General features: G+C 37.2%; 6 protein-coding genes, 2 long non-coding RNA genes and 6 other non-coding genes across 18 annotated transcripts; 3 read left to right on the top strand and 11 right to left on the bottom strand.

The window, feature by feature from the left end:
• The first annotated feature begins 368 nt into the window (after positions 1 to 368).
• LOC131987143 (von Willebrand factor A domain-containing protein 7-like) lies at positions 369 to 11323 on the top strand. Its single transcript, XM_059352315.1, has 15 exons — positions 369 to 548; positions 1099 to 1365; positions 2719 to 2812; positions 2942 to 3076; positions 4691 to 4877; positions 4970 to 5145; positions 5849 to 5961; positions 6071 to 6187; positions 6558 to 6755; positions 6840 to 6972; positions 7434 to 7580; positions 8012 to 8104; positions 8189 to 8463; positions 9005 to 9298; positions 10317 to 11323. Exons 1-15 carry the CDS (start codon positions 369 to 371, stop codon positions 10719 to 10721), a joined length of 2814 nt encoding a protein of 937 aa, XP_059208298.1. The 3' UTR covers positions 10722 to 11323.
• LOC131987151 (uncharacterized) lies at positions 7781 to 10627 on the bottom strand. Its single transcript, XR_009395739.1, has 2 exons — positions 10299 to 10627; positions 7781 to 8476 (listed from the first exon to the last, which is right to left on the bottom strand). It is a non-coding gene; the product is annotated as an uncharacterized LOC131987151 (long non-coding RNA).
• A 1977-nt stretch (positions 11324 to 13300) lies between the features above and the next one.
• Positions 13301 to 28048, bottom strand: coro6 (coronin 6). Its single transcript, XM_059352316.1, has 10 exons — positions 27851 to 28048; positions 23285 to 23407; positions 17847 to 17976; positions 17575 to 17753; positions 17100 to 17219; positions 16910 to 17014; positions 16627 to 16772; positions 15506 to 15563; positions 14745 to 14972; positions 13301 to 13447 (listed from the first exon to the last, which is right to left on the bottom strand). Exons 1-10 carry the CDS (start codon positions 28046 to 28048, stop codon positions 13325 to 13327), a joined length of 1410 nt encoding a protein of 469 aa, XP_059208299.1. The 3' UTR covers positions 13301 to 13324.
• Positions 28049 to 35979: 7931 nt separating this feature from the next.
• On the bottom strand, positions 35980 to 60917 carry ssh2b (slingshot protein phosphatase 2b). 2 transcript variants are annotated; one of them, XM_059352314.1, is made up of 15 exons: positions 60445 to 60917; positions 54231 to 54274; positions 44679 to 44791; positions 44508 to 44572; positions 44308 to 44429; positions 44153 to 44218; positions 43985 to 44050; positions 43009 to 43203; positions 42512 to 42605; positions 42242 to 42370; positions 40771 to 40817; positions 40457 to 40603; positions 40137 to 40337; positions 38261 to 39308; positions 35980 to 37734 (listed from the first exon to the last, which is right to left on the bottom strand). In XM_059352314.1, exons 1-15 carry the CDS (start codon positions 60505 to 60507, stop codon positions 36487 to 36489), a joined length of 3648 nt encoding a protein of 1215 aa, XP_059208297.1. In that variant the 5' UTR covers positions 60508 to 60917; the 3' UTR covers positions 35980 to 36486. The 2 variants fall into 2 exon arrangements, with proteins under 2 accessions (XP_059208297.1, XP_059208296.1); XM_059352313.1 differs by lacking the exons at positions 54231 to 54274; positions 60445 to 60917 and adding an exon at positions 47814 to 48458.
• A 4019-nt stretch (positions 60918 to 64936) lies between these two features.
• On the top strand, positions 64937 to 70905 carry nsrp1 (nuclear speckle splicing regulatory protein 1). The gene is made up of 7 exons (XM_059352318.1): positions 64937 to 64990; positions 67541 to 67625; positions 67787 to 67843; positions 67967 to 68095; positions 68221 to 68428; positions 68924 to 69026; positions 69138 to 70905. The coding sequence occupies exons 1-7, from the start codon at positions 64971 to 64973 to the stop codon at positions 69928 to 69930; spliced, it is 1395 nt and encodes a 464-aa protein (XP_059208301.1). The 5' UTR covers positions 64937 to 64970; the 3' UTR covers positions 69931 to 70905.
• A 73-nt stretch (positions 70906 to 70978) lies between these two features.
• On the bottom strand, positions 70979 to 80376 carry LOC131987149 (calpain-2 catalytic subunit-like). Its single transcript, XM_059352320.1, has 21 exons — positions 79642 to 80376; positions 79438 to 79525; positions 78914 to 79029; positions 78696 to 78829; positions 77990 to 78182; positions 77830 to 77904; positions 76668 to 76753; positions 76500 to 76571; positions 75905 to 76062; positions 75655 to 75812; positions 74643 to 74654; positions 74340 to 74542; positions 73612 to 73699; positions 73463 to 73534; positions 73318 to 73375; positions 72576 to 72631; positions 72249 to 72317; positions 71713 to 71791; positions 71517 to 71630; positions 71324 to 71376; positions 70979 to 71156 (listed from the first exon to the last, which is right to left on the bottom strand). The coding sequence occupies exons 1-21, from the start codon at positions 79867 to 79869 to the stop codon at positions 71130 to 71132; spliced, it is 2139 nt and encodes a 712-aa protein (XP_059208303.1). The 5' UTR covers positions 79870 to 80376; the 3' UTR covers positions 70979 to 71129.
• Positions 80377 to 95265: 14889 nt separating this feature from the next.
• On the bottom strand, positions 95266 to 98835 carry LOC131987065 (uncharacterized). Of its 4 annotated transcripts, XR_009395728.1 has the most exons (10): positions 98755 to 98821; positions 98588 to 98659; positions 97975 to 98056; positions 97734 to 97781; positions 97444 to 97524; positions 97147 to 97243; positions 96875 to 96948; positions 96204 to 96244; positions 95956 to 96010; positions 95266 to 95367 (listed from the first exon to the last, which is right to left on the bottom strand). It is a non-coding gene; the product is annotated as an uncharacterized LOC131987065 (long non-coding RNA). The 4 variants fall into 4 exon arrangements; XR_009395730.1 differs by having other exon boundaries at positions 97165 to 97243; positions 98588 to 98835; XR_009395729.1 differs by having other exon boundaries at positions 97462 to 97524; positions 98588 to 98834.
• LOC131987304 (small nucleolar RNA SNORD65) lies at positions 96090 to 96163 on the bottom strand. The gene has a single exon (XR_009395771.1). It is a non-coding gene; the product is annotated as a small nucleolar RNA SNORD65 (small nucleolar RNA).
• On the bottom strand, positions 96327 to 96404 carry LOC131987297 (small nucleolar RNA SNORD49). The gene has a single exon (XR_009395765.1). It is a non-coding gene; the product is annotated as a small nucleolar RNA SNORD49 (small nucleolar RNA).
• LOC131987307 (small nucleolar RNA SNORD65) lies at positions 97031 to 97103 on the bottom strand. The gene has a single exon (XR_009395774.1). It is a non-coding gene; the product is annotated as a small nucleolar RNA SNORD65 (small nucleolar RNA).
• LOC131987306 (small nucleolar RNA SNORD65) lies at positions 97327 to 97400 on the bottom strand. Its single transcript, XR_009395773.1, has one exon. It is a non-coding gene; the product is annotated as a small nucleolar RNA SNORD65 (small nucleolar RNA).
• LOC131987302 (small nucleolar RNA SNORD65) lies at positions 97611 to 97684 on the bottom strand. Its single transcript, XR_009395770.1, has one exon. It is a non-coding gene; the product is annotated as a small nucleolar RNA SNORD65 (small nucleolar RNA).
• Positions 97759 to 106645, top strand: LOC131987064 (ras-related protein Rab-34-like). Its single transcript, XM_059352210.1, has 12 exons — positions 97759 to 97865; positions 99651 to 99724; positions 100045 to 100166; positions 100947 to 101038; positions 101968 to 102033; positions 102417 to 102518; positions 103188 to 103252; positions 103347 to 103398; positions 103504 to 103585; positions 104308 to 104398; positions 104494 to 104601; positions 105593 to 106645. Exons 3-12 carry the CDS (start codon positions 100119 to 100121, stop codon positions 105652 to 105654), a joined length of 768 nt encoding a protein of 255 aa, XP_059208193.1. The 5' UTR covers positions 97759 to 97865; positions 99651 to 99724; positions 100045 to 100118; the 3' UTR covers positions 105655 to 106645.
• On the bottom strand, positions 97861 to 97932 carry LOC131987296 (small nucleolar RNA SNORD49). The gene has a single exon (XR_009395764.1). It is a non-coding gene; the product is annotated as a small nucleolar RNA SNORD49 (small nucleolar RNA).
• Positions 106646 to 109003: the final 2358 nt, after the last annotated feature.

A 109003-nucleotide genomic window follows, 5' to 3' on the forward strand; every position in this document is an offset into this window, starting at 1 on the left:
ACTGAATTTAGTTTTTCATTCTGTAAGTTGAGAAATGAAGGTGAATTTAACATGATACTTATAGAAATCTGTTATTGTGAGCATATGGAGAAAGTTTAAGGTTGAATTTGTTGCATAAAATGGATTTTTGTAGTGAGGTGAGTGTCTCAGTCAATTTAAACCAAACTATCCAAGTTACAAATGAAGAAGAAGGAAGCATTTTCTGCTCACTTGCCTGCAGTATTTGTAACCATTAACACACCTTTATTTATTAAACTGGCTTTTATTGCCTGAGCAAATGAAACTCTCAGGTGATGAAGCACCGAAGGAGAAATGGAATTAAATAAACGTGTGTGTTTCCCTCAGACGACCCGACAACTGGAGGAGCGATGTCTTGGGGGTTGGCAGCGCTGTGTCTCCTCCTCCTGCATGCCGGAGCTCTGGGGTTTGGGATCCTGCCAGGAAAGTCTCTGAGTCACCTGGAAATCACAGAGAGCGCCATTTTAAATGTCACCGTGGAGGTGTGCCGCGCTCTGGCCAAGGCAGAGGGGACAAACTTTGATCCTCCTGTGAGAATCCACTTCAGTTATCATTATATATTGATTACATTCGTTATAGTCATTTTGTACAGTATACATAGAGCTCTACACATATATAGTCATGGAAAAAATGATTAGACCACCCTTGTTTTCTCCTTGCTTTCTTGTTCATTTAATGCCTGGTACAACTAAAGGCACATTTGTTTAGACAAATATAATAACAACAAAAATAGCTCATAAGAGTTTAATTTAAGAGCTGATATCTAGTCATTTTCCATGGTTTTCTTGATAATGATTTTGGTTATTATCAAAAAAAAAAACATGGAAAATGGCCAGATATCAGCTATTTTTATTGTTGTCATTATATTTGTCAAAACACATGTGCCTTTAGTTGTACCAGGCATTAAAATGAACAAGAAATTGAAGGAAACAATGGTCTAATAATTTTTTTCCATAAGTGTATTTACACACATATATTCAAATGGTGCACAAAAACAATAACGTTCAACCTTGATTCCATAAAAGTTGTGACTTTCTCATAAATAAATCTAAGTATTACCTGTCTGTCTGTTAGGGGAAGCCTTACACTGACGGAGCTGTGGCTGTGGCCTGCGGTGCATCAAAGTCGTCCAAGAGTTTCCGGCGGGCGATGACCTTCATCATTCTGAGGAATGTACGCGTGGACCTTCGTCATGCCCTCAATGCAAGCTTCCACTTCGATGAAGAAATGTTTCTTCAGGGAAGGAAAATCATCGCTGTGGGATTACAGGCCGTCAAAGCGAGCAACAAGCAGGAAAACTTTGAGGCGGCGAGGGAGAAAGTTGGAGAGATACTACATCCTTTACAGGTATTTATTGTTTTTAAAAGAAGTTGTTTACATTATTTCCTAAACCTCTAACCATTCGGACTCCTTTTTATTGAGAATTGGGGGTTGTGGGCAGTGGGTGTTTAGGGAGAGATAGCAGGTCAACAATAAATGCCACATTGAAGTGGTGAACATCATCTGAAAACTGTGAACCAGAAGTTCCATTTGAGATCTAGCTCAGCATTTTGTCAAGTTGTTCTTGTCAAAAATCTGCAATAAATATCACTTAAATTATTAATTAAATACATTTATTAAGGTGTATGAGGGTTCAGAACATTAATATTTCTCATTTTGAAGTCCATTTCCATGTTCAACTATGTCCCATAAGTTGTTTGTTACACACATTTGGTGCTGAATTATGCAATTTTATTCATATCAAGAATAGATTTTTTTTTTTTATGGTGAAAAATTCCTCCAGAATATAACGAAGCATATATCATCAATACATCAATATGCCAAGATAGAAAAACAAAACAAAAAAAATCCATGCTGTGGGTTCAAAAACTTTTTTTCTATTTTCATCAATTGGATGATGAGCACTTCTATTCTTCAAACTGCTGAGAAACCCCAGAATAAAAAGTTTAATAAATGAAAGTGTTAACGGCTTTAAAACATTATGATGAGTATATGAAGACCTTCCTGATGCTCAATTTTAACTCAAAACAGCCTCTTTTGGGTTGTTATCATTTGTTACACATTAAGTGTTAATTGATCTTTTTCTTTTACTTGACAAATGAAAAAAATGTGCAGAATCCCAAATTAAGCCACCAAGACCCTGAGGAACACCAGAGAAAAATCCGTGCAGTTATTTGGTTTCACTGAGATTTCTGCTATAATATTATTGCCCTTATTATCAATATACCTAGGAAAGCTGCACATCCTCTGAATATTCTAGGTCTCTAGTTTGTGGTCGTTAAGTTTCATGAGGCTGTGATCCTAGTGAGGTCGAGACCCAAGAAATGCCCTCACTGCAATGAACTGGCTCCTACTGATGACTAACATCATCCTACATGGGCTCATTGAATCCACAAGAGTCTAAGCTTTCAGTGATATGTAATTCAAAGCCTGTTTAGAGACCCCAGTATGCAGAAATACTCACATACAGTAGGCTGAAATAGCACATTTTAATGCATGAGAAATATCTGTTTTCAAATCACCATGTAAAATCAAAAAATATTCTTACTGTGCAGCGTTATTTCTGCAAGTACTTGGTACCAATGGATTCCTTAGATCTTCTAGTTTCAAATGATACCAGTATCTAAACTGATAATGGTAACAGGTTTAAAGAAACTTTATGGAACATTGAGTCTAATCTTCTTTTTGTTCAACTTAAAGGACTTCTACAGTCACACAAACTGGGTGGAGCTGGGCAACAAACTCCCAAACCCCAATCTGCTCAGATCAGACACCAGCATCGGGAACATAGCAGGTAACGAGATTGAACGATGTGATGCCTGTCAGATAACAACGCTGCAGAAGAATGCAGTCTGGGTGTGACTGTAGTCAAATAATTTCACAGAGGAAAACATAGTCACAGTGTTAATTAAACACTCCACAGATGAAAGCAGGGCGACGTGCCGCAACTGCGTTGGAGACGACTGCAGGAACAACATCCTGGATGACGTCATCGAGCAGCAAATTCTGACCTCGGGATATTTTGGTATAGTGCCCATCACCTCAACCAAACCAAAAGGTAAGTGAGTCTCTTTGTGGTCACTTTGTTGGTGTTTGGGTCATTTTTTCTCTTTCTTTTTTTGTGTCTTCGTCACCATTTCCCATTTCTTTATGGTCAGTACGTGTCTCTCCGAGTGACACTTTCTGAGAAAAGGATTTGGGAAACCCCTGATACTTTGGGATGCTGGTAGGCCCTTTCAGTAACCATCCATGGTTCTGCCCTTTGTTGTTGTTGTCATAAAAGCAAGCCTCCTCACAGGTTCTCTCTGTCTCTTGTTTCCAGTCGACTTTTAATGCTACAGAAGTCTGTTCATACAAGCATTTTGAAATTCTGAATGGATTAGTGAGTTTCCATCAGCTGGTTTAGAGCAAATAAACAAAGCTGCATCAACGTACTTTGGTCAGAAGATGGCAGTGTAATGTATTGCTGTAGGCTAATTCGTCAGTAAACAGGAGAAGAAGAAGAGAGCAGGAGAGAAAAAATAATTTTAAAAAACAAAACAGGTTGCTAATCAGACAACTTTGGCCACCCATGAGGGAAAATATGTCTTCAAGAATTAGATTCAACTGAACAACTTCTAACTGTGCTCTCATGTCAGAGGAAACAGCTGATCAGGCATGTGAGTTAAATGTTCACTACATCAGAACTTGTGTGTGTCTTAGTGTTTCCATTTCCCGTTTAGCGCATTAACTGTCGAAAAAGACAAAAACAACCCCAAGGGAGCGTAAAAACTTCTATGCACCTTTTTTATAAAAGGTTTATGGAATTGCAGCGTTTCCACCAAGCTTTTCTCATGAGAAAAATGCTCAGAGAAACTCATTGATGGAAACATGACTACAGTTCACATACAGGTATTTCCTTATCAATCCATTCATTTTGTGAATTACTGTTCCATTTAGAGTAAAATAGGCGGTAAAGCAGGGAATGCTTTCATAGTGTTTCCCATTTCTTGATGGTCGGAATGTGGCTCTTTGTTGACATTTTGTGTCTTTTTTGAATGACTATTTTGGTAGTTGGGACGTTTGGTGTTGATTTGTCTTCCGGCTCTAGGTTTACCATGCAGGCTTTTCACAAAATTGTCCAATGCAGAACTATACAACACCCATATATCGCAGATTAGGAACCATTGTTTTGGGCTTTCATTGTGGGGAAACTTTCAGCTTGACGGTTTCCACAGAGAAGTAGACTGTGAATGTTCAATTTTTTCTTAATTTCAGCTAAGACTGTCTCGAAACATGACACATGACTATTTAGTGTTTTTTGCCAATAAATCTGGACTGTAAAATAACCTGGGCAGTTACATTCCTGAGAGATTTGGTTTCTGTTAATGCATCCTGAAGTTTGCTGATGTTTCTTTTTTATTGTTGTGCCCGCTTCTTTTCCTCTGTTGTGTTTTCTGCCTGCAAGACATTTTCCACACCCTCCTCACCTTACAGACATAAGGGACTTTCCTTCACTGGTTGTTGCTTTCAAATTTTTGTCAGCTTTTGTTTTAAAAGCATTTATAAGATAATTCAAGTGACGCTTTCCCTCCTTGCCACACATTGTCCAAAGTTAAAAAGAGGTTTATTGAAATAAAAGCACATAGAAACGTCTCAGAGAAGCCTGATGTTTCTTCATCATTTTTCACAGGAAAATGCAGCCATGGAGGAGCAGTTGATCAAACCAGCACCATCGAGCCGACAGGAGGGATCAACAAGGACACTTTTGATGCCAGCCACGGACACCTGCACACCACGGCAGCTAACATGGCGATCGCTGCGACCAGTCAGCTGCTGGAGGACGTTCGACGGGCTGCTGGGGACAAACAGTTCCTCCAGTATGAGACCAAGTCTGCATTTCTCAGTTATGTATTTTAAAGAGGTGTACAGTAGGTTTTTTTATCGCTTTGCCTTATCTCTCTCTCTTCAGGATGGTAGGAATCTCCAAAGGATCCAGTAAAGCTCTTTGTTTTGTTGTTGACACCACAAAAAGCATGAGCGACGACATCGCAGCAGTGAGGGAGGTCACGGCGTCTATAATCGACAGTGAGGTGGGGACAGACAACGAGCCAGCCGTTTACATCCTGGTACCTTTCAACGATCCAGGTAGGAACGTCAAGATACGTCAGATCTGGGAAATAATCTCTGTGGGTAAAAAGATACTCCCTAGACACACAGATCTTTTTGTTGTGGTTTTGGGCGTATTTATAGTCAACATGAACCTTTTGGGGTTTTGTGTCCCTTTGTGCTGATTCTGTGTGTCTCTTTTTTATTGTTTTTTTGTGATTTATTGTTGCCATTTTTGTCATTTTGGGGCTTTTTTTGGCCCTTTTGTGTTTCTTTGAAAGTGGTTTTGTGTCTTCATTAGTTGTTTGTCATCTCTTTACACACATTTTGTGTCTTTTTTGTCACTTTGCATATTTTCTTTGTTGATGTTTTGTGTCTTTTGTGGTAGTTTTGTGTCTTTTTCCTTTTTTGTAACTCTTTTACTGGTATTTTGTCTCTTTTCATCAATTGCGTCTCTTTCCAGTGTGTTTTTTTTTGTCGTTTTGTTTGTCTTTGTTGTCACTTTGTTTTATTTTGGTTGTTTTGTCTCTTTAAGGTCAGTACGTGTCTCTTCAAGTGACACTTTTTGGGTTAAGGATTTGGTGCCCCCTGATACTTTGGGCCCCTGGACATGTGCCTGTTATGCCTTTTTCAGTAACCATCCATGTTTCTGTCCTTTGTTGTTGTTGTTGTTGTTGTTGTTGTCCTGAAAGCAAACATCCTCACAGGTGCTCTCTGTCTCCTGTTTCCACCTGAACTGCAGATGTCGGGCCGCTGATAAAGACAACAGATCCAAAAATCTTCAAGTCGGTCATTGATATACTATCACCAACAGGTGGAGGAGATGATGAGGAGCTGAGTCTTTCAGGCCTTCAGGTGATGTCATATTTCACTACTTCAAAATCTGCCCCATTTAAGTTTGTTAATGTGTTAACAGTTTTAACTAAAACTATCTTTTCTATTCCATACTCTCTTCCTCTCCCAGTTGGCTTTATCCAGCGCTCCTTCAAACTCTGAGATCTTCCTCTTCACCGATGCTCCTGCTAAAGACAAACAGCTGAAAAACACAGTGATCGCTCTCATGGAGCGCACACAGTCAGTGGTTAGTATCTAATCCAGGCATCTGTATGATATAATGAATGCCCAGTGTAGAATTGCACACATCTGTTTTGGGATTTTGAGAATGTATTAACATTATGTATGTATGTATGTATGTATGTATGTATGTATGTATGTATGTATGTATTAAATTTGTTGTATTCTTTGTTTTGTTATTAATGATTATCACTGTTCAGTATAGGTTGGAAGTGAGCACCTGTCTAATTGGCTGTAGCCACACCTATAGGGGTGGGACTAACTGCAACAATAAAGTGCTGCAGAGATTACTATTACTACAGTTTATTATGGTACTGTGATAGTATAATGGTTACTCCCAGTTTCTTACTTGGTTGATTTCCCTTTTTTCTTTCCAGGTGAACTTCATGATTTCTGGCTCAACAGTGGTGAATCGTTTTAGACGAAGTGACCAGACACAAATCAGGATTTCAGAATCAGATGCCCAAGTGTACAGAGAACTGGCTCAGGTTTCAGGAGGTTTTGTGATTGAAGTCACAAAGAGTGAGCTCCCTGCAGCCACCAGCATCGTCACAGAGTCCTCCAGTCCCTCTCTGGTAATACCTCAAAGATCTTACAACTAGTTAGTGTTGTTGGTGCAAAGATTTCAGCTGTTCATCTGTTTCACGTTGATCTCCCAGGTGACCCTTCTGTATGCAGCCAGGAGCCCAGGAAAGACGGAAACTTTTTCTTTCATAGTTGATGAAACAATAACAAGCCTGACAGTTTACATGACTGGGAGCTCCATCGCTTTCACTGTCACCAGCCCAACAGGTATTATTACCTCTTTAGATTAAATTTGTCCTCTTCATTAACACAAACATAATTTTAATGAAAAAAGTGTCATAGTATTCCATAAATATATCATAGCATAGTGTGTAATTAGTTTTCATAAAAAAATATGTGAAGTTATAGCGTGTTATTTAATTTGATTTTTAAAAAGGTCATAAAAAATGCTGTCAAAATGTCTTCAAAATGTAATTTTATAATATTTTAAAATAAAATAAACACCATAGTATAGTGCGTCTAAGAAAGTGTCAAAACGTGTACCAAAAAGTCATACAAAATGTTAGTCTATGACATTTAAAAATGTCATAAAACATTCACAGTATAGTATGTCATTAAACTGTCACAAAAATGCATAGAATTAATTATGAGAAAATATTTGAAACAATGAAATCAGTTAAAGTGAAATGTGTAACTGTTTCTGTATGATTATTGTTTGTTGTTTGAAGGTGAATCTCAAAGCAGCGACAGCTCGGGATCTCTGATCAGCTCCTCCAGATTAGTGGGAAACTTCAGGACGCTGCAGCTGAACAAACAGGCCGGACTGTGGGAGATAAACATGGTGTCCACTCACCCCTACACTGTGAAGGTCATAGGTAAGGCTGTCAGGATTTAAATGTATGTTTTCTTTAAAAGATAGCCAAAACCAAAAAAACACAGTTTATCGTAGAAAGAAATCTGTACAAAAACTAGCATTAACGTCAAAATGTCCCACAGTCCTTGAACGAATCATAGGTTACAAAAGTTTATGTTTCAAAAGTTACCACAACAAAGCTTAAAACTGTGACATTTCTGTAAAAAAAAATCACTTTATTCTACATTTAAAACATTGTGAGAAATAAACCATTTGGAAAAACCAGATCCTGTTAAAAACATTGAACTGTACTGAACTGTAATTCTGCACAAAAACAAGTTTGAGTTCTTCCCACGTCTAGCCATGATTGTGTGGATTCTAATTCGGATAATATTAAAATCTCAAATTGTCCAACACTTAACCTTTTCTTTTCTCCTGACTTTTTGTTTGCAGGTCAGAGTCCTATTGACTTCCTGTTTGACTTTGTGGTGCCATCTCAGGGCCCGTTCTCAGGATATGATGTTCTGGAGACACGTCCCCACGTTGGTAATGGAAATCAAAACTAGTCAACGTGATGAATTAACCCAGCATTACCAAGGCAGACATGATTAATTTCCTCTGTCTTTAAAGGTGTAAACGGCAGCTTACTGGTGTCTTTATCGGGTAGCGACACAGCGACTGTGACAGAAGTCGATCTGATTGATTCGTCTGATTCGGAGGTAACTACAGGAACCGTGGAGCCTCAGGGGAATGGACACTTCTTGGTTCATTTTGTCAGGATGCCGTCAGTGGAGTTTGGGGTGCGGGTGAAGGGGCGGGATGACGGCAGTACCTCCAGTGGTTCATCAATAGTCTTTCAAAGGCAGTCATCCATCAGCCTCAGAGCCTCTAATATGACCATTTCTGTGAGTACCATCACTGTAAGACAGAAAAATCATATCAGACATGAAAGGAGATGCAGTAACTACACAGTTTAATCCAAGAAAGGGCTGAATCAAGCAGATTCACTTTTTAAGTGCCTTAAACCTGCATTATTTCTAATGGCCAGCAGGGGGCGTCTCTACGGGTTGTTTGTATGTACGTCAATAGGAATATGGCATCACCTGAGTCCAAGTGTAAATAGCCTTGTTCTCACAGGTCTTATTGAAGTCGGTCTGCGTTTGAAGGCATATTGAAAGAAAAGTTAAGAGCCTTGCAACCAAGTTTAAAGAAACCACCAACCAGAATCAACCAACGGATAGGTTGTGATTGGATCACAGTAGATCACAGGTTGGTACCATAGGTTGGTACCCAGCGTGTCAGTCATAACTGAAGCGGTCTAGTTTCCCTTGATTCAACCCTTTCTCAGAATACCATAACCTGGATAACTAAAACCCTTCACAGACACAAATTTACACTAAAATCACAGTCACTAACACTGTGTTTTGTCTGTCGCTCCGTATTTAGGCTGATACAAACAGCATCTTGGTACCAGGAACACCGTTCCCTGTGCCCTTCACTGTGATGACCAACGGAGCAGGAGGAAACTTCACCATCCGAGCCACCAACAGCCGGAGTTTTGAGTCAACGTCTCCAACCAGTTTAATCCTGGAAACTGGAAACAGCGCTAATGGTACAGTGACCCTCTCAGCACCTCGGAGGACCCTGTCTGGCACCGACGTCACCCTCACCATCGAGGCAGAAGCTCCGGGAGGCGGAGACACAAACTATGTCGTGCTGCGTTTAACCGTCATTAACCCGGTAAAACTCCCACACAGGAATCCCAGTTATTCAAACATCTTTGTCTCTGTAAACTACTGTGAACTATATTGTGAAAAAAAAGTTATTTTACAGAAGGTTACTGAATTATTTTACAGTTAGTAAATTACAAAGATAAAACCATAAAAAATATTGTAATGTGTAAATTAATATTATGGACAATAGAAAATGTTTTTTAAGAGGATCATCCAATTGCTGAATGGTCTTTATTGTTAAATAACATAGAATTTTATGTAAAATATGTTTGTTTTTTTTAAATGGTAAAAGGTCTGGCAGTCAAACTCTTTGACACACCGTGAAATTACACCACCTGGTAATACTCCCATTTTGTTTTTTTTACAGGTCTGCCATTTCCTAAAGTTTCTTAAAAAGAACCACACTGTAAAAAAAGAAAAGAACAATTTTACAGAAATTAGCTGTATTTATTTTTTGTCTTTTGTCTTGAGTTTAAATGCCATAAAAAAATAAGAGTAAATAACAAATGTTAACCATAAAGTAAAGGTTGTAATGTGTAAATAAATATTGTGGAAAATAAAAAATAGAATCATTCAATTGCTGAATGGTCTTGAATAATACATTTTAAAAAATATTTATTTATTTTTTCATAAATACAAATATTTATATATTGTCTGTATTTTTCAGTCAAAACTGTAAATAGAAAAAAACATGGTAAAAAGTTTTGACTTACCATCAACACACTGTAAAAATGTTTTTAAAAATGGTAAAAAGTTGTGAAAACATTGTCAAATGACAGTAAACAAACTTTAGTTATTCTTCAGGAAAATTCCTTAAAAATACAGATTTGTTGGAAACATTTTCTGTTTTTGTTCAGTCCAACTGTGCTAGAATTAAAAAGAAAACTTTAAAACATTGATAGACTGTTACAAATATACATTGATCTGCACACAAAAAATAAAAAATAACATGACAAACATATCTTAAAATTATCCATGTAATTGGTTTCTGAGAAAATATGATTTACCTTTCTGTCTCCTCGTAGATAACAGATTTCATCCAGCCGGCGTGTCAGCTGATCAACCTGCAGTCCAACTGTTCTGAGAACTGCAGCGCAGCGATGTGGGACCTCCGTGTCCGGGTGACCGACGGAGCTCAGGGGACCGGTGTGGACCGCGTCAGCCTCAAACGGGGCACCGGGAAGCTGACCACCAGCCCGGCCGCCGGCAACGAGAACATCACGATGGTTTCTTACATCTCTTCCTGCTGCTCGCCTGACGTGGAGCTGCTGGTCGTGGATCGAGTCGGGAACGACGACGTCTGTTTCTTCACTTCTCGGGAGGGTTCGCAATCTGCACAATCTGAATCCACAAGAGTCACACAGTCGACTCTTCTCTGCCTCAGCATCGTGGTGTTAGGGCTCCACGTATTGACTCAACTCAGCATCTAATGACTCCAAGTTACATAAGTTAAAGATGCATTTATCTGTACTTTTTTTTATATTAATGATGAAATGATGAATGATAATTTATCATTGAATCAACTGACTGTGAGGCCTGATAAAAACACCCAGCTCTAATCTGTTTAGCGTGCTTTGACTCTATGTTTCAGTATCACTGCACTGTAATAATAATAATAATAATAATAAAAATAAAAAACTGTAGTTTTGCAGCTATATAGATATATGTCAACTTGTGCAATAAGTACATTGCAATTATTTCCCCCCAAGGTTGAAAGGGGGTATCAGTAGAAAACGGCACTTTAAAATGTATTATTTTTTCTTTTTATTTGTCCCTTTTGTGTTTGTTTCAATGTTAAGTTTGTTCAATAATAAAAAAAAATCAATTTTTAATCTTTTTTTTAAATTCCACAAGCAATCTGTTGTATTTTAACAGTTTAATTAAACATCAGAAAGGTGGAACTGAGTACACTTAATATCACATATTTTCTAATAACGTGCAGCTGTATGTTTTCATTGAAGCTCTGAAAAACCGACTGTACACTCAAACATTGCCGTTTTAATAATAAAAAATAAGGATATTTTGCACTGTATGCCTGTTTTCGACTCTAACTGCCCCCCTAGTGGTCAAAATTATTAATGCAGCTTTACGTCTGATTTATTTTCTGCTGTAATGTGCTCATTATTAAAGAGTGCTTAGGTTTATTTCTGCTGTTATAAAGCCTTTCATGCTCTGCCTGCTGTTCAGGGAATGTATTATATTTTGCTTATGAGCCAATTAAAACACTTAAAAACAAACAGAGAAATGCTGACCAGAAAAAAGTTTATATTCACCCAGACTGAGTGAGTTAAAGACCAACTGATGGCATAATATTAACTTTGAAATCTAACAACAAACAGAAGAGGCAGACATTTTTTAAAAAACACTGTTTTATTATTGTTGTTATAATGTTTTTTAATGTATAATCCTTTACAGAACACAAAACGTTTTGCTTTTCACATTTTGCTACAAGTTCAACACGTTTTCTCCTGTTTCCTTTTATTACTATTTACATTTTGAAAAGATTTCAGAGAGACTTATGTAAAACAAACTGGTCAGGGATCGTCTGATACGGAGGGCTAGGTTAATACATGTGTTTAGCGTGCCTGTGTCTTTTAAAATGATTTGTCATTTGGGGAGTTTTTCAGATGCCAAAACTAAACAATTCCATTTGTTATTTTGCTACTTTTTATACACTACAACATTCTTTCTTCTTATATCTTTTCCTGGCAGTGCTGTTAAATAAAGTGATAAGATCCTTCAAGGTGTCCATTATTAGGAATTAAAGGCCTCAATGGAGTCTATAAATTCCTGATAATCGACACCTTGTTGGTATAGATGTAACGATACTTGAAGAGACAGTAAACTCGCAATCGCAGTAACGATTCAAATCTGTAAGATCAAACAAAAAGTAGAAAGCATTACTTTTTAATTAATTTGTTAGACGTCCTACGTCATTCACATCAACGACTGTATCAAGGCGGACAAACATCGTGGCTGCAGGATGCATAATCAGAATTTTGGCAGCATTTTGGCTTCCTTTTGGCTGAATTACAAGCATTGTCGGGTGGCAGAAATTGGCTCGGCGGCCGTTACTACATCTGTTTGAGTCCGAAGTGAAAGTGAGAAAATGAAATAGGTGAGAAGAAAACACACACACAACATAAAGCTGTCCAGAGATCTCAGCTTCTGCCTGAAAATGTAAAAGTTTGGCCATGTTATTTCTGTCAATTATTTCTCCCCTTTGATCATACTAATTGGTGTTGTATTATATATTGTTGGATAGCCTGATTCATCACGTTTACAGAGAGGTACAACTTGTAAGGATCGTGCATTTGTGTAATGAGCAACACAGATAAAGTGGGAGTGCCTAAAACAAATGTGCCAAAATCCCCTGTAGCATTCTCATCATTGATTATCACTCATAATTTGCCCTCAATCTTATTTTATTTTTAAAAAATCATATTTGTATCATTAATTGTGTTGGTTTGTTACTTCCCTACTGGTTGAGTATTATCCCGCTTATTCCATTCACACCTGTAATTTCAGCTTTAATAAATGGTATGTAGCTAGGGCAATAATGAATTGTCAGTAGGCATACTTTATCAGGAATAATACACACCCTGCAGCCAATCAGAATAACGTATTCACCCAGACGGTTGTGTAAACAGTGTTGACTTTCTTCAGACCTTAAATTCAACTTGCTCATCCCTCTCATCTGCTTCTGTTCTCTTCTCATTCTTGTGTGAAAATATTAAAATATTTGTGCCGTAGCGTTAAAGGTACATTATGTTCAAACTGGAATGTGGATTATGTAGAATCAACCGCAAAACAAAGACCGAGATACGGATGTAATTTGTTCAAATTTGTGCAGTTACACCGTCCACATTCATATTCTCACACAATGGAACCTTTTAAGGGGACAGCACACTGTCGGAGCGTTCATGAGATAGTTTCCTTGTCAATACAAGGGAAATGAGTGTCTATAATAGTTATATAGATAATTCTGAAATATAGACCAGTTCTTCAGAAGGTTTTAGAGTTTTAATGCACGTCAGTCGGTGCCATTGGTGTACTGGGAAAGCTTATTCTCCAAGTCACAGATTCTCTTCTCCTGAGACAAAACTGTGGCCTTCAGATTCTGCATCTCCTCCAACAACCTCTGAAGCAACTCGGGCTGGACAGGAGAAGAAGAAGAAAAGGAAAACAGAAGAAGAAGAAAAGGAAAACAGAAGAAGAAGAAAGGAAAAACAGACAGTGACAGGGAAGGGGGGGAATTAAGGATAAAGAAAAAGAGAGGAAAAATAGGTCAGGGACAGTGAGCAACTGTAGGAGAAATAAACCAAAACAAAGAAGGGAAGCTGTGGGAAATAAAAGTTGTGGGCAGGTACAAATAGAGGAGAGATAAACATAAATGTGTTAAAGTGAGAGACAGATCTCTAAAATACAAATTACATAATTATCACATACAAAGAGTGTGTAATAGCATAAACAACTGGAGGTGATTACATGCTGAAAAACCACCACGAGTGGGATAGAGAGATTTTCAGACTCAATAAAACCGATCCTGGTTTAAACTTGTTCTTACGGGAATTTTAGTAGAGTCCGAAAGATATATGGGTTGACAAATATTATCAGCTTAATTGGCCTATTAACGCTCCTGGTATGTTTGTTTCTCAGGATCAGCATAATGTTTAATTATCCAAAAGTGTCGGAAACCAAAAAATTCCAGTAAACATTGTTTATATTTCATCATTAACTCCATTACTAAGCATTCCAATCAACATTTAGTGCAATGGTGTTCTTCACCTCTCACAGATCATGGGTCAATGAGGAGGATTCACTCTCATTCGTTTTTTCATTTTAAAAAAAATGCATGTTAAAACTTTTTTTGTATGTACATTGGAAAGACCTACTTATAAAATACAATAGTTTTATATAACATTGAGTTTTTGAGATTTTTAGTTTACATTTTTAATTTCTTCTTTTATGGATTGACGTTGATAAATTAACAAGAGTCACCTCTTCTGTTCAGGGTCAGATTGAACCGAACAGTATCTATGTGATATAAACATGCAAATATGTGAAATGGACCATTTTCATTTTACATGTTTATTACACTTATTAAGCCAACTTTTAACTACTTTTTTAGATTTTAAACTTAAATGGGTCAATGTGACCCACAACATAACAGGAGGGTTAAAGGCATATATAAACATGTAAAATGTTAAAATTATAGTTGATCCATCCATCCATTTTCATCCACTTATGTTCCAGAGAATAAACCTTTAGCTCCAAAAAAGTAGTCAATATATTGTATTGTAAATATTGTCTTCTAATCACTGTGGCACCTCTGGAAAATGGCGCATTCAGATAAGAATGTTTTTATATTAATGTGCAACATGAAACCACAAATATTAGCCCATAAAATGCAGCTTGTTATTATTGCTCATATAATAAATGCCATAGTTTACCGGCAGACTGTTGGTCTCCAGAGTGGACATGCTGCGTCGGGTGGTGGGTCTGGAGTCCAGCACGTTCTTCCTCGCCACTTTGAGCTCTCGGCTCTTGGGCGCCACGTAGCCCCCCCTCATGGACACCAGGATCGGGTCTTCGTCGCGGCCATCCAGCCACTCCTCGGCCTCCATAGCGGGCTCGGGCCCCGCCGTGTCCGGGTACAGGTCATCCTGGAAGAGGTCTGACTGTGGAAGAGAATAAAAGAAAGACAGATGTGTTTCGGGGGGAGGGATAAAAGACAGAGCAGAGAGGAAAAGAGCACGAAAATAACATATACTCTAGAATAGGAACTGATATATATAAGTCCTGTATTCCAAATATTACTGAAGTAAAAGTAAATATATTACTGGAAATATTAAACTTAATATTGATGCATTGACACAAGCTAGTTGTATCTATAAACTCACATGTTTTAGATTAAAATACTAATCTGAAAAGTAACTGCAGCTTTGGGGAAAGAGTCGTAAAGTCAAAAGTATAATATTTATCTCTGAAATGTTTGCGTTGTTTTAATGGTTTTTGCTATTTCTTTGATTGCAGAGTACTTTGTCAAATGTTTTAAAAAAAATTTTAAATGTGCTTTATGAATAAATTAGGAGTTGAATGAAACAAAGTGGAAGTGGAGTAATGAAATAAATGGGAAAAGTACTCAAAACTGTAATGTAAATGTACTTAGTTACAACCAAGTCAAACGCTTGTAGAGAATGAGCAGACTTACTTTTCTGGGCACCGTCATCGTGATGGGCTCACACTTCTTGTCGAGAAGCTTAAATAACCTGAGAGGACAAATAGGAAGAAGAGGCAGAGAAGAGAGAGAAAAGACATCCATTTATACTTTACATGTGAAAGAGTAAAGTATGACATGACTTCAGGCACTCTGAGTTCAGAGGCTGTGAGACATTAAATACTGAAAGTGAATAAAACTGCCAGATGTCAAACATGCAGGACTGTGCTCAATAATGGACACCAACATTGAACTGCAATAAGTTGTACATATTTTTAAAGGTCATTAACCTTTAATCTTGAGGGTTATGGATTGTCAAATCCATTAAACCAATGCAATGCCTGTTTTACATGGTTTTTATACAGAAACACCCACTCAGACTTAGCATAAAGAAGTGACATAGGTTACTAATATAACCCTAACCCTAATATAAAGTAAGATAGCTCAAGCTGTGTGGAAATCACTACACAGTACGCCCTGCTGTGGATGATCCAAAAGTCAATAACATAAGCAAACTTAGAGAATGAGGTGGTGGTAACAGTAGAGCAGTCAAATTACATGTTCTGTGAGCCAAAATTGCTGTTTTTGTCAATGGAGGCTGGTGGCTTTGAGGAAACAACAAGTTATCCAACAGAAATGGCAGCAGAGGTTGTGTGTCAGTATCACAAATTGCGGCATATAGGCACGTATCGTGACTAGCGTTTCAGGGCACATTATGTACGTATCGCGGCACGAGCCGGTTTGTGGCTCATGCTATAACGGCACGTTCTAAAAATAGCACAAACTTACGGTCCGCGGTTGTAAAAAAAAACCCTAATCAGGTCATGTGGGAATTTTTTTTCAGAAGAAGCATTTTGACACTAAAACATACATGCTTCAACCAAAATATGAATGTTTTAACTTGAAAACATAAGGAAGAATACTGGGAAGCTGCAGCACGATATAAGAACCTCAAAAATAAATTAAATTAAATAAATAATGGACCCGCCCTTGAAGAGGACAGGTGGTCAGAACTTTACAACTCTCGTGCAACATGCGGCCTTTATAACCCATCAAATAATAAAATCTGATTTAATTGCTGTAAAGCTGCAATATTTATAGGATCCGTCTCTTACCTGGCAATCTCACACTTGGTGACGTCCACACCTCTCTTGGGCATGAAGCCCATCCCCCTCTGGGGCTCCTTACTGCTGAAGGTGCTAAGATAATGGACGTACGGCGGCTCGTCTGTGATCTCAAAGTAACGGACACTGCTGTCGCCCTGCACACACACAAACACAGAAAACACGCATAATCAACATGTAAAAAACGTATCATTATAAAGGCTGCAACTATACAGATCTGCACACATTTCTGTACATGGTGCACTTATAAAGTAATAAAGCAATGTCTCCGTACCTTTCCACACAGGTAGACCATGTTTGCGTCTGCATCATAGTATGGTAACAACACGCCATTACTTGTGTCCAGCTCCAACAGCGCAATGGGCTCCTCGAAATTTGTCTGCAGAGAATAAAAACGTTACAATTGTAAGACTACAATTTGTATAACTGCATCAAATTTACGTGAGATTGAAGATCTTTGTTACCGGGTCCCAGAGCCCGAGTTCTCTCTGGCTCATCCTGGTGAACCCCGTGGTGAAGATGTTTCCGTCTCTGGTGAAGATGGCTCTCATTGGTCGGATCCCCTCGTGTGGAGCCAGACGCTCCTGTTGGTCAGACATCAGTATGAGTCAAGCTACGATGCATAGGGATTCCTTTGTACGGCAGCAAATAAGAGACATACGTTTCTGAACTTAACTAGCCACTGTAAACAAAAAAACAAAAAACGTTTTTTAGGTCAACCCTTACCCTCTGGCTGGAAGGTGGGTTTTAAGAGGTTCAATATGTTGTTAATATATTTCACGAAGACTTAGCAAATTATCACATTCTGTTCATTTACATTTTACATAATGTCCCAACTTTTTTAGGAATCGGGGTAATACATATAATAAACGATATACTCCGGAAACTTATTAAAGAGCTCAGATAGTGTTGTGATATTAGTATTTTCTACTCACGCACCGCCACCACCTCCCTCTTGCGGGGGTCGCAGACGCGCAGACGTCGGTCCTTACAGGTGGTGCAGAACAAGCTGCCGTTTCGGTTCCAGCTGATGCTGTAGATGAGGTCTGGGTGGTCGTCCATGGAGAGGAGGGCCTCGCCAGTCCCCACGTTCCAGACGATAATCAGGTTATCACTGCCTGCGGTCAGAGATAAAGAACACAAAGTGGAGAGTTTATAAGTCTTTCAAGGAAATAGGTGTGTGTGTGTGTGTGTGTGTGTGTGTGTCCTACCCGCAGTGAGGAGTATGTTGCGTGCGGTGGGGTGCCAGGTGACGATGCCGACACGTTTGGAGTGTCCCTCCAGGACCACGATGGGGTCGGAGAGGGGGCGGGTCAGTGCATGATCTGGGATCTGCCACACCTGGAGAAGAAGACAATGAGAAACAAATGGATGATGTGTCTGATGTTAAACAAGAATCTGTCCAGTAATCAGTGTAGCCAGGACTGGTACCATTTTTGTCCTCTTGTATGTGAATATTTCGGCCTCCTGGGGTCCCCAAACAGTCTGTGAGTTGCATAAATCAGGTATGACTGGAAAGCTGACACTCTTGTGGATTAAATGAGCCCAATTTTCTTAATTTGTGATGATGTTAGTCAGTGAAACTTGAGCTCAGTGTATAAAATGAGCTGCTGTGACCTCTAGGATACACACAGCCTCATGAAACTTTACAACCACAAACTAGAGACCTGGAGCATTCAGAGGATGGATGGCTTTACACACTATATCGACCATAAGGGGGTGTCTCAGCAAGCAACACAAGCGCTCGCTATACAATCACTGAAAAATACAGACATTTTTGAAACATTTTTGAAACCAAATCACAGCATGGATTTTTCTTGTTGTCTTAAACTCAGCACACTGCTTCAGATTTACTGCTCAGTCATTTTAACTGGATCATAAATTTAACTGCAGCAATTGTAACATTTCTGTTGCTGGTGGAGGTGACACCCACACACTAATGTCCTTAGCTGAGTGCAACTCCAGTAAGCGGAGGGAAACATTTCTGGTGCAAAGTCCCTTTAATTTCCTTTAATTATAGCTTTTAAGAGAGAGAATATTAAAGATAATGGATGTAAAAAAAGCAACAACATCTCAGACTGAATTAAAATGTGGAATTTCTCTGTAACTGTAGAATAAATAAAAGCACAAACAACAAAACTATAAAGTCTACACACACACTCTAATGAGCCTTTTCAGATGACACAAGACACAAAGCGAAGAGAATGACATCACAGTTTTGACCTTTCAGCGACCACGCTGCCAAAACTGGACAGCTGCAACTGTCTGTCTGTGTGATGGACATAAACAAAGCACACACACACACACCCTTGTACTTCTATCTTTGTGAGTGCCCTCATTGGAATAGTGAATTTCCCCAGCCCCTAACCCTAACCCTAACCCTTTATCATCACAACTAAATGCCCAACCCTAACCCTAACATAAACCTAATTGTAACCTTAACCCTAAAACAAAGTCTGAACTCTGAAACAAGCCTTTAAAGAAGTGAGGACCGGCCGAAATGTCCTCACTTTACAAAAATGTCCTCACTCTGTTGGTTAAAAACATATTCCGGTCCTCACTATGTAGGATGTACAAGAACACAAACACAAACACACACACACACACACACACACACACTGCATCCCAGCAGCTGTTGCCATCAGAGAAGCAACGATTCAATCCTGCAATCGCACAAAGATTCCTGTAACGTCGTGGTGAACAAATGTGAGCAAGTCTGTCACAGAGACAGCTGAGCTGATGTACAGATACATGTTGAGTCAACACACTTGTTGTCATGATACAAAGAAAAAACTGTTAGAGTTTACACATGCTGACACACACACAAAGACAAAGCATTGTGATGTGAAAACAACGTAACAGAAATTTTTATTTGTTTATGATGTTTCTAGTTACATACATCCCTTGACAGGTGGATGGGAGCAAAAAAACAAACAAACAAACAAACAGGATTTTGAAGCAGAAGAAGCAGATTCTTTTGTCCCGTTGTTGGGAGTTATGTCTAAAATAAATGTTTTTTGAAGCCTAATCCTATTATTTTTACCAAACCTTAAGCCCTTTGGTGATCCCCTTTTATTGAGAGTGGGTGTTGTTGACAGTGAATTTTAAGGGGCAAGACAGCAGGTCGACAATAAATGCCACATAGAAGTGGTGGGCATCATCTGAAAACTGGAACCTGAAGATTAATCTGAAATGCAGCTCAGCACTGTGTGTCAAGTTGCTCTGGTCAGAAATCTCTAATAAACATGACTCCATCAATCACCAATTGATGCTGAATTATTCAATTTTTGGAATATCAAGAACAGATAAAATGGTCAACCCTCCAGAATATTACATCAATACAGCAAGACCTTTGGAACAAGAATCCGTCGGACTGCCAAGTGGTTTTGGTACCTAACCTTAACCAAAGTGTTTTTTAGTGTTTTCATAGTTTAAATCAGCGATTGTCTTATATTTATGTTCCAGTCTTCACATGTTTGCAGAATGTTTTCAGTGAGACATGTCAGGATGGGAACAGGTTGCAAAGGTTGAAAAACTTTCATATTCTATGTGTTTTTGGTCAAAAAAGTAGATATTTAAATGTGTTTGCTGAAACTTACAATGCCAACATTTGTTCTGGTGACTGAATTGTTTTGAATGTTATTTTATTATTATTGTCAATAGATAATTTGGGGCTTTGGACTGTTGATCAGATAAAACAACTGAAGATGTCCTATTCTATGGGAAACTGTGACTTTATATTGTAATTTTCAGATATTATATTCACCAAACAAGTGCTCGATTAATCACGAATACACTTGTTGGCCACAGCCTTAATGTAGATCACCAAAAAAAAAGAAAAATCACTCCCTAAACTGTGACAGTTATGTGACGCTTGTGTCTGTATTTGTGTCAGTGGAGCAGCTCATCACATCCAGGACACTTAACCTCGCTCACATTTCCTGCTTTCAGACAGCTAATGTTCATGTCTCATCACTGTCATGACAATTTTTCAGATATTATGATTTACTGTCTATTTACTGTGATGTACAGTCATGGAACAACTAAAAGTACATTTGTTTGGACAAATATACTGATAATAACAATGATTATCATTTTGGTTATTATCAAGAAAACCATGGAAAATGGCTAGATATCAGCTCTTAAATTAAACTCTTATGGGCTATTTTTGTTGTTGTCGTTATAATTGTCAAAACAAATCTACCTTCAGTTGTACCAGGCATTAAAATGAACAAGAGATTGAAGAAAAATGGTGGTATAATAATAATAAATGTTTTTTTTCCATGAAGGTACATATGTCAGCTTGCTTATCTGTTTAAATGGTTATGACACGCATGTGATAATTTTCCTCAAAATACAATAATTTTAAGACTTTGTTTTGATAGTTTAACATTTTTAATCCAGCAAAGCTGGTGTCTGCACTGTTGCACTGTCACTGCAGCCAGTAAATGAGATTGAAGGCACATGGTACAGAAGTAATGAGTAATTAATACAGGCTGTGTATTTCTCTGTTGATTGAGCATTTTGATTCTTTAAAATACCCGATTTGAATGAATCGGCCAACACATTTGGGCAAGTAGAGTCCTGCTCCACCTGCTAGTAAACAAACCCAGAACGTTCTCCCCAGGACACCAAGGTTGGTTACCTGTGTCAAAACGAAACTGTGAGCAAAAAAAAAGCTAAACTTTATGAACAAAGTAGTTCTAAGAAACTGCCATGAAATGTTTTAGCACATCCTGCATAGATGCACATATACATTTGAAATACAGTAAAAATAAAATCAGGCAGAAAATATCAATTAGGGAGCTAGAAGACACATTCAGAATCAAGCTCCACAGGTTATTTCTTAAATCCCAGTTTGTGCATCACATTTTATGTAAGTTACATTAACTACATCACTTAGGTCGTCCTCTCCCAAATCTCACTTTCTACAATAATATCGGACCCTTCACTTGGTCCCAGCATATTTAAGTTCAAACTTTATCATCAAACCTGACATGAAATTAAAGTTAAAGACACAACGGCGTGTCACAGCACGGTTTGTAAAGTGGTTTTAACAGATTATTTCCTGTAGGTGTCTGATGTTTGACAGCAGAACATAAACACAGACTGACGGTGATTATCAAACTGTTCTCTACAGCCTACATATGCTGCACGCTGGGCCTGAATCCAACACAATAGAATTAGTCAGTTTTTAATTGACACTTAACACTTCCTGTTAAGTTATTAACTCAACTTGTAACGTAGTTAGATTTAATTAATAATGTTGCGTGCAATCTCTTGCCTCAATTTTATTGAGTAGCTACTGTTTATCTTTTTTTACAGCGTAGGCACAGAAAGTGTTATTAAAGAACAGACAGAGTTGGACAAACATCTCAAGGACGAAATATGACGGGCAGAGTGATGAGACGGAACAGGTGGGCGGACAGTGAAGACATCACACAGGTAGACACACTGATGTCTCCACTGACTCACTTCGCTCAGACAGATGTGACAAATTTCTGCGGCGACCTCTGAGTCACCGAACAACAAACTCCTCCACAGACATTCACAGCTTCTCTCTCCCACTCACAAAGTATTCAGATCCTTTACTGCAGTAAAAGTACTAATACCACACGCATTCAAAACTTAATGAAGAATAAGTACAAAAGGATCAAACTGAAAGTATGAAAAGTAAAAGTACTTGTTATACAGAATAGCCCCAACAGATTGTTATATATATTCCAAATATATTATTGGTAATTTACATAAGCAGGGTTTGAATTTACTCAACGTAGGGCTCATTTAAACTACCATATGTACTGTTATGAGGTTCAATTAAAAAAAATGTATAATCACTTTAAATTGATCATTTTTTTCCATGTTAAATCTTGACATGAAAAGTAAGTTGTAAGTAGGCTGTCAAAAAGTACAATATTTGCCTAAAAATGTAGTGGAGCATGAGTAAAAAGTAACATAAAATGGAAATATCTATATATTCCAAATATATTATTGAATTCTTATTGATGCATTTATATAAGCAGCATTTTACTGTTACGGTAGGACTCATTTTAACTACTTAACTTACTGTCAGGTTTGATTCAATGTTTTTTTTAAAGTGGGGGTCCCGAAAGTTGATATAGCCTATGTTACTTAATATATGTATTTTATAACAGAAGACACTGAATGTAATGAATAATTAGGCCTGACAAAAGAGAAATTTTTAAAAGAAAATATGTTTACTGGTGAATATTAAGAAAGAAATGACATATGAAATATATTAAGAAGCTGTATGTTTGATTTTTAAATAAATATTTGCCATCATAACATACAAGTAACTAAAGTTGTCAGCTAAATTTAGTGGAGTAAAAAGTACAATATTTGCCTCTAAAGTAGTGGAGTAGAAGTACACGGTCGTTCATAAAGTTCGAATAAAATATTTTTTACCTCTTTCCATGAAATGAATGTAACAATTTGATTTACTCTTGACAGGTAAAATGTATATCCTCTCAAAACTTTATGAATCAATCTCTTACAAACATATCACAATGAATATGAAACCGCAATTAACAGAGGATTGTGTCTAAAAACAAAATAATTTCAACTTTATGGGCGACCGTGTGTAAACACACACACACACACACACACCACACTCACACTCTGTGGTTACCATTGCGGTGCAGTCCTCCGAGCAGCTGGCCAGGATGTTGTCATCATGAGGGCACCAGTCGATGTCGAGGACGGGTCCAGAGTGTCCGATCACCAGCGGGTAGTTCTTATCCACACGACCAGACTGCAACACATAACACGACTGAGTTAACATTTGTCTATTTCTCATAACAAAGTTAAAAACAGCATTGATTTGGTGCAGTGGCGGTTCTTGACCAGTTCTACTGTGGAGGCCAAGCAGGGGCCAGTGTTTAATCAGAGGGGCACATTAAAAAAACGCAAAGATTATATTTAAGCATTCAAACCCTTTATTTTAGCTTATTTAAAAATCTCATTTCAGTATATTTGGAAGATACAATGAGACTTTGTTCGACAATGACATTTCTCATTTTTGTGCACAATTACTTTTTTTAAATTTGAAAGTGCAGTACAGTGGGAATGATCTGTATATATATATATATATATACATATATGTGTGTGTATATATTTATATATATATATATATATATATATATACACACACACAAGCTTTTATTGCACAATTAAACTATTATACAATGTGCACATTCTGTGTTCCTTTTGTGTACAATGAGATATTGTTTGAACAAAAAATAGGTAAAAATTGTTCCGTCGTTCGTTATAAATTGATCATTTTATTATTAATTTGACACAGGGGCAGTGGCCCCTGTGAAGAACCGCCACTGATTTGGTGATTTGCAGGTCAACGAATGTCAAAAAATCCTTTAAAAAAATTCAATTTTCAATTACAGACAAAATTTAAATCCAACTGAGTCAAATAATTCTGACATAAATAATAAAAAAGTTCCTTTTTGGTAATTAAATCAAATAAAACTGAGTCAGTAAATTCACTATACGGGCTTTTTCAAGGACCAAAATAACGGCAAGTGAAGTCGGTATCTTCATGGTTGGGTGACCTTTCAGTTAACACTTAGTTTTGTGGAGCAAAACCTTGTAGTTTTGTGACTTTGCCAGCTTGCAGGAACTTTCTATTCTACGATTGGAACCGGAGCTCGGAAAGTAAGCTGTGAGCTCGTCAGTGGTGGAAGAAGTTTTCAGATCCCTTACTGCAGTAAAAGTACTAACACCACACTGTGAAATTACTCCACTACAAGTAAAAGTCCTGCATTCAAAACTTACTGAAGTAAAAGTACAAAAGTATCACAAAATGTACTTAAAGTATCAAAAGTAAAAGTACTTGTTATACAGAATAGCCCCAACAGATTGTTATATATATTCCAAATATATTATTGGTGATTTATATAAGCAGGGTTTGAATTTACTCAACGTAGGGCTCATTTAAACCACTATATGTACTGTTATGAGATTCAATTAAAAAAATGTATAATCACTTAAAATGTATCATTTTTTTCATGTTAAATCTTGAAACATGAAAAGTAACTAAAGCTGTCAGCTAAATGTAGTGGAGTAAAAAGTACAATATTTGCCTAAAAATGTAGTGGAGCATGAGTAAAAAGTTACATAAAATGGAAATACTCAAGTAAAGTATAAGTACCTCAAAATTGTACTTAAGTACAGTACTTGAGAAAATGTAGTTAGTTACTTTCCACCACTCTAGCTTTGCATCCAACTACACAACTGACAAGTATTTCATACAACTCAATGTCCAAAATCTAGAACTATCTCTTTAAATGCAAATTCACCTGCTAAAAGTCAGAGAAGAAAAAGTAACAGAAAAGTGATCCTAGCAAAACGTTTTCAGACTAAGAAAAAATAAGAAAATAATTTTTCCATATGTTAGCGAGTCACGGGACAAAAAACTGTATTTAAGCTCCTATTGACCTCCTGACCTCCCAGCTGACTATATATATATATATATATATATATATATAACTTAAAGTGTTAAAACTTGTATTTTGACACAGTCTAAAAGAGAGACTTCGGTAATAATGCAGAGACCACATGTTTCTGTAAATAAGACCAAATCTAGCAATCAAAACCTTCCAAAAAACATGTAGCATCATGGTGGATTTCCATGAAACAGGGTTGTGTCGAGGTGGTAACCCTAGATTTGTGAAAACTCTTGCGAGACTCGACACATGACGAATGAGACAACCCAAACCAGGTCAGTTCTTCTCGAGATCTACAGTCACCATGGAGACAGGAAACTAAACATTTAAATATGAAGCAAACCACATCCAAGTTATTCCTTGTTTCCCTGTTCACTGATCGTGTGAACATGTGTATCAGCTTTTGAGATATCTCTCTCTCACACACACACACACACACACACACACACACACACACACACACACACACACACACACAGACACACCAGGAGAGGTGTATTTATAGCAGAGCGACGAGGCGTTGAAAGGGGAGTTTTTCTTGTGGCCTGTTGGGGACCCAGAGGGGGAGAAGGAGGACGGAGAGCACGTTGGCGTGTATTAATAGCACGTCTGTTCACCATGACTCCAGTTTATAATCACATCCATTACCATGTCTACAAGAAAAAAAACGCTTTGTTACTAATCAACTGCTGATGAATCTCAACAGCAACAACCTTGTTACACCTGTGAAATTTCTAGATTATTTATCTCAAAAAGTGAAGTTTCTGTTGTCCAGTTTTAACTCATTCTGTTGTTTAAAACTTAAACATTCTTTGGCTCCAATACGAATATGTTATAAATCTACAGTATTTTTCTGACTGAAGTCAATCAACAGTTGATGTAAAAAGCCTTGAGACCTGCTGAATGGAAATAGCAGACAGAGCCACTAAACTGCTGCAGACTCGGCTGATAATATCGGCGTCAGAGTTACACAACAAGCTGTGTTCTGCAGCTAAGTGCACATGAAAATAAATATTTTTAACACATTTTACTGTATCATTATTGAATAAGCAGCAGTTATATATAGATTATATAGATTTTAAGATCACTGTTTTTTAATCAAACAAACCAAAACTGGCATTTATTCCACCCTGTAAAATGCATAACATTTGATAATCAGTAACAGTAATATATTTTACTTTGATAAGATAACTAGAGGAGCTTATTTTGCATGACAGTGGCTTGAAATATGATCTCTCTTAAATTAATTTAGATTAATTCAGTTTTTTCTTCCAGATGTCCATCATTTATTTTAAAGCGATGCTGTTATCATCACAAGGCTCCACTGATGCATCACATATTTAAATGCCTGATCTGGTGCTTTTTCTGTCGCTGTTTTTCTATTTTTGTAATTATAGTGTCTTTCCCAGCAAAACGAAATCAAACTGACTATCATCCAAAACTAAAACTACGTTTGCACTGCAGAAACCGTGACGTGGCACTGACCCGCTTTGAAACGATTCTGTATTTTGTCTGCAGAGGAGACATAGACTTTTATTTATGAAGTGGATATCATGTATTTCTCTTGGTAGAAGCTTCTATTTCAACCTTCAGCTCTTAAGGGGAAAAATATCTTTACTTCTCTTTCTTTTCTTACTCTTTCCCTGTAAAGTTCTTCTTCTTATATTCTCTCTCCTTACTCACTGACTCCCTAATACTGGACTGGCTGTACTTGGCCACAGTGATTGTAAGTGATTAAATGCTACCAAAAGCGTGCAAACACTCATACACAAACATATGACATAATGACAATGCTAACACCATAAAAAAAAAAGAAAAAAACTCAAGTTGAATTTATCTGATAAATTAATATTTGAAAATTGGAATAAAATGGAATTCATATAAACAACACTTTTCCCAGTGTCACGAATGTTGTGTCTCCACATATTGAAGTATTGTCATGTTTCCAGCCTCTCTTGTCCTCTCCTCTCTGCTCTGTGTAAACAGAGACATGTATGTCATGGGACTGTTTATCTCAGAGGAATCAATCATGGCTTTGCAGTGTCGCTGATGAGCAGAATTTAATGTTTTTAACAGGATCTGGTTAATGCAAACTCTTTATTTTTGGACATGTTTTAAATGAAACATTCAGAATTAAGTGATTCTGACAGGAATATCACACGTTTAAGCTTCATTTTGGTTACTTTTTTCTATGTTTCACATTGGTAACTGAGAATCAATGTAAAGACTGTCTAAAAAAGTTCAAAATTTGATTATAATGTCTATTTTTACACTCATTTTCTGTTTTTAAAAGAAAACATACTTTTTTTGGAGACACAAAGCTCAGCTGAGACTGATGGAGTGTCATTAGCTTTGAATGTATTTTGATTCATAAACCAATGTCCTGACAATCGAGCTAGAAAGAAAGACAGAGGATCACAAAAGTCCAAATGATTCATCCTATGCAGACGATGATTATCTGTACATATAATCAAGCCATAATTAGTAAGTAAGTTATTTCAATATAAATATAACCTATATGTGCACCAATGTCCTTCTCTCATGGAATAATTAAAACAAAAAGTGTAGAAAATATAGTCAAAGAGAGGGTTAATTTACATATTAAGTACAATGAGCACAACAAACACATGTAGAAGCCTATAATAATGTTTGTGCAGTTTTGGAATAATCAGCATTTTGTCCTGAGTGAAAACACAGTGACTCTGCTGTGTTTCCAGCCTCTGTTTGACCTCACTGACCTTGGAGAGCGGCAGCACCAGGAACGCTCCTCCCCCGCTCGATTCGACGATGACCGCCAGGAACTTTGGGTTGACAGCGCAGAAGGAGCTGTCCCACGTCACCTTGGACACACGGATGTCATCGTAGCCCTGTTCGGCCTTGACCGTCTGGCCGAAGACGTGGCGAAACTTACTCTGCCGCACGATGCTGCGACTCATGGCTGAGGGGAGCGAGGCAGGAGGAGGAGGAAGAAACAAGAGCAGGAGAAGGAGAGAAATGGCATCAGAGGTGTTATCAGAACAGAAATCACCAGCAGAAAAGTTACATAGCAGTTACATACTAATATATATTCATGTTGGACCAAAAGTGCCTCATTTACTTGATTTCATTGGAATCATTTAGTCTTTCTTTTGAAAATGTCTCAACTGTAAACAAAACTTTCAGCACAAATGTTTGAGATCAACCAAACAACTGAAGTTGGAGCCCTGAGAGAACTCATTAAAGATTACAAAAGGGTTTGTTTTATATAGTTAATAGTTGTTAACTATCGTTGTTAATAGTTAAACATCCCACCAAAGCCTTGAGGAACAGCAGTGACTTGGTTTAAAAATGTGTTTTGGTTGACGTTTGGATGACGTTTAGAAGATATACGGATTTAAACCATTATGATACAACTATGTCTTATATGTCTCATAAGTTGTTGGAGCAATTTTTGGGTTGATACTATTGTTGTTGTGTTACAAACATTTGGTGCAGAATTTAACCAAAATCCCACATTAAAACACTCAGACCTTGAGGAACAGCAGGAAAAAATCCATGCTGTGATTTGGTTTCAAAAACTTTTGACATTTTGTAGATTTGTGTATTTTGTGCGATTGTATGGCAAGCACTTGTTGTGTTTCCTGCTGAGGAACCCCCTTATGGTCAATATAGTGTGTAAAGCCATCCATTCTGAATGCTCCAGGTCTCTAGTTTGTGGTTGTAAAGTTTCACGAGGCTGTGATTATCCTAGAGGTCACAGCAGCTCATTTTATACACTGAGCTCAAGTTTCACTGACTAACATCATCACACATGAAGAAAATTGGGTTCATTAAACCCGACTAATTCAATGAGCCCAATTTTATGAAAGGTGAAGACTTGGAACTAACGATTGAGACCATAAACTCATTATGAGAATGTTTACTGTGTTCACAAATCTAGTCAGAATTCTGCTTTTAATGTCTTTTGCACTGATTGGGTTGAGCACCCATAATTTTGTTGTACACTGTGCAATAACAATAAAGATGATTCTATTCTATTCTATTCTATTCTATTCTTACTTACATACAAACTGACTTCTTTTTGCAGCCAATGCGTCCCCTGCTGGACATTAAAAAAGAATGCAGGTTGAAGGCACTTCTGCAATGGCTTCAAGCTCACTATGCGGTTATTTATGGACTTTTTATTATTTGAATGACCAGACAACTTTATCATGATATAGTTATCATGATGTATTTTGATTTTGAGATAGATATATTTGTTTTTGCTTTTCTATTTTTGCTCGTCACTGGTTAGAAGTGGATGAGACTCGTTAAGGAAAATGTGATGTCTGCAGTTTAATGGAACTAGACTTTGCTTGTGGTGTTCAAAGCACCAAAAGTAAATCTGAAAAACACTATAAAAAATGGGAGACTCTTTTAGAAAAATGTGATTTCACTTTCTTCCATTTCCCGATTAGGATTTAGCAACATTTCATTTCAGAATAGAATAATAGTTGGTGGGTTGTTACAATCACTATAAATCAAATCACATCAACACAGCGTTACTTTAAGTTTTGTTTTACTGAGATGTTGTTTATTAAGTTATAAATATAAGATCTTGTCAATAAATACTTTGAATTAAAGCCAAGATTTCAGTGGTTTTAAATTTCCTTCTGAATTCTCCTAAATAAAAATGGATGCTGTAATGTGTTTGTTGACTGACAACTTGCTGTCCTGCGGCTGTCCCAGCACGCAGCCAGCGGGACCCATAATCCTCCAAAACACAGGAGATGTTCTATAACCGGGCCTGCCATCAGCGCAGATATTAATAGGTGATTGTCCCACCAAACACTATGTGGTGGTCAAACTTCAGAGACAAACACTAAGACACAGAGAGCAGATAAAAGGCAGAGAGCCGTTATACTCAGGCACACCCATGTGACATCCCAAAACACATTTAACATACATTCCCAGACTGCACCGCCTTACATAAGGCCCAAACTGAAAACCTAAATCCAGAAATAGGCTGCTTCAGTCCCTGAAGAGATAAGATAACTGCAGCAGAGAAACTCAAACTATCTTGCTTTTAAAAAATAAAATAAAACCATACAGAGCAGCAACTTCAACAAAAGTCACAACACGAGAATATACAACATTTATATTAGAACTGAAGCTATGTGTGTGCAGATGCTGCACATTAAAATATGTGTTGCACCTTAATAATGGATGGTGAATAGGTCACCAGGTTATAAAAAACTATTTCTGCCAATGTGAGGGGAAAGAAAGTCATTATAAAGACAAACAACCCTTTAGACAATGGGTAAGCATCCAAAAAAAGACACAGTAACCCAAAATAATGAATATCTATCTCAAAATAATGAGTTTGTATCCAAAAATTTGAGGTTTAATAACTAACATATCAAGATATTGACTCAGCATCTTAAAATAATGACTTAGTATCCAAAAATTTGAAACTTTCTCAATATAAAGAGTTTGAATAAAAAAAAATGAGAGATTTAATAATAAAAAGAGAGAGAAACTGAGTAATTTACTTATCTCAAAATATAGACTTAATATCTCAAAATAATGAGAAACTTTCGCAAAAAATTACTTGGTATCTGAAAATATGTTGTCAAAAGACTTGAAGTGAGCCATTATTTTCAGGATTGTTTTTGTTATTTTGAGGTCATTATTTAAAGAAAGCCTTTCATTATTTAAAGATAAGTGAGTCATTCTTTTTGAATTTGCAGAAATGGTTATCCATGTTTTATAATGTTGAGGGGTTCTGCTGTTGATGTTTGTTTGAAGTATTATCTATCTATCTATCTATCTATCCATCTATCCATCCATCCATCCATCCATCCTGAAACTAAACCTGACCACTGTGGGACTCAGGCAGACTGAACACAGGACAGCAGCTCTCGTTTCTTTCCTGGAAGCTCGGCGTTATCAACAGATTTACATTCCAGCAGCACGCCAGTAGAGCCAGCTGTGGGCCGTTTGAGGCGAGCACAATATCTCGAATACGTGTATATTTTTTCTTTCTTTTTTTTAATCACTACTGCGTCAGAGACTTGAACCAAAAGAATTAAGGAAAAAATACACAAAATTGTCAAGATAAGTACTCCACAGTTTGACCAAACATTGTCTCTGTTAATTATCTTTTCATGATTTATTTCAAGCGTTTGCCAAAAGAAAATTTAATATTTTTCATTCTACATGCCTTATTATCTGATTAAAAAGTGAAAATGCTTTTGCTTTATTGGCTCTTTAGCATTTAGTTCAATTATATTCAACAGAAGTCTGCATCTCTACGGCCAATATTAGAGATGTAGACTTGAGTTATTGTGACTTGGACTTGAGTCATTGAAAGGTTTTGATGACTTGCAACTTGACAGAAAATAAACGACGATGTTCATTGTTGTTAAAGATGACATTACTGTGTCTGTGAAATATAACCTGTTTTATAATGGGTTTTTTTTTTTTTTTACAGTGTAGACTGTAAAAATACAGATAATGTACAGTAAATGTTTTTTTTAAGCATATATCTTTTTTTTTAAATAAAGTTTTTACTGTAATTTAGTAATAGTGTGTGACAACTGTTGCTGCCCGACTTTAAACTTTATTTTGATTTCTTTTAAAAGTGGTTTATGTTTAATTTAAAAATTCACTGTAAAAACAAAATAAAATGTTCCTTTCATTTTTCATTCAGCGGTTTTATGTGGGTTTTTTGAATTATTATTACTATTATTTTAAAAAATGTTTTACATAAAATTAAATGTAATTTAACATTCATTTTTTGCATTTGCAATCAATGTAGGAAACTAAGTAAATGTCTGTAAAAAAAATAAAATAAAAAACACTTTTTTGTAAGTGCAAGTGATTTTCAGTTAATTAAGTTAGAGAGTGAAAAACAACAGCCTATTCCTTTAACTGTGCCTCAGGTTAATGAGACAGGCTGCTCTGTTGCGCATGGCGCGGCTTTGGAGAGTCACAGAGCCAAAGAATGACACTGCCACTTTCCTAATATAGACATGACAAACTGCGCTGTCCCACCAGGCCGGCAGCCCCTCCCACCCGCCGGCCTCATGATCCTAAATAGTCCCAGAAAGAAGCCGGGGCTCTCTGTAGCGCTTTACCGTTAATGAAGCGGACCGTAAATCCAAACAGAGCCAACACAAACACACATAAAGACTGAGACATGAGGCTGTCAGGAGGTGTGAGGGGGGGAGGAGGAAGGGGGGAGGTTAGTAATGCACAACGTGCGTCCTTAAAGTAGCACACAGCTGCCATGCAAGATCCGCTTCGTCCACAGGGAGGAAAGTGCACAATCACAGTGTCTTTTTATTTTTAATATTATTTCTGAAGGTGGTCCGTGACTCCTCTCCAGCAGCGCAGTCGCGCAGCTGACGCACCTCCTGCCCCACTGCAGCACCGACACACACACATATTAGGACACATACAGAGCAGCTCACCTTAGGTTTTTGGGGAGCCCCCTCTTCCCTGGACAAACTCTCACGGGTTTCTTCTGTTGTGTAGTGTACTCCTCCTCCTCCTCCTTCTCCACCTTTTTATTCCTTGGAGTGATATTATTCCCTGCGATCCGGTTTCCTGGAGTTGCTGAGGAGACGCACCGGACAACTGCGTGCCGCTCCTCGAGCAGGGAAAGAGAGAGGGAGAGTACCGGGGCAGCAGCGCAGGGAGAGGGGAGGGAGAGGGTGTGGGAGGGTGGGTGCCGGCTATTTTGGAAAAGGCTCTGTCAGTATGGGAACGTGACGCGCGCCGGTTACAGAGGGCCATGCGCGCCCCCGGGGGGGTTAGTGGCACAACTGGTGGCCTCTGAGACACACACAGACACACACACACACACGCACAAACACAGACACACACGCAGGCACGCACGCACGCACGCACGGGTGCTACATGTTGAGTCCCGCACACTGTTAAAAAATAATCATCATCATCATCATCATCATCTTACAGGGTTTTTAAAGGTTAATTACTTTTATTAGGTATAAATAATCAGAAAATTCATAATTTCAAATTTCATAATTCAATTGCTTAATGGTCTTGAATGTTAAATTACAATGAATTATATGTAAAATACAAAAAAAGAATTGCATCTTTTCCTAGAAAAGGAAATTAAGACAACTTTGTTTTGTTCCAGTAAAACTTTAAATTTAATGTGAATATAAAAAGGTAAAAAGTCTGGCAGCAAAAGTTGCCAAATGTCACATGAAAGTAAAAAAAGAAATTTTCAGTTATTCTACAAATGTGTTTGTGTTTTAAAGATTATTGAGAATTATGACCATTCAAATATATATGAATCCACAAGACTCTGAGATTTCCAGTCATACCTGATTTATGCAACTCAGACTGTTTAGGGATCCCAGTATGCACAAATTTTCAAATACAATAGGACAAAATAACACATTTTACTGCATGGGATTTAACTAAAACTGCATATCAGAAGAGGGCATGTCTGTAAAGAAGAGAATTGTGGGGAGACAGAACCCATTTTCATTTAGATATCTTGAGGTCAGAGGTCAAGGGACCCCTTTAAATATTGCAACATCAGTTTATCCCTATCTAAAGTCGTATTTAAGTCCCTTCCTGACAGGATATCGCAGCATTGTACCTTATCTGAGCCCACTGCAGCAGAATTTTTTTTGTCAAAAAGTCCTTCCCGCTTTTTGAAGACTTCTACAAAAAAAACAATTTGGACACAAAACAGACCCAATAATTTCCATTCTTTAATGGTCACAGTTGAAGCACATGATATAAAAGAATATTTACATTGATAGTTTAAAATAAAACAAAAAAATCAGTTTTTGACAACACATACACATCCCCACCAGCAGCTGCTACCGAAGCATGCTCCCCAAAAGTAGCAACCATACCTTTTTAAAAAACGAAAAGAAAGCCACATTAAAAACTAAAAAGGGAGTAAAGTGCATGTATGACAGACCTCCCTGTACAGACATTTCTGATCGACTGCAGAGAAGCTTCACTTGCCACTCACAGGCACACTCCTAAACTGTGTACAAAAGAGATTAATTTAAAAAACGAAACCCACATGGTAAAAGTTGTGCTACAGGGCCGCACTCACACGGACACAAACCAGATATAAAAACATGTACATTTCCTAAAACACTCACAATATAGACCTTTACATCCCAAAGTAGCAGAAAACTCACAAATATACACTCTGCCTTCTGCTCCCTCTAACCTAAACCCGTCCTCCCACACAGCAACACATAGCACAGAAAAATGAGTTTGAGTGGCACCAGAACTGTGAAAGGACATAAAAGATACGAGTTCACTTCGGTTCATCGAAGTTGAAATTCTTTCAGACGGAGACATTCCAGGAATCCAGAGTCTGACGTTTGTGCCGGTCAGATTTGGTTCAGACTCACTGAGGTATTGTGTAGTCAAAACAAAAAAACAAATAAAACAGCATGCCTCTTCTCTTTGCACTTAATGTTTCTGTCACCAGCTCTGGATGATTCTTTCTTTAACTTTAATCTGTTGTGTTTGTGCTTCGACCTGAGCTCTCTGTGTCTACAGGCTGTAGAACTGACTGATTGGTTAATATTTGTCAGTAATAAATAACAAAATGCCAAAAGAATAGAACATGATAGATATATTGATATTATCGGCCTTCATTGGTGCATATGTTGTCCGATATGAAAACCTTTTTCTTTGATTTAGGAGAATTTGCAGATTCACTTATTTCTTCGTATTTATTTCGTCTTAGGTACAAACACAATTTGGGAGTGGTCCAGACCTGTAGCAAGGGTCAAGTGCAGATTTTTACTTAATGCATTTTATATTTCATTTATACTTAAATCCTGTATAAATTATAAAGTGGGAGAAAGTTAAGATAAGAATGCAAAAATGTTGTTGCATGAGAAAGCATTGCTTTGGGTGATTTAGAAATGGTGCGTAATATTTATTTTATTTTTTTATTTATTCTTTATTTAAATGGTCAGCAAAAAGAAACTTAACATACAGCACTGATGCTTATTTAGATTTTTTTTTTAAAGATATATATATATACATATATATATATATATATATATAAATAATGCCGAAAACATTGCTTTGGGTGTTTTAGAAATGGTGCTGGCTATTTCTTATTTATTAAAATAGTCAGCAACTGCCAGACAGTGAACATACAGTACTGATGTTGAGCTATTTATATTAATTATATTACAGGCTGACCTTTTTCTGAATTTCTGCAGGATGGGAGTACATTTTATGACTTATCATGGGACTGGGACAGGACGGGGGGGGAAACATTTTTTTTTAAATGAGAGCGGGAGGGAGAGGAGTCATTGCAACAGTAGGTCAGTATTATATTTTTAAAAATACTCTCATGAACATTCTTCAGCCCTCCAAAACTTTTTGAAACAAGGATCTAGCAGCTGGTCCCTTATTAGAAAAAGTTTTTTATGTTTTTGTGCACTTTAGAAAAGAGTTTTGGATCTTAACACGGAAAGAGGATGGGACAGAATTAATTCTTCCAAGATTGGGAGGCTTTTTTGTGGAAGTGGAATGGGACGGGAGTTATAATCCACTCCCATTTTACCCTCTGATTTCAAAGTTAGCATTTCTATAATTTGTTGACAATGTAATACATTGTTTATATTACTGATTATAATCGATTATTATGTTCTTTTTCACAGTCATTTCCTTGCAAAATTGGCGCACAATTTTTCCAGCTCAAAAATCAGGGATTTTTTTTCCCAGCTAAGTCTCAAGGATACGATACTGGTCGGGCTCTATGAAAGAACCCATCTTTACCTGATCATTTTAAACCAAATTTGCACGTTTGGGATGTCTGTTCTGATGTAGTTGAGTCGATTATTTTACCTCTCAGATTGTACCAGCTGAATCATTTTCTTGGCAGTAGCTTAGCGGCACAACAAGTAAAAACTGATGAAGAGACATGAAAGCATAAGAAGAGGAAAAACAGAAGCTGCATTCCACCTATAACGAGGTCGGATTATTCAATGAACCAACAGCGATTGGAAGTAAATATCAAGTTCACGATGGAGGATCCAGCAACGACGCGAGGAGTGAATACGTGCAGGCTCAGGTATATTCATATTTGGATGATTGTTTTTGCTGATTTTGACACAGCACTTCTACCAATTTGACTGATATTTTAGTGTAATTGACCGGACCCTTCATAGCCTTGTCACTTTTCTCATATCTCTGATTTCACAGAGATGAACTCTCAGCTGAACTGCAGGAAAAATGTACAGAAACTTGTTAACATGTCCTTTAAGGCAAGAGGCATTGGGTTGTTTTGCAACATTATGCACTTGATTTCCATTTCTCACAGGTGTGCATGATCCCTCTCGCTCTCTCTCTCACACACACAAACACACACACAGACACACAGTGAGGGTTACATGGTGTGGTAAAGGGTACTAGCAGTTCTTTTTTTCAGCCGCCTCAGGGGGTGAGTCCTTCCATATTGTTGCCTTGTGGACATCAGAGAATCCTGCTCCGGGAGTTCTCCTTTCTGTGGACTGGATGGTAAAACGACTTTCTGTGATGTTTTTCCAGCTTCAGAAAGCCTTTCGGCACCAGTCCTGAGGACTTCTGGCTGCTGGCAGGCAGAGGGAGGAGAGTTGTGGACCCGCTGCTTCTTGGACTCGTCGCTGGCTGTGTGGACTGGAGGCTGTGCGGATGACAGAGCTACAGAGGAGCGTCTGAGCTCCCACTCGTTCAGGTCGTTGGCGAGCAGCTCCAGACAGCCCAGTTTGGCAAGAGAGGCCGAGCGCTTCATCAGGGATGGAGGGGTCAGCCCCGCCTGGCGAATCCTCGCCTCCACCTCTCTGACCCTCTTCTGGATGCTGCTGCCTCTCTTCTGAGTGGTTCCCGCACTGAGGCCGAAGACCTGGTCAACGCACTGGGCCTTGCCGGCTCCGTCCATGCTCACCTGCTGCAGGAAGGCACCCAGTTCGCACAAAGTCTCCCACGTCTCCCTCATGACAATGTCCCCGTGAGGTCCCTCCATGGAGAAGTCCCAGTCCGTGCCGGACTCCAGCTCAGTCACACCCTCCAGACACAGGAAGTTGACAGAGGCAAAGGGAGAGTGGGCAGAGCGGTGGAAAGAAGAGGTAGAGAGCAATCTGGTGTCAGCAGGTTTGAGTCCTTTCGTGCTTCTGTCATTATTTCCTACTGCCGCCATCTCGACTTCCTCACCACTCTCCGTTTTAACGTCTCCAAACGCATCATCGCCCTCCTCCTGCACGGTGCCCACGTCTGACGCCCGCGAGTCAGCTGCCGCACTCTGCGAAGTCGACATCATGACAGCGTGGGCGCTGTGCGGGCGTAGCTGAGGGCCGGAGGAGGAGCTGCCGGAGAGGGACGGCGGAGAGGAGGAGGGTGACGGAGTCTCGTGCTCCTGTTTCATTCTTTGCTCCAGCTGTCTGGTGACGCGCCGCACCGACCCTCTGGTCCAGTCGCTGTATAGGCCAGCAGAAGCAGACTCCTCCTCTTCTTTGTTTTTCACTTCCTCTTTCACATTCTCAGCTTCCTTCTGTGATAAAACCTCTCCATCCTCCATTTCCTGCTGAGACTTCTTCACTTCCTGGTCCTGAGAGACCTGAGGCTTCAGTCCTGTTACCTGCACAGGGACGCTCAGTTCCTGCAAAGAAAACATAAAAATTGTAATCTAGTTTTAATATATCCATAAAGTTGTTAAAAAAAAAAGGTAAAACACATTCTGATATGACATATACAGGTAGAGCACAGAAGATTCCATTGTTCTACCACCAGGTGGCACCTTGGACTCAAGAAAAATAAAAGCTAAACAAACAAATTCATGATTTGCTACCAACTTTGCACCACAACAAGCAGTGTTTGGGAGTTTTTGGGGTCCTGTTACATGTTACTCACCCCTGCTGTGTTTTTTTTACTGTAATATATAAAATCTATTTAAAAAGTTCTGCAGCTCAATACAATCATAGCTAGAAGAAACTCAGAAATGTATTTTGTGTATGGATGATCCATATTACATTGGGACATATTACACAAGCGTAGCCTTGCAAAAAGATCAAGACATCTGCACACTTTTCTCCAATATATCAGCAAATGAAACAAACTTTCTTCAGTAATTTATTTGCAGTGAAATAAGTGTGCAGTAGTGTTGGAAGGTTTTGCAGCAGTCTTACCCGTCTCTTCTCCTCCTCCTTCCCCTCTCCGGTGAGGATCTCCTGAGGCAGTGGTGGTTGTTGTTGTTCCTTGCCGCAGCTCTTCAGCACAGCTGCCTGCTGCACTGCAGCACAGTGACTTTTACCGTCCTGACTCATTCCCTTGAACTTTTCTCTGGCACTGAAAAAGTTAATGTGATCCGCGCTGTGGCCGAAGAGCACCTCACTGCTCTGTGGAATGGCACTGGGGTAGCTGATAAAATCACTAGTGGAGTGAGGATGTGCTGCTAAGCCATTCAGAGACAAGCTGCACATCTGTTGGTCACAGTCTGTTTTTGGGACAGGCACTGGTGCAGACAGAGACTGGGGTCCGGCCTGTGGTGTGCTTGGTGTTTGTGTTGCCGCAGGCTCAGGCACTGACACGAGCATCAGCTTCTTCACGGGCAGAGAGCAGGATGTCACCTGCGGCTTGATAAGCTCTCCTGTGCAGGCTGGAGTCTGGGATGGAGCTGAGGAGAGGGGGAGGTGGTGGAAGGAGGGAGGCGGGAGAGGCTGGCCCACGGAAACACTCTGTGCAACAGTCACCATGTCTGACTTTTGAGGCTCTGGCACCAACGTGGCGGCTGTTGGCTGGGAGAGAGGAGGCGACGATGTCGGCTCCTCGGAGTCACACACGCCGTTAGAGAGGGGAGGAGATAACGGAGTCACAGAGCCAGCTGTGGACTCAGGACAGGGGGGGTCCAGCTGGCTGATCTGGACTTCAGCAGAACGACGAGGGGCCTCCATGCTTCGAGCTGCCGACCCCTCAAAGGATGAGGAGCTGAGCTGATTGGAGTGGATGCCGGTGTCGGGCTGGCTCGTGGAGTGAGTTGTTTTTCCAGTGATGGTCGAGGTTCCCAGGGAATCCAGCAGCTCTTTCACAGAGGGGCCCTGTGCACCGCCCGCCTGGTTGTGGGGGTCGGAACGGCCGAGGCTGTGTGGCTGGGCGTGAGATTTAGACAGCGGCTCGTGGTGCTCCGACAGGTCGCTGTCAGAGTGAGAACGCCACAGTTTGTTGTGCCTCTGCTTGCTGAAGAACGAGAAAGAAAATAACTTAAAGTCTTCATGCCACTACGGTCGTCTTCATGTAAACATAAATACATAATGCTTTAAATGTAATTTAATAAGGTTATTGTGTCAAATATAATGTGTCACAAATAAATATAACGCTGATATAAAAAACATAACACATACAACACTGGATGAAATGTTCAATGTGAAAGCAGTAACTATTTGTTTTGGTTTTCCAGCCTGCAAACGCTGCAAGCTTTCATCAACTTTTTTATAGCCATGACAGGATGCTGTTTACATTGAAAAAAGTTAATTTAGTATTTATTGAGTATGAACTTAGTCACAGTTGATTCTGTAAATTAAAATATACATTTTTTTTGCAGTTAAAGTAGGGCTGCACAATTTGAAAATATCCTTGCAATTGCAATGGGATTATTGTAATTTTCATCATTTTATCATTGTGTGATTTATTTGCAAGCATCTCTTCCAGATATAGAATATTACTCCCTTTTTTTATCTGAAGAATACAATTTGTATGCTTGGACATTTCTTCAGCACCACATATTTTGCCTGAAACGAATATTGTGTCTCCTGCAATTTGAATACTGCACTATTCCAAACTGCAAATTCGATAAAGATAGATTTGTGCAGCCCTAGTTCAGTGTATTGATGCAAAAAATCATACATTAAATCCTGAGCACATCTTGAAGTAGTTCAAACCTGTGCTTGCCTTTCAGTTTTATTCTGATTGATGCTTTATTTTATTAGTCTTAGCAATCATACACCCCACATGAAATACAGTTTCATAGTGGTGTGTGTGTGTGTGTGTGTGTGTGTGTGTGTGTACCTGGCCAGCAGTATGCCCTGATATTCCTCCAGCTGTCTCATAAACGAGGGGTTGGGTTTGGTCACAGCTCGACGCTCCTTGACATAATCGAAGGCCTTTTTCAGATCCCAGCCGTACTCCTTCATGGCGTACGCGATCACTGTCGCTGCAGAGCGACTCACACCCATTTTACAGTGCACCAGGCACTTGGATCCAGCTTTCCTGGAGGAAAGAAGAAGAATCACTCAGACGTTAAGGTCTATCCATATACTGTAAGGCAGTTTTAACAGAATAATCATATCAGAGAAAAGATGGAGAAATATCACTTGTCAGGAACTCACTTGGCTCTCGATATGAACTTGTAGGTGTCGTTCCAATAAGCCAGCAGGTCAGTGGCCTCCTCATCGTAAACACGGATGTTGTGGTACTCAAACACACCAGGGAAGAAATTATCGATCTCCCTGGTTACATTCAGGATGTACTGAACCCTGAGAGAGAACGAGAGGAAAGAATAGAAGAAGATAAAGAGACTCACAAAACATTTAATTTAGTTCAACAACAGTGATTGTTTGGGTCTTATAATGTAATCAAAAGTTTGTATTGAATTCAGTACAGCTTGTACTGTATACGGTGTTGTTTTTGTTCCCCTCCTTACCTGCTGTTCTGCAACTCCTCCAAATTGGATGCATTCCACTCAGATCCCTGAAGGAAACAAAAGCAATCCTCAGACTAGTTCAGAGTTTTTCAACTGAGCTTTTCATAATGCTCAAATCCTGCTGCAAGGCATCCAACAACCAACGAGCACTCCTAGCCAAACAACAACAAAGTAGCTTCAAATTTGGAGGAAATTAGAATTACACAAGAAGACTATCACATATTTTGCAACGTTCCCCAGACGTGGATTGGGCCCGACTTACAACTAGTGTTCAGACATTTAACTTAACCCTTAGCAGTAGGAATAGTCTGCTAGTGTCTACATGGGAATTTCTGCTTTTTTATTACGTTTCTTGAGGCATATTGAAATGCTTCATATCACCAAAATCTGTACAACCAAAGCTTATGTATGAGGTTATGTAAGTCACTAAATCACAATAATTGATAAAAGTATTGAAATTGTGTCATAAATAAATAATAAGGGACATATTTTTCACAACATTTTACTAAATAAACACAAAATCCATAAGATTTCGAAACGTAGAAACATGAATAACATCTTTCCTATCACTCCATAAGTTATTTGAACGATTTAATTTTTTTAGATATGACTTTTATGAGTGCCAAGAACTGTTTTTGTTTCATCCATGACAGAAATATTTTCCAGGTGCCTATATTGGTATTTCTGCTTGTTGTGATGACATTTCTTGGGACTATTTTCAAATGCTGCATAGCCATAAAATCTGTAAGAATCTAAGTTACAAGGTTATGTAAGTTAATAAACAATAATAATTTGGTAAAAAATATTAAAATTGTGCCATACATAAAAAAGGAATATAGAAAATATTTCTCAATGTTCTTTCTAAAAATTAAAGGAATATTTCTTGACACACCTAAATTATTTCAACTATATATTAGTTTTATTTTTTGAGACATGTTCACAATTATGAGCAGTGTGCTGAGGCGTTTTTATCTTTTCATCTGCAAAAGAAATATTTTCCAGGAGCCTACGTTGGTATTCCTGCTTATTGCGAAAACATTTCTTGGAGTATTTTCAAATGCCTCATATCAGAAAATCTGTACAACCTGAGCTAAAAGATTATGCAAGTTAATAAACAACAATCTTGTCCATTTCTCTTCGACATTCCTATCAACCTGCTTCTCTGCTCCTCTCTCTGGTGCAAATTAAGCTTAGTTTAGCATCGCACGCAGCCAGCGTAATGGCATCATCAAAAGCAGACAATGTAATGACTCTGGGAACAGAAGCCTTAACTTTCTGCTGCTGAAAGAACAAATGCTTTCTATTATATGATATATGCTGCTATTATAGTTTTTATTTTAGACTGATTTAGACAGGAACATGCAAAACATTTTTGCATCAAGTTAAAAGAACTGAGACACTTTCTATTCTTAAGTGTTCTCAGAAATGTATTTGTGATCTCGTGTTGTGGAGGTATTCTGAAGAAACTTACCAAGAAGACGTGGTCAAAGATCTCCGTAGGACTGTCCATCTGTCCCAGGATGACAATCATCTCGTTGTCGATGTACTCCTTGAACTCTCGCAGGTTGCAGGTCATGTTCATTTCCAGCTCTGTTCGGATCTACGGAAAACGTACAAACACACCGGTAAAACCCTCAAACAGCAAACCTAAACCTAAAATGCGAACAACACATTTTTCAGTGAAATTAACTGCAGTAAATGTCAGAGATTGATGAATCAGTTTGGAGAAGCTCTGCCTCACCTCTTTGCAGGTGACATTCTCCAGGTCTTTTTGCATCATGATCTCCCTCAAACTGGATTTGATCTGACGCTCAGTCAGCTCTCGTTCTGTAGGTCTGCAGAAACACAGCGACACGAAAAAACAACATATAAACTAAGTGCAGGTCTATTCACTTGTAGAAAGTGTTACTGCCCTGGAGGAGACATCTGAACAAACAAGACGCTTGTGGTATTATCATCATTGTATTAGAGACACGGTTACTAGTTTGATTTAATTTTATTTCAAAAAGTTTTTTGTTGTACATTTTATGTCCCAATGTTCCTGTAGTTTATATCTGATGCTGCTGAATTAGGTCAGAAATTCTGGCTGACATTATGTGCAGAATTTTTGGGAATATGCATTATATAAAGTCTTTGTATAAAGTTGTAATATTTGTAGGATTGCAATATTTTGTGTATTAGTATCGTGATATTATCGAAAACGTTAGAAAAGCTTATAATCACAGCCCTAATACTTACGCATCAGAGAAGAGCACGGGCGAGTCGGCGCGGTGCGACTGCACATCTTGCATGGCGTTCCACTCGTTGATGCGGGCCTGGTCGGAGCAGACCCGGCTCTGATAGTAGCTGACCCAGGTGAGGAACAAGCTGCCCGGGAAGTAATTGTGACAACGAGCCACCTCGCACGCTTTATGGAGTGATTGGAGGGCCGACCTGCGAGGAAGGAATTTAAAGAAAAAGGAGATTGAGATCTGTGTAAACAGATCTTCAGTGAATATTTGTCACGTGACCAGAGTCAATCATGTCTTCACTGTGTTGCTGAGGAGCAGAATTTAATGTTTTTAACAGAACCTAGTTAGTGCAAACACTTAATTTGTGGTGATGTTTCAAATAAGACATGTAAAAAAGCCTTTATCAGATACAATCCATTCCAAGATGTTGTAAAGTTCAAACTCTGACGATGATGCCTGTTTTTACAGTTTTTCTATGATAAACTGTGTTTTTGGTGATTTTCTTGAAAAAAACATACTTTCCAAAACGGTTCAGATGGTGAAGGTACCAAGACAAACATTTGCGAATGATAAAAGAGCAGATAAACAGGTGTCTCTCTATACATTAGAATATCACGGAAAAGTTAATTTCCAGTAGTTCAAGTCAAATAGCCCCAACTAAGTATTGAGTGCATATATATGGACATACTTTTCAGAGGCCAACATTTCAATATTAAACATACTTTTTATAATTGGTCTTTTGTAATATTAAACAAAAATGTAGACACTGAATTGTAGGGCACCGTAAAATGTAAGCCATAATCATTATAATTAACAGAAATTGTTAATTTAAGACGTGAAAAGTTTAATTTGGTGTGTAATGGATCTATATAATGTGTTATTTCCAGTTTTTGAATTGAATTATTGACATAAACTTTCTATGATATTCTAATTTATTAAGATGCACCTGCAGATATCAGTTTCTATCAAGTCGTGTGACTTACCACATGGCCTGCACAGAAACGGGCTTGAAGACATGAATTCGGTTATCAGTTGACACACTGAAACCCCTGAGAGCACCGAGGAGAGAAGAAACAAAACGAAAAGACAGTCAGCCATCTTAGCAGCAGACAGGAAGTGTGTAAGCTCTGTGATTAAAACACGTTTCTCACCCATCTCCGTCCAAATGTATCAACGTGTCGCTCCATAAGGCCAGAACCAGCCCTACAGAACATGAGCTGAGAGGGGAAACAGTAAATTTACTCTCCATTTTATGACTTTACACACACTATAAAAACAGACAGGCTTGTCTATGTTTCTGTCTCACCTGTCTACAGGGCTAAAATCCATTCCCAGCACCACGCTCTCCTCAGTGTCTTGGCGACCGTTGGTTGAGACAACCACCATGTAGCGGGTGATCTGAGTGTGGACGCTCTCTAAACGAACCGCCTGGAGAGGTGAAAAACAGTTGATGTCTCTGCAGCTTTAAGACGGACTTTTTATGTTTGCGTTAGATTTTGTACCCACCAGTTTGATGTTGTCCTCTGGTCTGAGGAGAGTAAACATGGTTTGCAGATGCTGCTGGATGTCCCCTGGTGAGGTCAATAACATCTTATATCAGTGTCAAGAACTGCAGTTTTGCAAAAATTACCAATAAAAAACAGCCATTTGTTCTTGAGCAGGAGCTTTTCACCTCACCTGCATGTTTGCTGCGCAGCTGTGAGAAGCGAGAGGCAGACGACGCAGAGGAGCCATTTCCTCGAGGTAAGAACAGAGCAGCTCCTTTAACAGTCAGGAAACTTTCACTGATGCTGGAAAGATGAGAGAGAAAACATAAAGAGAGTGAGAACCAGCAATTAATTAATAATGTTTTTTTACTTTCCCCAACAATCAAACACAAGTGGCTCTAACTTAACAGGAACTGTATTTTTGTGCAAATGTAAAGTTTAAAGAGCTCAAACAAGTTGTAGTTTAAACATAGAGTTCATGACAGAAGAAGGATCAGTAAATACTAAAATAAAAAAAGTTGTTGTTTTTTTTAAGTTAAGATGGCCCAACGTGAGGATTTTCTTCCTTTCTGCATCTTACATGACAGTAAACTCAATGTCTGTTTGTTTGGGACTTTTGGTCAGTCAAAATAAAGACAGTTGTGATGGGCTTTTTAAAAAGTTTTTCTGACAATTTCTGACAACTGAAAGTTAAATCGTCAGCTTTTTCATTAATCTACTAGTCTTATGGCTCTCATGTTCATGCATCAATGAAAATAATTGCTGTTTTCAGCTTCTCAAATACTAATATTTCCAGCATTTCTCTGTTTTAGGATATTAAACTGAATTAAACTGAAAACTGAACTTTTGCTTTTGGTCTGACCAGAAAGATATATTTAAATCACTTTGGACTTTGAGAAACTTCAACTTTTTTCACTTTTTTCCTGACGTTTCTTTAGACCAAAGACCAAACAATTATTGAATTAATATAGGAAATAAGCAGCAAATTAATCACTTGTGAAAACAATCATAAATTGCAGCCCTACAGGTAAAGCTAACACTGTTACTGGTGTTTTGATTTCTTTTCATTTTTACTAACTGCATTCAGCACAAGCTTTTCTTCACTATAAAAACCATCTGCTGAATATGTTTGCATTTCAATAATGGTGATTTAACTGCATGTTTTCTTAGAAAACACATGTGACATCCTGCACAAACAACATATACAAAACAATAATGGGAGAGATTTATGAGCCTTTATGAGTTTCACCGTGCAACAAACAGCAGCTGCTTCCAATAATATGCTCGTTTAATTTTCATAAAAGTACCCACAAAAACATATGAAGTCACAGAGGAAAAAAAACAAAAGCATCCACCCATTTACAGTCCGTTTATTATATTGGCACTAACCGGGAAATTATAACTCAACTGTTTCACATAACTGAGCAGCCACCTGGCATAAAATTGGCATTTGTGCTGAGCTGCTCTCTAAACAACAGAGTTATGTAACAGACTTAAGATGCTTGATGCATTCCTTAGATTTTGATGCAGCTTTGCCATTTTTTGGCTGAAATCGTAGCAAGAAACAATTACAGCAAATGTTCAACAAAGAGATTTATTGCCTGGGATTAAGCTGACCCCATTATGTTATGAAACGATGGACAGCAGTGATCCCTGATTGTTTATATGTGTCACTCTGTAAAGAAGACAACGATAAATATAGGCCAAAGCTAAGGAAGGACTATCAGAAACAGGAAGTCCCCTTCTGTCACCGTCTGCTGTGAGGACAGAGGAGGACGGGGACAGCCTTAATTATAAAAAGGATGATCAGGCAACCTGTGAGTTTAAAAGTTTCTACTTTACATTTCAGAAGTACAAGCCTGACACCAAAAAAATCTGGGATGCCATTCAAAACATAAAAACAGAATGCAAAAAATAAAAACAGAATGCATCAAATTTAGAATTCAGAGTGTATGTGTTTTTTAATTGAATATATGACAGAATTGGCGCATTATTATTATTATTTGTTTTATTTACACTTGGGACAACATCCTAACTTTTTTGGAATCGGGTTGTAGAAAAATGCAATTCATTTTGCATGCACCAAGTAATTAAATCCCATATGAAGAGGTAAGTCCTGTGTAGTGACATATTTTGATATTAAGTTTGAGTTGCTGGGAGGCATTACATTAAAGTTATTATTGACTTCCTCAGGCCATCAGAGGGAACCTACTACCAGTACATTTACTCAATTACTGTAATTAAGTAAAGTACAAGTACCTCAAGATTCTACTTGAGTATTTGCATTTATGTAACTTTATACTTTTACTTAGCTACATTTTAAAAAGGTGAATATTGTACTTTTTACTCCACTACATTTAGCTGACAGCTTTTGTTACTTTTCAGGTCGAGATTAAAAATAAACATGTAGTTTAATTTATAAAAATGTGCAATTATTTTAACTTATCAGTACATTAAGCAGCATTAAATTGCTACCTACATATATGTATCAATAATTATAATATAAGAATATATATGTAGACTTTTAGTGGGGCCATTCTGCTTAACGAGTACTTTTGCTTTTAATACTTTAAGTACATTTTGATTATTTCGTACTTTTACTTTAGTAAGGTTTTGAATCCAACACCTTTTGGAATTTGTCTTTTGGTTGGCACACTGTATGTTGTGCATCAGTCCTTTACTTAGGCAGTCTCCAAGTAAAATACATCTCGACTTGGTGGAGCAATCAGACCAACAGCCAATTAATGCCAGCTTTCAGTCCCAGCATAAGATTCTCGTCTGTAAGATTTAATCACATCCTCTTATTCATGACTAATCAGCTGCAGGTACACTGTGTGCCTTTTCCTGCTGTGTGCCCCCTCAAAATGCATTTTTAGTCACATCTGAAACAAAAACAAAAAGGTGGGTGGAGACAGAGTGCATGTGTGCATATGATGAGTACAGCATCTGGCAGACATTTCACATGAAGCAAAGGGAAGGAAACCTCTTCCTGCAGCGACTGACCCTGCTGTCATATCCTTCCTTTTATAAGTCATCATGGGAAAACCACATGCCTTTGTCAGCCCCACCACTGTGACAAAATGTTGAAAAGCAGGGCAGAACATGACCTGTGTTATGACAGGATATGAGGGGACTGTCCAGGCATGCATCAATAGCAAAAAGGTCCAACCACTCACTGATATCCTGCATTGATTTACTCTCCTGATATGCAAAATAAATCAGACTGTAGCAGCATTTATGGAGCCTACAATAACCTCAAGCTGCAATTCATAGCTAAACATCTTCACACAGACAGCCTGAGGCTTTAAGCACAGTTTTAACTTACAGCTGATAAATTTCCCCTTGAGAGATCACGGAGTTCTCGGTGAAATACGGTCTCATCGCCGCCCTGCAGCAGGCGCAGAAGCAGCCGGTTGATGAGCTCCGTGGCGCGGTCACAACACCGGGAGGCATCGCTGCTGTGATGCCGGCCACAGGGCGCACAGAAGCGGGCTCAAGTTATCGTCAGTCGCTGTTGTGGTGTTGAGATGAAGAGGGGGTCACTCCGCTGCAGCTCTGGTGAAGTCTCACTTCTTGGATGTTTTGCTTTTAATGCACATCCCGGATTGTATTATTAGGGAGTTTTGGGTCAAAGACGATAATCTTGGCAGTTTAACAAGCGCGGTAATATAGCCTGATATTCAGAAAGAGATGTGTAGCACATGCTGCAGAGGAGCAGGTGTCTGAACATCTGCTCAGTGATAGTGTTTCGTTATTCTGCAGCAGGCTGCGGTAAAAGCTGCCGTGGAGAGGGGAGGAGACACACATGGTCCAATCCGTGAAAACAGCGTCTGTCCGAGGCTGTATGAGGGATTATTAGTGCCACAACGATAGGGACAGGGGCTGTATGACAGTCATTGATAAAAATCCGCCCTCAACGTGAGATAACGACGCACAAGGCATGCTTCAGTGTGTGTATGAGACGGGCTTGAACAGGCTTTCCATTGACTGTAATGTAAACCGCCCTTGTTAATATTATACACCTCGAGAAAATTATGTAATGTAAACAGTGGGAATGTCCGGTCAGGGCGGGCAGAAGGGAGGTGGATGCACCAAACAAACCCCAGATTTCAACCCAGGAGATTGGTGTTGGTGTCCCATTTGAAACCTGCATAACTGCGGAATTATTTTTTTTTAAATTTGGTTTATTATTGCCAAAAGTTTACAGTTTCTTGTAAAGAAGGAAGTTTATTTTAAAAATGCAAATATGTGGAGGAAGGTGGCACACAGCCTCCGATACAATCAAAATCAAGTATCAGGGCTGTGACAAAATGTCAGTATCTGACGAGTTGGGATTTTATTCGTTAATGTAACTTATTATTTCAAAAAAGATTAAGACATGAGTATACACAAGTCCTAAGATGTTACTGCAATTGACAATTGTTCCTGATGTACCTTGCAGAAGATTTTGACCAAATACCATTTCAAATAAAAGGCCCTCACATTAGTACAACAGATATCTATAAAAATGGCTACATTTATTTTGTCCAAACTAAATATTGTTGTTGTTGAAACAACGGAAAGACTTAGAAGGGTTCGAGAGTTTATTTTGTTTCTGTCGAGATTAAATCAAGTGTGTTCTAGTGTGTTCCCCACTTTTCCATTGCATTTTGCCCACTTGAACAACAAGTTGAAATAGTATCTGAGTTCAAGTTGTGCAGTTGTTGTACAACTTCTTCATCTCGATGATTTTGCTTCTGCAATTGTATTCAACAAGCCACAGCTTCCCAGACTGACACATATGATTAAATGAAACCATATAAACTAACAAAACAATCCCTAAACCCTTAACTTTAAACTTAAAATGACAAGATTCAGTTTTGTGAACATCTGCAGATATAAAAATATAATCTCCATCTTCCAGGAGAGGTTTTCTGGTTGTCAAAAACATCTTACCCTGCTGACAATTTTCTCTCTTCTCATGACGACAACAGCATCGGAAAACTTGCCATTACAACACTTCTCCTGATCAAGGTATTTATTACTCTCCATACCCAGCGGGGCATCCTCGGGAGAGTTTGTGTAACACATTGATCACACTTGTTTTGTCTGTGACGAAGTTGTGTAACCAAGTCTCAAGCTGTAGCCTTTAGGGAACATCCTCACAGAGTCAGAGACACCTGACACCAAAATGTGCTGCTGCTTCTAGTAACACCCCGACCACAACAACAACAACAACAACAACAACAACGGAAAAAGGATTGAGAAATCAAAAAGCCAGGGGACCCAGGAGCTGAGAGGGAACTCGACCTGACACTTGGTTACGCTGCTTGTTTATCTCTCATGGTTTCAATTTATAGTATAGATAACAAACTGGGGGTGCATGTGCAGACACCACCTGACTGCCAATTCATATTACAGAATAAACAACAACTGCAGAGGTGTTTTCATTGGTTACGTCCATCTGTTGCCTGTGCAGTACTGCAGCTGTATGTAGCTGTCGAGGTTTAAGCCCAATAAACAGAAATAAAACACAACTTCTACTGTTCTTTTATTTATTGAGGAGATTGAAATATATACTTTCCCATTCATGTCTGAATATACTTAAGAATTAAAACTTAATTGTTCTTTAAAAGGGTGTACTTGCATCATTATCCAACTATATAACCATACCAGTGGCATAAATTGGTTGTAAAATGACAATATCATGTATCACAATAATTTCAGGGACAATACATTGTCTAACAAAAATTGTTATTGGATAATGTGACAGGCCTACATTATGGCAATAAACTATATAATTGTAATTTTAAAACCATTTTATGCAACTGATATAATAATAACAGTAATAAGTAATATTAATAGTTTTTTAAAAACTGGGAGAAAACTGCAAAGTAACAACATATTAGCTACACGTTAGATGTAAGTAGCAAAATCAACAAGTTGACGTTTTTTGTTGCACCTGCTTTTAAACAGAAGCCCAAGTCTATCGTCAGGAACACACTGCTGACTTTCTGGCAATACTTTGCCAAATGTGTTGTTGATTCTGTTTTTTTATGTAAACACAACAGGCATATCGTAACAATATATGGACGTGACCTAGCTCAGACAAGATCTGGCCCATAACCCTGTCCTCCAATCCTGGCCCTGGGCTCATCGCAACCCGTATGCTTGCGTTTGTGTTGTTGGATACATCTCTCATGTTCCACCTCACTATTCTCTCATTTGACTGCTGAAATTCACACCGTCCAATGACAAGCAGCAAAGCCCAGGATGTGGTCGTTACATGCAGACAGACACCGGACACTCCTGTGTTGCCCTTATTTCTCCAGGTACACAAACACACAGATGGTCACCTTAGTGATTAAAGCGTCACATATACTGTATAATACAGTACACACACGGATATATTTTCTACTCTTCTTATTTATGGATTTAAATCACACAAACGCCTTCAAAACACACGCACGCACGCACGCGACTGGCCCCATCTATGCTAAGAGCAGCCGAGTTTTATATGTTGTGCACAGGCAGGAAGTCAATCTTATTCTTTACAGTCAATCTTCTAGACAACATATATTAGATTATAAAGCAGATTAAAATTATTTATTGGATGCATTTTAGAGGCACACAGAGAAATTAAAATAATATCCTTCCAAGTCAGATGAATAATTAGAAATTCTACTTTTGTCCCGTCTGACAAAAAAATTATGCAGACCAAATGACGACCCGTGTCTAGGGATGGGTACCGAATTCGGTACTTTTATAGGTACCGACCGAATTCCGTCGGTACTACCGAGTACCGATTCATGTAAAATCAAACGGTACCATGTTTCGGTACCTAAACGGCGTTAACTTTAATTTATTTTTTTAAATGTATTTACCTCCTCGTCTGGTCCTGTCTGCTCACCGCGGCCGCTAACTGCTGCCCTCTTCCACCGCGGAACAGAGACCAACAGCCGGCTCTAGGTCTTCTAGCCGCCAGCTACTATCTCTCCAATGTCTCTACCCGGGCTTGGCCTTCGTCTGCCTCCAGATTAGACCTTCCTTACTCCGTTTGCTCTCTCCAATCATCCGTAGACTTTTCATTAGCAGCTAGAAGCTAGCTGCTGCATCTCTGGTCCTCCGCTAATACTCCGCTCTTCAACTCAGGAAAATTACCTGCCACTTAACTCCAAACTGCCTCGCTGAAATTAAATCCCTCGGACTCCTGCGTCATCCTCGATATGTGCACAGAGCAGCCCGACTCAACTTTGTTTATTCCATCATGCTATGCCCACAATACTGTCTGACCGGTGCTGCGTCGCACAGCTACGACGTCATCACAACAAATCACACGTGCACTTGCAACTTTTTTTTTTTCTCCTCTGTGCCACCTGAGAGCGCTCCTCTGCATTCTTTGATAACACTGCAACCTTCATGTTACAAAATGTACGTTCACTCAACAATAAAGCACTGCTCATCCTGGATTTTATATTGTTTTGATATATTTTTTAAAGTTTATATTTTGAGAAATAAATATGTTACGCAAAAGTACCGAAAATTGGTACCGTTGAGTACCGGTACCGATTCCCAGGTACCGGGTATCGGTACCGTATCGATTCAAATGTGAAAGGTACCCATCCCTACCCGTGTCAGAATAAATTCATCCTTCTCCCCGAGTTCTCCTCTGTAGGTCCTCTGGTGACGTTGCTGCTTTAGCAGATGTCTTTATCCTGCTGATGTCACCGACTTTAATCAGCAGCACAGCAGTCGGCCCTGTTTACTGCATCACTAAAGCCTTGTATAGTCTGAATAGATGTTACTACCAGAGTCAGAGATCAGATTTGCTGCAGCTGCTGGCTTCTACAGGCTCTGACGTCAGCAGTCGGGACATTCATTCAGTATTTCAGTGTGCAGACTTGCATATAATGAGTCTTTTTTTTTAACCATCGGTATGTGAATGGCTACTGATTGGACTTAAATACACAATGAAGTGAAAATGATATTATAATTTTCATGCTGTGTCCCTGTTAGTTCTTCATTTATCTCTTGCTTCATATGCTAAATATGTGTCAAAAAATGTTTTGTGTGTGTTTTTATACCAATTATTTTTACCTGTAAAGCATAAATGTCTAAAATGAAATGTGATTCAGAAATGAAAATGCAATCTCTGGACTCTGCAAAGGTACTCGGCTGCTCTCTTAAATAGGTTAATTAAAAAATATTATTCATCATACATGCAATGTATTACATCAAAAAATTCCATAAATAATCAAATAAAAAATAAAGAACATATGGAAATAGAATAAATAGTAAATAGTATACTGTATGTTCAGTATCAGTCAATTGCTGGCAATTTAAATAAAATAAAAAAATAAAGAGCATACACAATTTCTAAATAACCCAAGCATTATTTTCTGAATTGTATATCATAATCAGTCATACTGCGGTCTTGGATTATTCCTTCCAAGTAATAAAACTATATAATAATAAAAAATAAGTTTAAAAAAAAGTAAAATAAACTCTTCTGAGTAACCATACATTTACTATGCCTTGCTTGTTTAATCATTCATTTATTATAAATTATTTATTAAGTATTTAATGGTATTATGATTTATTCTATTATATTTTATATTCAATTTTGAAATATGTATTCTGGGGCAAATGCTGTATAATCATGTGATATAAAAAAAGGTATTTAGTACACCTGTGAATGCTTATGCAATAAATAAATCACAGTAAAGTCACTTCAGTATGCGGAGGTATTCACTCTTTATCCTAAAATAATAATAAAATAGAAAGTAATACTAGTTTAGAACATACTCTGAATCAAAACGACATCTGATCCAATGGCTACCTCTTTGTACACACACACAGACACACATACACACACAGCCCCACTGTGTGAATATAGATTTCACTCCCAGCTGCACAAATACAGAAAGCCCTCTCAGTCGGATGGCACAGAGCTCCAATGACCAGACAGACACAGAGGCGCTCTGACTTTGGGAGGGGCCACCAATCAGCCCCTGGATCAGCAGTGCAGCTCCCCCTGACCCACATACACAGACCTGACTCACCAGGACTCTACTGCCCCCTAATGGACAGCCAGAAAACCACAGTTAATAATCCCAAAACATGAGAAGATTTCAGGAGTTATTAAAAAGGGCCAAATAAAACAAAGATGGAAGTCGGCGTGTTAGAGTCTACGGTTCACTGGTATCATGTGTGATCTAGAACAAATAAACGCAGCAGGCAGGAGGAGGAAATTGCTGATCGCTGGTGGACTGAAACCAGTTGCAAACGTGGTTGAGGTGAAACAGGATGAACCAGATTCCAACTCTGGTTAAATGCCAGAGGCAACAAGGGACAGCTAAGGATTGTGAGGCCACAATAGCACCACAATAGCACAGCAGCTCTTTGTATCAGAAAAGGAAGGAAGTCCTGCAGCGTCAGACACATTTAATGACTTATCATCAAGTGCTTCATCAGGTAAAAGTCTATTTTAGGTTGGGCAATGTCAAAGTCAGATATCAGGGGCAGAAACGTAACAATTTTGTAAAGCTTATTGTCTCTATAAACCAATTGTCCTAACACAACACTTCCGTTACAATGTCATTGTGATCAAAACTCTTGGTTTATGAAAATCCCCACGACATATCACATTTTTGTGGAAACAGGAAGAAGCTTTGTTTTCTTTGCGCTAATGTCACACACAAGGAAGCAATTTTTTTCAAAAACAAATGCAGGTGATGTAGCACAATATGTGTCGGTTTCTTACCTCCTCGGCTGAGAGCGACGGTCATCCTCCCCACTACCGGACTCCTGAAGAGAAAGAATGAGAAAATTACAGTTATTAAAGGTGTAAATATCATACAATATTGGATTTTCAAGAGCTGAGCTTGGAGCTAGAGACGCAGCATAAAATTAGTATAAACATGTAATTATTTGGATGTTGATGTATCGCAATAATAGCATATATATGCAAATCCCAACACTGTTTTAGGCATTTTATTGAGATTTTTTTTTTTTAAGCAATTTAGAACTGTATTATTATTTTAAAAGATAACATACAAGCTGCCATCAGTAATTTAAAATTATTGCTATTTTTTTCTATAGCAGGAAAGAGCTGATTCTTTATATAGTAAAAATAAAAGTATTATTATGATAGTATTATTTATGCTTATAATGGTTGAGAATTGTGAAAATAAAGATTAATATTCTTAGAGCTGTGATTATTTAAAAAAATTGGCAACTATTTGATAATAAATTAATGATTCAAGTAATTTTTCAGGTGGAAAATGGCAAAAAAAAATGCATTTTTAGCAGCTCAAATGACATGGCCTTGCACTTTTAGAAAATAATTCCATTATATTCTGACATTTTAGAGGTGAATGATTAATCAAGAGACAGTCAGTAGATAAACTTATAAGACAAGCTGTAGTTCTAATTAAAAATAATTTTATCCATCCATCCATTTTCTTCTGCTTATCCGGGGCCGGGTTGCGGGGGCGGTCAGCTGAGGTGGTTTGGGCATCTGGTAAGGATTCCTCCCGGGCGCCTCCCGTTAGAGGTGTTCCGGGCACGTCCAACTGGTAGGAGGCCCCGGGGAAGACCCAGAACACGGTGGAGGGATTATATCTCTCTCCTGGCCTGGGAACACCTCGGGGCCCCCCAGGAGGAGCTGGACGTTGTGGCTGGGGAGAGGGACGTCTGGAGTGCCCTGCTTAGCCTGCTGCCCCCGCGACTGCGCGAAAATAATTTTAGTCTTAGAGATATTTGATTAATTTTATGATGCTCCGTAAAGGACTCACTCTGTAACTAAATTTATATATGTATCAATAAATTATTATCGTATTGTAGCAAATCCTATCTTCAACGCAGAGATCATAATCAATTAAAAAAATGTTTTAGCAACATGAAATAAGCTTCCACTTAAGACAAACAATTAGTAAGACAAAACCACAAATGAATAAAGTCCAACTGTTCCACATTAGGTAAAACAAAATTTTTAAAAAAAAAGAGTAGCTTGTGTATTTATGTCCATACTCACAAGCATACACACATACATTATAAAGACATTAAAACTCCAAACCCATATTTATGACTGCCTGAGCAGCAGATAGCAGCCGTGCACAAAGACATCAGGGAAAGCAGAGTTGAACTCTCCAGGAAAATGACCTCAGTCTGTTTTTAAGGTGTGGTCGGTCAGAGAATAACAGACACACACACACACACACACACACACGAAAAAAAACAAGCGGGGCGATGTGGAAGAGAGAATAAAAGAGACTAATTCAAATCACAATGTGGAATATGAAGCTTTGCTTAATGAGAGGGCTGAGGATTAGAGACAGATTAACACCTGGCACTTATCGTGCAGGGCCTGCTACTTATCTTGTTTACACTGTATGTGGGCTTTGCTGGCCTTAACAACATTACAGAACCATTAAAAGCTTCAGAAAAGAAAAAAGTGGATTACAGGCTGAGGAGAACAAACAAAAAGATGAACCTGAACGTGCTTTCTCTGAACAAAGATGGATGATATGGATGGAAATTAAGTTTCAGTTGGATTAGTCATATGCAGGTTAACACCGGGTCAGCGATGCAATGAAATGTAAAGTATCTGACGTAAGAGTGGGTAGGCAAAAGATGACAAAAAGATTCAATAAAAAAAGATAGAATTACAAGAATAAGATTAAATTACTATAGAGTGGCAAAGTCCATTCTCTTTTGATGGACCATAATGGAACTAGACATTTCGCATCAATTACAATATTGGCTTACTGAGCTGAACAAAAGTTAGAGGTTGTGTCTATATATTGTACAACATCACTGTTTGTTTGTTGTTTACATGAGAATGTCACCAACATTTAGGCCAACATGATGCATTAAAAAACAACCAACCATTGTAAGAATTTTTGAAATAGAAGGGTAGTTTGAGAGGGCAGACCACCACCAAAGCCATGCTTTATCTCAAAATGGTAATGAAAGTGAAAATGAATTAGAATGATTTGGATCTCTTCCAAAATGATGTGGATTCTTGCTAGGCCTGTTAGGATAATTACAATAAGGGCTTATTGTATGATATATGGACATAATTATCCATATTTCCCGTTACGTTTCCCTGCAGGTGTGTTTACTTAATAATGTCAACAACACTTTTGCCAACATGATGTTTGACAAAAAGCAGGTTTTACCGACTATTGAATTCCCAGTAACGCGGGTCATAAGCATTGATTAAGTCCTACTAAATTTCCCCACTGCAGGATGAATAAAGTGTTATCTTATCTTGTTATAAGACGCAGCACCTACTGCAAGCATGTTTTCACAGCACCTAAGCCCAATGAACAGAAATAAAACTAATCATTTCTGCTCTATACTTTTCTTTTTTTGAGGATATTTTTTTTTCATTTGCATGTGTGAATATTCTAAAGAATTAAAAGTTCATTGCTTTACTTGCATTATAATAATTGTATATTATTATTACATCAGCTGCATAAATTGGTCTTAAAATGACAATCATATCATTAATCACAATCATTTCTGACAAATAATATTGTCTTAACAAAAATAGACACCTTGACAATCCAAGAATATAACTTCCTTGTAATAAAGTAATCCCTCCAAGAAATCTATTTAAAAACAAAACAGTAACTATATTCAGAATACCAATAAATTAAACTGTAACTGAATGCATTTAAAATTTTAAAAATGCAATTTTGTAATTGTTAGTCCCCAACCCTGTATGCACACATCAAAAAATAAATAAAAATCACAGTACTTGTTATCATCTGGGAAAGCACAGATTATATATATATGTGTGTGTGAGCAAAACAAAGTATAGCATTGTGACGTTTTGCCCTGGTTATTGTTGAAGCAAAGTGAGGAAGATAATACTTTATTGTCAGGTCTTGTGACACTTTTGCAGAACCTCAGCCACATTATCCAAAGCAGGTTTCCACTCATGGTTCTCTGACTCAACAGCACAAGAGATATTTAAAACAGATCATGTAAAGTATGTGTCCAAAAAGGTTTCTGCTTTCAGGATTTTGATTGTGGCAAAACGAAGGATGAGTATGGGGATATATTTGATGTGTATTAATAATTTGTACTGTGAAGTACTTTGTAATAGAGTATTTATGTTACTAGACACATTTGCTGCTGCTGTGTCCTACATTGTGACATATCAACCAAACTTTGTTTACATGCGTAAACATGCTGAGATTTTGCATATATGAAAATGTGAGATGATTTTTCCAAAGCTTATGGAAATGTGAACCTGAATGTGCAGGCTGGGCCGGAGAGTCTGCAAGTCTGTGCTGCACTGGGAGTCACAAGTTACAGCATCAAGTGTCACCAGGTTAAAACTAGTAAACACTTCCCCCCCTGAAGGCAAAATTTGTTGTATACCGTGTGCGTTTCCCTTACAAACACCATTATTACAAAGCACACAGACACCAGGCTGGACAGGTTCAAGTAAAGATGGTGGAGAAAACACACACACACACAGGCGCGAGACAGCAAGACACAGGAAACCAGACATGTCTGTGCGATGCGTTATCACTGTATGTGTGTGTGCGGGTTGCAACATGAAAGCATATTTCCAGCAGAAAATGCTTCACATCCTTCACCACCCCCATCTGCCTCACCTTGCTAAATTACACACATCTTCTTCCTCTACTTTTAAAGCTCCTGGCATGATGACTGACTCACCTGGCTCATTCTCACATATCGAACATGTATGATAATCTAAAAAATAAAGTTAACACACTTTATATTCCTTCACACTGATTAATACTGATCTAAAACTTCTCATTACATCCACTCTATTGTGAGTTGCTTTGGAAGACAGAACAAATCATGGAAAATGTGTGCATGTGAAAAGCAAGACAGTTATCATTATGCCAATCTCGTCGAACCGGTTTGACTCAGAAAACAAAAAGGTGTTAGGGAGGGGGTCCCTTTTCAAGGCCACAGTATTTAGAGATTGTTTGTGACTGACGTTCTTGGTGAAAAATAACTTGACTGCAGTTTGTGATTTAGGACTCTGTAGGTGGTAACACACCATGCATTCATGTGGTGTTGGAATAATCAACAAAAATAAGTTCCTGACGGGGCAAATTCATGTCAAGGCCTCCTTAAGTTTGAATAATGAATAAAATAAGTCTGAAATTTGGTACACAACTTGCACAGTTTACTCATAATATGCTAAAATCATTCAGACGAAAGTCAATTTAGATTTAAGGTAAGAAGACTTGTATTTATTCATCAGTGTTTTCCTGAGGTTTGTGAAAGACGTAGGTGAATGTATTTGTCAGGGGAGTTGGGAAAATGTAATACTTTCAAATAAAATTTAAAAAAAGGAATTTGACATTTTTGACCATTGTTTTTACCATATCTATGCACAAAAAGTTGGAAAAAGCAACTTTGGAGCAGATAAATATAAAACATCTGGTCACATTACATCTGGTTAAAGTCTTTTAGTACATTTTGACGTTCTTCACATTGATTTTTACATTCATTCAGCTTAGGTGGTGTTAAAATTGTCTGGTTACCTACTGCATGTCAATATTTTGCTTATATGTAATTTGAAATATTGTACTTGATTTTGACCATTAGTTTTCTGTCCTTATATTGGAGATAAGATTAGTTAGAAAGTTATTGATTCGCATTAAGACCTGTTATCAAGTCAGGTAAAGCAATATTTTAATGATTTTAGGGAATATACACACTCTGACAAAATAAAGTATTATGTATCCACTTTGTAGCCATGTGGTTTCCATTACGATTTAAAGTTCATAAACACACATAAACAACTTCTCAACTCAGGAAATGGGACTATCTGAGAGAAGAGATGAAACAGTCTTCTGTTTTGATTTATCATAGGGTTGGGCAAAACGCAAAGCAATATGGATCTGTAAAACATTTAAAGGTTTTTATAAGCGTTGCGTGATGTCTACCAAACCAAACATCACAATGGATGATGACATCGTCAGTGCAAGTCGTCCAAACCAATCAAATATATTTGTGAATACTTCCTGTAATACTTCCTGATAAAGCAGATCAAACACAAACATTTCATACTACACTCTGATAAAACGTAAGATGACTGAAGACATGCTGACAACAATGCACACAGCAGATCTGACACAGGAAGTGTGAGATTGTGTAAAACAAACAAACAAAACACCTTAACTAATGGAGAGCTAAGAGTCTATCTTCTGAAGGGATTTCCTGCTTCTGTAGAAATAAGACGAGCAGAGAGAACAGACAAAAAGAAAACCACCTGCTCCTCTGATTTGCATGGGCACCACACACACACAGACAGACATCAAAACCGCAGACAAAGACAGAAAGATAGAACGGAAAGACAGAGACAGACAAAGAGAAAGACACACGTCCACACACAGTGTTTACATACCGAGACAGCATATAACAATAACGCAAGAGTAAATACCCGCATTCATGCGTGTCACAGGGTGCTTATTACGACCGGAAGTGCATGACATTTTTCTTGTTACATAGCTAAACTACAACTCTGCGTCTGAAAAACGTTAGCTAGCAAGATACTTTGTTGCTACGTCTATGAACATTAAAAAAAACTAACAAAAGTGGTGAGTTTGTTGTTGTTTTTGGACACAAGTAGCCAACTTGAACCTCTGAACTGGCGGAAATTTGTAAACAGGAACCCGTGGAGAATAATAAAAACAAAAGTGGTAGCAGTTTTTTAGCTAGTAAGCTAAAGTTGCTATTTCTTTTTCAAACAGGTGTAACGAATTATTCCGGAGCCGGTTAATTTAACTGAAAATGATGAGGTTCTATTTCACGCATGCGCAGGAGTACAAAGGCAAGGCACTTTATGACAGTCAGTAACCGACACAAAAAGAGAGCGGAAATGAAGCTTTAATTCGCCTTAAGGTAGCGAAGAGATGTTGGGTTTGATGGTGGCGGTGGTGGAAGCGGCAATGGTAGTGGAGGAAGGTTTCTCTTACCGAGACGCAGGGGCTGGAGCTGGTGCTGGGGGTCGGTGAACGCTGCACGGTAACCAGCGCCATTCAGCGACCGGGAAGCGGACACCTGAGATGAAGCGACGGCGGCGAGACGAGCATAATTGATTTGAAGGAGGTAGAAAGCCCAGCTGTATCCGGGTTTGTTGCTCCTCTTTAGTTTTCTCCTCGCTCTTTCTCCCTCTGACCGTTGACTATTTGACTACTCCCCGGCTGTTTCCTCTGTCAGCGCCGCCTGCGCATGCGCAACTACCCATAGCTTGTCAATCCCGATTAACCGTTTGAGTGCTGGACGTAAACAATGCAGCTGTGAGTGGAGTCTCAGTCACACAATGAGCCTTAACTGCTGATTTAGAAGTGAATTATGTTTTAAAAATTGTGCATACTGACCTCCATCATCAGGCAAACATCCTACAATAATTAAATTCATAAAACATGTGTTAACCCTCTGAACCAAGCAGTTTCTGGGTGGTTTTTTTTTGCTCTTTTTACATTTTACTGTGGCCTTGTTTTCAGTTCCTGCAGCTCTATGGAATCAGCACAATCATGGCTCCAAGTGGGAACAGGGAACAACTCAAAAATGTATTTTGTGTAGAATAGCACAGCTATAATGACATCAATAATAAAAGAAGTTGAATTTCTTTGATAAATTATTTTTTTAAATTGGAATGAAATGGAATTTATATAAACAACACTTTTCCAAGTGTCCAAAAGTGTCATGCATGTAAAGAAAAAAAATAATCTCCCCATATTATACGTATTGAACTATTTGCATTTTTACAACATTTCCTGGCCTCTCCTCTCTGTTCTGTGTAAAAAGCAAACTGCAAACATTTGTCATGTGACCGTTTGTCTCAGCAGAATCAATCATAGCTTCGTAGTTGCGCTGAAAAAGAGCAGAATTTAATGTTAATTTTAAGCTTTGTTTTGTTTGCTCTTTCTAACAGAATCTATTGTAAGATATGATCCGTTCAAGATTTTTACAATAATGCCTGTTTTTACAGTTTCTTTCAAGGATACATGGTATACAAGGTATTTTTGGCAATCTTCTAAAGGAGACATACTTTTCAAACCCGCCAGCAGGAGGGGTACAGAGGGTCAAAGGGTGACTCTAAATATTTTAATTGTATATGTATACCATTTCTAGGTTTTAGGGTGCATTCCGACAACACTCTGTAGACCAATGGTCTACCAGTGTCTACTCGCAGTACATCAGCGAAAAATAAAGTTTGTCCCACCATTATAAAAGAGACATCTGTAAAACTATTAACAGATCATCTCAAACTGTAAATAAGGTAAATTGTGACCCTATTAATGCATTTTTGATCCATTGAGTTTTTTTATTTGTAAAGGTAGTCGTTGAAAGCAATTTTAAAAAATCTGAGATGTCATCACAAGGATAAGGGAATGGGCCAAGTGCCAACTCACGGGCGGGGCAAGCCGGAGAAACACTACTGTGCATATTCAGTGGGCCTCGTATCAAAATACCTTTTTGATACGTGTTAGTTAAACCAAGTTGCTAGAACTTAAGTCAGTTATTCAATAGTTTATTTTCATGTAAATAAAAAATGTATCTTTGCATCCATGTCAATTCTAAGCAGGAAAAATATATTTGTGAACTTGTAATGTGCACGTTGTGTGAACATCCGAAAATCTCGTAAAAACAAGAGAGGCCTACCTTTATGGTTATCAGCCGGTGAGTGCAGTCCATGACGACATGACTCCTGAAGTGCTGGCTGCATGTCTCGACCATAGGTCTCGACCTGCACTGCTACACTGTGATCTTCATCGCCTGAGGGCACAGATCAAGGATAGCAGCAACCATAGCCTGTCACAAAACCACATACTCAGAATGTGAAGTGTGTCATCAGCCCTGATGTGTGCAGGTATGCACCAGAACATCCACTGTCATTACAGCTGGTGTACAACCTGGTTCTCTCCCTTTTCCTGCAACACATAAATCATATTATCAGAGTGAGTTGCACAGGCTAAAGTCAGTTCCTTACCAAACCTGAATAATAATAATAATAATAATAATAATAATTGTTCTTGACAAATCACCTTTAAAAACAGCATTTACAAAGTGCTTTAATTGAGAAAGAGCAGAAGGCAAAGTAACAACAAAGGGCTACAAAAAGAAGCTAAAAAAGACATTTAAAAAAAGATAAAATTAATACAAGAAGACAAAGATGCAAAACCTAAGGGACAGCAGGCAAATGAAGAAGATATATTTATCAGAAAAATATAACATAAATACATCTGAAGAGACAAAAAATAAAATACATTTTAAATAAAATAGGTAGAAGAAATAAAGACAATAAAAAGGAGATGAAATCACAGAAAAGAGTCTATAAAATTGTCTTTGGAAGGGATTTATAGGAAGTCACTGATTCTTTGAAGCAGCATTCGGTTTTTATGCACCACATATTCAGAACAAACTCCCAAAAAATTGCAGGTCTGCTAATCAGTTCTTTTAAATCAAGACTTTTCTGTTTTTTTCTGCCATAATCCCTTATTTCTAACACTGTGCTGTAACGCTTGGTCTTGTTTTCATTCCTGTTAAATCTACTTTAGCCTGTTCTTATTTCAAAACTTTCTTGATGTCTTGCATTGCACTTTGTCTCCATGCTTTTTATTGTTTTATATAAAGCACTTTGAATTGTATTGTTGTTAAAATGTGCTGTACAAAACAAACTTGCCTTGCCTCAAATAATTGATAACAAAAATAATTGAACCACTTCGTTGAACTGTTGTCATCAGCTCTGTTTTATTTTTATTTTTATTTAAGATAGATGCCTCTCTGATATTGAAAAACGACATTTTCAGTTTCTTCACATAACGTAATGACTCATAGTATCTATGCATCACTTCATCCAGCCTTCTGTCAGTCTGTACTGATCCATTTATCCATGCAACATCCTATAGTTCATTTTTTATCTATTCACCCATCCATCGGGCAGCTTTGGCCACTATGTTTGTACCAGAGGGATTAGCAGTGAGGCCAGAGATGAGATGAGATGGAGATTACGACAGAGATAATGGTGTTTGGATTTAGAATCGCTCAGAGGAGGCAGAGGGGAACTCAAAGCTGCAGCTTTAATCACAGGTGAGCTCATGTACTCTCTGATCTGACTTAAGAGAGTGACGTACTACAGAGCAGCTGAAAGCAGCGAAAATAACAAATGATATGAAGGAATCACTTTAAAATAGACCAGTTTCTTTGCTCTTAGTTAGAAAGACAGTACTGTCACTCTTTGTTTCCCTTTTTAAAAAGAAAAAACAGACTCACTGTCACCTTTTGTCGCTGTTCTGTGTCTTCTTTGAAGCCCTTTGCAGCAATATGATGTGTGGCTGCAGGAACAGAATAAAGAAAAATATATGTTGATCCGCTATGAGCTCATGATTATTGTGGTGTTACACAAAAGAAGTCTGGTTTCCAAACGGGTAATGGGTAATTTAAAAAAAGGATTTAAGGGGTCACAAAATGATGTCGCCTACATTTTTTGTACTTTAATATTCTTTTTTTTTGTTGTGAAATACTGTATAGTTTTGAATGGGATTTAAGATAATAAATAAATATGCCTCTTAAATAAATAAGTGTCAAGTAATACATCTTATTTTTAAAAGGAGGCATTAATTGTATACATATATGAATACATGTAAATAGAAAAACATAAATGAGACAACATAGTTCAATAAATAAAAATAAAAAAAAGGTTTCTACTTTACTTTTATATATTTTAGGGGACATTTGTTAAATAGTTCTACATTTATTTATTTCAGAAGACTTTTAATTCATAATACCACATTTTATTTATTTTAGGACACATTTATTTCCTAATGAAGATTTTTTCCCCCCCCTGAAATGAATAAAAGTTATACGATTATTACTTTTTTTAATAAAACCTATTTTATTTTTTTATTTTTAGGTTGACTTGTTCATATTTACATTTATTTATATGTTCGTTTATTTTTCTGATTTATTTCAGAACATGATACATTTATTTAATGTTTTAACTTATTTATTTATGGACTTCAGTGGCATTCAAATTACTTTGATTAGTTAATATATTATTTGCATTTGAGACGGACAGGAATGATGAAGTACAATTTGGAGCAATAACCCCATCTGTTGGAAATAAAAACAATACCTGATCCTATTGTAACATTTTTACAGCAGGCATATCAATCTATGGTCATATCATTTTTAATATACCGGGTTTTTTTTAAATCATATTATATTTTATACAGTCTATGTTGATAATTCAGATTTTCTCCATCACGGTGACTTTTTCCTTTATCTTTCAATTATAGTCTGCACTTTCGCAATAAATTGACAAACCCCTATTAAGTGTATAGAAAACAATGTAACGGCCAAAAACTAAAATATGTCCTGTAGATATATTCACGCTTCTACTGATATGCAAAATATCAGACATTTTATCTACGAGTTTAAAATACTAAAATATTGTGTCGAAAATGCTGTGTTCGATCACAGCCAGCAGGGCAAGATGGCGGTCCCTACAAAACAGTAAGTTGCAAGCTGATGTGATTTTGCTACTGTAAATGTGATTAACGTTAAAAGACAACTGTTTGAACCAGCTGGAATTATATCTATAGTTGTGATGAATGACTTTATTGCCCCGTAGCAGCCATGGTGTTGCAGCTCAGGGAATGTATTTGTGAAAACGGTGCTCCGTCCCCTGCTGCTCTTGAGCTAGTTAGCAACATGCTAACGTGATGCTAACATCGATTATAAAGCAGCAAAGGCACTTTAAACGTATTTTTTGTTTTTATAATGCTTCCATATATTCTCCATTTTACTAGTTACACTGCTGCAGTTTGATTTGATATATACCACACCAATTGAGGCTAACAGGACTAGCTGGCTAATTAGATTTGAATAGCTAATGCTAACGTTATTCATTCAAACTTTATTTGCCTATTTTGATATATTTTTGGCGTTTGTTATTTCTCAATATGGTGCCTTACATATTCCACTATAAAACTGAGCTTAGTCCTTAGCAGAAAGCCACGTGTCTCAAAAATAATTAACAAGCCATTTCGTCACCCTATTAAAATAATCACCTCACTCATTTTTTTCAAGTTTTGCAGGAAACACAAAAAATTTCACCAAAAGTGCAACATATGACATTTATTGATCATTTAACTCAAAAAGGATGTGACAAAGGATGGCTATTGGCATAGTAACAACACTGTGTGTAAATTATGTAACTTAAGATAAATAAATAACTTGCAATTTTTTGAACATGCCTTTGTGACTTAAGCAAGATATGGTAACACTTTATTTTGAAGGTGTCTACATAAGAGTCACACAAGCCTGTCAGAAACATGACATGACAAGTGTCATGAGCATTAATGTTACTTCAAAGTGTCATTAATGTTCATGACACATCCCATGTTATGTTTATGAAACACTCATGTCACTCTTATGTAGACACCTTAGAGTAAAGTGTTAATAATGTTAGTGTCAACAATAAGACACTGATAAACTAAACTGATAACTAAACAATCTCCCTCTAGCTCTTCTTTGCTGGATTCTTATCTGATTCCTATGAATGTGGTAAATTGTCAAAGAAGTGATGATCTTAAAGGGGTAAAATCACATGATCTGATCAACTGAGGATGTAGGTGATTTTACCATAGGTGGCCGGCGTCCTGAGGAGATGATTTAGGCAAAAAAAAAAAACAATTTTGACAAAAAAATGATTTCGGCAATTATTTTAACAGTTTGACATGTCTGCTCTCGCTCCTGGAAAATAGAGAAGCTTAAGGTACGGTAAGAGTTGTATTTCTAATATAAACTGTACTGATACATCATTTTAGGGGTGTAAATCTTGTATCACGATACAATTACATCGATTCATTGGACAACTATACAATATTTTCCAATATCACAAAGTTATATTTACATCAACTCATTGAAATGAACTAAATTGTGTTTTTACCATTTTATTTCTGAGATATTGAACTGGAAAACAATCAATTATTTAATCATACAAAGAATAAAAATAGACCTGTTCATCATAAAGCGCCCCAATGCATTTTAGTGCAAATGGTTTTTATGGGTTAACTTTGAGAGCCTGTGATGATCTTTCGTTTATGAACATGCTCACTTTTATCTGTGGGTTCAGTTCACTTCTCAAGACAAAACAGGGAGATAGTCGCAATAAAAGCATATGTTAAAGACAGTGATATGCATCGATGCAGTTGGATGGTTCACCGATGAATCAATCTACAGTGATTCCACTTATTATACCATCCTTGTTTTCTCTAATATCTTGTTCATTTTAATGCCTGGTACAACTAAAGGTACATTTGTTTGGACAAATAAAATGATAACAACAAAAATAGCTCATAATAGTTTAATTTAAGAGCTGATATCTAGCCATTTTCCATGATTTTCTATATAATGATTTTGGTTATTATCAAGAAAATAATGGAAAATGGCTAGATATCTTTTTTTAAATCAAACTCTTATGAGCTATTTGTTATCATTATATTTTTCCAAACAAATGTACCTTTAGTTGTACCAGGCATTAAAATGAACAAGGGTGGTATAATATTTTTTTTCCATGACTGTATATCAATGTATTGTCACACCCCTGCTGTCACTTTGAGAGAGGAGAAGATCACCAGAAACTGATATAGTGCGGTTTTGAGCTGGAATGAATATAAAACTTCTCAATGTGGATTGTGCACAGATTTTGCACTGCTATTTATTCATTTTCATTATTAATATTACTTACCTCCTGATAGATACTTATTTTTCTGTGTATTACATGACTTTTATGTTTAAATTTTTTGTATTTTTTTCTCATGAGGTGAGGGTTATTTTAATCTCACTTGCCAAACTATCAATTCCCCTCCCCGTTCAACCTCAAAATAGTGTGTAAACACCGCACTTTAAGGTCACTTGCTGTAATTTTGATGGCTGCTTTAGTTTTCTGTCAGAGGACTTTACATTTATCTCAGATAAATTCCCCTTTTTCCTTGTTTGTGAAAAACATATAAAGATGACTTTGGGGGTTTAAAAACCTTGTTACCTGATTCTCCGCAGGTACGGGCTGATATTGTCACAAAAGAAGGGAGCATCAAAGACGCTGCAGAAACACTCAGTGTTCGAGGATGACTCAGACGACGAGGTGGGTGTGATTTATTATGAGCTGTCATGCATGAATCACTGCATGTGATTTCAGGTATTTTCACCATTATGGATTTCTGTAAAAGAAACAATAAAAGTCGTCAATTGGCATTTTAGCTAACTTCTCCAAATATACTGAATATGTTTTTTTGTGTTCCTCAGACCACAGTTGGGGAGAGTCTGCAGAAAGAAGCAGTCAAAAAGAAGATGATGAAGCAGGTGAGACGAAGTATTAAAATACTACTGAGTCCACTTATTGCTTTTAACTTTTTCAGCTTTTTTACAAATGGTCGTTGGTCTGTGATTTACATTTCTCTGTCTTTCCTTTCTCTCTGTCTATAGACACGTCTGGAGATGCATAAGGCTCTGGATCAGGACAGCACTGTATACGACTATGATGCTGTGTACGATGACATTCAAAAACAGAGACTTGAGAGCCACAAAAAAATTCTGGGAGGCGGCGACAAAAAGGTCATCTCATTTATATTTAACACTGGTATAGCTGCATTTCTCAACATTGATTGGAAAAGACTCTGATTCCCTGATAGAGTTCTGATGTCCCTACTAGAAAATCAATTTTATTTTCTTCATTATAGCCAAAGTACATCCACCAGTTAATGAGAGCCGTTGAAGACCGAAAGAAAGAACAAGACCGAAGGGAAGAGAGGAAGATCCAGAAGGAACGGGAGGAAGAGGGAGAGAAATTTGCAGATAAAGAAGCTTATGTTACCTCAGCCTACAAGAAGAAACTGCTGGAGCAGAAGGAGGAAGAGGAGAGAGAGAAAAGAGAGGCAGCGATGGAAGGTGAGAGCGATACTTTACAACTGTTTTGAACTTCAGCTTGAGCTTCCTCTCTATTTTTCTATCTCAAACATACACAAACACCACCACCACAGTGCTCAATATTCCCTGTCTCAACCTATGTCATTGGCTGTAGCTCCTCGAGAGACTTCTCGACTGACCTGGATACTTAGCATGCTAGATATCAGAAATGTTTGGGCGTCTTGTTGGCTGACGGGAGCGAACGCAGACCCCTCGCAGCTTACCTCTGATCTGGGGCTTTTTTTTAAACTATGGCAGAGCTAAAAAAATAAAAAAACAGGGCTAATGTTGGGTATTGTGAACAAGGCCTTGATTCCTTCAATAAATATTTTTTGTGTCAATGCATTCTGGAGAAGTATTCCCTTCCTCAGGAGGCACACAAAGCATAACTTCAAGAGACGGGTATGTGGAAAAGAGGTCACTCTGTATGAAACAATGTAAATGATTTGCTTGATTTATTATTTCTGTTTTGTTTAGCTGCTTTGGATGTGAAGAAACAAAAAGACCTGAGCGGCTTCTACCGACACCTGCTGAATCAGACTGTCGGAGAGGAGGCGATACCGGATCGTTCTGCAAACAAGTCAGTCAAAGCTCCGCATTACTTTCTCATCCATAAACACAACAAGGTAACACATATTTCTAAAAATTATTCTGAGCCATTATTTGTATCTCTCTGTTTCTGCTTCCACAGGACTCAAAACTCAAAAGACACAGAGAGGACATCACCTGTTCCCTCACCTACGCCCCATGACAACATCCCTAGTTCATGCAGCGACAGTGAGGAGGGGCACGAGCAAAAGTCTGGGTTCAGCAAGCCCGGGGCCGGCTCTGCACACTCCAAACGCCAATACCGACAGAGGTCGCCTTCGTCTGGAAGCGGAGAGGAGAAGGAAAGGGAGAAGGAAAGAGACCGACAGAAGAAGAGCCACAGAGATCAAGACAGAGACAAAGGACGGGACAGAGAGAGAGACAGAGAGAGAGACAGAAACAGGGGAAGGGAAAGAGACGATCGGCACGGAGGAAGAAGAGATGACAGGGACAAAAGGAAAGACAGGGACAGAGACCGAGGCAGAGAAGAAGACAGAAGTAGAGGCAAGGATGGGGACAGGGAAGACCGGCACGGTAAGAGAGAGAGGAGCCCAAAAGAAAGGGAGAGGGATAAGAATGGGGAAAGAGAGAAGAGGAGGAATTCAGATAAAGACAGGCGCAAAGACAAAGATCAGGAAGAAGATAAGGAGAGGAAGAAGGAGCCGGAGAAGGAGAAGGAGAAGGAGAAAGTGGTGAAGAAGGACGAAAAAGAGCCAGAAAAGAACGAAGCGGTTGGAGAACACGGAAAGGAAAAAGAAGAGAAAGAGGAGGACAAGGTGAACAAGTTTGCAAAGCGCAGCACGGATCAGACTGTGACCTCGGCGAGAGACCGATACATGGCGAGACAGATCGCTCGCTCAGCCTGTAAGTCTTATATAGAGAAAGAGGAGGACTGAGAGCTGAGCAGCCAACGAAAACAGCCCTGAACTGCACACAACCTTTATCTCAAGGATACGGCTAATGTTTTATGTCTATCTTACAACAAATCCCATGAAAAGACCAAAAGCAAAAATGAGTTAGTTTCTTCATCTTTCAGGACTTTCCTACTTCACTTTTTCTGTTTGTTACCCAAGACTAGGCATGTCCGGATCTTTTTTTCTTTTTTTGAGTCATTTAATATTGAGTATCTATTGATAGCAAGTCCTGAATCAATTGTGTTTTTTCATAAATAATGTCAGTGTTAGCTGCACAAAATGTTGAAATCACAGAACAGACTATTCTGCTGTGGACGCGGGTAGTTAGGATCAGAAAAAATTATTTTCATGGCTCACTGATTCTTTAAACAGCTGGGCACTGTAGTTTTTAGTAAATGTTTTTCAAACAGGACTAAATAGTGCGTATGTTGGGGACCATTTTCTGCGGTGGATTGATACACATTTGATAAACCAGTGAGTATTTACAGCACCAGTATGGTCATGTTGAATTGAATTCAAATAAACTTTAGTGACCATGATAGCTACACAGACTTGTTAATTGGGTAATTTTTAGTCTTTTCATGGAATTTATTGTAAATAAGAGAAATATTAAATATTGCCAACTTTATCCTCTAACTGCAGAGTTCCCCAAACACTGCAGCAGACAGAACCAAACAGTATAGTGATGATAAAGAGAAACCTGGACTCTGTGTTTGTTTTGGACTTGAAATGTTGGATTTTTGATTTATTAATGTGAAATGAGAACACTCGACTTGTAAATTTGAGTTTTGACAGAGAGCATCTTGTAACATCACACACAGGAATATGAGTGTAAATAGGAAATTTTATCTTATAATTACTTCAGATGACATGTGAGCCATCGATGTTGTGTTTGATGACTTTTGTATCTTTCTCATGTACTCAGTGAGGAGTTAATAAATTCATCTCTGGTCCACATCTGCTGCCTCCTCATTCGTTCTGCAGTTTGACTTGAAAAATGTGTTTAAAAAATGACAGTTTCAGCCCGTAATTCAGAGGTTAACGTTTATTTCAAGTTTCAGAACAAACGTGTTACAGCTTTACAGGTTTTTGCACAGAAAGACATCTGTTCTATTAAATTCAGCAGTTGGTTGCAGGTTCCTTCTCTTGTGTGTCTCCTGTGCTCCTGTTTCAGCTTTGGTTTAGTTGTACATGGAGAAGTTGGAGAACTGAAACAAAAGAAAAGGCAGTTTGCAGAACTGTTAGTGTCTTTGGCACACTACTTCTACAATACTTATTTGGGTTTTTGGGTTATTTTCTTCAGGAATTTAAAGCGACACGGTAATTAATATATAGAAATAATTATTTTGAGTCCTGTAAGCTGAAACAAACTTGCCTCTTTCCAGGACATTGAGATCACTCCACCGGATGACTTGTCGTTGAAAGTATCTGGAAAGAAAAGCCCACAAACATCAATTTTTTTGAATGCAACATGAGCTTAAAATGTAGAAATGCTGTCGTGATGTGGTGTCTGACTTTGCAAACTTGAGGATTCTGGACAAATAAAACCTGTTTTTCGATTCACTCACTTGTAATCTTCTCCAGGCGCACCATGAGAGTGATGAAGCCCTCGAGGTTGGTGTTTGAGCTGCCAGAGTAGCGGAACATCATCAGCCTCACCAGGCCGTTGTCCACGTCGATTCCTGGTGCAGACAAAAAGAGAAAGTCGTGAACATCTTGTTGAAGCTTATTATGAAGTTTTAATTATACATAAACTGGTCTCACCTGCAGCCTCAATAGCTTTCTGCAGCTCATAGTCGGACAGAGTACCGTTACCATTGTAATCTGCACTTTGGAAGTGTTTCTGCAAAAAAAAAGATTCAACTACATTCAGAGATCAAGAGCACTTTTCACTTTATATTTTTAATTATTATTTAGAGAGAAAATAGATGGAGATGAATACAGGACAAGCCTAGGAAATGTTAGTAAATAATGAGAAAAAACACTATACACACAACACAACACAATACAATAATAAAGTAAATCTAAGTAGAAAAAACAAAAGAATAAATTATTTTATTATAAAATATATTGTAAATTATAATTAAATACATTTAAGTAGAAAAGAGAGAGAAAAAAGGTGGGGATGAATAAAGGATGAGCCAAGGTAATGGTAGTAAATAATGAGAAATAAAGTTAATTTAGGTACAAAAAAAGAGATACAATACAATAAAAACAAAACAACAATAATCAATAAATTATAAAATAAATAATATTAACTGCACATCAGAGATTTAATATTTCCTTATTTTGTGCCTCACCTTGTACTTGTTGATCTTATCCCAGAGAGTGGAGAACTCCGAATAGGTCATCGACATTTTTTGGTTGGTCTTTGCACGTTAAGTTAAGTTTGAACCATAGACATTTTTTTAATTAGCTTAGGTCAAAATTTTGTTTCAAAATAAAAAAAATATATATTTTCTGACATCAGATGATTAGACTAAGTCAGTGACAGTGTCATCTATCACTAGATTTAAATTGATGCATCTTGAGTGATTTCATTTTGACTTTGTGGCGTTTTATGGTGGTGATTTGTGCGATAAAAAAAAGCATAAAAACAACAAAAACATTTTTCCTTTTTAGGATACATCCACCATCGCTGCCATGCTCCTGCAGGTGTCCAAACGGAAGCCCATGTAGGAGCCTGTGAATGACACAGAGAAACTCAAACTCTATGAAGTAAATTTTTCATTCCTATTTTTTTTTTTTATTAAACCTCTGAACCTCAAAAAAGTGGGTCAGATTTGGCTTCGTTAAAGTAGCTTTTAACCATCTTAACCCCAGAAAAGTTAGTTTTCTGTTTGAAAAATTGGCAATAATACACCATTTGTTATAGTTTTTTTTTTTTATTATTCCAATATTCGTGACACTTGTGGGCACTTTGAACAGTGTTTTGTATATACATTCAATTTTATATCAATTTTTAAAAAATATCAGATAAATTCAACTTTATTTTAATGATAAATGGCATTTTAAGTGCAAAATAAAATAAATATATATTAAGAAAATTAAAATTAAAAAGGTAATAGTACAGAATAATAACAGAAAAGGTAAGCATTAATATCTAATTTATTTTATCTTCAATAGAAGAAATCTTGTAGAATATTAACTTATAAATATAACTTATTATATTTGTTTATAAATCGGATGAACTCAAAATAGATTTTAAATAAAATTCTGAATTGGTCAAACGATGGGCGAGATGTAAAGAATTATTGAAAGCTAATTTTTCCTTATAATATTAATAATTTTCTGTTTTTTTGTAAATCCCCAAAAGTAAGATTAGGTGTCATGATTCTTAATTAATATATAAGATATATATCAACTCACCATGAGGGAAGTTGTCATTCAGGAGCTTCTGCAGCTGTACGTGATTCAGCACGCCATACTAAAAACACAAAATGTGATTAAATAATATCAGAAAGGAAAAGGAGAGATTGAGAAGTAGATGGAGGAGTGGAGAGAGAAAAGTCACCTGGTCAGCGTAGCGCCTGAACAAACGCTGAGCACTCTGGTCGGTGACCTCCTCCTTCTCTTTGTCTGGAATCTGAAAACGAGTTATTAGATCAGACATCAAACTAAACTTTTCTCATTTACAGCAAAAGTATTTATTTGATTTTATACTTCAGGAAGGATCAAGTTCTCCTCCTTCTCATGGTCATGGTCATGGTCATGGTCATGGTCATGATCGTCTTCATCCTCTCCGTGGGGACTGGATGCAAACAGAGGAGGTGAAAATATTTAGACTTCAGAGGATCACAGCGGGCGAAAAACGTTGTTTTTTTTTAATTATATTTTGGAAGAGAGATGGACATACAAATATGTCTAAAATAAATAATATATGTATATGTATATATATATATATATATATATATATATACATATATATTTATTTATTTATTTTAATTCATTTTAGACATATTTTGATAGAAAATAGTTATTAAAACTAATGACTGCATCAATAAAAACAATAATATATACTTTTCTGAAATGCATGATGAGTACTTTTACTAGTAATATTTTTAAATTTATTTTACTTTTTTTTCAAGATGAATTTGATAACTTTAGTCATTAATTAATTCGTATTTTTTCAAGATTATTTTATATAAAATTTAAGTAATTAACTACTAAGCACATTTTAATTATTTATACAAGATATAAATCATCTAATAATAGTTTTATATTTTGATTAAAAAAAGCTGCAGTTAAAAAGTGATTAAAACACATGAATGCATTAATAAAAAACAATACTTTTATTAAATGCAAAATGAGCACTTTTAATAGTAAGAATATTTTGATGCTTATACTTCTGTACTTTTAGTAAAGTCACCTCTTGCATGCAGCACTTTTACCTGATCTTAACGTCAGACTTGGTGTAGACGGTAAGGACGAAGTCTGCGGACTGGTAGGGCTTCATGGTGGAGGGGACGATCACATACTCTCCGGGCTCCAGGCTGTGGCCCTCAATCAGGTCCCTGTTGTAGGTGTACATCTGAGTCGTCTTCTGAGGTCTGTTTGTGCGGAAGAAGTTGTAATCCAGGCGTCCTTTTGGAGTCTTGAGGGGGAATATATAGTTTAAAAAATAGAGTAAATTGCATGATTTAAATGTGGAATTTGGCTTGTGTGCACATGTGCAGTGTGATGTTTGTTCTTACCCCGTCAGGAACCTGTTGGGTGTGAAATGGGAAGAAGAAAACGTCATTATACAGTTTTTAAATCGGTAAAAAAAATTATAAAAAAAAAAGTTCACAGAATTGACCTAACACAATGACATTAACTGTTTTACTGCCCTCTTGTGGATTATTGGTACAACTGCAGTAAAAAAAATTATAATTAGAAAAAAGTTCACAGAATTGACCTAACACAATGACATTAACTGTTTTACTGCCTTCTTGTGGATTATTGGTGCAACTGCAGGCTGCAGAGGGACTACACACCTGCAGAATTTCTGCATAGAAATCTTTGCTAATTTAGAAGAATCTACAGTAAAAAAATAAAATTTAAATCATTACCAATATTTCAATAGATCTTAACTGAAGCAACTTTTATATTTTGCAGCTTATTTGTGTTTGTTTGTTATTGCATTTTATGATGCATTATGACAGACAATTCAAAATACAGTTTTGATTATTTAATTAGACTGAATAAAGATAGAAATGAATGCTGTAATTGATGTTTTTGGAGTATATTGAGATATTGTGATGTATTTATGAATGCAATCTGCTATAAAATGCTGATAAATTAGATGATTTAATGTCTTACTTGCTAGTAATTTACTTTTACTTAATGCTTTTCACTAAAATATTGTTTCAGCTATCAGAATATGTGATATGAACCATTTTGGAGAAGAAATTCTGAGTGCAAAGTGCTTTTTAATTAAATTTTAGAATTTAGATGGAGGGGGGGTTATAAAGATTATGTTGTGGAATTGCAGTTAACCATTCATCATAAATAAATATCATAAATGCTCGACGTATCAAATATAATATAAAAAAATATCATATATCCACTCTATATATGTAAAATCTAATAAATACTTCAAATACAGAATAAATATTTTCTGTCTAGTATTTAATGGGTCAGGCTTTACAGGGATAATTTGTGTTCTTGCTAACTGGTGTTATTACTGTGTTATTTCATCATTATTTTATATTTAATTGAACAAACCTTAAAGACGCTGACTCCAATGGGGTAGGATGACCTCCCTTGGCGGTTCTCCCCCTCAGGTATCTGCATCAGAGACAGGTAGAGGTTTTTGTCGGCCTTCTCAGACTTGTCGATGATGCTCACCTCCATGCGGTACTGAGGGTTCTGGTCAAAGGAAGCTGCAGGGGGCGAGAGAGGAACAGTGTCAGAGGGATAAAAGCAAAAAGAAATATCAGTCAGAGTCGAAGATGAAAGAAGAAGTGCTGCTCACAGTTGGACAGGCTGCCTCCTGCGCTCCTCCCGGCTCTCCACTTGCCGTCGTAAGTCATGGACTTCCACTGGCAGTCAACGTCTCCGTCGATGAAGTTTGGGTTCTCGCAGCAGATGAACAACATGGAGAAATTCTGACAGAAGTCCTCCAATTCCATCCTGTCATAAACAAGAGGTCAGGATAAAGGTCAGATGTCATGCACAAAAATACTGCAGAAGAAGAAAAAAGCAACCATTGTTGGGGAGATACCAATTAAATTAGAAAAAAAAATCTAATCGTTATCTGTTGCAGTTACTGAGAAAAAATATGTGGATGCTATAAAAAATAATAATTAAATAATAATAATTTAAAAAAATTAAAAATCCCTGTGTAGCTTAACATTTACACAACCAAAACATTAATCGTTTAAAAATAAATTTTACCAGGATAACTGAAGATTAAATAAAAAAATTAAATAAAATAGGATTTTGTCCCAATTCTCAACAATGAGAACATCAAATATAAACTGATTGACAGTTGGTTGAAAACACAGAGAAATGGAGCAAATTATTCTAAAAAGGAAGCAACAGTTTGTGTTTTAATGTGGTTTATTTACCAGAACTCTCCGTCCTCGCGGTCAGAACATTTCTCCCGATCCTCCGGGCTCACTCTGGACCAGTTACTGGACCTGATCACAGCAGGAACATTCATGAGTTATTATTATTGTATTGTTTTGCTATAAAATGCATGCAAGTAGAGGTGGATGTAAGATTAATTTATTTACTTGTCACTCCAGCTTCCGTTCCACTCCTTTCTGCCCCAGGGGTTCATGACACGCACCAGCTTCGTCTTACTGCCGTAATAATCAACCTAAAGATCATATGAGAAATTAAGAAATCACTTTCACTTTCCTGAAGTTTTTTCTTGTCATGCTGTTTTCTAATTCTACTTCACTGCAACTCAGAGGGAAACACTGTTACTTTTTCTTCTCTTCCTTTTATATTTATATGTATATATATATATATATATATATATATATATATATATATAATTATTATTATTATTTGTAATAATGTTGAGGTTTGGATAGTTGATTTTTTATTTTATTTTGATCTAATTTATTTCTATGTATTTATTTACATTTTAATTTGAATGCAGATATTGATATATTAATTTATTTATTAATCTTTTTTTCAGTTGAATTATATTTGAAGTCCAAGTAAATTTATAAAATATCTCAAAAGTCAATTAATTATTTGTGTTAAAAAGTGAGATAACCTTACAACATTGTTGATTTTATTTATTCTAATGAAATGTTTTGAAAATCAGTAAAATATCCCTTTTATGTATTTAACATCTGTATTTAAATGCTCATATTTATAAATTATTATTTATTTATTTTTCCTATTTATTTTTTCAGTTGAATTACATGTAAAATTCATGAAAATTAAGAATCTCCAAAGTCAATTAATTATTAGTGTTAAAAGTGCACTGACCTTACAATATAATTGTTTTGTATTATGTTTGTATGTTTTATTGATTGTTTTATTAATTTATTTCAAGTTCTTACATTTAGTATTTTTTTCAATTTAATTCCATTTAAAGGTCAAGATTATTATTATTGATATATGAATATTATAAATAATATAAAAAACATAATAATATAAAAAATATATTTAATTATTTTCTTATTCTATTTATTTTTTATTTTAGTGAACCAAACATACTTTTTATAATTTCATTAATTCATATATTTATTCATTTTAAATTAATTTATTTTAAAATATATATTATTTCTATAAATTCATATATTTAAAGATTGTTTAATTAATTTATCTCACTTTTTAATTTTTATTTTTTTATTTTTTTAAAAAGTCCCCATGTCAATGAATCATGCAATAAATATGTAGTAGAGTATTTTCACAGTTGTGCCACATGAACTTTACCTCAGTGACGCCTGTAACAGAGTAGGCGTGGGCATCCACGATTCCAGAGTCTTGCACAGTATTCACAATGCGACCCTGAAACAGACAAAACAGTCAAATCATACCAGTGAATTTGTTGTTGGTTTTTTAAAAGATATACTGCAAAGAAAATAGTTGTTACGTTTCTGGGGGGGGTCCCGCAGCAGATCATGGACTTGCACGAGGTGGCTCTGCTCAGCTGTTCCCACAGCTTGGCATCGTGGCCGTACTCGTGGGCCTGCGCAAGCTCGTGCATTATGTGCATGCCTCCACTGAAGTCCTTGCAGGCCTCAGATGGCAGCCCACCGCTCATGTCTGCGTATGTGCCGCAAACCCTGAGGGAGAAGGGAGAGGTCAGGTTTGGTATTGTAAAAGCAGCTTTTAACCCTCTGAACTGCAGAAAAGTACTTTAAAAAAATAACCAAAAACACACCCTTTATCATTGAAAGAAACTGTAAAAACAGGCATTTAAAATGTTTTTGAACTGTCCTATGGTACTTGAATGGATCACAGGTTGTAAAAGTTTTCATTAGAAAAAGTTACAAAAACAAAGCTTAAAATTATCATATTTCACAGAGCAGAGAAGAGAGGACAGGAAAGGCAGTTTACACAGAGCTGAGAGGAAAGGACAGGAAACCAATATTTTTCCAATTATCTTTTTCCAATATATATGACACTTTATTTCATTTAAAAAAATATATTTATCACAGAAATTCTAGGTTTTTTTATTTTTATTTCCATTACCTTTTTATTATTTATGTCATTATAACCGTGTTATTCTGCAAATAGATTTATATATATGTGTCTTTAAAGCCCTCTACATTAGAGAAAGTAAGTTGTCTTCTTACTTGGCGTATGCTTTCTCCATCAGAGGAGCCCAGAACTCAGTCCCACTCTTGGAGCTCACTAACATCAGCTTCTTGTTGAGAGTTGGCAGGAAGTCATCAATGACAACATCCACCCACTTGCCATACCTCCAGAACTGACACAAAGTAAAGGATCAAAGGTGAGCTAAAGAACATGAGTGTTGTTTAACACACTTATGTGACATTAATTTAACACTTACCCTGAAGTGGAAGATCCCATTGTAGTCCTTGAAGCTCTGGTCCATGGGCACAACCTGGGCCAAAAGACCTTTGTGGAAGGTCAGTGAGGAAACTGCAGCAAGAAACCAACAGTTACCTGTAAAAGGAAGTAAACAAATCTTTAAGAAAACAGAATAATCCAGATAGAAAACATTACTGTGCTGCATTTTCTTTCATAATGATGCTCTCATTTCAGACTTAGTTAATATTTATTTTATTTTTATTTTGTTTTTCATTATTTGTGTTGAAAGTGCATTAAAACTTACAACACATTTTATTTATTTAGATGTTTTTCTATATATTTTCATATCATTTATTAAAATGCATATATATCTATATTCATTATTATTTTTATTATTTATCCTTTTTTCACATTAATTTGTATTTCTTTTTATTAAAAGTAAAAGAAACATGATAATTTCTCCAAAATCAGTAAATAGTTGGCTAACCGCCGTACTGTGATTTTTTTTTTTTTTTTTTAGCTGTGAGTGAGATTGTTACTTACCCACATAACCCTGACTGAAGTCAAAGCGGGAGGCTCCTTTGGAAAATAATTCAGGCTCTCCGCTGATACCTTGGGCTTTCAAGATGTCCTGGACAAAACAAAACAAAAAGGAAAAAACAGGTGTAAAACACAAATCATGCATACAAGAAAATATACATATAGACATATTAACATGAGTAAGAATTATATTTTAAATGGTTTTACTGCAGGACGAAGCCATTCAATTTCGGCTTTCCGCTGCCTGTTCAGATCCAGGTCTCCCAGGGAGCGGTTGTCAGGTGGGAACTGATGGTCCACAAACAGCCTGTTTCTGCGGGCCGCGTTATCCTTCAGCTGCTCATAGTCCTGGTACTTGAACTTGGCTGGGTTGGTGGGGCTGCCCTCGCTTCCGTCCTGGTAGCGCAGGTTGATGATGGAGGTGCATTGAGGCATGATGACAACAAACTTCAGACAGACTCTGTGACACAGAGAGGGAAGAGAAAAATTAGAACTTGAAATGATTCAAAAAGCTAGAGGAGGTGGATGGAGATTTGTTTTACCTGCAAGCTGCAACCAACTGCTGCTCTGTTAGAAGAGAGGTGACCTGGAGGAGACCGGGTTGACTCTGCAGCAGGCTTTCCCTCACTTATATTCATGCTGTGTTGCATAATGTCTGAGCCAGACCCTCCCCCAGAATGTATAGAATCCGCCAGAGGGGAGCTGAGTTAGGGCCATAAATCATCACCTACAGCCCAATTGTCACATGACTCTCATTTCTCCGGTCAGGCCGGCTAAACTGCACAGGTTGGTCAACTGTCAAATTCACATAATTGTGCTGTCAGTTTTATGTTGTTTGTTAAAACTTCAGTGGCTTTGTGCAGCACACGTCTTTTGAATATCTTGTGAAATCTGCCAAAAATTATTTTTCTTTCTTTCCAAAGGTATTTTTATCCATTGCCAGTCATGAATAAAACATTTAACACTGCAGAAACAAATAAAATAAATGTTTTAGAAACTCTTATTTCACAGACAAATAAACTTCAAATTAAAGACAACAGTACATATAAAATATAAAATATAAAATATAAATATAATACAAATTTATATTGAAAATCCCTAAACTTAACCCAATAATAATAATAATAATAATAAATAGAAAGTGAGAAAAAACTGCATGTAATACAAGAAATACGTAATAAATAGAAAAAATAACAAATAAACAGAATAATAAGTAGGATAGGGGAAACAGATAGATAAATAAATAACGACAGTGGAGAAAATGAACTATATCAATAACAATAAATACATAAAAAATAGAAAATACACAGATACACAGAGAATAGGCTTGCAGAAAGAGATCAAAATAATAATAGTCTAATAATAATAATAATAATAATAATAATAATAATAATAATAATTTTTAATTTACTCTGTTCCCGGGATAGTATTGCCAAAAATAATGTTTAAACCAATGAAATGCAAGAGAAAAACTTTCTGAGCGTGCTGATATATTTTAAAACTCTGCACCTGATGTATATGTTACATACAGTCGTTTTGTCTGATAGTTAAGGATGCTGTAGTAAAAAAAAAAAAAAAAAAAAAAAAAAGAATGTACAATGCATGTTCAAACCATGTACATTATGATCTCAACGTTTGTACATTTTTTCATGTCTCCTGTATGTTTCTCTCAGCAGCACGGTGGGATTACAGACTCGCCCCTGGCCAAGTTTGTTCCGGCCCGAAGAGCTGTCACGCAACCATAAAATTTACATGTCACATCAAGTCGAGGTTTTTAGCTTTTACAGGCGACGAAACACACACACACGCACGCACACGCGCGAGAGGGCACACAGCACAGAGGGGAACTCTTTACATGAGAGTTTCAGTTCCTCCAGATTGCTGCAGCAACACACACATTTTAGCCAGAAATGCATTTTTAACAGAGACTTTGTGTCCATATTGTCCATATTAACACAGTTTATGCCAATTTTTTTTCTGGGGACCAACTTTAAAAAGTGACAAACCGTCTTTGACTTAAGTGAAATCAGGACTTATCTTATATTTGTATTTCAGTATTTTTGCACGAGAGCAAGCAACCCGGAGTCAAATTCCTAGTATGTGCACATACCTGGCCAATAAAGACGATTCTGATTCTGACTTTGATCTGCAAATTGTGAGAAAAGCAAATGTGTGCATCAATAAACACTCATGAAAATTAGTTTTGCCAGTTCTGCATCACCTAATATTATCTTGAATAGTTAAACCAGCCATTTCCAAGAGATATGAGTTCGTTTTAAGCACATAATTGAAAACATATGCACATGTTAAATACTTTATGAAGGCAGGATCTTGTTTTTCTCATCTCATCATGCCTTTTTAGATTTAGTACAATTATAAGAACAACACGCACATTCGGTACAAATTTGTTTCTGATTGAAAGTTATTTTCAATAAAAATCAGATACTTGTGTTGAATAAATAAATCAATTTATCAAAAATATTTAGGGTATAAGGCTTCAGAACATTATGATATGAGCATATGAAGTTCATTCTCATGCTCTATTATGTCTCATAAGTTGTTGCATCAACTTCTGGGTTGATACCAGTTGTTACACACATTTGGTGCTAAATTTTACCATATTTCTTTTGTCGAGAATCAATAAAAAAGATCAAAAAGAATCCCACAACAAAACACGAAGACCTTGAAGAACACCATAAAAATCCATGTTGTGATTTGCAAATTGAAGATTTGAAGAATTGTATTATTCTGCAATTGTCTGTTGAGCCCTTGTGTTTTGTTTCCTGCTGAAAAACCCCCTTATGGCTTTAGTGTGTAAAGCCATCCATCCTCTGAACACTCTAGGTCTCTAGTTTGTGGTTGTAAAGTTTCATGAGGCTGTGATTATCCTAGAGGTCACAGCAGCTCATTTTATACACTGAGCTCAAGTTTCCCTGACTAACATCATCACACATGAAGAAAATTGGGCACTTTGAATCCACAAGAGTCTCAGCTTTCCAGTCATACCGATTACTGTTTAGGGACCTCAGGATGCAGTATTGCATACTATTTTCTGCAGGAGAAAAGCTGCATGGTTTCTGCACCAACTGCATTGGATTTGCATAAAGTGGACATGTCTGTGAAGAGGAGACTCGTGGGTACACATCGAAGATTTTCATTGAGATATCTTGACCTCAGAGGTCAAGGGACCCCTTTGAAAGTTTTTTCCCTAGACAAAATTTTACTGAATTTTTTTACAACCCTTTCCCTTTGGTACTTACGGATTTCTTGGAACAATAGTGTTGAAAACAATAGTGTTGAAACAACCTGGCACAAACACAATAAGACGTAATAAGAAGCTTTACAAACATAAAATAAATATCAGAACTGCATTACCGAAAGGCTGCAGGTTACTTTAATGTGCACACTCAGTTCATTTAGTAATGCTGATTTTAAGCTGATTTGGACTTTGGTTGTGAAACAGACACTGAAAAATTGCTGAATTAACACAAATCACACTCAGATTTAATGATTCAACGTGACACAGAACAGACACAATGTTCACACATCCTGCAGAAAAAATATGAACGCCCCCGGCGAGTTCTGACATGTGACAATAATTCTCTCAGTATGTTTCTCATTGTTAGATTTTCTTTTCCTCATTCCTTTCAGATTTACAGTTGCCCCACGGAGAAAAGCATCATATACAGTCGAGACAAGGCATTTCTGTGACAGCTAAAGCAATTATTTGCATATTGTGCTGCAGTGCTGTATGCAAATAATTACAAGGAATGTTGACAAAAAGGAGTTTAACTGCATGTCTTCTATTGTTAAAATCTCCCCGTCCATACAGTCATGGAAAAAATATAAGACCACCTTGTTTTCTCCTTGCTTTCTTGTTCATGTGATGTCTGGTACAACTTAAGGTACATTTGTTTGGACAAATGTAATGATAGCAACAAAAATAGCTCATAAGAGTTTAATTCAAGTGCTGATATCTAGACATTTTCTATGGTTTTCTTGATAATGATTTTGGTTAGAAAACTATGGAAAATGGCTAGAATTTAAAAATGAACAAGAAATTGCAGAAAACAATGGTCTAATAATTTTTCCATGACTGTACTATTTTTCTAAAAACGCTGATGTCTGCAGAGGAACCCAGTGTGTGGTGCAGCTGCAGGCTGTAAAACAAGCCTATTTATGATACTGCTGTCAAGATCTTTGAAATAATGATCATGTTTTTAATGTTCAGACAAGCGTTGATACAGAAAAATCAATTTGTTCAATTATACGTAGGTTGTAAAATCACAAGTTTTTCTGCTTCCATCAAGTCGTGACATGTGTCAGCACACATTTTTTGCTGAGCTGCCCTTCAGACAAATTCTTCCTAAACAACATGTAAGCACGCAACAGGCTCCAAATAAGCTTATTATTATGAGCCTTCTCACTTATCTCACAGTGGTTTGGTTTTTTAAACAAATAATGTGCAAGAAGCACGAGACGGAGGCCGAAGTGATTATAGACTGAGGTGTTTCACCAAAAAAGGCAAAGGAACATTAGTGCAAATAAAAGCATCATTATACTAATTCAACACATTTTTTAAGCTTCTGATTGCACGTTTAAGCTTTCCATTTTTGCTCTAATTACACTGTACTTTGTCATAGTAAACAGTTATGTTTCCACGTGCCTGAAACGTCTGCCAGCTTTACTTCTGAGGTTATGTCAACTCTCAACACACTCATTTATATAAACAGTGACTCCTTTAATAGTATAAAGCAGGAATGTGAAAGTGAATAACTGTATGCACGCCTCTCAGAAAAGAAAACCCGTTGCAGGAAGTTACAGAAATCTGCTATAGGGGCTCCAACAAGCTGTAATTACAGCATATGCTCACTCCTGTACTTACTGTAAACCGTGTTTATGTGTTAAATATACATTTCTGCGCACTGAAACTGCAGACAACTTCAGTAAACAGGGAGATAACAGGTTCACATTTTTCTTTTGATACTTTTACAGACTAAAATTTTCAGAATTTTGTTGTGTTCATTACTTGTGTTGCTCTCTGTGTCATGATTCTGGCTGCAGAGGATGCTAGCAAAAGACTACTTTTGCATATCTGTTGGGGGTTTGGGCGGTTTGAGGGGTCGTCGCACAAGAATATTTTATGTTTTTCAATACAAAATGTGCAATGTCACATCATTTTGGACCATCATTATTATTATTATTATTATTATTACTATATCTGTGTTGAAAAAGCTGGAGCAGATAATATATAAACAACATCCCATAAAATGTGCTAAAGAAGTCCAGTGAGGACGAACTACAAAAATGAGATCTGACAGAAGTCATTCAGTTAGTTCTGGTACTTTCTACCTTGATGTTACATTCCTTCAGCTTTAGTGGTGCAGCTCAAAACAGCTTGTGCATGCATAAGTGATACTGAACTGCAAACAAGAAGCCAAAACTGCATCAAAATCAGAGCTTTTTTTCCCCAAAACTACAAAAAACAACAACCTGCGTACATTAATTAATGTTTTCATTTTATTTTATAAATAATATTGCAACATATTAGGAATGCACACTTTCTTCAAATAAACATAAAGACTTATACAATATCCAAACCGACGAAGGCATTTTATTTATGTCAAAATGTGTCAAAATATAATGCTGAATGAAATATTGTGGAGCTGCAGAGACTTCCAGGAGGACAATAATTTAGAATATAATTTTGTATATATGTATTTTTAAAAACAACAGAGGTTGGGGTTCAGCTCTGCATGTCCTCAAACCTGCAGACACAGAATAATGTTTATTCATTTTATCTTGTGAACATTATTACAACATAGTAAGACTGCACTAACCCTAACCCTAACCCTAATTAATCAAATTGTTACCAAAACGCAATATGGACAAATGGAATTTTTTTTTTTAAAGAAAATTAGAATAATGATGCAGAAATAAGTATTCCTTCCAGCATTATGAATCATGTCATAACTGTGATATCGGTCAAATTAATCACAATAAGATGTTTTTGCAAAACTCTTGCAGCCTGAGATTAAATAATTTTTGTTTATAACTGTTGATTTGCAAAAGTGGCCTCAGGCAAAGGATGTTCAGTATCACTGGCCTCATTTCATAATAACAGGAAAAACTCTGAATAAAAAAACCTAATGCAAGAAAAACTAGATCACATATTTTGCTGTAACACAGCCATCAGTCATGAAGTGAACATGTGTTTTTTCTGTGAGCTGCAGGTGCATTAAAACAGGTCGGAGCAGCTTCAGTCTGCTGCAGCAGGATCACAGCAGACAGGTAAAGGTCTGCCTGTCAATCATTCTGTCAACTAATCAGTGCACACTAAAGGAAGACGTGAGAAAAATATAATACATTCATAAATTACATAATTACCAAGCTTTTACTCTGTTGGAGTCTTTGTTATTATCTCATAAACCATAACAACTGAGAAATAATTTCATAATAGTTTTTTTCCATTAGGACTATTAGGTTAATGTTACTAAGTATGCAGCTTTTCAGCAGTTAGAATGTTTAAATCAGCCACACAAGCTGCTGACAGCTCTACAGCAGGTTGATTACGAACTTAAGGAAAATAATAATTATCTAATGACAGAACATTTGTGCTGCTGTGGAGCAGCGAAGCAATCTTACCTTTATAAAGAGGTCTGATCATCGTTGGTTAGTGGTTATGAGACAGTCGGCCCCTGGGCACAGACAGGCAGGAGGCCCTCCACCTGCACAGGAACACAAGAAGACTTCAGAGTAGTTATGATTTTTTTATGTTGTTGTTTTATCTCTTTATAATTGTTTTGACCTTTCTGTATTTTTGTCTGAAGCTGTTTTGCCCATTTTCTGTAATATTAAATTTTGTTGTTGGTTTGTGTCTCTTTGTAGTTTTTTGTGTCACTTTGTGGCTATTTTGCATCTTTTTTTAGTGGTTTTGTGTCACTGTAATTGTTTTGATCTTTCTGTACTGTTTTCTGTAGCTGTTTTGCCCATTTCTGTAGTCATTTAGCTTCTCTTAACAGTGGTTTTGTGTCACATTGTCTTTGTTTTGGGGGGTTTTGTAGTCTTTTTGTTGTTGTCTGTGATTGCTTTCCCCCTTTCTGTACATTTAGTGTCTTATAGTAGTTGCTTTGTGTGATTTTGTAATTGTTTTGGTAATTTTTTAAGCTTTTTGTTGATGCCTGTGTTTGTTTTACCCTTCGTGTAGTCGTTTAGCTTCCCTTTGTTGTTGGTTTATATCGCTTTGTTGTTGTTTTGTGTCTCTTTGTGGCTATTTTGTGTCTTTTTGTAGTTGTTTTGTGTCACTTTTGAATTGTTTTAATGTGTTTTTTGTCTGTAATTTTGTAGTCATCTATCATCTCTTTGCAGTTGTTTTGTGTCTCTCTATGGTCATATTGAGTCTCTTTACAGTCATTTTGTGTCATACTGTAATTGTTTAGGTCTGTTTGTTGTGTCTGTGATTGGTTTTCCCCTTTCTGTACATTTAGCATCTCTTTTGTGGTTTTGTGTCACTTTATGGTCATCTTGAGTCTCTTTACAATAGTTTTGTGTGTAATGGTTTTGGTCTTTTTGTTTGTCTGTGATTGTTTTTCCCCCTTTGTTTTGTGTCACTTTGCGTCTGTTTTGGTCTTTCTACAGTTTTATTTTTCCCTCGGATTGTTTTACTGCTTTCTATAGTTGTGTGAGGGTGTCTTTGTACTTGTTTTGTGTCTCTTTGTGTCACGTTGTTTGCATTTTCTGTTTTGTGTCTATTTGTAACTGTTAAGTATGACCCGTATTATTACCTTGTCCCTTTCTACAGGTGTTTAGCATCTCTCAGTAGTTGTTTTCTGTCTATTTGTAGAGGTTTTATGTTTCTTTGTGGTTGCAACTTCACATTGCCTCACCGCAGAGGTCCCCCAGGGCCCAGTGCTGGGGCCCCTGCTATTCGCTATCTACACCACCTCTCTGGGTCAGATTATCCACTCACATGGCTTTTCTTATCACTGCTATGCAGATGACACTCAGTTCTATCTATCATTTCCTCCTGATGACCCATCTGCCTCTCAGACATAGCCACATGGATGAAGGCACATCACCTCCAGCTGAACCTTTCAAAAACTGAACTGCTGGTCCTCCCTACTTAACCTACAATACACCACGACATCAACATCAAAATTGACCCCCAGTGTCTTGCCCCCACCAGGGTGGTGAGAAACTTAGGTGTGATGATTGATGACCAACTCACCTTTTCCAGTCATGTCGCCTCAGTTACCCGGTCATGCCGCTTTGCACTTTACAACATCAGAAAAATCAGACCTTACCTAACTCAACATGCCATTAAACTCTTGACACAAGCTGTTGTCATCTCAAAACTTGACTACTGCAACGTCCTCCCGACGGGCTTGCCAGCCTGCACAGTAAAATTCCTACAGATGATCCAGAGTGCGGCCGCGCGCCTGGTCTACAACCAGCCAAAAAGGTCACATGTTACACCGCTGCTCATTGAGCTCCACTGGCTACCTGTTGCAGCCTGCATCAAATTCAAATCTCTAATGCTGGCCTACAAAGTTGTCTCCGGTACTGCTCCTACCTACCTGAACGCCCTGATTCAGACATATGCTACCTCATGACCGTTGCAGTCTTCCAATGAACGGCGCCTGGCTCTGCCCCCCGTTGGTCCAAGGCAATCCAGACTCTTTGCATTTCTTGTTCCCCGCTGGTGGAACACACTACCAGTTCCAACCAGAGCAGGGGCATCCCTCTCTAGTTTTAAAAAACTCCTGAAGAACCACACAACAATTCTACTCCTTAAAGAATTGTCACTAGGCTCTTATTGCACTATATCTTGATTGTTCCCCTTTTTTCTGTAAGTCAATTTGGGTAAAAGTGTCTGCTATATGACTAAATGTAAATGTAATGTAAATGCTCCGACTCTCTTTGATTGACCTTTTGCAGCTGAAGGCCGCAGACACTCCGGGCCTGTATCCAGTCAGCTCTGTTCATCCAAACAACAAAAAGCTTTTAAGATAATTAACAGTGTGTCGCTGCTCTTAAAGTGCACTTTGTTTCCCAAAAGTATGTGGACACACCTTCTTAATTGTGGTTCTTTCTCCTCAGTTACACACATCGCTAACAGGTGCATTAAATCAAAACACAATCTGCATCAATAAACATTTACAATGCAGCAGCTCAGACTGAATGTCTCTTTATCTATATGTGATTTATTTAATGTCTGTTTGGATTCAAATCTGCAGAGAATGATCAACCAGTATGACTCGATCCGTTCTCCGAATTTGGAGTTGCAGAGGTAACACATTCTGTACGTTAAAGACTTAAGTGTGTCTCTGCAGAGCTCCCCTCAGGACAAATCCCCCTCTAACAACACGCTAACATGCCATACTTAAAACAAGCTTTCCATTATGTGTCCTCTGTCATAACTCACATTGTCTTCTCACAAGAACTGTGTGAAGCGGAGTGAAGGCAGGAGTAATTACAGGCTATGAAAAGTGCTTTGTCATCAAAGAAATGCTGAAGTACTAAATGGAGATTACTGAAAAGCAAAAGAATACGTTCTTAAAGCTTTTGATTGTCGGCTTTAAACAGAAGCTTTCTTTATTCTGAGTAATCACTTACAATTTAGTTTCCCAGAGGCTGGGACACAGGAGATTTTATTCGGGTTGGCCAAATAAATTTGCAAAATTTCTTTCATCATGCAACACTAAAAAGCAGGATGGTCCTCCTATCACATGACCAAAGCTTTATAAAATGATATCTGATTACTTTTACCCACACCACGCTCTTTAAAGATCCTTTAAAGAGCCACAGCTTACTCTTTTAAGATGTAAATAACAGACTAGATTTACAACCTCATAATCTGGATTTAGGATAACATAAAATTGGTCAGTCTAACAGCCCTGATCTCTGTTTGATCCACCACATAAACAAATAATCTTAGCATGCAGGCTGCAGAAATGATCACATTCTTGGGGAGGGGAGCCTGAACCTGAAAAGAAGGAAACTGACACACAACTGTTACCTGCTGTCCAAATCTTCAAAACTTTAAAAGAAAAAAACAGCTATTGTCATTTTATTTATTCTTCTCTCATCTTTCTTAAATTTGCATTTTTCCTGAAGTGAAAAATGTCGCCGTAGTTATCTTTGAAGCTTTGAGCCGGAGGCGACAACCTGAAAACACACAGCGCTCTGACAGGAGACAGAGAGCAGAAACTACCTGCAGCCACAGAGCACATTACAATAGCTCCCTTAAATAATGCTGCATGTATTTACCTGCAGTGGTGCACCAGCTGTACTTACATTCAAAAATAGCCAAGTTTAAACATAATTTCCGACTGGTCAAAGTTAATGTCCTACTAACATATAAAGGGTTATTATATTATATATTATATTAATGTTAAGCTTTTCATTCTGCAGTTTGAGAAAAAAGTCAACATGACGAGAATAAATGGAACTTTCTGTGTTGGTAAAGTTGAAAAGATCGTCACATGTTTCTTGTTCCAGTGTCAATAAGTCATCAGGGGAACATTGTTTTCCATCTGAACAGTTACTGCAAGCTACAACCTGATTTTCATCAATGTCATAAAATGAGCAATAATCACAATATTTATACGTATTGAGGAAAAATCAGGTTATAGCTCGCAGTCTTCTTTACCAACTCAAACAGTGACTTTATTCTCATCATTTCGACTTTTTTCTCGAAGTACATAATGAAAATCTTTCTTACTCCTCTCATTATCAACAAGCACTTTATTTTCTGAGAGGATCATAACATGGTTAATATGAAAGACCTTATTTATAGTAGGCAACTGTCAGCCAAAATTTTTTCACCCCGTTTTCCAAAATACAATTTGACAACAGTTCAGCCTGGACAAAGGGTAGCAAAACATTCATTTAAACTGAATCTGTGGTGTGCTGAACACCATGTTGAGTATGCAAGCACTGTATTTTAAATACGGCAGGTTTAACTACACATCACTGCTGAGCCTTAAAAAGACCAACTTTATTTACAGCATAAATAAACATGTTTTCAGCCTGGTACAACAAAATGTTTTGGTCTCTGTAGATAATTTACCAGTTAATGACGACTATTCGGGGGGTGAGATGCTCCATTTCTTGGCTCTTTTTTAAAATATTATTTAGGTGCCATCCATATATTACCCCCAACACACCCACTAAAATGTTCCTCAAAGCCTGTTTCACACCGTTTCGTGGACAATATCGACTTGCTTTGCCCGGGGGCCCCTTTACAAAACAACGGTTAATCTACAAAGATTAATAATCGAGCCTGCAGGATTTGCAAAAATATCTAATAGAGATTATTTTCTGCAACAATATCTTGGTTAGTGTGGACTTTATGCCTGAGGAGCTGGGATTAAATTTATATCTCCATGAGGCAGGAGATACATTTTATTTAAGACATGGTTTTTTTTCCACACAATTTTGATATGTCCCCTTCAAGAAATGGATGTGATAAAAAACATTTTATGCAGCAAAAAGTGATAAAATTAAACAACATATTGACCTACATCACAGGCAAAAAATGTCCCTGTATGGACAGATTGACTCACACGTTGGTAAAACTGCTCAGATGTGAGATCCTGCAGGAGCGTCGAGGTGCTGTGAAACTTTGATCCTCACATGTTTCCCTCAGCTGCTGATAGTCTTGGCCTTTAGATTTGTCAGGGTTAGAGGAGACTTTCTTCACCTCCGTCCTCATAGAGGGAGAGAATCATCTTTGCACAGCTGGATGTCATGTCAGGAGAGCAGTCTGATAACACATAAAGAGCAAGTGGTGAGAAGCTTAAAGAGTACCATCAAGCAAAAGGTAAAATAATAACAGGAACATACAGAATGTACCTGCAGGGTGAGCGACTGGGAGAGGAGCCAGCAATGTAGAAGTTATTTATACTCATCGACTAAATACCTGATGCAGATTAAAGGCAACACAGAGCAGTGTACTGCACATAATACGCACACACAGAAATGAATGGCTCATTATTTTTTTGTTGGTTTGATTATGAAGCTGGCATCAGATATGCAGAGATCAACATGACATGCATGTTCAACATTAGAAAGCATGAAGCTTGAAGTGAGTTCATTTTTCATGTACTTTTGTCTTCTATGTTTAAATGTTACAACAGGACACATTAAACCTCACCACCTGCCTCTGCTGGTGGATTGTAACTCAGTGCATTTACTCCATTACTATACTTCATTTAAATACATTTTCAAGATTTTTTTCTCATGCTAATTCATATTTCTACTCCACAAAAAATCTGACGGAAATATTGCAGTTTATACACCACTACAATTATTTAACATCTTTACAAATTAAAAAAATTGGAACTTGAAAAAACATTTCATGGGTGCAGCTTCTTTTCTCCTTTTCTTATGTATGTGTGTGTGTGTGTGCACAGGGATTAAAAATAGTGTTTAGTGTTAGTAATTGCATAGTGCAGTACATTTTTGTCTGCTTGTTTGTTGTTTTTGCACTTTTTCTTTGCAGCAGGTGCTTCATTGTATGCTGCTGCTGCAGCTGTGACATGCACACTTCCCCTCAGGAATATATAAATTATCCATCTGATGATCATCATTATAAAGTGTCAACAGACACAAATGTTGCATTCATGTGTGCAGAGAAGGATCAAGTCCTCCTAGGGGCTTCATACTGAAACTGGATCAGTTCCTTCGACTCGCTGAACTCACTGACTTTTCAGAGGGCACGAATCCTGCACAGAATATAAATGGGATATTTTCATATTGAGATTGTTTGGGATTTTTCGCTGCTAAAACACAAGATTAACCTAAAAGAGAAGGTCTCAAACTTACAAAAAACAACTCAAAGCCCCACAAACACAGTGAACTATAAAAAACATGCATTTTAATTTTGTTTACTTCAGTCAATCTGCAAACCTGCAGACACAACCTCTGACTAAATGATGTTTTTAATAGATATTTCATATCATATTCAATGCATAACATTAACACTAAAAATGATAAATTGGATATTTACTGCTCATTTATGTGGTGGGTTACAATAAGGTTGCCATATAGAGATTCAGACCTTCTCTTGTCAGTAAATCTTGTGCTTTAGCAGCAAAAAATCCCAAATAAAGTTACAAAAACAACAATTTAAACACACTGAGAACCTGCAGCCTTTTAGATGCCTACTCTGAGAGTATATGATTATTATTACATAACCTTCACCTACACAGTACTCAGCCTCAGACTTCAGTTCTACTCAGTAATTTGACTTTCTACAGACAATCCATCACCAGTCAGGAAGAACACGAGCTGCTGAGTAAAGTACAGACTGTGAAGACATCATGATCTATCAGAAAAACGTGTGATTATTACCAGAAATTATCTCCATGTTTTAGGTAAAATATGGGCAATTCGTAGCCCTTGAAACAGGGATGCTCCACTTGCTTTGCCCACGAGCCACTGTTGCAAAATGTCAGGAAGCCAGGGACTGGTAAATGAACAAACATGAATAATCTAGGATGCACAATTTTGCAAAAAAAATACCTTATTGTGATTATTTTTGACTGATATTATAATTGTGTGGATTGCGTCCATATTTGACAAGACTGAGACTCTAGATTGCATACTGCACTTTTAATTGTTTAGTCCTGTTAACCCTTTATCAGGCAAAGAACGATATTTGGTAACTTCAGGTAATATTTTGAGAAAAAAGTTGCAAATTTACTAGATTAAAGTGGCAAATCTACAAGAAAAAAAGTTGCAGGTTTAAGACTTTAAAAGTGGCAAATCTGTGCGAAAAAAGTCGCAGATTTATGAGAAAAAAGTGGGGAAAAGCAACTTTTTTCTCACAGATTCACCACTTTAATGCACCACGCATTTTTTTCTTGTAGATTTGCCCATTTAATCTCGTAAACATTTTTCTCAAGATATAATTTTCATATATATATATATATATATATATATATATTTTTTTTTTTTTTTTTTTTTACACATTCTGGCTGTATGTAATACCCTCCAATATTCTCTGGGGTTAAAATTTGGAATTTGCAAGTATTTCAATGAGTGCCCTATTAAGGGTTAATGCTGCAATAATATTGATCAGATTAAATGAATAAAAATTAAAAAGATACATAATCCCGCCACAGCAGGCCCCTGCAGGTCAGCTGTTTGCAGGATAGTTCTACAATTTAAGGGCATTCAGGTCTTCTGGAAGATGTTTCTTTTTTTTCTTTATTTAAAAACAAATCTCATTGTGAATTAACTTACTTCCATAGTGAACTTCATTTAATTCAGCTTGCTGGTAGTTCAACTGCATTTATATTTGTGTAGTGATTTAAGTAGTTAAATTACTTTGCCATTTTTTGTGTAGTTAATTACTTAAAATTACAGATTCATGACATTTGTCCCCCAAAAAGGCATCTAAAATGCATATTTACAAATTAGCCAAGGAACGCATGTGCTGCAAAATCATTATATAAAAAAGTTTAACCGTTTTGACAAAGGGGTTTTAAATCAAAGAATAAAATGAGTGGTGATCATTTTATCCTCAATGAAACAGACTTTATTCTAAATCCTAATGCCGAAAAACATTTACGTGGCTGCAGTTCTAATTTTTAAACATTTGCAATGAGTTTGTTAATTCAGTGTCATTCAGAAATAAATTCTGAGTTTTCTCCAGCAAGAGGCCAGAACTCATTCAGGCCTGGGGGAAAACAGGCATGTCTCCAACATTTCCTCTCCAAAATGTCAAGAGAAATTAAGCAATTTGTTCACAATACATTTTTCTGTCTTAGTTTTGTGATTGACAGGCAAAGATTACTTCACCTTGAAGTGGAATATGGCAGCAGATTAATGTGCCTTTCAAGTCAAAGCTTCCTGAACCATTGTGAAGAGCACATACTGCAGTCAACCTGTGGACCTGCAGACATGGCAGTGCATCATGTCAAAAAATGTAAAAGTATGGATCCAGCCTTTTTCCTGACAGGAAAACTTCTTCGTTGAGTAAACTGATCTTTTGTTATATTCAATGCATGAAAATAAAAGTACAACCTAACCAACTTTACCGTTGACACAAATTGCAAGGAGTTTAAAATGAGCAGTTGAGACATTTTTGCAACCCAATTCAACATTACAAACCTTTTTGAAGACATTTGAACCTTTGAATATAGCTTGTGTTCAGATCTTGAACATGCATCTGCAAGTTTACATCTTCAATTTAAAGCTACAATTACCTCAAAAGTTGTATCCCTCTGCACACCAGTCAAGTTGCAGTTTACACGTCCACTCATGTAGCCATGGCAGATAATGCTTCAAGCTCTTAGGCATAGATGCTACACGGACAGCTCAGATCTCATCAGTTGCCACACTTTAAAGATTGTGTCAACAGTTCACTATCCACATTACTTCCCTTCTGTTGCAGAGTTATGGTGTCTTATAATGGACTTTTTTTTTTTAATCATTTATGTGCACACATGATGTCAGTGAAGCAGACCATAGGAATATAAAGGGCATCATTTAGTTTGATCCCATTAGACATTTGTGAAATTTTGTCACAAATTATAGGGTTCTGGACAAGAATATTTTGTGAGGTCCCCCCACAGGGTCATCTTTGAGTCCTGGAACATGTTTGTACCAAATTTGAAGAAATTATTTTTACAGCTGAAGAATGCAAGCACCACTTAGGTCTACAGAAACGATCAAACAATGTTAAAATGCCACGGGGCTCTGGAGCTACGGCTCGTCTTCCTCTGATTAAACCCCAACATCACCTTAAAGTTTACCTTTAAAGATGTGCTGGCTTTTGGGTCAGAGATGGAGGCGCAATGACAACGAGTTGTTAAACTTAGGTTGTTTCAACACTTTATTAGTTACCAAACAGTAAATCAGACTGCTGTTCTTAATGTGGTGAAATGTTGATTTGTCTTCAGACCAGAGTCCACAAGCCCTCATCTGAAATAAAGAGGAATCAGGTTAGTCTACAAATTTAAAAACAATGTTGAACTTGTTTACACTGTCTACAATGTTACAAGGAGCACTTAAAATAAATCAAGTTAGCAAACAACCTTGCAGATGAATCAGCTGATCTGATTTTCAATGAAAACACAAGGACACTTAAAAATGAGTAATATTGTTTCTTAAATGTTTTCAAATGCAAAATCGATTTGTCATCTACTCATCTTACATTGCTGTCAACATCTTATGATTATTGTGATTTGTTTGATTATTTAACCTGAATATACATTTTTCTTCAAAGATTACACTCCAATAGAAGACCAAGAAATTTCCTAGGGAATATTATTCCACTAAACGTATTTCTTTACTATATGCACCTGAAAAAAAAAATCCACCAAAAAATGTAAGGCTGAGGGGATCCTGTTAAATGTTTACTGCTGCAGTAACTCAGTTTCCCCTCCAGGGGGCCTCAACTGCCTCAGTGCTGCTGTGATTGTCATTCCGAAAGTCCCAAAAATCTTTAAATTCAGATACTTTTCAGGTCCTCTAGATGACATCTTTAAGTAAATCCAAGATATTTCTCACCACGTGTAGCTTGCGGCACACTGAAGCCAAATTGCTGCAACTTCTTGATCCCGTTCTAAAAAGACGACAAGAAACCAGATGCATTATTCTGCAAATTATTTCAGTTAGTGCACTGTGTGACGCTGCCATCTAGTGTTCAGAAAACCGAGAGTCACCACTGAACAATCTGCCGGTAATTCCAGCTATTTCAGTTTTGGTTTCATCACAACAGGCAGCCATTTGTGTAATAAAGGAAAAAAAATCTCTACCTGTCGAAGTTACTCAGACTTTAGGAGCATTAGACCAACATCTGGAATAAAAAGGAGTGGGGAAAAATTAGAGAGAAATACATTTTGAAGAGTCCTTGGGTTTCTTTAGTATAGCTTTACAAGTCTCAGAGAAGTGGATTGAAAAAAATCGTCAGTTATCGCATCGGACGGCACTTCCTATTCCAGAGTTTCATCACTGACAAAGCTACACAGACTTAATACGTTTATAAGCTTTTCAATAAACTCACCAGTGTACAACATGAACCAAAGCACTTGTATTTAGCATTTGATTTGTCAAAACTTTGGGGAAAACAGAAATGAGTGCTTAACAGACTAAAAATAATGCATACTTAATGTTTTCTTCCACTTAGTTTAGTTGATGTGACAGCCTGAGTCTGTACCTTCAGTTGCACCTGCCAAAATCCATCTGTGCACCGTTACATGAATCAGAATTGTTACTTTTTGAGCACAACAGGACAGTTCAATGGACAATGGTCAAGGCAACAGAAATGTGTTACAGTTTTGACGGTCAACTCTTAAGCGAGTCATTTGCTGTAAACCAGTCGTTACAAGTACGGTTTCAACCAGTACCAGTTTGTTGTACAATGGGGAGTTTATAAGAAAAGCTTGTGCCTTTTTTAAAAAATATGGTGAAAATAAAATGAACTTACATGGTCCATCTTGAAGGTGTAGCTGCACCATGTAAGAAGAGTCAGATTCTGTCAGGAATTTCCATCTGCAACACCTAAAGAAACAAGAACAAAATTCGAAATTGTGAACAACAGGCACTGATCAAGTCCATTTGAGATTTTTTCCTGAAATTTTGTGTTCAGAAAACCGAGAGTCACCACAAACAGTCTGCCGGTAATTCCAGCTATTTCAGTTTAGGTTTCATCACAACAGAAACACCAACATTCCACTTTTTATACAACATGATATTTACCTGCACAAAATTTATCACCTTCAGTCCGCTGGTTCAGTTTGGAGCAGACACTGAACTTCATGGCTTTAAAATCTTATGGCAACACAAAAGTCCTCATCTACAGAAGAAAACAACAATTTGTTAAGTGACATTGAGTCCATTTATTTTGTAAAGTTATGGTACTGTACAGTATCATTAAATGTTCAGAAAACCGAGAGTCACCACTAAACAATCTGCCGGTAATTCCAGCTATTTCAGTTTAGGTTTCATCACAACAGAAACACCCAGATGCCATTTTTATACAACATGAATATTTACCTGCACAAAATGCATCACCTTCAGTCCACTGGTTCAGTTTGGAGCAGACAGAGCGCTTCATGGCAGCATGAAAGTTCTCAGCTGCAAAAGGAAACAAGGTGGATTTGTTAAGAGACATTTAGTCCAATTATTTTGAAAGGTAACAGTACTGTTCTGCATCATTAAATGTTCAGAAAACCGAGAGTCACCACTAAACAATCTGCCGGTAATTCCAGCTATTTCAGTTTTGGTTTCATCACTACGTTTAATAGTTGCAGCGCATTTTAAAGGAGTAAAAAGGTTAAACAAACCTCAGTCGTGCCTTGCTCATCTTGAATGGACCCATTCTTCTGATGAATCTAAAATCAAAGTAAATAATTTACATTAGATGCCTGTATAGATGCATCATCACCAGGAAGAATCCGTTGAGGAGACTCAGAACAGTGAGTATGAAACATCGTCAGTTGTCGCATCAGACGGCACTTCCTATTCACAGTTTTCATCACTGACACAGCTAAATTGAATCCTTAGCTAGTCTTTACTGTAACTGACCTTGCGGGGATTTCAGGAAACTCCATACAGGCAGTTTTACATTTGTAAATTTGGCACAAAGAGCCGCCAGACTGCAGTCCACCTGTGAGGGGAAAAAACACCACAAATTAGTTCAAAACGTTACATCTCAGGCACACAACACAAGCTTTTCTGTCAAGAATTTAACGATGAAGTGCGGCTTAATGCACTGAATCAATTTTCAATTTTCCAAATATCATTGAGGCAAACTTGAAGTTTGGAACCATTTTGGTCAATCATTTCTCTTTAATATTAATTTATGTTGTATTTTATATGGTAGGAAAATCCATTTAGTGGTATTTACAACGAGGTACAACATGTAAGGATCGTGCATTCGTGGAATGAGTAACAGATAGGCAAGGAGTTGTCCATCTGGAGGAAACCGTGACAGTGTCAAGTATTTATGTAAAACGATGATCTTCTATTATTTAGTTCGTATAATTTGAACAAACAAACCCATGACTAGGACGCCTAGCGGACGCGTTTACTTTTGGAGGGAAACGATATTACAAACCAAGAAATAGTTTAAAATTTACAGTAAAAGTGCACAAACCTTCCTACAATAGTCTGACAGTTAAAATAAAACAAATCTCACCTCGTTTCTCATCTTGTCCGTGTTTCTGTTTCTCCACGTGGCTGCTTCAGGCCTGAGAAGCTAATGCTAAAGCTAGCAGATATCGGGTAAAAACTAAAGTAACAAACTGCAGCTCAATAAACGTGTATTCTTAAACATTTAGTAATGTTTCTCTGGTATTTACTGACCTCTGGACGAGTTAAACTAAAGCTGAACGCAGCAACACGTTTATGACACTGAGAGACGGTTTGAAAAGAGAGATTGGCTGCCAGCGGAGAAGCTTATAAACCGTCTGTCGCGGGAATATTACGTCAGTCCTCTGTAGTTGTTGTCTGTCGCCCTCTGCTGCACCGGAGGCCGAACAACACCACACATTATTCTGTGTTTTAGGTTAATTTAGCGTTTGTGTAAAAATAATAAAAATCTTACTATAAACCATTTAACTATTTTGGTCGTTTCCATGCAAATTAATGTCATGTTTAATTTTCAATAACTTATTCCCTGTAAATAATCTGCAAATGTACATGTACATATCTATAATCTATTTTTAAGGTGCTTGCTTGTTTGCTTTTTCCTGCTTCTATTTAAATATTTTTTTCGTTTCTCTATCTTTGATATTCCCATATTTTTATACATTGTGTTTTTTACATGTGCATGGAGAGGTGCCATCCACAATTCCATTGTACTAGAGTATAAAGACAATAAAAATCTTTCTGATTCTGACGTTTCGAGCTTCTCAAATTTAATGATTTTTCTGCACTTTAAGTATTTTAAAAATTTACTTACACAGGCTGCTTATAGTTTGAAGTAGTATTTTTAATGCTGTACCTTTAGTTGTAACAGATTATTTGTACAGAGTGGTTAGGGTTATTTTACTGAAGTAAAAAATAAATGGCATGAACAAAGTTATTATTCGTCAGTAAATTTAAGCAATGTAGCGTATGGCCACAAGGTGGCGCTGTTTCACCGGCTTTCTTCAGTATTCAGAGTCTCATTAAGAGCCTGTTTGTGAGTCTTTTGCCAGTCTGCAGACGCTCTTCATCACTGTGAGCGTCATTTTGTTCTGGATGTATTTTCTCTGCAGACTTAGGAAATCACATCACATCTGCAGAGCCAGAATACATTTCCTTCAACAATTTTGTCTCCTGGAAGTTTCAGGTAAAGTTTTTAAACTTTTTTTCTGTTTTTAAACTGTTTATTCTCTACGCAAAGTTTTTTTTTTCCTGCTCTACTTAATCTGCACTTAGCTTCCACCACACCCTGACCTACAAATTATCCAATGTCAGTTGCAGCTGTTTTTGAATTTACATTCTGCATCAAACTAAGATTTTAACTCTCTCATTTGTATTTCAGGAGAACTTGCAAGACATAAACTATATTTTCTTGGTTTTGGGGAACGAGTTTTAGAGGGAAAAGAAGTTAAAAAAAAACAAGAAAAAGTGAAAGTTAAGTGTGTGTCTGTGTGTGTGTTGTTGAAGTGAGTGAAAAGTGTGTGTTTGCTGTCAGTGAGTGGCAGCTTTCAGGTGTGTATGCATTGATCCACTGCAGCAGCATGTTGCCACCTGTGAAGAAGGACCGTGTCATTACACAGCTCCCAAACGTTAGTCACACACACACACACACACACACACACACACACACACTCTCTCTCTCTCTCTCTGTGTAATGTAATTACATCTAACAGTGTTAGTACTGACGTTGAGACTTATTCAGAGACGTAAATGCTGCTCTGTGTTTCTCTAAAAGTGGACGGCTGCAAATTTGTAAAATGCTGTTGTCCTGAGAAAACCCTGAAACTCCAGACCAATCCTGCTGATATCTGGCTTTTTTTATGTACTCTGTGGAGAAAAGCTATTGAATGAACCCTGTAGAAACCTTTTAGAAAGTTATTGTGGTTAAAATGAAAGCAAGGCCTGTTTTTATGTATATAATGTAAAGCTGATACTTTGAAAATGTGTTCTTCTCTGCACATATTTAATTTTGGGGAATTGCTATGTCTTCTTTTTCAGAATATTTAAGATTATTTTATAAATCAGTGGAAAAAAAACATTCAGTGTACCCAGTGGTGGATTTTCTAAAGGGCAAAAAAAACTGAAAAGTGCATCCAGTGTAAAAAGCTTTTCTTGCATTTATCAACCAACCAAAGCTTAAGTAATTTTAAGTGAACCAAAGAGGGCTTTTTATCAGGTCTTCTTGATTTAAGGGCACCTTGGAGGGCAGTTTATCTAGATGTTTCTATAGGAGGAGCACCCTAGAGCTCAATTTATTATGTTTTATCTACCCTGGGGGCATCCACTGGAGAGTGTACCCTCTTTCTCCCTGTTTCTTTCACTGTCCAGTGTTCTTTTATCCTAATTTTTAGTCCCCACTCTCTCCACAGTGTTTCAGTCCGAATGCAGCGCTGCACACTAAAGATGGCTTCCACCCACATGTGAGGGCGGCCTGCCAGGCTCAGAGGACGGACACAGTGAGGTACGAGCACACTCAAGAGTGGATAAAACACACTGTTAGTTCAAAAGATAAAGCAGAATTCGACTCAACTCTGCCCTGGGCTTTCTTAGGTTGTGAATACAGTTTTGAAACTGGTATTAACAGATAATTGTCCTTTTAAAAAGCTGAGGAGTGCCTCAATCTTTAATTTGTGAGAGCAGGCTGCTTAAATCAATTAAGTTAATAAAGTGATTCATGCCAGAGCAGACTGTTGACCATTAAGGGCTTCATACATTTAGTCACAATATAAAAGTGTGACGGAACTGTAAAGGATCCTATTAAAGGTGTCAAAGGGAAAGTTTGGATTTGTATGGTGGTCTGAGGTACCGCTAAGGGGGGCAGCAGCTCAACAAGTTTCAGCCACCTAAAAGATGTCGTATCAGTTTAAGCGTACGCTAGATTTAGAATATTTTCACTGCAATTTGCTGCCCTGTTTTAGTTAACATGGTGAAACTGAAGCTGATTTTTGCTTTAATCTAAGCCACCAGACTCCATTGATAAAAATAGAAGTTTTGCGTCACAGAACACAGAAACTGTTGGTCTGTGACTGCTTCATTGATTGTGTTATTGTGTGACTCTGGTGAATTAGTACTAACCCTTTAAAACACCAAAGTCACAAAATAAAACAGACAAATGAACAAATCGAGGCAGCGGTAGATCAGCAACTCCAACTGTTCTGTGACGTAAAATTACTGTTTTTGTCAATGGAGTCTGGTGGCTTTGAAGAGAGTGTAGATAATGGCTTCAGTTCCTTCCACGTCAACTTAAAATGACCATACCGCCTACTGTAGGTAATGCACTGATTATGGATCAGTATTTCATACAACCACACGTCTATAACTCTGAACTATCCCTTTAACTGATCCCTGCCTGTTACTGATTGTTTCAAACTGTTAATCTGTTGTTTCCAGCTTTAATATCGCTAAAGTCATCGTGGTGGGAGATGTGTCAGTTGGGAAAACATGTCTCATCAGCAGGTAAGAAGTAATCATAAATAATTAGACCAATCAAAGGATGTAAAGTGGAAACACACAGTCAACCTGAGCAGAGCCAGAAAGATTTAAATCATCATGAAGGGTTTAACATGAAGAGTTTATTTACAGGTTGATTGAGAGATAAAGTATCTCAATTTGTATTCATTTAGTAGATCTCCTGAAATATCAGCTACATGTGTTTTCCTTCAATCATTGTTTATTTCATTTTTCTAGGACTGCGAACATGAATTGATCTAAACTGAAGTCACATTGTAAAAACTTCAGTCAGTGAAACAGAAGTGTCTGTGGAACAAACTGTGAATAATTTTATTAAAAATAAATAAATAAAGATAGTCAGTTTCTCTCTGTCCTCTTGTTGTTTTCAGGTTTCGTAAAGGTGCATTTGATAAGAACTACAAAGCAACTATCGGAGTGGATTTTGAGATGGAGCGCTTCGAGGTGCTCGGTGTTCCCTTTAGCCTGCAGCTGTGAGTACGACAGTGAAACAAACTACCTAATTCATTGCACTGACTCATCACCAGGGTAATCCCCCCGAAACCTAAACCCCCATGAATAAGCTTTTGAGATCAAAACTTTTTTTTTACCAGGCTGTAAACATTTTCATTTCTGCTGTAAAGTTTGGTATTTTAACATGTGTGTCTATGGGAATTGACTCTCTTTTGGAGCCAGCCCCAAGAGGCCGTTTGAGGAACTGCATTTTTTGGCACAACCATCATAACCAGGCCTATCGCTATATTCCCAGGGTACCGTGCTCTTGATATTAACTAACATTGTGACAGATTGGTAGGGGCTTTGTCAAAGTTCAAATTTGGGAAGTGAGATTGGACATTTCAAATGCAGTTTGAATGATAAAAATTAGTTTTAAAACTCTGTGGAGATTGATATTAATGCCTCAAGAAAGAAAAAAAAATCAAGGAGTTTAACATCATTAGGGTTTAAGCTTTAGGAGGGTGATTTCAACATATTTACTGAGGGAAATGTACACTGCTGAGAACATAAAACCCTTTGAACGACCTTGTTAATGTGTCATATTTAGAGGATAATAAGCAGGGGAACATAGATGCGCTGCCACTGCTCTCCTTCTCCTCCAAACCCCCCAAAGAGAAACATCTTCAGCTTCCTCTGATGTGTTTCAGGTGGGACACAGCAGGTCAGGAGCGCTTCAAATGCATCGCTTCAACGTATTACAGAGGAGCACAAGGTGAAAGTCTCTGCAGCATTATACCGTTTTATCTCTCACACAGTAAACACACCTTCCCATCATGCTCTCTGTTCTGCCTCTTCATTTCCTCCAGCCATTATAGTGGTGTTTGACCTGAGCAGTGTGAGCTCTCTAGCACACGCCAGGTAAGAAATACCTAATTATAATCTCATTATTGTTCCTTGAAAATGCCACTTGAAGTCTAATAAGTGTGTGTGTGTGTGTGTGTGTGTGTGTGTGTGTGTGTTTAGGCAGTGGCTGGAGGATGCCATGAAGGAAAATGACCCGTCCAGTGTTTTACTTTTCCTCGTCGGTACAAAGAAAGACCTCAGTGTGAGTGAAGTTCAGCAAGAATGGTTCGAATGGAGATAAATCTGAAACATATTATTGGTGCAGTTGGTACAATAATAATATATATAATGAACACAATGCATATATTTATTTATAAAACACAGAAACCCATAGTCAAAATAGTTCTGTCTGTGTATGTCTATGTTTGTAAGCGACACAAAATAAAATTAAATATACTAAATAGTAGCATTAATATAATAAAAATGTGGAAAAAATAAATAATATTTTTTATTTAGACACAACATTAATCAGCAACAACTATTATTTACATTTTATTAATTTATTAAAATGTGAAAAAAAGTTAGTTTTTAGTAGTTTATCTTGCCAATATCTTCAGGTCTGAAACAATTAATTTATTATCATGAATTAAATATTTTTTGATACAATTTTGTCCATCTTACTTCAAAAAACAGGCTTAAAAAATAATTAAAAAAAAAAAAAATCAATACAAAATTCTATGACAATTCCCCAGAGCCCCAAGTGGCATTATGAAATGTCTCGTATGAAAATATTTAGTTTATTATCATGTAAGACAAAGAAAACTTATTACGTTTGGCCCTTCTGCTTCAGTAACAATAATAATTTGACTGGATTAATGATGGACAAGCAGAGTTATAGACTCATTGTTGCAGCTCTGAATGTTTTACTTTTATTTTATGAAGCTTGTTCTCTGCTTCGCTCTCCTCTCTCTGTTTCCTCCTCAGTCTCCTGACCAGCTGTCTCAGATTGAGCAGGAAGCCATGAGACTCTCAGAGGAAATCAAAGCAGAGTACTGGGCCGTGTCGGCCAAGTCAGGTGGGATTGAACACACATTAACACCAACAAATCCCCGTCAGTCCTCGTCTCTGCATGCTCTTTAATCTTCTGTCTGTGTCACTGAACTCTTTCAGGAGATGGAGTCCGTGATTTCTTCTTCCGCGTCGCCTCTCTGACTTTTGAGGCCAACGTTTTGGCCGAGATCGAGAAAAGTGGCTCGAGGCACGCCGGAAACATTATCAGTGAGTCCGTTCGCTCGATAAAAAGTCTCATTATTACTTTTAACTATTTATTTTAATTTATTTACCAACAAATTAGCCCTCTTTTCTCATGAATTATTTATAACCTGAACAAAATTACAAAAAGTGTTTTATTTACTAGAGTAAGTTAAATAATTTAAATATTAAAAATAAAGAAGTCATATTAATTTTTTTGTTTGTTTTGTGTTTTATTAAACAGTAATATTACAATACATTTAAAAAAGTATATGTAATAAAAAAAAAACATTTTTAAGTGCCACATAATTTAGCCAAATTAGCTAAATAATGGAAATATTAAAAAAATGTAAAAAAATAATAATAATAATAATAATAATAAAGTAAAAGGGAATAGTATTCATCAATAAAACAGAATTATTTAAATGGGAATAGTAAAAAATAAATCCAATCTAAATGTGTTTAATTACCTAGAATTAGTTTAATAATATAAATATTACAAATAAATGTATTAATTTAAAATATATAAATATAAAAACAAATGTTGTTATTAATGAATATAAAATAAAATATGTAAATGGTAAAACATGTATGTGTTATATTACCTTCAATAAGTTAAATAATGGTAACATTAAAAATAAATGTAAAAAAAACAATAGTTGGTAAATTGTTGCCATATGCGTAATCATAGAAAGTCCCATAAATAAAATGTTTCCTTTTTAATTAAATTTAATAATATTAATTCACTATCACTTATTTTATCTTCATCACCATGTTTTTTAAGCAAATTTATATTACATAATATAATCCATAATTTACAGAGTGGCTCATTTTATGTTTTTAACAGTTTTGACAGTTTATTGTTGGTTTTCATCTTTGCTGAAAGTATGAAATACATATAATATAATTTTAATAGTAATATTGCCCGGCTTTATCATTCAAACGCTTGTCACTGTAGCTTACATTGTTCATCTGAATGCCAAAAATGTAACAGTTGTTTTCTGTTTATTTTACACAGGGCTCACAGACAGCACAGAGGCCAATCACAAACTGAACAAGAGGAAATCCAACTGCTGCTGAACAGAGACAAACAGTCATCTGAAGTACACAGCAGCACCAGCAGGAAATAAACTGGACTCAGCATGCTCAGTGTGGAGATCATCCATAAACCTTTAGACCGTTTTTGGTCTTTATAACATTTGTTCTCTCCCAATAGAAACATGAAAGTAGCAGAGCACTTTTATTTAAACAGTTAGAATGCAACTCATAGAAGCAACAATCTGTCTGGTAAAATAGTTGGTGGCAGTATGAAACTTCAAAAGCAACAGTTGTAATATCCTCGGTTAAAGCATCCATACACCATAAAGTGATGCAGAAAAAGCACACATTGATGCAGAAAAAAAAATCACAAAAGTGCATGAAATTTAGTGTTTGGTGCTCAAAATTCTTCTGGAGAACTGCCAAACTAAGAAACTAGAAAATACAAAGTACGCCCTTGAGTGGACCCCATAAAAAACGAAGTAATTTCTATGTCTCATAACAGCTTCCTCATATTGTGTTTGTGTTGTTCTGTCGTCATCCTGAGAGGCTTTAGGTTAGACATAATGAAGTTGAGGCTGTAAACAACAAGGAATGTTTATACTGCTGGTCGGAAAAAAAGAAAGCTTTGTGCTTTAACATTTATATATAAATAAAGACGTAGATCATTCATTAAACCACTTTCATAAACACGTTTGTCTGTCTGTCTGGAGCAACATTTTTCTCCCACATGAGAGGAAATATGAGAGCCGGACTCACCGGCTGGCCGTCCTGTCATGTGTCAGTGCTGCTAATGTGAACCATACGCCGGCTCCCATGACCACGGCCATCTCTCTCCTCTGACATCACACTTCTCATGATCTGTAAAATGGAGGGATTGTTCAGCAGCAAACAGGAAGTCACATCTGAGGATAATTGATTTGCTCACTGAGTTAAGTCGCTTTATGAGTCTGCAAATGTTCTCTGGTTTCCTGTTAAAAGCAGATAAACTATATATTAAAGCTTGTGTACGATGAAATGTAAATAAATTGGTTTTAATTAATGTGTAGTCTTTGTGTCGGAATAGATAAGCTAGAAATAGCAAATGTCAGGAAAATTCTTCACATTCTGTTCCCAGTTAATCATTTTTCTACTGTGAAGAAATAAATGTGCATCACATGTCCAGATGAGAGTCGCAAAGGGTCAGAAACTTTACAGTACATATCCAAAGTGAATTGAGCGGGAAAAACTGCACCTTCTAGTGGTGAAGTCATTTAGACAGACAGACAGGCATTGAATATGTTGCCAGAGACAGAAGGTTTGACTCGATAAAACTATATATATATGATAGACTCATAATTGGCACTTTTAAGGTACGTGCCATGTGCCCTGTGCTTATGGCCAGGCCAAGCTACCTATTAAACATGCTTTTTTTCATTGAAGCGAAGGGGCATTATTAGGGTTGCAAAAGGGGGGTAACTTATCGGTAAAATTCCAGAAACTTTCCATGGGAAGTTAAGCTGGGGAATTTTGGAAATATTCCAAATCTGAAACTTTAATTAACAGAAAATTGGGGGTATTTTAAACAAACTGTATCCAACCAAACATATATATCGACATTTTTTTGTCATAAGCAGACATCCATGCAAAATAATACAATTACATTTTTATTTGTAAGTTTTTTATTTTATTATCCCATTCAACATGTAAATGTAGAATTGAACATGTAAATTATTGAACATGTGATGGAGAAATGCAGTGCATTAATGGGGGCGTGGCCTCAGTAGCCATGCAGTAGTCAGTGTGCTGTGAGCATGATGTGATTGAGGAATAGCAGACATGAAAGTGTACTTGCATGAAATCTGGTTGTTTGAGTCAAGATTATACTAAAACACATTTTCCCCAACTAAATTCAATTTCCCCTTTATTCCCAATGAAAGTCTCCAACCATATGCATTACTCGGTCTCCACCCTCACAAATCTAGTGAGGGAGAGAGAGAGAGATCAGGCAGCATGTAGCATTTATGTTGTGACAGGTTGATGTAAATATTGAAACAAATCAGACAAGGCACAGGTAGTAGTGACAACCCCACAATAAAGTCATTCAACGAACGAAAAATAGCCTGAACTAAAGCATTTAAACCAGATTGTCCTACGCGTTCACAAAGAAACAAGACTCACATATCTCTTATTTAAACACAAAAAGACTGACAAACAAATTATCCTGTTTCAGTGGCTAACTGGCTAATGCTAGACAATTTAATGTTGTTATTTTTACCTTTTACCGTAAGGTTTTATATTATTACTCACCTGGTAGAAGCTAGCAGAATTTATGCAGACATTACCTTTTTAGAAGTAAATTGCTTTAAGAGCTAATTCGGCATCCGTACCGACTAATTATAGCTGATTACTGCCTTCATTGACAGAACCAGGGCATTACAACCATAATAATAACTAGGACTGCAAGCAGTACTGAACGGGCCCTCGCAGTACACGCATGTTGGGGCATGCTGCCGTCGGGGCGTGTGCGTTACAGGGGCCAGTTTATACCACCCCTATGAATTTCATTGCCTTAATTGTTCTAGTGTGGCTACGGTACCAAATATGAAATTAGACTGCCACCACAGTGCCACCTAGGGGCCGATCAATAAAACCTTAAAGGGTTATCCTCAGGAGGGCATTGACAATAATTGTACCAAGTTTTGTATAATAATGCACAAACTATCCCTTTAATCCTCATACAGTTTCTGAAGGAGGACTCTTAACTGATATGTATAAGTTAGAAGAGGCAGGTAGCAATGGTGGAAGGTAACTATGTACATTTACTCAAGTACTGGACTTAAAGTACAATTTTGAGGTACTTTTATGTACATTTTATGTAACTTTATACTTCTACTCCACTACATTTTGAGACATATATTGTACTTTTTATTCCTCTAAATTTAGCTGACAGCTTTAGTTACTTTTCAGGTCAAGATTTAAAATGAAAAACATGATACATTTAAAATGATTACCCATTTTTATAAATTAAACCATTTAAAAGTTTTTTAGGTAGTTAAAATGAGCGGAGTGGAGTCATTTCACAGTGTGGTATTAGTACTTTTACTGAAGTAAAGGATCTGAACACTTCTTCCACCACTGTCTTTTTTACTTCTTTACTTTTTTTTTACGTACATTTTTTTTTTTTCTTAAAAAAAAAATTATTTGTATTTTTTTATATTTTTATTTATTTTTTTATTAATCATTAATTTTTTTCTGCGTTTCTGCGCATGCGCGGTTTTTTCGCTTCTGCGCATGCGCGTTCTTTCTGGACACTGCGCAGAAGCGGGAAAAGGCCGCGCATGCGCAGAAAAATAAATTTAAAAAAATAAAAAACATTTAAAAATATATAAAAATATATTTTTTTATTTTT

This window comes from Centropristis striata, chromosome 15 (assembly GCF_030273125.1).
Source record: "Centropristis striata isolate RG_2023a ecotype Rhode Island chromosome 15, C.striata_1.0, whole genome shotgun sequence".
Lineage (NCBI taxonomy): Eukaryota > Metazoa > Chordata > Actinopteri > Perciformes > Serranidae > Centropristis > Centropristis striata.

Coding starts and splice junctions, on each gene's coding strand:
- coro6 (XM_059352316.1), bottom strand. CDS start 28,048: ATGAGTCGCAGCATCGTGCGGCAGAGTAAGTTTCGCCACGTCTTCGGC. Junction 15,564..16,626: donor ACCAAGTGTGAGATTGCCAG/GTAAGAGACGGA, acceptor TTGTCCTCTCAG/GTTATTTAAGCTTCTCGACA. Junction 14,973..15,505: donor CGATGACGGTGCCCAGAAAA/GTAAGTCTGCTC, acceptor TCTCTTCCACAG/TCAGACCTCTTCCAGGATGA.
- ssh2b (XM_059352313.1), bottom strand. CDS start 47,941: ATGCCTCCCGGTGTTGTGACCGCGCCACGGAGCTCATCAACCGGCTGC. Junction 42,606..43,008: donor CCCGTGCTCTTCTCTGATGC/GTAAGTATTAGG, acceptor GTGTTTCTGCAG/ACCTACAGAACGAGAGCTGA. Junction 40,818..42,241: donor TCTTTGACCACGTCTTCTTG/GTAAGTTTCTTC, acceptor TGTTTCCTTCAG/GGATCTGAGTGGAATGCATC.
- LOC131987149 (XM_059352320.1), bottom strand. CDS start 79,869: ATGCCTCAATGCACCTCCATCATCAACCTGCGCTACCAGGACGGAAGC. Junction 76,063..76,499: donor CGCGAGGACGGAGAGTTCTG/GTAAATAAACCA, acceptor TGTTTATGACAG/GATGGAATTGGAGGACTTCT. Junction 73,535..73,611: donor AGAACTTGATCCTTCCTGAA/GTATAAAATCAA, acceptor ACTCGTTTTCAG/ATTCCAGACAAAGAGAAGGA.
- nsrp1 (XM_059352318.1), top strand. CDS start 64,971: ATGGCGGTCCCTACAAAACA. Junction 67,626..67,786: donor AGGATGACTCAGACGACGAG/GTGGGTGTGATT, acceptor TGTGTTCCTCAG/ACCACAGTTGGGGAGAGTCT. Junction 68,429..68,923: donor AAGAGAGGCAGCGATGGAAG/GTGAGAGCGATA, acceptor TGTTTTGTTTAG/CTGCTTTGGATGTGAAGAAA.
- LOC131987064 (XM_059352210.1), top strand. CDS start 100,119: ATGTTGCCACCTGTGAAGAAGGACCGTGTCATTACACAGCTCCCAAAC. Junction 103,586..104,307: donor GTACAAAGAAAGACCTCAGT/GTGAGTGAAGTT, acceptor TTTCCTCCTCAG/TCTCCTGACCAGCTGTCTCA. Junction 104,602..105,592: donor GCACGCCGGAAACATTATCA/GTGAGTCCGTTC, acceptor TATTTTACACAG/GGCTCACAGACAGCACAGAG.
- LOC131987143 (XM_059352315.1), top strand. CDS start 369: ATGTCTTGGGGGTTGGCAGCGCTGTGTCTCCTCCTCCTGCATGCCGGA. Junction 6,973..7,433: donor CACTGTCACCAGCCCAACAG/GTATTATTACCT, acceptor TGTTGTTTGAAG/GTGAATCTCAAAGCAGCGAC. Junction 8,105..8,188: donor GGAGACACGTCCCCACGTTG/GTAATGGAAATC, acceptor CTGTCTTTAAAG/GTGTAAACGGCAGCTTACTG.